The sequence below is a fragment of the Trichosurus vulpecula genome, chromosome 1, assembly GCF_011100635.1.
Source record: "Trichosurus vulpecula isolate mTriVul1 chromosome 1, mTriVul1.pri, whole genome shotgun sequence".
NCBI lineage: Eukaryota > Metazoa > Chordata > Mammalia > Diprotodontia > Phalangeridae > Trichosurus > Trichosurus vulpecula.
This window is the reverse complement of record NC_050573.1, coordinates 69831307-69951628: the sequence shown is the minus strand read 5'-3', so window position 1 is coordinate 69951628 and position 120322 is coordinate 69831307. Positions and strand designations below refer to the sequence as shown.

The window sequence follows — 120322 nt, the reverse complement described above, 5'->3', positions numbered from 1 at the left end:
ACTAAGTGCTTACTGTGTGAAAAGTACTGTGCTAAGTAAGCACCCAAGAATGTTGGCACATAGTATTGATTTCATCTGATGTTCATTTGTTTCTTTTTTATACCACTGCCATTTCTGAATACCACACCTGTCTTACAAAGTTAATCCAAACCAAGTGACACACTGACTAGTCTGACCTCACATGGGTCTACTGAGTAGTATATTTCATCATCAGTCCTAGGAATTAAGATTGGTCAATGCATGGATCTGAGTTCTGATGTCTTTTAACATTGTTTTCCTTCGAATTATTGTGGCCATTTCGTATGTCCTCTTAATTCTGCTTTGCTGCCTTTTCCCTTATCCCTAGAGAAGAATTAATTGCAAAGGAGAGGGACTAGGGGTAAGAAATGTTGCATATACTGTCAAAAATGGTTAAAGCATTGTTTGGTTTTGTTGAACTGCTTTTTTCTCTCTCTCTTTTTTAGTCTTTGTTACAAAGTGGGAGTTCTGTTTTGAAATGAAGATGATATAAAAACAAGATATTAATAAAAATAAGATTAAAAAAGAAAAAATCATTTTTACTCCCACACTTATTACCACTGATTTCTTTATCCTACTCACTTTAAAAAAATGTATTTATTGGTATTTTTGGAAGGGGTATCATAATCCTTCCCAATGACCCCCCCAATCTTCCTTTTTAATAAATACAGTCAAGCAAAAGTATTCATAACATTGGCAATATTTGAAAATGTATGCATCACTCTGCACCTACAGTCTACCAGCTCTGCTGAGAGGTAAGACACTCCATGAAGTCACAGTGGGTCATTGCATTGATCAGAGTTCAGAAGGATTTCAATGTCACTTTTTTTTTATGCTATTATGGTCATCATGTGAACTATTGGGCTGGTTCTCCTTTCTTGGTTTTGCATCTATACATCTAAGACTGCCCACCTTGCTCCAAATTTTTCATCTTCATCACTTCTTATGGCACCATAATATTCCATTGCATTTGGTACAAAAAAGGGGACCCTGGTGGAACAATATGGAGATGATCTTGGCCCTCACCCTGGCTTCTTTCAGTGGGTCGTATATGTTCCAGTCCCTTGCTGAAGGGTCTTTGTTTTGGAATGCTGTAGCAATGTTAGAGAAGATAAGTCACTGAGCCAGAAAGAGTCCAGGATTTAAGGGGAGAGGTCAAAATCTCTACCTTTTCTGTCTTTTGAGCATATCCTTTGGGACTCTCCTATGTTTCCCTTGGAAAGCAGCCATGTGCACATAGCAAGAGGTGTACCTGCTTCCCTAGGTGAACCTCTGATTGTATCACTAGCCCCTGACTGCCTCTTCTGCTTTGGGTTTTTCTTTCCTTGAACACTGGTCACTGGGCATGGATCCTGAGAGTTGGATGTTTTAAGATGTGGTGACTGCCTCATGAGTTCAAGAAGTCTGGAGTCCTTGGCTGCTCAGCAGGAGGTGCCCTCTGCAAGTACATCCTTTTCTGATAACCACCAATAAGTGGCTGAGTCAAGTATGATTTTGTGGACCCTGAGTGAGTTGCTCAGATAGTGCAAATCCCAAGGTGAATGTGAAATGCCTGTTTAGTGGTCTCATAAAATGCTTAATTATCAGCCTCCCAGGAGAGTACAATAAAAATTTATGGGTTCAAATTTTAAGTATTTGTCAAGGAGTACTTATGAGTCTTGCGTGTTTTAAGCATTTCTTTTATGGTGCAGGAAATATATAGCTGTCCTTACCTGTATCTACTTAGCACCTTGAGTACCTTTCTAGAGGAACTCCCCTTCTAGGTAAGACCTAAGACTGAGTCATTCCTAAGCTTTATTTAAGAGATTATTGCCTGGTGGGGGCATAATGAGCCAAGAGAGCATAAGAGAAATCTGAATTTCCCTCCCCACTTTTTGTGTCAGGTTCTCCTAGGAAGTATCCAAATCCTATTTGAGTCCAAAGTCAGGGTCCCTTTGTGGGGGGAAAATAAAAGGCTCCTCCCTCCCACCCCAGATCATGGATCACACTACAAGTTGTTCAACCATTTTCTAGTTCAGGGCTGTCCAAAATGCAGCGGCTGGCAGCAGTGTGATTTATGTGGCCCGCCTACAAGCATAGACATTTACATAAATGCTTTAGTAAAGGAGGCTGAGCTACCACAGAGCTCTCACTAAAATGGCAAATCAAAATACATTGTCTCTTGTTTCAATGAAAACTTAAGGTTGGACAACCCTGTTCTAGTTGAATGAGTGTATACTTTTCTTCCAGTTCTCTGCTATAACAAAAAAGTGCTACTATAAATATCTTTGTATATTCAGGCCATTTCCCTTTGTCTTTGGCCTCTTTGAAGATATGTGTCTAGGACCAATATCACTGGATTAAAAGGTATACGAAGTTTTGTCACTTTGCAGGGGTATAATTCCAAATTGTTTTCCAGAATTATGGGGACCAATTCACAGCTCTACCAATAGTATATTAATATACCACTCACTTCACAACCTCTTGCAATCTAGCTTATGATCCCAACACATGCCTGAAATTGTTCTCAAAGGTTACCAATGATTTTTGTTATAGTTCAATCCAATTGCCTGTTCTAAGTCTCTTCCTATTTGATTTTTGTAACATGAAAAAAATATAAATTTTAATTTTATTTCCATTAACAAGTTTGTTGCTGAGTCATTCTAGTCCTGTCTGACTCTTTTCATGTCCCCATTTGGGGACTGAAGTAGATTGCTATTTCCTTCTCCCATTCATTTTATAGATGAAGAAACTGAGGCAAAAAGGGTTAGGTGACTTGCCCAGGGTCACCCAGCTAGTAAGTGTCTGAGGCCAGAAACCTGAGGCAAACAGGGTTAAGCGATTTGCCTGGGGTCACACAGCTAGGAAGAGTCTGAGTCCAGATTTGAACTCACAGTGCTCCAGCCCAAGCACTCTATCCATGCGCCACCTACCTGCCCGCCATTATCAAATACAGGCATTTAAATATAGAAGTTTGCATTGTCCCATATTTTTGACTGCTAATAGGACTCCTATAACACCTGGGAACACACACACACACACACACACACACACACACACACATATACATCCACTACTCAAATAAATGAACAAGAGCATAAGGAAATAAAATAAATTTAATCATGTAAGCTCAAACTCATGTTGCATTTGATTTCTGTGTTCCTCATTGAAGAGTGTCAACCACTCTCTCCTTCTGGATTCTCTTTTTCTTGCTTTAGTCTAAGTGACACTGCCCTCACTGCTCCTCTTCCTGCTACTCTGATCTTTGTCTCCTTTGTTGGATCTTCATCCATCTCCTACCCCCTTGACCTACCTCAAGACCCCTTTCTCTCTCTTTCCCCTCTCCTTTGGTGAGCCTGTTAACTCCTATGGATTCCAGATTTCCCTCCAGGACTCCAGTCTGGAATCATTGGCTGGATGTCTCTATTTAAATAATTTGTTAGCATCTCATATTTGGCATGTCCAAAACATAATTCTCATCTTTTCCCTTCAACCTGTGACTCCTCCAAACTTCCCTATTCTGTTGAGGGTGCCACATCTTTCGAGTCACATGAGAATTTGTTTTGGTGGAGTCATTCATGACTGCTCCCCCTTCACAAACCCTAGACCACATTGTCTTCCCACTATCACCTTACTAACAATCTTCCTTTCTCCAATTCAGCCACAGCCGACAAAGTAGTTCACCTAAGGCACAGATCTAACCATGTCACTCTCTAGCTCAGAAATCTAGGATGAAGGTATAAACTCATCAGCCTGGCACATAAAACTTTCCAGAATCTGCCTCCAACCTATTTGCCTAGACTTATTTCATATTATTTCTCTTCATGTGTCTACATTCTAGCCAGAGTGGATAACTAGCTCTTCCTTGAACTGGATCTGCCATCTCCTACCTCTAGGCTTCTGTATAGACTATCCCACATGTTTGGAACACCTTCCCTCCTAACATCTGCCTCTTAGAATCCTTCCTATCCTTCAAGGCTCGACTCTGATACGATCTTCTACTTGAATTCCTTCTTTATCCTGCTTCCCCTCTACCACCACCGCCCCTTTTATATGGCCTCATCTTCCTACTTGTTGTATGCCCCAAGTAGAAAATTAGCTCCTCGAGGTCAGGGCCCAATTGATTTTTGTGTTGCCTTTCCCTCACCTAGTGTCTTGCACAGAGTGGGTGCGGAATAAATGTTAACTGAGTTGAGTTCCTTCTTTATCATAAAGGCCATAACCACTAATGACATCTTATCAGTGAAAAGGTTAGTGGTATGTACCACAAACACCAGACCGTACTATCTTCCCAATAGCAGGACATTCAGAAAATGCAGTGTAGTGGAAAGAGCTGTACTAGGACAAAGTTCCACTAACCTTCGGTGTGACCTTAGGCAAATCTCTTCCTCTGTCTTAGGTTCCTTGCCTATAAAATGTAAACGGAACGGCGCTTGGCTGATGGGGCTCCATCCTCAGAACATCTTTGGCATTCTTTGCCTGTGCTGCCAGCACAGATGAAGTGACTGAGAAGTCTGTTTCCACAAAGGCACGATGACATGTAAAGAAAAGGGGCACCGTTTCCCAAACTGGAGCACATACAAACATTCTGTAACTGTTTTTGGTCTGCTCAGCTAGACACTTGGTGAAGAACTACATGACTGATAGCTACCAAGCTAAAATGGGAGGATGTGCAAAATTCAATAACAGACCAAAGGGAGTCTTGTTCTCCTCCACTTCCCTGCCTAGCTTGTATTCCAGGGAAGAGGCCAGGACTGGTGTAAGCCCTTGGTGACCTCACTGGAACCATTACCATGTGGCACATGACCTGGTTGTTCCTCTCTCTCTTGTGTCTATTCTTCCTTTTTCTATGTGAAGGAATACTGGAGATGGTTACAACCTTGTGAGCTTCTAAAGGTCAGAATAGTGAGTGCCATAACTCCAGGAGCTGGATTCTGGTCAGAGACTTCCAGGAGGCTGAGCACAGGTGAGGTGGAAGCCAAGCACCTGAAGAATGATCTACTTGATGCAGCCCAACAGTAGCAGAGATGCAGACCTATCCATCCCTTGGATATGCTACATTTGGAAGTTAATTTAACTGCTTTAAGCTTAAGTCCACTCTCCCCAGGGAACAAGGGCAGAATATGTCTCTAGGTGTTGAGGAAAATGTTTGTACTTCTGTTTTTGCTCTATCTTCTCTGTAAATATCCCTTTATAAAATCTAACTGAAGTTAATTGGTTAAATAAATGTGGGGTAATTTGGAGTGGAAAGGCGTCTAGTAGATAAGTGGCATCAGAAAAGCCTTCATGTAGTAGATGACACCTGAAATGAGCTTTGAAGGAAATGAAAGATCCAAAGATGAATGTGAAGAGGGAGTACGTCTCAGGTATGGAACACATAGCCTATGCAAAGGCTTAGTGATAGGAGCTAAATTGTTGTATGGAGGGAACAGCAAGAGAGCTAGATTCTCTGGACCACGGGTGGGAACCTGTGGCCTCCAGGCCACATGTGGCCCTCTAGGTCCTCAAGTACAGCCCTTTGACTGAATCCAAACTTCACAGAACAAATCCCCTTAATAAAAGGATTTGTTCTGTAAAACTTGGACTCCATCAGAAGACCTCACCCAAGGACCTAGAAGACCATGTGGGGCTTTGGGGCTGCAGGTTCCCCAACCCTGCAAAATTTGGGGAAACAACATACTGGAATGGAGTTCAAGCCAATAGCATTTGAGATGGACATCCCCAGCACCTCTGATATATTCTAGAATCCTCAGGGGGAGTAGTAACCTTCATACTCTGGGGACATGAGTCATCAGTGTGAGGGTGAGTTGGGATGAGAATTCTGAGTTTATAAAGGCTACATGGGGTTTGGAATATAGATGACCATTAAGGTCCCTCCCAGCTCTAAATCTGTGACATAATAAGGGTTCGGCTCTTTGATCTAACATATTCTAGTTGGAGGAACCTTATTAAATGATTCTTCCTGTGATTCTCAGTTTCCTTCTATATTAAATGAAAGGGTTTGGTTGGATGAACCCTAAGATCTCTTCTAGCTTTATGATCCTACAGACAGCCCAGTAATAAGTCAAGATTAGTGTCTTCGTACCTTTCTAGAAGAACTCCTCTCCATATTAGCTATACTTAAGCTTTATTAAAGAGATTTTCCCTGAGACTCTGGGGTGGGGACATAATGAACCAGTAAGGTGAATCTACCAGTTGTACTATTGTCATTCAGAGAATGAGCTCTTCTACATTCATAAGCAATCCCATTCCTTCTTATCTGTCCCAGGGGGTTGTCCCTCATTCATCCCTATTCTCTCTCTAACCTTCAATCTGTTCCTGTCTACTGGCTGCTTCCTTGCTGCTTATAAACATGCCCATATCTCCTCCATCCTCAAAAAGCCCTCATTTCATCCGTCCATCCTAGCCAGCTATCATTCTATATCTCTTCTCACTCTTGTGGCTAAATTGTGTGAGAAAGCTGCCTACAGTGGGTACTTCTACTTTCTTTTCTCTTCTTAACTGTCTGGCTTCTGACCTCCTCATTCAACTGAAACTGCTCTCTCCAAATTTACCAGAGGTCTAATTACCAAATTCAATGGCCTTTTCGCAATCCTCATCCTTCTTTACCTCTCTGAAGCCTTTGATGTTGTCAATCACTCCTCTGGACACTCCCTTCTCTCTAGGTTTTCATGACCCTGCCCTCTCCTGGTTTTCCTCCTACCCATCCCATCATTCCTTCCCAGTCTCTTTTTGCTGGATCTTCATCCAAGTCAAGCCTATTAAGCACAGGTTTTCCCCCCAAGTTTTGTCCTTCTTCTCTCTCAATACTATTTCACTTGATCATCTCATCAACTTCCACAGATTCAACTATTGTCTCTATGCAAATTATCTCAAATCTGCTACAGTTGGGGAACCTGTAGCCTTTTATTAAGGGGATTTGTTCTGTGAAGTTCAGATTCAGTAAAAGGGTTGCACTTGAGGACCTACAGGGCCACATGTGGCCTTGAGACCACCGGTTCCTCACCCCTGGAGCCCTAACCTCTCTCCTGATCTCTAGCTTCATGCCTCCAAATGCATATTGGACATCTTGAATGGGATATCTAATAGACATCTCACAGTCAACATGTACGAAACTGAACTCATTATCTTTCCCCCAAAAAACCCTTTTCCTAATTTCCTTTATGAGTGTCTAGGATGCCCCATCCTTCCAATCAGGCAGGTTTATGACCTAGGTGTCAACTCCTCACTTTCTCTCACTGGCTTTTATCCCATTAGTTGCAAAGTCCTGTCATTTCCAACTTCGTAACATCTCTTGTATACTCTGCCCCCTTCTCTCCTCCGACACCGCCACCGTGTTGGTGCAGGGCCTCAATCACTTCATTGCCTGGGCTATTACAAGAACCTGCTTATTTGGTCTCCTTGATTTAAATCTCCCCCTACTCCTGTCCATCTTTGGCTCACTTGATCTTCCCACAGCATAAAAATGACCATGTCACCCTTGATCCAATCAGTGGTTCCAAATGACCTCCAAGATCAAATATAAAATCCCCTGTTGGGCTTTTAGGGTACTTTATAACCTCTTTCCAACCTTTCCAGTTTTATATCTTACTCTCTTCCATGTACTATGTGACCTAGTGACACTGGTCTCCTTGCTGCTCCTTGCACAAAATACTTTATTTCCCAACTCTGGACACTTTCACCGGCTGTCTTCCGTGCCTGGAGTTTGCTTTCTCCTCATCCACAACACCTGGCTTCCCTATGTTATGGTCAAAATAAGGTAAGCTAAGGTAAGGTGAGGTAAGATAAGGTAAAGTTCTAAGAATGGTCAATTTATTAGTAAAGTGTGAATTTCAGATCTCAGCTTCCATGCAAAGCTAAGATCCTGAATGAGGCGACAGTTCTCCCCTATAGTTTTGGGGGAATGCAGAACAAAGAACAGAACTTCATAGATGGGGAACAAGTGACTGTTGGTTAAAAGAGCTTGATGTCATGAATGGTGAAAACCCTATGACTGGTTACAGAGCTGAGTCATAGGAGACAATACAATTGGTTGGAAAATGGGAATGAGGAGCTAGCAACAACCCCCTCGTTCCCTCCTGTGACTAAAAAATGTTCATTGTTTGAGTCCACCTATGAAGGTTAGAGATAGTGGACCAGACTTCTTTGGATACCAAACCAGACATCTTTGAAGGATAGCTTAGTGGTGTAAAAACACTAGGCCAGATACTACACCCTGTTGTCCATCTGCATCCCTCAAGGATGGCAGATTTCCTTGAGGCAAGAATAGAACAGTGATTAGCAGAACTGAATTTCGAAACTTAACTCATCACAGGCCAGCTGAACTTCTGAACTAAGTCCATAGACTTAGGCAGTTACAGGACAAGTTAAAAGACCAGTTAAAAGATGATACAGAATCAATCTGATTATTTCACTTGGCTTCCTTCAAGTCTCAGCTAAAAACTTACTTTCTACAAGACGCCTTTCCCAGTCCTCCATAATCTTAGTGCCTTCCCTCGGAGGTTAATCACATCATAGTCTTAACTAGAATTTATATAGCACCTACTATATGTCAGACACTATGCTAAGTACTTTACAAAGATTACCTCGTTTAATCCTCATAACAACCTTGGGAGGTTTATACTATCGTTATCCCCATTTTAAAATGGAGGAAATTGAGGCAGTTAAGAGTTTAAGTGACTTGCCGAAGGCTACGAGGCTAGTGTCTGACACCATATTTGGACTCAGTGCTCTATCCACTTTGCCAAAATGCTGCCTCAACTTATCTCCAACTTACTATATGTGTGTGTGTGTGAGCGTATGTATGTGTGTATGTGTGTGTATGTGTATGTATAGGTATACATATATACACACATATACTCACGCATGCATATGTGTATGTATATGTATATATACATGCACATATGTGTATATATGGAGTGGGCATATAATATGTGTGTATATGTGCATATGGACACATATGTACGTATAACAAATTATATTATAGTAATAGTGATTATATATATATATGTACTGGGACAGCTAGGTGGCCCATTGGATAGTGTGCCAGGCCTGAAGTCAGGAAGAGCCATCTTCCTGAGTTCAAATCCAGCCTCAGACACTTACTAGCTAGGTGACCCTGGCCAAGTCACTTAACCTGTTTGCCTCAGCTTCCTCATCTGCAAAACAAGTTGGAGAAGGAAATGGCAAACCACTCCAGTATCTTTGCTGGGAAAACCCCAAATGGGGTCATGAAGAGTCATCGGACATGAGTGAAACAACTCAACAACAGCACACATATACTATGCACGTGTTATACATGCACACATGTATGTAGACATATGTCTATATGTAGATGTGTATGTATGTGTATATATGCACATTTATATCTTTGTCTATACATCATACCTCGAGGTAACCTCCATGGATGCCTAAGCAGGAGAGTACAATAACTGATATAAAGGGTATTTTAGGAAGATTCGTGTAGTTCAGAATGGAGGGGAGAGAGACTGGAGACAGACCAGCTAGGAGGTCATTTTGCAGTTTTGGTGTTTTGCGGTGAGAAGAAAATGGAATTTGAAGTCAGAAGACCTGGGTTGGAATCCTACATCTGCTCCTGACATGGATGACGAGGTGAAGTCACGCCTCTGGGCTTTTGGGTCCTCATCCCAAAAAGAATTAGGAGAGAATCTCCAAGGCCCTTCCTTCTCTCCTTTCTGTTCCCACACAATTTCGTGTAGCTGCATCGCCTATAGTCCATGGTATTCATTGGTGTGAGATGATGGGGGCCTGGACTTGGGTTTTAAAGGAAGAGGAGGGGTGCAAATCTGACAGATGATGACAAATTAGCTATAGTGGGGTAAGCAAGAGGGCAGGAACAAAGATGATGACAAGATTTTAAGTCTGGGAAACAGAAAGAGAAGCCAATTTGGAGAAGAGAGAGAATACAATAACCTTGACTTGGAAGTGGATACCAGAACGGAGATGGTATGGAGTTTAATCAAGTCTTTAAAATGGAGGGCAAGTGTCAGTATTCGGCCCTAGTTATCGACATCGCTGAGGCTCTGAGTGGCCTTACACATAGAAATGGAGTTTTGTCTGTTGCACTGATGCTCAGCAGTCACTGCAGAAAAGGTTGGACGAGGAGCCCTAGTTCACCCCCCTCCCTTGGGGAGAATTGACCACATCTGTCCCCATTCACTAGGTCAAGCTCTGGGTGTGAATTCCTCCAGAAGACCCTCTCCCTCGCAATTCACCATTCACCAATTCTTTCCTCTCTCCCTCCCCTTTCCCTCCTTCTCCTCCTTCTCCTCCTTTGCCTCCCCATCCTCCTCCCTCTCCTTCTCCCTCAGAAGTGAAGAAAAACCCAAGGAACCCTGGAGTAAAACTAGTTCTATACTTGGAGATAATGAGGTCAATTCTATGGACTCCTCAGATTAATATTTTTAAATGTGTAAAATACAAAAGATCGTAAAGGAAACCAAACAGACTGAAAAAAAAAAGATGCCATTTATTTTTCCCATCCAAGTTCACGGACCTCCTGAAACATATCCAAGATTAAGAACCTTTGGTATAGGGCAAAGATCCCAGTTCCATGAATTTTCCTTTCTCTGAAAAGCTAAAGAGCTAAAAATACTGACTGTTAGTAAAATTCACAAAATGCTTCAAGGCCCAGCCACCACCTCCTCCCCCACGCCCCCCCCCCCATCTTTTGATTTCCAAGCCAGGAGGGTGGTCCTCAGCCAGTTGAATTTGGCATAATCAATTATCCACAGGTCATTTCCATCACTCTATAGCAGAATGAAAACTCTGGGTACATTTAAAATTATCTTTATCTAATAAACCATTTATTATTTTTAAAATGCAAATAACCAATAAGCAAAACTTAAACTAGCAATGAAACAATAATAAACCATGCTGCTCATTGGGAGAATCAGAGTGTTCACCATTGTTCCAGGAGTTTCTGTGAATAGCCATAATTCAATCACCCCTACCACCCCCCCCACGCCCTTGCAGGATTCTCTTAAGCCAAGCAGTGAACCAGGGAAAGGGAAAGGCTTTAGAATCAGTCTACTGGAAAGCATCCTCCATCTGCTGCTGCTGACTGTGGTGGTCCTGATTTTGCTCTCTCCAGCTCTCTTCCTTTATGTCCCTCTCCAGAGTTTCAAAAATGACCACTCTAGAGGAAAAACTCCACCCTCTAGTTCTGGTCCCATGATAGCTTCCTTTCTTTTCCAGCCTGGAGGGAAAAAAATACAATTCTCAAAATCTTTACAACGTGGGCCCCTTCACAAGGCAGCTGGTCCAAACCTTGCCAGAAGAACCATATTTCCTCTTCCAAATTGAAAAAGAAACCTTAGATTCTGACTAACTGAAAAAACTAATAATTCATGCATGATCCTGGAAAGCAGATAATGAAACACACTTGTCTTGTCCCATTGGAGAGGCCAGGGGTAGAATGCTGTATACATTATCATATCGGTCACTGTATTTTTTTGTTTTTATTTAATGGAGTGTCTTTGTTACAAAGGAGGATTCAGTCTGGACATGCATGGAAGGGTGGGCATTTCCAGAAATGACCATAATATAAAAATGAGAGGCATCAATAATACTTTTTAAAAATTTTTAAAAGAAGTCTTACTTGGGAACTGAGGAGGGACAGCAGCATGAAATCATGTCAGAATGCTAGGGAGAGGTAAAGCTCCAGCTTTTTGGTCTGCTGAGATAAATACCGAGCAACTGGACAAGTAGAATCGGAGAGGAGTAGAAGACAAGGAGACCTTGGAGAAAGTAATCAATAGCTAACTAAAGAAGTCATAGAATATTTGATCTAGAAGGGCCCTCGGAGGTCATGTTGCCCTGAACTACTTCACAGATGAGGCAGCTTTCAGATCTTAAAAAATAATTATGATTCTCCTATTTCTATTATAGTTTTTAGGATGGAAATGGGGAGATAGGTTGAAAGACTTTCATCTGGAGGCTGTTTTGATTTGATAAATTCAACAAGTCAGTCAATAAATAATTAAGAAGTTCCCACTTTTTGCCAGGCACGGTGCTAAGCACTGGGGATATGAAGAAAAGCAAAAGACAATCCCTTCTCTCCAGGATTTCACAGTCTAATGGAGGAGAAGATAAGCAAACAAGTATGTACAAACAAAATATATACAGGAGAACCTGGAATTATCAACAGAGGGATAGCGCTATAATTCAGTGGGACTAGGAAAGGCTTTCTGAAGAAGGTGGGATTTTAGTTGGGACTCCAAGGAAGCCAGGTAAGTCAGGTGACAGAACAGGAGGAAGAACATGGGGGAAAGCCAGAGAAAAGGCCCAGAGTTGGGAGATGGAGTGGCCAGTGTCACTGGATCACAAACTACTGGGGTGGGGTAAGGCAGTAAGGAGGGGTGATTTATAAGATGTAAGAAGACTAGAAAAGAGGGGGTTAGGCAGCTTACGAAGAGCTAAATATCCAGTGTTCACTTCCTCTTGTCAACAGGGCCCTCACAGGGAGCAAAGCAAAGGAGGGAGACACAAAGATAAAACATACATTGTTCTTGTTTGTGTTTCCAGTGTTCCATTAAGGTCCCAAGCAGAGAGAAGCTTGGAGTCAAGAGACTGACATGACATGTGAATTGTCCCTCCGTACTTATATATCCCTACATGTGAGCCCTTTATGTATAGTTTCTATCCATTCTCACTGTCTCCACTAGGGGTGTGTATATTTGTGGGAGGGTCTGTCCTACATTTAGGCGGGGTGGGGAGGATGCTCTATTGCGAATCTTCTTTACTGTTTTTGCTTTGAAATGAATAAACGATCATTTATTAGGTGCTTATTATGAGCCAAGTACCATGTTGAGTTCTGGCCTCCAGAAACTTGAACTTGGTGACCAAGGTAGATGACATATCAGAAACTATCTTTCATAGATGATCAGTCTCTTAAAAACAGAGATCTCAAAGCACCCTGCAGAACTTAAACAACAAACTGTAATACAACTGGACCATTATCACAGAGTAAACTATTGTCCACCATAACCCAGACATGGCACTGATCTATAAAATTTAAGAACAATTTTTAAATAGATGTTACCACACCAAATACTTATAATCTCCAAGCTATGTGGAACAAAAAGCTTTTAAAAATATAGATACCTAACAGGATGAAGTATATATTATTCCTATTGTCCTGTTTACTCCTGCAGTTGTACTGAGGCTGCTTTCAAAGAGCCTGCAGAGGATAATTTTATTCAGCTGAAAAAAACAAATTATTTTAGCAACTTGTTCAATAATCCATAAAACATTAAATATTAAAATGGCAGAATAGCAATTTATCCCAAGACTGTTTCTGTCTCAACCCCATAAAAAAGATGAAATTGAGATAACAGTAATAACCCCCTCGAAGCCCAACCCATTATCTATACCATACTAGGAGGGAGATTGGTGAAGAATGCAAAGTAAAGGGATGTGATTTGTACAGCCAGGACTTCATTTGCCCTGAAATTACCACAGTAGCTGAGAAGGATGGGTAGGAATCCTAAAACACCGGCTACCTAGGCTCTGGCAATATCATTTGAATGAGTTTACACCCCAGTTGGTGTGTTGCCTCTGCTCCTAAGAGTCAAAGAAATAGATGAAGTAGCACAGGCTAGTTGTTGTTCAGTTGTGTCTGACTCTTCGTGACCCCATGGACTGTTTAATATTACCCACGGGGTTCTCTTGGCAAAGATACCGGGGTGCTTTTCCATTTCCTTCTCCACTGGATCACCTTTTGTTCAGAACTCTCCCCTATGATCTGTCCATCTTGGGTAGTTTCAATGAGATAGTCAAGCCCCTCTGCTATGAAAAGGCAGGGATCCAGGAGGCTAGCACAGGCTAGCCCCACTCAGAACAATTATGATCATCAACTTGGCATGGAGGATAGCAGAGGGGGTTGAGTGCTTTCATATATTGGTTCCTCAAGAAAGCAAGCTATGTCTAAACAAATGAGAACTACTAATTCCCCTACCTACCAGAAATGCTTCCACTCAGATTGAACTAACCCTTAATGAAGGTAAACTATGAATATACATGAAATGGACTGAAGGTATGAATACTTTCAGTATGTGTACTGCATAACAAAATTAGAAATAGATTTTAATTCTTTTTTTTTCTTTGTCAATGATGTGCTTAGCTCCAAAGACAAACAACAACATTGTAAACCAAGGCAGGGCAATCATCATATAATGGGGGTCTGGCACATGCCCAAGCCACCTAAGACCGTGCCTCTCCACATGGAAATGTGCAAAGGGACTGAAGCATATATGGACATTCTGTAACTGGTTCTAGGCCATTCACCCACCCACGTGGTGCAGAAGAGGCTCTCTGATTGACCTTGGGGTCATTCAAAAAGGCCCCTTCAGCTTCAGCAACTCCCTTTTGGCCATTGTTTGCTTCATTTGTCTTTAGTAGCGTTTTAGTGATATGATGGACTCTGATAAGAGATGATACTTTAAAGGAAAGGGCCTTGAGGACTGTATGGCCTCTGAAACAAGGAATCTTTGTCCTTTTTCTTCATTCTTTTGCCTTCTCAATGTAGGGAGTGGAGTCTCTGACCTTGGGAGTTTCAAGGGGCAGTAGCACTCACCAGTTTTGCAGTCAGCACATTGACACCCCAAGGTGCAAGACCATTGCTTTGACCCTGAAGATTGATGTTAGGGGCCCCAGCCTAGTGGAAGGAGTCTTTAAGCATCTAACACTGATTGGTTTTGTTTTTTTTTTTTTTTGCAACGGGAGAGTTACTTCAAAGATTTAGCAAGTACAAGCATATAAACATTCCCCCTCAACAGGAGGATGGAAGGGATAATCCTTCCTTTCACTACCACCGAGTTCTTCTGGGATTGGGGAGATTAGGTGAAAAATTTATTTCAGTTTCTATATGATACTGATCCCAGAAAGTTCATGTTCAAAGACACCACCCATTTCTGCTTTACTGGAGGCCTAAAAGTCACTCCTGACTAGTAGAAATTAGTGTGCGGTCTGGGGACTCCTGAGAAACCTTGAGACTCAGGGTGTTTGTGAGGGTCAAAACTATTTTCATAATATATTATTTTAATTTCTAATATGATAAATAGTGCTAGATATGACCCACATAAACAAAAGATCTTTGGGAGGGTGATCAATTATTTTTAAGACTGTTAAGGGTCCTCAGACCAAAAAGTTTGAGAATTATTGCTTGACTGCAAACTTGGCCTGAATTCCTGGAATCCAAGATTCCTAGGGTTTGAGATCATGGCCCAGAGTCTCTCTCCAGGTCAGAGACTACTCTCTGTGCATAGGACAAGAAAAAAAGGAAAGGCCAAGGAAGTCTCATTTCTCCAGGGCTATCTGGCCATAGGGAGAGAATCAGTCATTCCATAACTAGCATTTATAAAATGCCTATTATGTGACCGGCACTGTGCTAACAGAGATTCAAAGAAAGGCGAAAAACAGCTCTAGTTCTCAAGCCCACAAATTAACAACTGTTATAAACAACTGCATATAAACAAGATATAAACAAGATAAATTGGAAGTAGTCTCAAGGGGAAGACAGTAAGGTTTAGGACTGCTGAAAAAGGCTTCTTGTAGAAGGTGAGACTTTAGCTGAGGACATTTTTCCAGGCATGGAGGAAAGATAGTAAAAACTCTTGGCACGGGGAGATGGAGTGTTGTATGCAAGGAACAGTCCTATAGACTTTCCCTTTAAAGTATTGATTCTTAACAGAAGCTGTGAGTAAAGGAGTCACTTCACTTGCCCAAATTTAAGGGCCACAGATGGCTAGAGCTGACTCAGACCTTTTTGAAGATGTGAACAGTTCTAATTATGCAGCCAATGGAAAAAGTTTCCTCCCAACCATGTGTTAGGTTAGTCAGAACCAGTTACAAAATTGTCAACACTGGTACTTCCCTCACATAATCATGATTCTCTCAGAAGCAGCTTTTTAGTGTCCCTCATGCTAGCAGATGGGGTCTGTATGTGGAACAGACTCTGATCGCACTCTATTAGATTGTTTTGCATTGTAACCAGTTAGGTTGGAGAGGGTTAAGCTAGCTGAGGGTAAGCTGACTCTCATCCTCTTCCTGGGAGCGACTATTAAAAGTGGCTTTTTTCCAAACCCCCCTAAAATAGCATATCCTTACTCTATGACTGGATAGCTAGGTGGCTAAAGTCCTGGGCCTACAGTCAGGAAGACTTATCTTACTGAGTTCAAATCTGGCCTCAGATACTTATGAGCCGTGTGACCCTGGGCAAGTCACTTAACCCTGTTTGCTACAGTTTTCTCATCTGTAAATTGAGCTGGAGAAGGAAACTGCAAACCAGTCTAAGAAAACTCTAAATGGAGTCAGGAAGAGTCAGACATGACTGACTGAACATCATCACTCTACAACTATTTGAATTGTATCAGATAGATATAATTCTGGCCTCTTAAAGATAGGAGAGTAAAGGAGTGATCACTCATCCATTTCCCTGCTAGGCTGCTGTGGGTACTGCTCAAGTCCTCCTCCTTCTCTCCACAGTGGTAACAATTACAGTTTCCCTAGGAGACTGGGTGGGCCAGAACCCAGATCATATATAAAAAAAAATCCATGCCAAACGTGGGCCAGCTTTATTTATATTAGACAGTCCATCCAGCTGTTTTACAGAACCAATAGATGGACGCAATGCATAGAAATATCCTAGTCTCTTCCAGGTGAGATACATCAAACATAAAACTATCAAAGAGAAAATTGTGGCTACGGATGTGTTGAACAAGAGACTTACTAGAATTCTGAAATCAATACTTGATAAGAGAAACACATAGAAGGCAATCCACACCTATACAATACTATTTTTGTTTAACACTTTGGGACCTACGACATGGATAAAAACAGATTTGGAAAATATTTTTAAAAGAATATATACAATATTAAGGAAACATGAGACCCATCACCCTAAGGCAGTTATGAAAAGATGAATACTTCATCAAAAAGAAGGAAGATGATTGGTATATGTTTGTAGACTATGATAAAACAGTCCAAAAACTTAGAGAAATATTTTTGGAATACACAAACATCTCTTCACTGAGCAATAACAAAGGCTAACAATAGGTAAAGATCACTGGATTTGTTAAATGTAACCAAAATTGGTTTTCCTCCAGATGGACCCTGTGAAATGGCCAAGACCCAAGAGTGGAATCAGTAGGCCCTCGGTGGGTGACTTACATATAAACTCGGCCAACAATATGTGGACAAAGACTCACTGAACAACTGATAGAGTGATATGAATTTGTTTATGGAAATAGAGTAGTTTTATGACAGCAATTCAGGACCAAGTCATTGCCAACAGAAATTACAGAAAGGTTTTCCTTAAGGGGAGCCTGGACATGTTAATCAATGCAGATTATGCTAAAAAAAAAAAGTTAGAAACTGTGCAACTTACTACAAGTTGAACAAACACCTAGCAAGACACAACTTAGTGTCTAGAATCATACATCATAAGCTTGCTATCTTTCAAAAACCAATAGATAGTAATAAGTTAACATTTGTGTAGTGCTTTTAGCAGAGGTGAGCTGGAACCAGTTTGCTCAGGAGAGTCAATTGTTAAATTTTTGATGAGTATTTATACCTTGGAAACCTGCAAACGCTACAAATCGGGGCTTGATTTATTGTTTTGTTGTTTGTCTATATTTAATAAAGTGATGCAGGAAATGTTAATAATACTAGAAATCGAACTTAAAAAATTATGTTATGAAGGTTATTTTTCCTTTCAGAAGGTTGGCTGTTAAACATTTACCAACACATCACTGGCTTTAAAATTTGCAAGCTACTTTATTATATTACCTAATGTGATATTCACAACAACACTCTAAGGCAGGTGCTATTTTTTTTTACTTATTTTACTGATGTGGAAACTGAGACACTCAGAGAAATTGATTGATTTGTCCAGTGTCACTCACCCTGGATACTAGCATCTGAGATGGTACTCAAAGCCAGATTTTTCTGACTCCAAGCTCAGTGCTTTATCCATTGCACCCACCATATTGCCTCAAAGTATATTTTATAATTCGAGGATAAGCTGTACTGGAACCACAGCATCACTCCTGACAAAACTGTTGCTCACAAATGCCTGGACAAAACATTGATCCATGAAAAGTTAAGAATATTATTAATATATTTACCAAAAAATACTCATAATGTTCAAACTACACGAAATGAGAAGCTTTCAGAATAGATGTAGTTGAAATTAAAACCATGTGGGAACAGAATGAGATATGTATAATCCTCCTTGTCCAGTATACTACTAGAGGCAGAAAGACCTGAGTTCAAATCTGTCCTCAGACACTTACTAACCATGTAATTCTGAGCCGTTTCCTCAACTATAACATGGAAGTAAGAATAGTACCTACCTTCCAGGGTTGTTGTGAGGATCATATAAGATAATATTTGTAAAATGCTTAGCAAAGTACCTGGTATATAGTAGGAACTTAATAAAATACTTATTCCTTTCCCTGTTTTTTTTTTTTAAGAAGCCAACATATTCTCCATGTTTTCAATTAGCCAACCGAAGATGAGCTTATATTCCTATAATGCTGGAAGAATAATGTTCCTGTAATTAGAAAAATGTATTTACCCATCTATGTAATAATCTGCACAACATTAAATGTAAAAGAATAATAGGATGGTAATTTGTTCTAGGGCTGTTTTGATTTGAACTCTACAAAAAATACAAGAATGAGGTGAATAATAATATAATAATGCCAGTCAGTCAACAAGCATTTATTAAGCATATACTGTGTGCAATGTAGCGTGATAAGTGCTAGACATACAGGCAAAAAAAGAAAAAGAAAGAAAAGAAACAGGTTTGGTATGACCTCACATGTAGACTTGATGGGTTGGGTGGGCTGTATACTAAGCTAGTTGACAACCACAACAACCCTTATTCTTCTCTGATTACTATTATCTTATTTCCTTATTAAGTTTCTACCAAGGTTCTAAGTCGATCAAGGCATATATTCTAATATTTCTTCATAAATTAATAGAATTGCATAGTCTCATCAATTAATTGATTAGCTCTGAGCTCCCACACCCAGTTTACAAATAAACCAGAAAAACCATTTTTTTCCCCATAAACTTTCACTCATTTCTTTCTCTTAATAGCAAATCTAGGTTTCACAGGCTTGGACAAACATCGGTGTTACTGACTGTACAGTTTATTAACATTGTAACATCCAATTTGAACAACATATCAACCATGAGGAAGATCACATTCCTAGTCACTTTTAACCATTGATTTGCGACTGCTGATTTCTCAGCGGACACTGGAACTATCATTCCACAGTTCCATTTTCTCAGCATGGCAGATGAAATCTCTTCTCAGATTGTTTCCTCCGTAGAACAAAAGTTAAACTCAGTTCTCTATGATGGCTAATCCACTGAGTCTCAGAAAGATGTTTTCATATTTCTTTTGCTCTTTGCCTTACATAGTACCTCTCTAAGTCATGTCAGTTAATTCATTCCAGATGACAGTTATATCATTTCCCCCTACTAAGATTCTAGTTCCTCTTAAAGACACAGGAAAAGTATTCAGTCTCTGTGGGATGGCTATTGTAGCTGCTGTTGCAACAATAACAATTTATTTTTTCCCTCATTTTCTTATTTTAATAATATTTATATTTTCCCCAATTATACATAAAGACAATTTTTAACATTCATTTTTAAAAATTTTGAGTTCCAAATTCTCTCCCTCTTTCCCGTCCCTTTCCTGAGACAGTAAGCAATTTTGTATAGGTTATACATGCACAATCATGCAAATAATATTTTTTTACAAGATGAGAACAAATAATAATTCTTTTTGATTGGGCCCTGTGTTTTCATTGGCGTGGGGAACTCCCAGAGAGGAAACTCCCTCCAATATAGATCAGAAACTGTTGCTCTCTATCAGTAACTACAGCTTATAGTCTCAGAGAATCGGCTGGGGCACTGAGAGAATAAACTATTTGTCCAGGGTAACAGCCAGCTAGTATGTGACAGAACCAGTGCTTGAATTCAGGTCTTCCTGACTAGGAGGCCATACTGCTTCTCCAGGAATAATGAGCTGCTATTTACATAGTGCAATAGGGTTTGCAAAATCTACAAATTCAGTACAACGTGAGTATGACATGGCACCCACAAAAGTTTATGTGATCATGGGAAGCATGGTGCCCAGAACAAGAACAGTGAAGGTTTCACTGCACCTTGTCTTGATCAGACTATGGTATTTGTGCTATCCAGTTCAGCTTGGAATTCTACCTTTTAAGAGTGACATTAACAAATTGAAAACATTTCGGAGGAGGATGCCTGGATAGTAAAGGGACCTGGGGACCGTAACATTCAAGGACGGGTTTAAAGAAGTGGGGATGTTAAATCTGGAAAGAATTTTTGAGGGCAGCATGATAACTGAAGGGTTATCAGAGGAGGAGGGGGGGAGGTGTCAGACTTATTCTGTTTGACCCTAGAGGGTAGAACTGGAAGCAAAGCTAGAAGCGATGTATGGAAGATACAGAGGCAAGACAGCCCCCCCCATGAGGGGTGAAATCCTAACATTGAAAGGTAAAAGTGCAATCAAATGCCTCCTTATTTGGTACATTCACCTTTATTGGAGGTCTTCAAGCAGTGGATGCATGACCATTTCTCAGGGGGTATTGTAGAGGGGTCTCTTGCTCAGGTAGATAAAGTGCTAGACAGGGACTTTGGAAGACCTGAGTTCAAATCTTGTCTGTGACATTTACCAGCTGCGTGACTATGGGTGAGTTGTTTAACCTCTCTGGGCCTCAGTGCTTTGGCCTGTAAAAAATGGGGCTAATCTACTTCCCAGGGTCGCAGTGAGGTTCAAAGGAGATAAGGTCTGTCAAGCACTTTGAAAACTTTAGGGTGCTACGGTGTTGTTAGATGTCAGTTATTGGATGGTTTCTTAAGTCCCTGGCAACCCTGAAATCTCGTGATGCTGTGATGATACCTGACCCCATTCCAGCTCCCCACAAAAGTTAACTCTTTTGGTTTATAAACTGCAATTACTTAATGGATTTGGGGATGTGTTGGGGGGGCGGGGGAGAAGGGAGAAGGGGGGGTGGGGGTGGTCTTGTGACGCTTCACCTGCAGGGGGCACTGTCAGATTAAGGCGCCTCTCTAGGCCTCCTTCGCCATTTTCTATGGTGGTCCGGTGTCTTGTCGGACTCGCCCTCCCCCCCGGCCTCGGTGCTGCCTACTCCCACCCCCGCCGGCAGGGGGAGCGCGAGGGCTTCAAGGGTCCGGCCCACTTTTGCTCTCGGGAGTTGAAAATTCCACCTCCCCCTCCTCCCCCGCCCCCCGTTCCCCCTTCGCGAGACGTGGGGAGAGCTCAGGAGAGGGAAGAGGAAGAGGAAGAAGGAAGGGGGAGGGGAGGAGGAGTCTGGGGCGCGAGCAGGGGCCGGGACCGGAAGTGTGCGGTTGCCATGTAATATCCTGAGAGCAAGCGCGAGCCAGCGGGAGAGCAAGCGAGCGAGCAGGCGGGCGGGCGCTGAGGCGGTGCCGAGGACGGGCAGAGGCGGTTGAGGCGGGGGCAGCGGCGGGCGGGCCCGGCCGGTGTCAGCGTCAGGAGCTGTCTGGCTGCCGCTCTGTTTGTCCGTCTCTAGCTGGGTCGGGGCCGGCCGGGAGGTCTGGCTGCTGGAGGCAGCATGTCGGTGGCCGGGCTCAAGAAGCAGTTCTACAAGGCTAGCCAGGTGAGCGGCGCGGGGGGCGGAGGGAGCACCGGCCGACCGAGCGGACCCACGGACCGGCTGACGCTCGCACGCTCCAGGGGGGGCCGCCGTCCCGGGAGCTGGGAGCCGGCCCGCAGAGGTGGGGAGGGGGGGCCGGAGCCCTTGGTCCGGAAGGACCCCAGCCCCCCCCTGGATGGAGGGAGTCCCCCCGGGGGTGGGAGTGACGTCCGAGGTTGTGCGGAGAGGCCAGTCCAGGCCCCCACCCCAGGATAATGGATGGAGCTTCCAGGGGGAGAGAGGGGGAAGGGGAGAGTGACATCACTCCAGATGTTGTGGGGGAGGCCACCTCTGTTCCCTGCCTTAGGAAGATGGGAAGTGACACTGGCACAGAGACTGCCCAGAAAGGCCAGTCCTGTCCTGGGATCACAGGATCAGATGCGTAGAGCCTGTGGTGAGAGGTGACTTTGGTCTAGAGGTTGCTCGGGAAGGCCAGCACTGGCTTATGCCCTTAGACGATGGATGGAGCTCCTGGGGGGAAGTGACATTAGTCCAGAAGTTGTCTCTGGAGGCCAGCACTGCTGGGAACACGGGTAGAACCTCTGGAATAAAATGAAATTGGGTCATAGATTGTTCAGGGAGGCTCTTGGGAGACGGATAGAACACACAAGGAGAAGTGACATTGGTCTAGAGATTGTCCGGAGAGAGGCTGGCACTATTCTTTTCCCTTGGGAAGATGGATAAAATCTGTGCAGTGGAGAAAAATGGGCCAGTGACTGCTCATTGGCACATAGATGTTGCCCATTGCCCCAGAAGGATTAGTAAGGCCTATTGAAGAAAAGAGAAATGAGGTCTAAAGGTTATTCAGATGTATCGGCACATGGCATGTTCCTTGGAAGGTTTGATAGAATTTGTGGGGGAAAGAGAAATCAGTTCAGAGGTTTTTCTGGGTTGTTGACTCATAGACACCGCCTCTTGCTTTGGGAGGACGGAGGGGATCTGTGGGGGCACCGTGGCCAAGAGGCATCTGTTCAAGAAGGGATAGGTGGACTTATGCTTATTCCTTACGTGGCCAGGAGTATCCTGGAATGCCAACATATAGGGATATTCTGTTCTTTTGCAGAAGGAATAGCCAACATAGGTTTTTGGGAGAAGGGACATGATAGCTCTCAGAGTTAAGGTTTCAGCACAAGGTGCCTCTTCCAAGAATACCCTTTGGGTCTCTCAGGTTAGCAGACAGGACATTTTATTTTAAAGAAGGAATTTACATTCACAGCTCCAGCCTTGAGAGAATTATGAAGTCCAACTGGATTGTTTAGAATCCAGTATCCATAGACTTTGTATCATGTACTTTCAAACCTTGCCCTAAGAATTTACTTATGTTTATGCATAAACTTGTCACTTCTATTATTTTTGGAGTCTACTACTATATTTCCTTGATAACTTGTTTGTGTTATTTGTGTGTTTGTCTCCTAACCGTTAACGCCTTTCTTATCCCCCTTCACCCTCCTAGAGGAGATGAACTATTTCCAAGGAGAGACTTCTTCCTGTGTACTTTTGAAGCAGAATTTTGAACTTGGAGACTTATTTCAGTATTTCTAAATTAGAAAAAGAGATGCTGGGTGAATTTGGAAGAGTTTAAAATTGCATATTAAAAAAAAAGCCACCAAAAACTTCGTTGGAGAGCTAAGGCTTTGATTTTTAGTTAAAAGCTTTCGTTGGTTATGCTGCTAACCAACTCAAGCAAATTCCACCTCTGTTTATCTATTCAAACCTTTCAGGTTATGTTAAAAATGAACTTACGCTTTGGTATGTTTGCTCCTACTGGAGAGTTTATAAGGAGTATTCGCTTTCTATAATGTAAACTGTCTTTCTCCTGGAATGCCATTACAGGCTAAAGGAATGAAACTTCTTTAGAGCCACTCTGAGATGAAAAAGAGTATGGAGAGGAAAAGCAGTAAAATAACTAGCCATCTGTCTGATCACCATCCATTTTGCTCCCCTCTGTTCTGCCTAACACCTACCCACCCTTTTTGCTCCCCTTACCATCTGTCTGACCTCTTGTATTTGTAGCACCTCTAGAATTGAAGGGAGGTCTTTATTTGTGCATTTTGAGGGCAAGGGGCAACAGAGAGCCCTCCACTGGTTAGATACAGAAATGTAATTTTGATACCTAATATAGGCGTGCGTTTTTATGAAGTTACTCCCAAGCTTAAATAGCAAGTCTGAGTGGCTTACTGATAATTTTTGTGGTTTTTACCATGACAGAGATTTGAGTTACTACCTAAGGCTCCAGCTGGCCATCAATTGGAATGCAGTGCCAACCTTTATTGCTTGAAAGGAGGGAGAGAATGTTCAAAGTGGAAGATCTGCTCAGTCTGAAAAAGGAGAAGTCACTCTTGCCATGATCTTTGGCTTTGAAACTTCTTGGATGTTCTTTAGGCTCTGTTTTGGGCCATAGGCAGTCAGGAAGGAATCCTTAAGGCAGGGCTGAGGAGAAAGGAAGGAGGTACTACAAGGTACTGGGGGATATTTTATACCTAACCTATTAGATGTCAGAAATGGTATGGGATAGGTCTTCTAAAATACCACCAGTCTTGTTGCAAGAGTGCTGCACTATGTGTTAATGCTCATTACTGTGGCCTTACTCAAGTTTGTTTGTTTTTTTAAACCCAGTTTTGTGGAGAACGTTTTGATATCCTATTAAAATATTAGGCTTTATAAGTGAGAAACCATCTGACCATCAAAACATTTGTCCCCTTTGATCTAGCACCAGTGGAATTTTAGGGCCAATGCTTTAGAAATAGGAAATGATACAAAAGACCAGGAGGAGCATGGCCTAAAGCAGGGGTTCTTAACTTTTTGTGTGTCACAGACTTATTCGGCTGTCTGGTAAACTTTTCTCAGAATAACGTTTTTAAATCCATAAAATAACATATGTAGAATTACAAAGGAAACCAATTCTGTTGAAATAGTTAGCAATATATTTTAAAACAAGGTAACGGACCCCAGGTTAAGAAAGACTCCCAGGCCTATAGAGTGAGTCTGCTTGTAGGGATTTAAGGGCGTGGGATCAGAGGGGTGTCTTGTCTTTTCGTGTGGACCCATAGCTGCAGTATAACCACAGGAGATTCCTTCTTCCTTTAAAGTAGGTGGCCTTGGAAGTTGGGAAGGATTTTGCAACTGAGATATTTAAGTGGGATGGGATTAATTCAGGGTTAATGCGGTGTGTTTGTGCCATACAGGAAACTATGATGCCTGGATTCTGATACACTAGCAAGTTTACTGACAGTTGTACTGTACTTGTCCTAGCTAACTTTAGGTTCAGATGTTCATGTTGGGAACTGAGCAACTACTGAATGATCAGGAACTAATAGTTCCAATAAATATTTTGTCATTAATTGCAATATGCCTTACTTAGCCAATAGGTTTATATTTTAGGCACCTACCATAGTCTTACCATTGCATAGTTCCCAAAGGAGTGCAAAAGCAAGGTTAAGACAGTCCCTGCACTCAAGAAGCTTAGAGGGTCTAATTGAATCACTCAGCCACTCTGCCTCTTTGACCTATTGGTAAAATGAGGTTAACTTAACTTCTTTCACAAGACTGTTAATAGTGACAGATATAAATGGATATGACACTTTGTTAATATAAAGTGCTTTGCAATTTATTGTTCTAATTAAGGATTTTTGTGTCATGATCTGAGATCCCAAATGACATTGACTTTAAATGTTGCTGTTTAAGTACGGTAAAAGTTGAAAGTTCATTTCTGACTCAGAACCTATGTGTTTAATAAAGACTTTAGGTTTCACTGTCTTATCTAATCACTGTTCTTAGCTCTGGTTATTTTTTTAACCTTAAAGATACCAAAGCACTTTTATTATAAAGACTCAAAGCTTCCATTAAGTTGAGTCACTGTTCCATGGCAGCCCTTTTTTTTCAATTTGAGAAATTGTTACAAAATGTTTTTGGGGGACCTGAATTACCCACTTTGTCTTCCTAACAGTAGTTCTGCCTCTTCTTTGTATTTTAATATTAATCCAAACTGCAATTTATGTTTTCTTCTCCCAACAGCAAAACTTCATAAATTCAACCTTAAATTTGCTTCTTTTCAATTTGACTGTTTAGGATTTGTATGGTTTATAATAGAGACATAAGGATACAATGTGCCCTAAGTCTCATCTTGGCCCTTCTCTTACTCTGGCTCCTGCCAACATTTTGAAACTGATCTAATCTGGAGAAACTTCATTTTAATTCAAGGCATGTGGCCAATTTGCACGATATGATTTCAGAAACGAACTGCACATTGTAGCATTACAGGATAGTTGGGGGAGTGGGGAGGTGGTAGTAAAGTTGTCTCCTGTATTTCTTATTTTCAAGATGAGTGTAATTGTTGCTTTGTTTCAATGGTGTTTTATTGTTAATAATTAAGGGTTTCCAAGGGGAAATTATCAAAAACAATCTGGTACTGGTTAAGAAACTGAGTGATGGATCAGTGGAATAGATTAGGTTCAAATTACATTATAGTAAATGACCATAGTAGTCTAGCATGTGATAAACTCAAAGATCCAAGCTTTTGGAACAAAAATTCATTATTTGACAAAAACTGCTGGGAAAACTAGAAAACAGTATGGCAGAAACTAGGCATCAATATCTCACACCATATACCAAGATAAGACCAAAGTGGGTACATGATTTACACATAAAGGGTTAATACCATAAGCAAATTAAGAGAGCATGGAATAGTTTATCTCTCAGATTTATGAATAAGGGAAGAATTTAGGACCAAAGAAGATACAGAGAACATTATAAAATGTAAAATAGATAATTTTGATTATTTTACAAAATATAAAATAGATAATTTTGATTATTTAAAATTAGAAAGTTTTTATACAAACAAAACTATTGCAACCAAAATTATAAGGAAAGCAGAAAACTGGGGAAAATTTTTTGCCACAAATATCTCTGATAAGGGCCTCATTTCTCAGATAAATATAGAACAGGGTCAAATTTATAAAAATACAAGTCATTCCCGAATTGATAAATGATCAAAGCATGTGAGCAGGCAGTTTTCAGACAAATCAAAGCTATCTATGCTCATATGAAAAAATTCTCTAAATCGCTATTGATCAAAGAAATGCAAATTAAAACAACTCTGAGGTACCACCTCATACCTATCAGAGTGGCTAATGCGACAAAAAGAGAAAATGTTGGATGTTGGAGGGGATGTGGAAAAACTGGGATGCTAATACATTGTTGGAGTTACGAACTGATCCAACCATTCTGGGAAGAGCAATTTGGAACTATGCCCAAAGGGCTATAAACTGTATACCCTTTGATCCAGCAATACCACTGCTAAGTCTGTATACCAAAGACATCCAAAAAAGGGGAAAAGGACCTATTTGTACAAAAATATTTATAGCAGCTCTTTTTGAGATGGCTAAGAATTGGAACTCAGAGGGACGCCCATCAATTGGGGAAAGGCTAAACAAGCTGTGGTTTATGATTGTAATGGAATATTATTGTGCTGTAAGAAATGACAAGCAGGATGATTTCAGAAAAACCTGGAAAGACTTACATGAACTGATGCATTGTGAAGTGAACAGAACTAGGAGAACATTATATAATGTAACAGCAATACTGTTTGATGAAGAACTGTGTGACTTCGCTATTCTCAGCAATACATTGCTCCAGGACAATCCCAAAGGACTAACAATGAAACATACTATCCACCTCCAGGGAAAGAACTGACAGATATTGATTGAATACATACCAAAGCATGCTATTTTTCACCTTCTTTCATTTTTTTCCCTTTTATTCAAGTCTTGTATACAATGACTAATATGGAAATGTTTTACCTAGTTGTTCGTGTATAACCTCTAGTGTATAACCTCTATCTGATTGCTTACCCTCGGGGGTGGGGGGGGAGAAGAGAAGGAGGGATAGAATTTGGAATTCAAAACTTTAAATAAAATTGCAAAAAAAAAATAGTAAAGCCTGAAAAAAAAAAAAACCAACCCAAGGGCTTCAGGCCTTTCTGTTTAAGGTCTGGAGTCCTGCAGGCCCGTTGAGACTGTCTCCCACCCTTCTCCACCCCAAACATCCACATACTCTAAAGATTATTTAATGTTCACTAGTAAAATATTTGGGCCTGTACTTTTCATTATTTTGCAAAGCTATCCCTGAAATTGGGTGGGGAAATGTGTCAAATTCTGTCTGCAGCTGGTTCCTTTCTATCTCCAGGGCCTTACATATTCATGAATTTGGCAAACACTTTTCCTGAGCTTTGCAATTTGGTTACATTTTTGCTCATTTCCTGTTGAGCTGGGAATCAGTGTTTGAAGAACTTTGGCTTCCAGGGGGATTTCTTGATCTTCCTTTTCTGTTCTTCTCCAAGGAGGGCTAGCCTGATGCCTGGACCTTAAGAGTGGGTCTATGACCAAGCTTCTCCTATTCCAGCAGAAAAATATGGGTAAAACTTCCTGGAAATAATCTTATTCAACATGATCCCATTTCAAGCTTTAGAGGAAGCACCTTCAAATATTTCACATTTACAATTTGCATTACACTGTAATAAGTATTTGGATTGATACAAAAGAAATGTTATACGCAATTTCTGCTCTCAAGGAACTCACGATTTTAGGGAGACAAATTCACGCATGAAATAGTACAAGATGATAAGTGCCAAATAAGAGGTACAGAATATTAATATTGTGGGAGTTTTACAGAGGAAAGAGTACTTTGGGCTATAGTTAGAATCTCTCATTGGAGAGGGAACCTAATATGTATCTACCTAATAGGTAAATAGAGACCTGGTCTCAAAATTAGGAAGATCTGGGTTCAAGATCTGGTTAGCCTGTCTAGCGTTGTCTGTATCTTCTCTCACATACCCTGCAATCAGCCCTCCCCTGCCAAGAAATTGGAATACCCCTTCCTCCTCACTGTCATTTCCAGATTGTCTCTTTACCACCTCCCCTTTTTTTCTTTTTTTTTTAGGCATTTTTTCTCTTTTGGAATCCACTTAATCAAAATTTTCTACCAAGTTATGGTGGCTGTCGTATTCAGACCCCTCCCCCCCAGGTCTTCTCTCTTCTTTTTCAAGGAATACCTGCTTACTATCTCTTCCCCAAATCCTGCTCTTACACTAGGAAACTTTAATATGCATATATATGCTCCCTCAAGTCTCATAATCTCCCAATTCTATAGCCTTCTTAAATATTAATACCTACTCCTTCATTCCCTCTTAGCCAACGTAGGGATGGTCACACACGCTGTTACCTACAGTTGTCCAGTCTACCTAATTTTAAACTTTGGCACTACCCTATCTGATACTAATCTCCTATCATTCCTCCTTCCCTTAAGCTTTTACCCTTCCTAAACCTATTCTTTGCCCTCATCAAGACCTCTAATTCCTCTGTTCCACCATCTCTCAGGCTGTCACTCTGCTCTGACTTTATTTTCATCTATCTCCAATCTCAACTCAGAAATAGGCCATTTTCAACTTTATACTTGAGCCCTTTGCCCCCTTGTCCTTTTGCCACTCATCTCTTGACAAAGCTCATCTCCTAATTACTACCTACTCTCTACCTCCTCCAATCCTAGTCACTGGCCATTGAACACATCTTGCTGTCTGAGTTCCTTACAAATTCATGTTATCTAACCTCAACTGAGCACTCCCTGCAGCAATCTTTCCCTCTTTTTTTTTTTTAGTCTTTACTTGTCCCACTTCCTACAGAAACTGTGTTCCAGTCCTTTCTTCTTAAGCCTTCCACACCTCCCTTTCCCTTCACCGAGGACTTTGATCATTACTTTACTGAGAAAACTGAGATTTTTTGACATGAGCCCCTTCTCCCATGCTCTCCATCTCAAAACTCCTTGACATCATTTCCTACTTTCTCTTTCTTCAGTTTCTTACTGAAGAAGTTCCTTCCTGCCAAGGCCAACCGTCTCCTCATGTACCTTTGATATGTCTTCTTCTTGTCTTCTTCGGTAGATTTTCTCAACAATGCCAACCAACTCATCTTCTTTTGGTTGCTTTCCTGCTACCTGCAAATATACCCAAATCTCCCCCATCCTTAAAATACTTTTGCTAGACCCCATCCTCCTCTTAAACTATCCTTCTGTCTTTTCTCCCTTCTTAACCAAACTCCTTTATAAAGCTGTCTACACTTGTTGCTTCCACTTTCTTTGCACTCACTCCTTAACCCTTTACTATTCGGCTTCCAACCTCATTAACTGAAACTCTTTAGAATTAACAACGATCTGTTTTTCTTAATCTTCATCCCTTTTGACTTCTCTGTAACATTTAACGTTGTTGATTTCCTGCTCCTTCTGGATTCTCTATGGGTTTTCATGACATTTCTTTCATGGTTCACCTCCTATTAGTCTGACTATTCCTTATTCTCCTTTGCTGGCTTGTCATCCATTCTACTTCTCCTTACTGTGGGTGTTTTCTAAGGTCTTTTCCGAGAGCTGCAGTCTCATATCACTAGTTGCCTACTGGACATTTTAAATTGGATATCCAAGACCATGTTGAAAGCTTAATCCATTATCTTTTCCCCTAATCTTCCATTCCTCCAAACTTCCCTATTTTTGTTGAAGGTACCACCATCCTTCCAGTCTCCCAAAGCTTAAAGTCTCAGTATTATCCTAGATTTCTGACTAACCCTCACTTGTACTTATCCAACCCACTTGCCAAATCTTCATAACATTTCTTGCATCTCTTCAGTCATACAGCTGCCACCTTTGTTCAGGCCTTTATCACCTCTCCCCTAGATTATTACAATGATTCCAAAATTGGTTTCCTTGTCTCACATCTCCTTACTGCTAATGTCTATCCTCCACACTGCTGCCAGTAATTTTTTTTTAATTGCATCTCTAGCCATGTGACTCCCCTGTGCAACCATCTTGAGTGGTTTCTTATTGTGTCTAGGTTCAAATATGATCAGTCAGTCAATAAACATTTATTAAGCATGTACTCTGCCAGTGCTCTAAACAACCTAGCCCCAACCTCTTTCCTGCCTCATTGGACATTAGTTCCTCACCCACAATCTGGTGAACCAATCAAACAGACCTTCCATCTGTTTTTCATACAGGATACTCCATCTCCCATCTCATTTTCTTTGCATTGACTGTCCCCCAAGCTTGGAATTCACTTCTTCCTTACCCAGTGCCTCTCTCCCTTTAAGATAGGGCTTAAGCACCATCTTCTGCAGGAAGTCTTTCTGACAATGCTAGTGCCCTTATTCCTAAACTAGCTAGTATTTAACTACTTTGGATATGTTTGTATTTATTCCCTTTATATTTATGCTGAATATACTTGTCTTCCCCATTAAAATATAAACTTTCTGAATAAGGATTGTTTTATGCTTTGAATTTATACCAACCCAGTGTTTGGCACAATGCCTAGGATTCAGAGGGGGATTAATAATATTGTGCCTCCAACACATACTTGGCTTTGTGACCCTGGACAAATCACTTAACCCTTTGGTGCTCAGGGCAATGTTGTAGGTATCAACCTGCCTCGGCAGAAGAAGTCTCCTCTCCCTGAATTCCGTATGCCAATGAAACTACAGGCCCATTCTCTAACCCTGTACCATTAGAGATCTTTAAGCAAAGGCTATCTCCTTGGCAAGTGTATTATACTAGGGATTCTCTTTGGGGGCCTGGGTTGGATTGAATGCTGCTGAGGACCTCTCCTATTCTGCAGTGCTTCATAGAGGATGTGGGATTTGACTGATATTTAATGATCTAGAAGAGGCAAGTTTGTTGAAATTTGGAGGGAGTACCATATCCATAACATAGATATAGGGGAGGCAGCTGTGCTCCAGGGGAAAAAAGTGTTTGACTTGGAATCAAAAGGTCTGGATTCAGGTTTTTGCTCTGCCACTTAAGTGTCTGATTTTTGGAAAGTCACTTAACCCCGCTTAGCCTTAATTTCTCTATCTTTACATCTCTATAAACCTCAGCGTTGTTGTGTAGAAAAATTTATTTTAGAATTAATATAGAATACTTTGTAAACATTGAAGCAATTCAGTTTTGATGTTGAAAAAGTTAGACTTAATTTCTGGGTAATTAGTCATTTTATCAATAATGCTAGCATTTTAATAAAAGAGGTTAGTGACACTCTTCCTATGCCAAAGACCTGTCATGATGGTAGGTTCACAGTTTATATGCCCTGGGTGTTCCTGAAGGTAGCAACCAACTCTGATTAATTAACAAGAATGAGAGAGTGAATATTACAATGAGAGGTAGACCCAGTCCAATAAGGGGCTGAGAGAGTGACATCATGTCACTCATCTTGGAAAAAAAAAGACTATCTGTACATTTATCTAAGCAAATAATTTATCCCCACCCAACCTAAATAGAACACCATGGGATTTCCCACCTTAGATTAAATTCCTTGCAAAGTTGGGTGGGGTCTGACCAAGCTTTCTGAGAGTTAATTCAATCTTCTTATCAGTAATGTCCTTCAAGAGACTGAACTTTGAAATGAAGACTTTAGAAAAAGGGGGAAACTCTGGGTCTCCCCAATCATTGGTTATTAATAATTATTCTCTCATAATTAAACATTTATTAAGTGCATACTATATGCATAACACTTGACTAAGTGCAGGGAATATAATGACAAAAAAAGAAACCTCTGGCCTCTAGGAGTTTCCATTCTACTTTGAGGAAAGGGATACAACATATATACAGATAAGGAAATACAAAGTATACATAAAGGAACACCAAGTTCTTTCAAGAGGGGGTCAGTAGCACCAACAGTTAATGGAAGAGCTTCATGGAGCAGATAGCTCTTGGCCTGTTCTTTGAAGGAAACCAGGATTCTAAGAGGCAGAGGTGAGGAGGACATGCATCCAGACATGGGGGAGAGCCTGTGCAAAGGCAAGGCCTTCATCTACAGGAAACAGCTGACCACTCAGTTTGACCAAAATGCAGAGTACGTGAAAGGGAATGGCATGTAATAGAGCTGCAAGGGCAGGTGGGGAAGCGGATTGTCAAGTACCAGGCTGAGAATTTTCTGTTTCATCTTGAAAGAAATAGGGCTGCCTATTGCCTCTAGGATCAAATATAAACTCCTCTGCTTGACTTTCAAAGGCTTTTAAAACCTGACCCCAACTTCTAGTTTTGTTGTTTGTTATTCCCCTTTCTGCACTCTATAGTCCAGCCAGACTAGCCGCCTTTCTATTCCTCATATGACTGCCCCCAGTTCTTGGAATGTTCTTTCTTGTTACCTATACATACTGGAATTCTTTGTTTCCATCCAAACTCAGCTCAAGTGCTGCCTTCTACATTAAGCTTTACCTGATCTCCCAGCCACTAATACCTTCTCCTTCCTACCCCCATTACCTAGTATTTATTTTGTAGCTGTGCATATATGAAAATATCATTTCCCTCCCTATAGAATGTAAGTTCCTCGAGGGCAGGGACTGTTTCAGTTCTGTCTTTGTATCACTAGTGCTTTGCACAGTTCCTGTGGGAACTTAATGTTTAAAAAAATGCTAGTTGAGTGAGAGGCTATGCCCTGGAGGCTCTATGTCTCTCTGTTACTATGAAGGTCAAACTTCTTGATCTCAGGACCACTTTACACTTAAAAATTATTGTAGACCCCTCAAAAGAACTTTCATTTATATGGGTTATGTCAATATTTGCCATATTAGAAATTAAAATCTATTAGTCTTATTAAAAATACAGTTTTGAGCTTGTGGATTCTCTGAAAGCTTCTCCGGGTCTCCCAGGAATCACTGGACCACACTTTGAGAATTGCTGCTGTAGGAGAACCCAAGGAAAAGGACACTATCCATTTGCATAGGATAATTGAGACTGTTTGGCACTTTCCCTATGTAGGGCGATTCATTGATATGTAGATACCTAGGTGTAGGTGCCACCCACTGTAATGCTGCATTTGTACCTAATTATGCTCCAGTGTACTCATTAAAAATGGCCTGTGTAAAATATCATGTAAGCTAGCCCTGTCACTGATCTACTTAGTTCTGTAATAGCCACTGACTGGGCCATCGTAGTTGATTGGGACGTTGATTCTTGGTACAGGGTCATGGATCTAGGGAATTTTGTGTATTGCCAGTGGTCTTGGGGATTTATTTTCCTCTTTTCTTGTGTGGGAGTGATTATAACTCCCTGAGATTTCTTTCTGTAGGTTTCAGAACTCAAGGAATCTGTCCTGAATATTTGCCTTAGGAAGGTCAGAGATGGGGGAATAGAGATACCAGCGGCAGGGACTTGTTTTGTTTCATCAGTCTGTGGATTGTTGTCTTTAGAGGTTATGGAGAAAACAGCTTGTGATGTGAAATCACATCAGGCTTTGCTAATAAGGACATATTTAAGTGTCTGGTTGAAAGTTTCTGTTTCCAGGGGTATGCAAACTTTTTTTGCTGATGGAACAATATTTTTTAAGGCCTTGAGTATATGGAACATGTAAATTGGCAGCACTATAGGAGAGGTAGGGGACCTGTGTATAGATCTACTTTTCCTTCAATTAAAAGCAACCATTTTTGGTGGAGTTTTTTGTTTTTTTTTTCAGTTCAAGATCAGTTGTGTTTTAAGGTTAATATATATATGAGGTGAGTTTTATTTGTGAATATGTACTGCACCATCCTATGTATTCTGGGGATGTAAAATTCATATTATACAAAATTATGTTTCCTTTTATCTATAACATTACATCCAAAATTTCACAGCATACCTAGAGAAACTATGCTTTTGGTACTCCTTTGAGAACTGCTGCTGTTACTATAAGAGGCAATATTAATCTGAGAAGATGGGGATTGCCTTAAAGAATGGAGATTCATTGAATAGAAAGGAGAGTGAAGAAGATATAGGATAAACTCAACACTGCTCATCTTGGCATTCAAGGCTCCATACACTTTGGTATCAACACACTTTTTTCATTCTTTTCTTATTGCTCACCACCTTGGCCACCAGCTTGATCTCTACACTATCTCCCAAACAGACCAGTATATTCCTGCCTTCATACTCTTCTTCCCTTCATAAAATTTAAGTTCCTGGAGGACAGAGATTATGTTGGTCTTGTCTTTATGTATTTTGTGCCTTGCACAATACTTGGCAGGCAGTAGGAACTTAATAAAAATATTGGTTGAATTGAAATGCTTGGACCACTTTCCCTGAACTCCACCTCTACCTGCCTTTTCTTCAAGGCCCTGCATAAACCCTTGCCTCTTCCCTAGGGAATCCATCCCTAGATGCTTTGGCCAAAAACAATTTTCTCCTCCTGGAGACTTCTCTAGCCCAGTGATACCAACTCAAAATAGAAATGTGGGCCTTTACACCATAAAGGAACCCTGTGGGCCACATGTTGAAATAGTTTTTAAAACATAATGTTATTTATTTTTTATTTATTTTGATAAACATTTCTAGTTGCATTTTAATCTGGTTCTAGCAGTAATCAGGAGTATTGGCCAGTGGGATCACCTGTTTGACGCCTCTGCTCTAGCTGATAACACTCACTGTTTGTACATTTCTGTAACATTTATTTTCTGCAGCGTTATTTGTGTATGCCTTCTTTCTCCATCTAGATTTTAAGTTTTTGGAAGGCTGGCACTGTATTTTGTATGTGCCTAAAACCAAATAGGCACTCAGCTCTTTGTCTGAATAATAAAAATGAATGAGTAATGCATCTTTCTATTTAGTATTTTAAGACAGAAGTGACCTCATTTGACTGCATATGGGGCAATGTTGTTGGCGTTCCAAAGGGAATATAGCCAGAGGCCTAAGCAACTTTGAGAAGGGGAGCTTGTATCAAAATATTCTTAAGGTAATACAGTTCACAAGATCTTTTGAGATCTATGTCTGTAATAGGTCCTACTGGTTTAAAAGTTAATTTTTTTGTATAAGCATAAAAATGTTTTCTTTTGGCTTGTAATGTTTCTTTTACAATATTAGGAGCTGCCCTTAGTCGTTACTTTGCTTGAAACCTTAAAGAGATGATTCTTGATTTAGGACACAGACTTTAACTGAAACAAACAGTGGAGTAGTCAGTGCCAGCCAGGCCCTGGTGGTACAGAGACACAAAACAGTTCCTGCTCTAAAGGAGTTTACATTCTTTTTCTTTCATGGAGTTCTTTTGTTTCTTTTTTCCTCTTTTCTTCCTAGAAAATCATTGCAGTCTCAGTACCTTATTTTCTGTCATATAAACCCACTGAGGAAAGAGTCCTTTGGATAAAGGTAGATTCAGTAACAGATGTGACTGTGATTCTTCTGGGATTATTTTGTTACATCTGTATAAGCCTCATTTGGACCAGTAATTTCCATTTATTCTGCCAGCAGACATTACTTATCTTTTGAAATGTGGTAGATTTGACAAGTGTGTTTCTTCATCTTTATTCTCCCTTTGAGCCTCAAGAGGAAGTAGTATAAGCATTAACAGTACCTGCCTCCCAAGGTTGTTGTGAGGACAAAATTAGATAATATTTGTAAAAGTGCTTTGCAAGCCTTCAAGCACTATGGAAATGCTAGCTAGTAATAAGACAGTAAGAGACTAAGGCCTTGGATAATCATAGTATCATAGTTAAAAATGAGATGCGACCAGAGAGGTTATTTATCTGTAAGGCCTCATTTTAAAGATTTGGGAAACTGACTCTTAAAGAGAGGTTAAGTGACTTGCCCCATGGTCATTCACCCAGTAAGCAAATAGCAGACCTGGTATTTGAACCCAGGGCCTCTGGCTTCAAATCCAGCTTTTTTTTTTCTTCTACACCATAACTACTGCTGGATTTATGCTTCACCCTTTCCCCTGCAGCAGAACACAGGAGCAGACTCCAGGCTTGGGCTGGCTCTGCCTTACACATAGTTGTGAATGCTCTCCATCACAGGGCTGAGTGAATACAATGTTTTTACCTTGTTAGTCCACAAACTGTTTAATAGAGAACTACTTTTTAATGACTAGCTGTGTAATATTTGGGTTCCTTGAGAGCCAGAGGAGTCCTGCATCTTCTATTCCCTAACACTCCTCCTCCCCCAAGGGTTCAGTCTCACACCAGTGACCAAGTGTGTGCATCTATTAACTTGACAGCAGCAGCTCATCAAAGTGCTGATTGTTTGAGAGACAGATGAGCCCTGGTCCTTCCAGGCCAGCCATTGTGGCTCAGAGAAGATAGAATTTCTCCCCCTCCCTGATTCTAACCTGACCTTCTTACTGCAACCTTTCCTCCTTAGTTCTGGCCTGAGCTTTTTGTCCATGGCCTCTCCTTTCAGCCTTAGATTTTTTTTTAGCTTGCATCTCCCTTGACGTTCAAATGTCATTTTCCTTCACTTTGGTAAATATAGTATGAGTTAGTGCCTTGCCTTTCTCTGGTAATTTTTAGTCTTTAAGTCAGTGCATTGTCAGGGTGCATCATTTGATTTGCTGAAGGAAACCAAGTGAGGATGTTTATGGCATAAAGCTTGATGGCCTAGTACCTGGACCTCATGAAAATAGCTGAAGAAAAGGCAGGTGTAGCTTGTGGCAGTGTTGGTGATGGTGATGGTGATGAAGATGATGATGATGATGATTGAAGATAATGATAATAATAATAGTGATAGCTTCTCTTTCTGTAGTGCATAGAGAGCTGCCCTTGAAGTCAGAAAGACTTGGGTTCAAGACCTATCTCTGTTACTTAATGACCGAGTGATCATCCTCAAGACATGGGATCTTTCTGGGCCCTAGGCAACATACCTGCAGTGATAGAGGAAATTTCCTCACCTGAGACCTAACCAATGAAATCACAGGTACCATCACCATCCTTAACCCTTTAAAATTTACAGTGTCTCCATGGTAACTCTTCACAATAGTATGAATATTAACCCTATTTTACAAATGAAGAAACTGAGGCTCAGTTGAAATGGTCAGCCCAGAGTCAAACAGCTACTACTTGTCAGAACTAGAACTTGAATTCTCAGGTCTTCTGACTTCAAAGGTGGTTTATATCTTTAGTTAAGCAGTAGGTGTTTGCTGGAAAAGTGGACCTGGAGATTTAAAGGAATACCATTTGTAAGTTGTTTTGGATGATGAAGGACCATTTTCTAATTTATCTGTCTTGCAAATTCATATTCTCAATTATGCAATAAATATTTGTTGGTTGATTGTCTTATAAAGAGTTTGCATAAAGCAAGGAGTACCCATATGTGATAAAACTTAAAGACCAGTTGGATATTTTCTTTAAATTGTATATTTCTCTCTCATTTTTATTTTACCCTTCAAAAGAGTTAAGCATGTTTTTCCAGAATCTTTAGGAAATTTCTGAACATTATTCCCATTTTCCCAAGCAAGATTCATTACTAGTCAAGTATTCTCTCTATCAATCAGATCAAATTTCTTTTGATGAGAAGTAATACTTAGCTCTGAAAAAAAGCCTTTAACATAAATAGGCATTAGCAAGCTCCTTTTTGTATACATAACTCCTTCTAATATAGGAAAACCTTAAAAGTAGTTAATCTAGGATTTCTGGTCTTCACTGTTAGTTGTGTAGCTTTCCAACCCAGACTTCTGCTGCCCCTAGTTCTCCGGTGTCGCCATCTTCCTTCTCCCCAGTACCATTTCTAACTCTTATCCCACCTCTGGCCATTTATTTGCTCATGGAATTTCTAGAGATAGAAGGAAATTTGTAAATCATCTTGTTTAATTCCGCTCCCTCATTTGACAGAGAAACGGAGAGCCTGCTCTTTCCTGAAGAAGCTATGACTTTCTCTCCTCCCTTTTACAGTGGAGATAACAGCTTTAGTTGGAGACAGAAACTACAAGGTGTTGGAGAAAGATTAGCTCTTACACTAGGGAAAAGTCCTAAATTAATAAAAAGAAAATAGAGCATTAAAAAGTAAGAGGCTTTGGGCAGCTGTCTTACGAGAAAATCAGAATCTTTACTGGAAGGGATCTCAGCTCATCTACCCAACTAGCAGTTTTTTCTAAAGGAAAATATCCTTGTTTGCTTTTTGTTTTCATAAATGGAGAAGATCCCCTTCCTATAGGGTCACTGGGATCACTGATTTAAAGTTAGAAGAAACCTTAGAGGCCATCTAGTCCAATCCCTTCATTTTACAAATGAAGAGACTGAGGCCCAGAGAGTCAGTCACCTAGCATTTATTAAGCACCTGTGCTAAACAGCTGAGAGGAAATTGGCCCAAGGACATCGATAGCAATCCAGAACTGGGATTTGAATCTGACCCATAGGCCCTCCTTCCACAGCTCCATGATACTCTCTGTAGTAACATTAAAAATTATTTCATTACCTTTTCTTTCAAAAGTTTAAACCATTTTTTATATATTGTCTTATTTCTGAAAATGCCTGTTAGAAAAGGAGGGAAACAGTGTCATCAGCCCTTTTACTGGTAAGGAAATATAAACTGATAGCCAAGTTTAATGACTCCTCAGAGGTCACAGAGCAATTCATTAGCTGACCCAAAAGCTAGAATCTCATTTTCAATATAGTGAGTGGTTCAGAATTCAGTAAAAATGTATTGAATACCTACTATGTGGAAAATAGAATTTTTTTTTTAAGTAAAAGGTGAATTCTATCATTATGTTGGAGAATGGTGGTTGAATAAGTGCTGGTGATTGACCTCAGATCAGCTAGCCTTGTGCCTAATGGAAATCTCATTTGCTCCTAGCCTTGTTTATTTGAAACTGTTCCTGAAAGATTCCTACTTTTGTTCTGTTAAGACTGTTGATCAGAGATTATTTTTTAGCATTTGATGGTATGTTGAACTGCAACCCTTTGCTTATTTTAGTCTCACACAAGGAAAATGGTCTATTAACTCTTCAAAGAGAGACCAGATTTAATGACAAGTAGACATTTCTAAGGGTATTAATTCATTCATTCCACCAATATTCACTGAGCACCTACTGTGAGCACAGCAGTGTGCTTGATACTGTGGGGATTACAGTCTAACTTGTCTTAGAGCTCTTGTGGTCATAAGTAAGGGCTTCATATTAACTTGTGGGAATATCTTATGGTTCCTTTGGCCCAAATCTCCACTTTAGAAATCTATACAGATACTTTTCTACTGGTCGGCACAGTACTTCCTCACTTGTGAGTAAAAGTAGAATCTCCAATCAGGCTGCAGCTACTTTTTCCATGTGGCTTAGTCTTGCTCTTAACAGCTGTGTGCTACCCTCACATGGTCAGTTTACCAGTCCAGCTTTATAGGCTCAAGGACTTGAGCCTTATCACACTCAGTGCAGAGGCCCATTGGGAGCTGGCTTCTGCTATCTCTTCCCGGAGTGACACACCCCTCTGCTCTAGATCTCCCTTGGGTGTTTCTTATTTTCTCTGACCTATCTAGGGTAACTTGAGGAGTGCCTACTGTGTGCTAGGCTTTGTGTGACAGGGTAGTAGATAGAGCCCTGGACTTGGAATCAGCAAAGACTCGGGTTTGAATCCAACCTCTGCTCCTTCCTGGCTCTGTGGCTCTGAACTTGTCATTCGATTGCTCTCAGCTTCTGTTTTCTCATCTGTAAAGTGGGAATAATAAGTGTACCTCCTCAGTGTTGTCGGGAGGTTCAGATGAGGTAGTGTGTGTACAGTATTTGTCACTGTGTAAATGTTATCGTGAAGGAAGGAAGAATGTTGTAACGGAGGGTGGGAGGTTGTGCTAAATGTGTGCTTGATGCAGAGTAAACTCACACAAGGAGACAAAGATCTTCCAACAGCCACAACAGGATGTGTGGAAAAGTATGATATCTGACAGGTACTTATGGAAAGATAACTAATAATATGAGATGAAAAACTCCAATTTATACTTAAAACTCGATATAAGTATCAGAGCCTACTACAGTGTTATTATTCTAGAGGCAGTGTGGTATAATGGACAGAGAATGACACTGTAGTAGGGAAGAGCTGGGTTCAAGTTTCCCCGCAGATACCTACTGACTGTGTGATCCTGGGTAAGTCATTTAACCTAGGGCATCAGGTAACTTTCAGAGACTGAGTTGCAGAGAAGGTGCTAGTCTACACTCATAAAAAAATTGCTCACTAGAAGCTCTCTACACAGGTCAGGGGAAAACCCAAACTAATGATGATATCCTGTAGCTGTTGTGATTAATTGCCAGCAGTGATGCAGATTCTAGTCTGTTGAGTTCCTAGGAAGGAGAAATTCACTGTAGTTGTGAGTGATCAAGAAAGCACCTTTGTAGGAAATGGGATTTGAGAGGTGAGGGGTAGGTAGGACTTGGAGAAGAGATTATAAATCACCATAGTGGACAGAGTTTCTTGGACTTGGAGGCAGGAAGAATTGGGTTCAAATCCTTCTTCTGACAGTAGCTTTGTAATCATAGGCAATTTCCCTTAACCTCTCTGAGCCTTATTTTCTTATCTGTAAAATGGGTTTAGTAATATTTGTGATGTCCACTTTACAGAGTTGTCATGCAGCTCAGATGAAATAACATAGATAAGGTGCTTTGTAAATTACAAAGCACTGTATAAATACTTGTTATCAAGGACTAGAATTGTGTGTTATTGGATCCCTTAAGGAAGGCTCATAGGATCATTTGAATCCAGGGCCCAAAATTCAAAGATGAGGAAGCAGAAGCCCAAGGCAATAGGATCGCTGTGCCACAAAGTCACAGAGCAAATGAGTAGTAGAACTAAGACTTGAAGCATTTCTCCTGAGCCCCTCCCCCTAATGCTTCTCCCCTATAACACAGTGCCTCACCAGGTCAACTAGGGAGTATTTGTTGAATGACAGCGTGAGCAAAGGTGTAGAAAGAAGCAGGTGTGAGTGTGGTATGTTGGGTTTTATTAAAAAGATGGCTGGCCGGAGTGAAGAGCATTGATGGTAGTTTACAAAAGTAGAGGCCTCTGTTTAGCAAGCGTAGATATCTTCCAGAATCTTCTCCTACAGAAACACATTTTCATGGCCATCTTGGTTGCCTTTTGCATTGCAGACCTCCTAAACATGGTCATATTCATGTCAAAATATATGTTTGACGGCATGTTAATATACGTGATATACCTGGCAAAGCTGGAAAGCCACACTTGACATCAATAAGGAATTGAAGATTAAAAATGGCTTCTGCCTAGAGAAGAGGAAGGTTCTTTTTCTTCCAGTTTTTGGCTGTCATTTTGGAGTCATGAGAGTGCCAGAGAAGCCTAGAGGAAAGTTGACATTCTTCCCAGAATGAATCCCTACTAAACTAGGTTAGAATATGTTTCCTAGATGTACAAGCTGTTTAATGACAGTTGTAGGTATGCAGTGTTTATATCTTTATTTTTTTTTCTTTAAACACACATGATGAAACAAAGATCTTCCAACAGCCACAATAGGATATGTTATTTCTTTGTAGGAATACCTCATTTTAAGTAAATATACAGATGCAAAATTACGAGTTTGGAAAAAAAGGATTTAATACATTTCAATTCAGTAAACATTAAGAACCTTCTACATGACACTGCTAGACTCTGAAGATTATAAAGAATACAAACTTCTGTCCCCAAGGAGTTTCTGATCTGGCAGGACACTCATTATTAAATGCCTACTGTGTGCTAAGTACTGTTGTTACAAAATAGCTGTGGCAACAGGTCATGCTGTCAAGGAGATTAAAATCTCATGGAGAGAAAGACAAGGACAGAAGTAGCTTTGGTACAAGGGAGAGTGGGGACCAAAGATCGGTTCAGGCAAAGGTCTGTGAGAAATTGGACAAGAGAGACCACTTTGTAGTAATAAGATGTAACTGCAAAATGTTAAAAAAGTAATTAAATGTATAGGAAAGATTAAACAGTATCTGGAGAATTGTAAGGAAGGAGGAGTCTCTCAGGTGTCATGGAATGTGCTGTACTGGTGCTGAGCCTTGCAGGAAGGAATAGGTGGCGCAGTGCAGAGAGCTTTAGGCCTGGAGTCAGGAAGACCTGAGTTCAAAGTGTCCTCAGACACTTAATACCTGTGTGACCCTGAGCAAGTCACATAACTGCCTCAGTTTCCTCAGCTAGAAAATAGGGATAATAATAGCACCTACTTTCCAGGGTTGTGAGGGCTAAATGAAATAATATTTATAAAATTGCTAAGCTCAGTGCCTGGCACATCATAGGTGCTATCTAAGTGCTTATTCTCTACCATACTTAATAGGTGGAAGTAGTTGAGAAGGGAGGTGTTGGGGACAATGGGCAGAAAGGGAGGATAAAGTCAGGAAATCAGTGAGTTATCTAGTTTGGCTAGAATATTTGTAGGGAAATGCCATTGAATAGTTTGGAATCAATCAACGAGCATTTATTAAGCATCTATTAAATGCTAAGCATTGTGCTACTAGGCATTGGGGATACAAAGATAAATCAAATAGTTTCTGCCCTGAAGGAGCTTACATTTTTCTGTGATAAACTTATAGATGTATATAAATGTAAATATAAGCTATTTTCTGGGTGGGTGGCAAGCACTGACACCTGAGAGGGAGCAGGAAATGCCTCTTATAGGAGGTAGTTCTTTGGTGAGCTTTGAAGAAATTTAGGAATTCTGAGAAGTAGAGGTGAGGAGGAAGTGCATTCTGGTGATCCAAAGGCTTGGAGATGGGAGGTGGAATGTTGTGTGTGAAGATGCCTAATACAGTACCTGGCACAGGGTTGCTTAACAGATATTTGTTGATTGATTGAGGAACTGCAAGAGGGCCAGTTTGACTAGACTGAAGAGTTCGTGAAGGGATGTGTCATATAATAAGGCTAGAGAATGGTAAGTTAGAGCCAGGTTATGAAGGACTTTAAATGCTAAAAGGAGTGGTTAGATTTATGCTTCCAGAATATTACTTTGGCAGGTGTGGAGGATGGATTGGAAAGGTGAAAGACTTGATAGGGAAGACTAATTAAGGTTATTGAAATAATCTAGGCAAGAGTTAATGAGGGCTTGAGCTAGGGTGGTATCTGTGTGATTTCAGAGATGGGGGTGAATGCAATAGATGTGGATGTAGAATTAAGAAGACTTGACAACTTGTTGGATATATGGGGTGAGAGAGGGTAAGGAATTGAAGATGACCCCAAGATTGCAAACGTGAGTGGTTGGAAGGATTGTGGTACCCTTTATAGAAATAGGGAAGTCTAGAAAAAGGATGGTTTTGGAGGAAAAGATACTGAGTTTTGTTTTGACCATGTTGAGTTCGAAAAGCCTATAGGGTATCCAGTTGGAAGTGTCTAGTAGGCAGTTAGTTGGTGATGCCAGAGAGAGAATGGGATATATGGATGGATCTGGGAAGTATCTGCTTGGAAACGTCATTTGATTTGAGCCTCACAACAACCCTATAGGGTAGATACTGTATAGGTCTTGTTATCCTCATTTTCCAGATTAGGAAACTGAAACTCAGAGAGGTAGGGCACATCTAGTCAGATTGTTGAGGGTCTTGACTGACAAGAGTCAGGTGTTTGTATTTTATTTAATGATGGATAACCATTGAATGATTTAGGGCAAGGGAATGACCCAGTCAGATCTGTGCACTGAGAAGATTGTTTTGGCAGAGTTGGAAAGGAGAGATTGGAGAAGGGGGGAAATGTAGACAGGGAGATCAATTAGGAATTTGTTCAGATAGACCATTCTGGAAGGGATAGTGATTTTTAACTGCAGTAGCATAAGTGGAAATGAAGGATAATATTTGTGGAGGCTTAATTGATAGGGCCTAGAAATTAATTGGACATGGAGAGGCAGCTTGGCATAGTGGATAAAGACCCACCTAGGAAGCCAGGAAGACTTAGGTTCTCACCTGACCACATGTAATGACCGTGTGACCCTGGACATGTGACCTAATCTCCCAGACTCTCTAAAATATAATCTGTAGGAAAAGTTCTGCTTTGCATTAACTTCAGAGTTCTCTGTAGCTATGAAATTACAGATACCTGAGTCCCTATTCCTATTCTATAGAGAATGATGGATGAAATTTTAAACAGGTGCTGTGGAGAATGTGAAAGGCAGTAGGATCATAGATTGAGAGCTAGAATGGATTTTAGAGGTCATCTGGTCTAGTCCCCTGATTTTACAGATGAAGAAACTGAGGAAGTGGGAGCTACTTGAAAAGTATGTATGACAGCACAGTTCCATTAGACACTGTAAATATCTAGATGAATTGAGCAAAGTTTGAGGAAGATGAGTATAGAATCAGATCTCCAGCCGTGGGCAAAATCCTTTTTGGCTAACTAGACAGAGGTGCTCCACAGAGTACTATCCATTACTGCTGTAAATAATAATAGCTAACATTGATGTAGTATTTTATAAATTAGTAAGCCTTTTCTTTTTTCTCCTTTAAAACTTTATTTAAAAATTGAATTGAACAAACAACAAAAAAGAGCACTTCCATATGCAAAGTAGAACAGAAAATGAATCTGTTACATTCAACCTGAATTTTTTAAAAGCATGTAAAGAACCCTTTTAGGCAAATAAGCTTAGTCAAAGAAATGGCCATGTCCACGAAAAGTCTACTTTTTTCTGCACTGAGTCCATCAGCTTTTTGTTAGGAGATGTGGTTGGCCATTGTTTTGGTCAGTGTTCAGAGTTGTTTTTCTTTACAGTGTTCTTATTATAGAAATTGTGGTATTCTTTTACTTCCACAGTTATCATCCCTCATTTTCACTTAGGCTACTGCAATTAAAAATCACTGTCCCTTCCAGAATGGCCTATTTCAACAAATTCCTAATTGACTTCCCTGTCTGCATTTTCCCCCTTCTCCAATCTCTCCTTTCCAACTCTGCCAAAACAATCTTCTTAGTGCACAGATCTGACTGGGTTGTTCTCCTGCCCTAAACCATTCAATATTTTTGTCATTTTTTTACAGCATGATGATTGATTAATTCATATTCCATAGTTTATTCAATCATTCCCCACTTGACAAGCAGCTCCTTATTATCCTATCTTTTATTTTTTCTTTTTATTCCCTCTCTTGAGGATGAGGAAGATTGTTTTGCTTGTGACTATTCCCTCTTTGGTATTTGATACCTGTTCCCTATGCCTCTTTTTTCATGTTTGTGTACTTTTATTCTCATGCAGCCCAATTATGAGAAATACTAAATTCCACACTCTTCTTCCTTTTTTCTATGCTAGTATATTCCTTTTCCACTTGCTCTTAGACTCCTCAGAAGAGACTCAATCTACCCGCAAGAGTTCTACTTTACTTATTTATCTTCCTCAACACCCTTTGAAAACATTAAGGTTCTGAAGGGAGACTTGTTTTTTCTCCCAAGATTAGAGTTAGCGCTTAGTCATCTTACTACTGCCTTCCAATTTTTCAAATAATGCTGTCTCCTTTTAGGTTTCTCTAGACCTTTAGGTTTGTATTTCAGGACCGGTCTCTGGTCTTTTTGTCAGGAATGCTTGAAAGTCCATTGTTTTCTTAAAGGTTCATTTTTTTTTCCTGTAGAATTATACTGAGCTTTGCAGGGTAAGTTATTGGTTTTAAGACTATAGCTTTTGGAATGTCGTATTCCAAGATCTTCTCCCTTTTGAGTCTTATATGATGATGACTGTGGACCCTCAGTACTTGTGTACTTTGTTTCTGGTGGCTTGAAGTGTTTCTCTTTGTTGAGGACATTCTGAATTTTTACTATGATAATTCTAAGACTTTTATAGTTTCTTTTCAGGAGGTCATCAGTGGATTTTTTCTGGTTTTACATTGTCGACTGGTTCTAATGGCTCTAGTAAGTTTTCATTTATGTTTCTTGAAATATAGGGTCCACACTTTTATTAAAATCATGGTTTACAGAGAAGCCAGTGATTCCTAAATTATTTCTTATTGACCTGTTTTCCAGGTCAGTTGTTTCTGATAATCAGCTCTCTTATGTTTTCTTTTATTTTTTCAGTCTTTTGATTTTATTTTAATATTTCTTGCTATCTCATGGTGTTACTGATTTTTGTTCGGCCTATTCCTGTTTTCAGGGACTCTGTTACTATTTTAAACTATTTATTTTCTTTCCATTTCTTTTCTCAAGATCGTGTATTTAATTTTTTATCTCTTGCTTCAGTGATAGAACACTGGATTTAGAGTCAGGAAGTCTGGGTTCAAATCCTGCCTCCCTGTCTTTCTGACCCTGGGCAAGTCACTCCACCTCTCTCAGCCTCAATTTCCTTATTTAAAAAATGGGAATAATAATAGTACCTAAATTACAGGGTTGTCATGAGAACCAAATAAGATTATACATTATATGCCACTTACTTAACAATCTTTAATGTGCCATAGCACTTATCATTATTTCTAGGTAGTATTCATGTCCCTGTGGAAAATCCATTTTTTTGCCCTTTGAGCCTTTGTAGTTGTTAGGGAGTTACTCTCCCTTTCCAGGTTAGATATGGAGGTATCTTTGCATCTGTCTGTGTCATCCTGTGTTTACTCATCTCCCTACCCTTACTTGGTTCCTGAATTGTGGCTTTGTGCCTGGACCAAGCCCTGCCTCCTGCTGCACTTTTGGGTCAGGTGGTTGGTCCTACTTGATCTTGACCAGGGTTCCTGTGCCTTCCCCCATCCTTCCAAGTTAGTTGCCTCTAGATCTTTGAGGTTCAGAGCACTACTGATTCTTCAGGGCCCTCTGTTGTCTCAGGGCAGGGTACTAGCAACTGAGCTGTGGGCCTGGGCTGTTGTTTGCCCACTCCTGTGAGTTCAGGCATACCTCACTGAAGCCACTCCTAGTAGATTCCAAGGTCCCTGATTGGGTTTTTGACCACCCTAGGGCTTTCTCAAGAGAGCCTTTTATTCTTGCTGCCCTGGGATACCTAACCTCACACTGGCCACTCTGTTTTGGTCAGATTGGAAGGCTTCTGGCTTCTTTGCCTACTCTGATGCCAGCTTTGCTGGCATGGACCCTTTTCCTATACCAATGGGCTTTTGACTGACTTTATGCAGTTCTGAAGTAGAGGAAGTCACTTGGATTTTTTAATCAGTATTCCATCTAGTGCTAGTTTTTTTTTTGGCTGGTGGAGGGGTGTGGGAGCTGGGTTGCCTCTTTTCGGGCAGCCATCTTGGCCAGAAGTCCATTTTATAGTGAGCCTTTTCACATACACTGTTTCAGTGAAGTCTTACAAATCACTATGCAGCAGAAATAACCAGAATATTATTGTACACCTTTTATAGTTGAAGAGACTGAGGCTCATAGAGGTGAAGTAACTTGGCCATGGCCAGCCCTGCTGACAATTGTAGTAGTTCTTTACTGAAAATAAAAGGCCTTTGCAAAATAATTAACAGGATAGTCAATGCTACAAGCAATAGGCCCTTTTATTTGGTGTGTTAACGGGAAGGGCATGTATCATATGTAATTGGAGACACTCAAAGGAGTGGGCAGCAGGAACAACAAAGGCAGCCCAACGAACCTCTTATTGCTGTGGCCAGAATTGACTTCAAAACTAGGGTAGCCCATCATCTTTCTTACTCTGGAACTAAATTGATGCCTTCGAACTAGAATAGCCCACTGACTATCTTTCCAGTCTCTCTCATCTCCCCCCGCCCACCCTCTCTCACACACACACACACACACACACACACACACACACACACACACACACGAAGGCTAATGGCTGAGAAGGGAGAGGAAAGGGATGCAACCAGAGATGTTAGGCATGGTGAACACAGATGTTTTCAGGCCATCCTACAAAGTAGGAGTCCATAGTGGTCTAGGATTCCAAGGCAGATGAGGCAGTTCCAGGATCAGAGCAGCTAGCCCTGGGATCATGACTGCTTTTAGATTGGAGCTGTTCAGATTGCTTTTAAGAAGGGGGAAGGGATCCATTCACTCAGGTCCAAACCCTGAGGTAACAAACAGAGAGACATCAATCAGCTAGGAAATTAGAAGTTTCTAGCCTGTAAATTTCCAGCCCTAGAAGTTCCAGATATGGGGGCGGGGGTGGGGGGTGGGTGCTGTTCTAGAAAGAGGGTAGGGCAGGAGTGAGGGAGTGCCAGGAAGGAGGGAGGAGGGGACATGCTGAGGGAGTAGATAGTTTGTTGGACAGAGAGAGACTAGGCTAGGAAAAAAAACAGGTTTTTCCAGACTCCAACAGGGACAGCCAGGACTTGAAGCCATGGCTTTCAGCTCCATGCCCAGTGCTTTTTCTGTTACATATACAACATATCCCTTCAGAAGCATAGGCAGTATTTGCTTATAAATCAGTTCTAGAAAGGGAAATAGGTTCATCTGTTGTTGATGCCCTGAGAAACCTTGGACTGGTTCCAGCAAATGCAAAATAGGCAGAAGTGAACTGTGGTTAAGTGATAGAAATAGGAAAGCAGGAGAGGAAATGAAGAGTTCTTCATTGTAACAAGAGGATATCCTGTCCCCATGGCCTTCCTCTATTCAGACTCCCAGCCAGACAGGTGCCAATAGATTCACAAGTTGGCAAAGTGGTCGTTGGATCCTTGCCAGCCCCCTATCATTTCCTTATCTAAAGCACAAGAGCCAAGATGCTTTCTTGCAATGTGGTTAGTGCCAGCATATTTTGAGAAGTGCCCATATGTGATGCCAAGGGGCAGAGTGTAGAGCAAGAAGACCTTGGAGATCTCCTTATAATGGTCAACTAGGTATAGAGATTTAAATATCCCAACAATTTTTATTCTGGGAAGTGGCAATACCGGATCATTGAGTGCAAAATGACCCCCTCTTCCCAGGGGATGGAAAAAAGGAAGAAGAAGAAAAGGCCAAGAACAAGACACAGTGGATGGGGAAGGCTCGTTTTCTGCCCCCAAAAGAGGTAGCATGATTAAGGTATTGGGATTTAACACTCGGAAGTAATTTTAAGGAAGAGCAAAGTTTTCTACCTTGTATGTTCTATTGTATCCTGTTAGTCATCCTGTCTTTTCCACTCTTAGTCTGAATTGCTTCACTTGATACACTCTTTGGTTTATTCACATGGCTTTCTTACTATTCCTATACATGACACTCCATTTTCCATTTTTGTGTCTTTGCATTGGTGTTTGCCACACCTGGAATGCACCCCCTCTTTACCTCCACCTAGTTTCCTTCAAGGTTCAGCTCAATTCCAAATTTACATAAGGGCTTTTCTCATCTCCTTCCCCCTACCAGCTCAGTTACTGTAACAGCGTTGTGTATACCTCTGCAATCTAGTGACATTGGCTTCCTTGCTGTTCCCTCACAAGACTCTATCAGCCAACTGTCCAGAGCTGTCTCTCAGGCGTAGAATTCTTTCTCTCCTTATTTCCACTACCTTAAAGTCTCAGCTAAAGTTCTACCATCTACAAGAAACCTTCTCCTCCTTTACCTTAGGGCCTTCCCCCTGAGATTCTCTCCATTTAACCTCTAGATATCTTGTTTGTACAGAATTGTTTGCATATTGTCTCCCCATTAGGCTGAACTTCTTGAGAGCAGGGACAGGTTTTTGTGGTTGTTTTGGGCTGTCTTTGTAGCCTCAGTGCTTAGCACAGCACCTGGCACAAAGTAGGTGCTTAATAAATACTTATTGATTTGATGCCTATGTTGTTTCTGCCATCGAAGATAAGCGCCTAGAAAGCCCAGACTGTATCATGTCCCCAAAATAATGAAGTACAATCACATTACTCTCATTTTAAAAAGTCTTACAACATTTTTAGTGCAAACTAAATATTTAATATTTATCTCATGACTTAATTTCTACCTTTGTGTTACATGATCATAAGATAAATTAGTACAGTTGTATATGTATGTAATTCATAAACATATATTAGGGGGTACTAAAAGCTTGTTATTGATAAGGGTGTGCAATAAAAAAATTTAGAGACCACTATCTTGTATAGTAACAATTATACCATAATCTTCCTTATGGAAAGAACTGGTCAAGACAGTACTATGCCTTGCCAGGTTTGTCTCATATTACTCCTCTCCTTGTAGGTGGCACAGTGGATAGAGCACTGGGCCAGGAGTCAGGAAGACTCATCTTCCTGAGTTCAAATCCAGCCTCAGACGACTTTGCTTATGACCCTGGACAAGTCACTTAACCTTGCCTTAGTTCTTTCATTTGTGAAATGAGCAGGAGAAGGAGATGGCAAACCTCTCTAGGATCTTTGCCACGAAAGTCCCAAATGGGGTCACAAAGACTTGGACACAACTGAAATGACTGAACAACCACAAAATAAATACTGCTACTACTACTAATGATAATGTACTAGAACTAAACAATTTTCAAAATGCTTTTGCATAAATTATCTCATTGGCTACTTGTAACAATCCTGCAAGGTCAGCTAGGTGGGTATATCCATTTTATAGGTAGGAAAGTGACTTGCCCCAAATCATATAACTCTTAAGTGGCAAAACTAGAACTAAAAACTGCATCTTTCTGATTACTTTCCCAGTGTTCTTTCAAATATAGCATTTTAAATATCTACTTTGTAACATTTCTTATTGTTAGTAATTTTCAATTTTTATGTCTCTTTTCTACTAACCTATAAACTCCTGGAGGGCAAGGAATTTGTAGTATGATTCTTCGTAGCTCTCCTGTACCTAGTACACCTTGTCCCTGATAAATAATGAATGAATGTGATTATCTGCATCTTCTTAAATGATGAGCAGAAATAGCTTGTCTAGAGTCTGAAGGCAGCTGAAATTAAAGCTCAATACTAGAACCACCTGATGGAAGGCTTAGAATTAGCATTGCTTCTGAAATCTGTGGTTTTATTATCTTAGATAAGTATTCTAGAACATTTAGTAAAATGAGAAAGATCAACCATTTGGAAAGTTTAGAAGACTGGACCATGTGTTAACACTACTGTGTAGTAGGAGTCACTAATATCCTGCATGTGTGACGAGGAGTTCCAAGCCCATGTGGTGGTATTCCCCAGCAATGATTAATACCACCACTTAGGGTAGAGTTGTCAGAAGCATAGAAGCTAATGACACATGTTACCTTTGTTCCCATTCCAATCTGTGCCTCCTCCCCAGTTATTACCTGCCCAGTTGCATTTTTATTAACCACATCAGAGGAATCTGGTCCTGATTACCATGTACCATGTTTTTCAGCTGTTGGTGAGTCAGCCTAACAAAATATATTTTCATAGGCCTCACGTGATAGATAAAGGATAGTAAGATTTGGGGGAAAAGGCACCTTTCTAAGCTAGTGTTGCCTGTTTCCTCCCTTGAAGTTGTTTCATAGAAATAGCTCTTCTGCCCCAACCTCTCTGCTGACTTCTAGCTTCTCATCTCCAGCTCTCTATTACACATCTCAAACTGGATGTTGGATGTGAGTAGACATTTTAAACTTACTATGTCCAAAACAGAAGTCATTACCTTTCTCCCTAAACCCTTCCCCCACCTCCCCTATTACTGTTGAGGGCAAAACCATCTTCCTAGTCCCCCAGGCTCACAACTTAGGTGTCATCTTCAACTCCTCATTATCTGTCACCCTCCATATCCAATCTTTTGCCAAGACCCACTGATTTCACCTTTGCAACATCTCTTGAATATGCCTCCTTCTCTCATGTGGTACTGCTGCCACTCTGCTGTAGATCCTCTTTATCTCACACTTCAGCTACCACTGGTGGGTCTGCCTCCTCAAGTCTCAACCCACTCCAATCTATTCTCGATTCAGCCACCAAAGTGATTTTCCTAAAGTGCAAATCTGACCATGTCATTCCCCTACTCGATAAACTCCAGTGGTTCCCTGTTACCTTCAGGAGCAAATACAAAATGCTTTGTTTGGCATTCATATCTAGCCCCCTCCTACCTTTCTAGTGTTCTTTCATCTTATTTCTCTACTGTGTACTCTTAATTTTTGGTGCCTTCCCTATCTTAAATATTTCCTACTTATCCCTTATATAGCTCGTTTGTATATATTTGTTTGTTTGTTATCTCCCCAGTTAGGTTGTGAGCACCTTGAAGGCAGGGACTGTCTTTTGCCTCTTTATATCCCCTGTGCTGTATCAACAGTGTTACTTCTAGCTACTGTGGTTGTTTAAGGCCAATAACACCAGCACACAGGAGCGCTGCTAGTACAAGTTCTTTGATCTGCTTTTCTAAGGAAAGCAACTTTAAGGGCTTAACAGGCTTATCTTAATTAAATATGCATCTACCATTCACTTAGTTCAGGGGAAAAAGTCAGCATCCTGAACTTCAGAGCAAATGCAGACAGAAGTTACAAATAGAAATTATATAAATAGAGCAAATAAACACAAATCAACAGACAGGCCTTCTAGCTGTCTGACCAAGACATTACATACATAGTTATTAGAGAGAGAAGCACCAACATCTGGGTTTTCAAAGCTGGGGGCCTTCTTAACGGCTACCCAGAGTCTCCACACCAGCACTCTTCCAATGAGTGAGCCCTCAAAGGCAAAACACTAACCTCTGAGTTTATATACATTTCTTCAGGGTCAAAGGTTGTCACAACTATGCCACTCAAACCCATGTGAACTAGGTTTTCCCTTGATGTAAGCAGGTCATCAAAGACTCCAAAGATTCATTAGTGCTGAGGAGCACTCCAAAACAAAGAAAACAAAAGGATCCCACTTTTCCTGCCCCTTTCAAACAAAGGCAAGGCTCATTAAAGGCATTTCATGGCCTTAGCATTCCAAAAGAGAAGAACAGCAAAAAAGTCCCACCCTAATTACCATAATGCTTAGCACAGTGCCTGGCATATAGGAACTTAATAAATGTTTATTGACTGATTGACTCTTCTTCCCATTCCAGAGCATTCCCAAGACATTCAAATCCTATTTGCTTTTCACATTTGCTTTCCTATGTTCTACTAAACTGTAGAACCATTGCTTTCATAGGGAATTCTTATTGACCACAAACCATCAAACCGAAGAAACAGAGAAGAAACAGCTTCCCTTAAATTGATTTTCATTTAATAATTTTGTTTTGGTTGAGTTTCCAGGGATCCACATTTCTTTGTTAGAGAAATTAACAATACTAATACTTGCTGACATTTATATAACTCATTGCCCAGAATTTCACATGGGTTTTACATGCTTGGCCCAGGAACTCCTTGTCTTTGGGTCTTTAGAACCATGTGTTTTCTTCTTCTCCTGGTGCCTTGTGGATCTTTGGAATGAACATAAAAATTTCTCTCCAGGAAACTAGAGTCTGCATGTGCGCTGCTAATTTTTCTCTGCCTGTTTCAGCTCTGCTCTTCTAATTGCTCCTTTTAAAAGTATAGTCCAAAGACTTAGCTCAGGTTCTCTGAAACTGAATCAGTCATCCTTAATGTGGTGTCCTTGAACAAAGGGAGTTCAGAACCTATTTGGGGATACCATCAGTGCCAGAACAAATTTTCAAATGAGGTGTGGATGGAGATGTTTACACCTTTGATTGGGAGACAGCTTCCTCCCCACTACAACAACACTCAACACTTAAGTTCCTACTATATTCAAGGTGCTATGGGGTCTTACCATCAAAAATCTTGCTATCTATTGAAGGAGATGACACATACGATAGATCAAATAGATGGTGTCGAAGGCAATAAATGTCCGAAGAGAGGGACAGAGTACGATAGAGATTCAGAGTAAGGAAAAGTCTCTTGTTGCTGAAGGGAATTAGGAAAGGGAAAAGACTATGTAAGAAGTAGAATTTGAGCTGAGTCAGTAACTTAGTCAATAAGTATTTAAATGCCTACTATGCTAAGCCCTGAACTAAGCTCTGGGGATTCAGAAAACAAAAACAAAACCAGTCTCTGCTCTCAAGGAACTCACAGTCTAATGGGGGAGATAAGATGCAAACAACTATGTATAAACAAAAATGTATACAGGATTAATTGGAGCAAATCTTAGAAGGAAAACATTAGCATTCACCAGGATTTGTGAAAGGTTTTTTTGCAGAAGATAGAATTTTAGCTGAGACCCGAATGAAGCCAGGGAAATCAAGAGGCAGAAGTAAGCAGAGAGAAGATTCCGGGTATGGGGGATAGCTAGTGAAAATGCCCAGAGTTGGGGAGGAGTGCTGTATGAGGAGAACAGCAGAGAGAGGCCAGTGTTACTGGATCTCTGAGTACATAGAAGGGAGTAAGGTATAAGATTAGAAAGATGGGGAAAAGCCAGGTTATAAGGGATTCTATAAGTTAAACAGGAGGTTTTATATTGATCCTAGATGTAATAGGGTGTCAATGTAGTTGATTGTATAACTTAGACTTGTGTTTTAGGAAAATCACTTTGACAGCTAATTGGAGGTTGGACTGGAGTGAGGAGACACTTGAGGCAGGGAGACCAGCCAGCAGACTGTTGGAATAGTCCCGAGATGAAGTAATGAGAACTTGCGCCAGAGTGGTGGCAGTGTCAGAGGAGAGAAGGGGCTGGGGTATACAAGAGATGATAGGAAGGTAGATAGGACTTGACAACGGATTGGTATGGTGAGTGAGAAAGAAGTAAAGAGTCAAGGACTCTTGCAATCTAGGTTGTAAAATTAGAAGGATGGGTAGGATTTTAAAGTGCTTTACATATATTACTTCATTTGATTCTCACAACTTCCTCTAAGTTGAGTATTGCAGATATTATCTCCAGTCTACAGATGAAGAAGAGGTTAAGTGATTTGTTGAGGGTCACAAAGTTAGTGTCAAAGATGGGATTCAGACCTAGCTTTTTCTTGACTCAAGTCTAGTGCTCTTCCTATATGAGGTAAAGGAATGTAGATTGCAAAGTATGCTCAGTGTGTTCAAAGAACAGGGAGTATCAGGGGAGAGGGACTGCTGGTGCTGTGACCATGTGAAGAACTTGACAAAATCTTCCAAACTAAGTCAACCCATACGTTGATATTTTCTGATTTAATTATGAAAGAGAGCACAGAGAAAATGATGAAAATTATATTAGAAAATATAGTTTGAGATCAAGAAATGAGAGACCAAAGCCTTATAAACTGCTCAGAACCCTTTACACCCATATACTATGCATACTTTTTTCAAGAAGAGAATTAGGTCAAAGGATATGAACAGGAAGTTTTCAGAGGAAGAAATTAAAGATGTCTATAGTCATATGAAAAAATGCTCTAAATCACCATTGATTAGAGAAATGCAAATCAAAACAACTCTTAGGTACCACATCTCTCCTGTCAGATCGGCCAACATGACAAAACAGGAAATCACAAATGCTGGAGAGGACATGGGAAAATTGGAACACTGTTACATTGTTGGTGGAGTTATGAACTGATTCAGCCATTCTGGAGAGCAACTTGGAACTGTGCCCAAAGGGCACAATACCATTGCTAGGGCTGTATCCTAAAGAGATCACACAAATGGGAAAGGGACCCGTATGTACAAAAATATTTATAGCAGCCCTTTTTTGTGGTGACAAAGAATTGGAAATCAAGGGGATGTCCATCAATTGGGGAATGGCTAAACAAATTGTGGTATATGAATGTAATGGAATATTATTGTGCTGTAAGAAGTGGGGAACATATGGACTTCATAATAATCTGGAAAGACTTATGTGATCTGATGCTGAGTGAGGTGAGCAGAACCAGGAGAACATTATATACGATTACAGACACATGGTATCCGTGGTGACTAATTTTGATAGACTTGGCTCTTCTCAGCAATACAAGGTTCAAAGACGCTCCAAAAGACTCATGATGGAAAAAGCTGTGCACATCCAGAGAAAGAATTATGGAATCTGAATGAAGGTTGAGGCAAATGATTTGTTCTCTTTTTTTTTTTTTTCCTTCTTTTTCAATTTTGTTTCTTCTCATGATTCATTCCATTGGTTATAATTCTTCTTTACAATTTGACTATTGGGTAAATAAGTTTAATGTGAAGGTATATCTACAACCCATATTGGATTGTATGCCTTTTGGGGGGAGGTGGGGAGGAGGGGGAGGGGGAGAAAATTTGGAACTCAAAAACTTGTGGAACTGAGTGTTGTAAACTAAAAATAAAAAAAAATTAAAAAGAGAAAAGAATCAGAAGGCACTAATCGGCAGTGAGGAAATATTTGCCCTCAGATATTGCCATTTCAGAATCAGATATCTGTGTGCAGTCAGATCGTTGTCTGGAGCAAAGGGTTAAATAGGAAAAAAAAAAGTACAAAAATGAGAATACACTACATGCAATTATTACATTTCTATTCAGATTTGTTCAAATATGCTGCTGACGTTCTAGAAAAGGGGAAATGAACCATAAGACATCTATGATATTACCATTTGCTAGAAAAGTTTAAACTATACAAAATAGCTGTTATAGTGAGATGGCCCAAAGCCTAGAAACCATGTCCAAAGTAGCCATCAAATAGTTAATTTCTTCCCTGTTATGCAGAGAGGCATAGGAGTCAAAGAAAAGTTCTATTTAGATTACAAACTCCAGTACAAGTGTTTATAAGCCAGTCCAGAAGAGGCTGAGGAAAGCTCCAGGCAGAATCATCTCATAAGACAGCAAAAGGCAGCTGATAGAATGGGCTTGTAGAGTTGGTGTAAGAGCCAGTAGTGCCATGTCATGGCAAGATTAAACCAAAAGGAGGACAGCAAACAAATATGAAAGGGAATGGATCTCTTAGCATTCTTTTGGTGATTTTTTTTCTCATCAGTAATAGTGGAACCACCACTTTGTACTCTACCACCACTGTACCTTATCCCCACCACAAGAAGAAATGGTGTTGGCACTTAGGATGAAATCAGGAAGAGTGGCTGAACTCAACCAAATAGAAATCGAGGAAGTCTGTGCTGTAGGTGGCACAGTTTCGAAAGCACTTAGGGATCAGTTTTCCAACTATTTCAAAGAGGAAATCCAAAAGAATATAAAAAATAGAAGGTAGTGTTTTCACTAAAGTAAGGCAACCAAAAATACATTAGAAACTACTGACCTATGTTTGTTTTCTTTGGGTGATTGCAATGATGGTGGTTGTCCTTAATAGGAAAGTTAGGAAAACGGGTGGGTTCAGGGGGGAAAGATATATTGAGTTTGATATACTGTGGGACGTTTAGGTAGGGATGACCTGCGGGGCATTGGTAATACAGGACTGGTGCTCAGGAACAAGAAAGAAGGCTGGATATGTAGATTTGGAAATCATCTACATAGAAATAATAAAATCCATGGGAGATGATGAGAATGTAGAGAGAAAGTATAGAGAAAGCAGACATAAGACATGGGAGAGAATATAGATGATAGCCCAGCAGAGCAGGCTGCAGCAGTCAGGAAGCGAATAGAAAGGTATTGTCATGGAGGAGAGGGTATCCAGGAGTCAGGGAAGGTAGTCAATAATATCAAATATTGCAGAGAACTGGGAAGGAGTGAGGACTAAGAGAGTGTTGGAGGAAGGAGGGGTTAAGTAATAGTCAATAGTGCAGAAAAAGTCAGCAATGGTTAAGACTTAGAAAAGACCGTTGGATTTAGTGAGATCACTGATAACTGATTGAAGAGACCCAATTCAGTCTAGTGGTAGTGTTAGAAGTGGATTTCAAGGGGTTAAGGAATGAGGTTAAGAAGTGAGTGGGAGGTAGGGAAGTAGATACAGCTACTGTTGGCTTTTTCTAGGAGTTTGGCTGTGAAAAGCAAAGAGAGAGGAAGATAGATTGAGAGAATGGAAGGTCAAATGAAGGTTTTCTTAAGGATGGGGTAGATTTAGGCATGTTTTGATAGTGTTTACAGAGGGATCAGAAATTAGAGAGAGGTGGTAATTGAAAAAGCAAACTCTCAGACAAGATGGCATAGAATGAAGGGCACAAATAGAGGTCTTGGCCATGCCAAGATAGAAGGACCACCTCTTTCTTGGAGATTTGAGCAAACCTGGTAGAGATGGAAGATGATGTTGAGGCATTTTGGGAGGCATAACTGGGGGGAAGAGGGTGTTTATAATGGGTGGCCTTTATTGCAGCGAATTTCATATATATATATAGCAAGGCCTTTTGTTTAGAGAGAGAAGTGGGGAATATGAGACTTGAAAGGGGGCTCAGAACAGACATTGATTTTGGATAGCATTGGAGGATCAGGCAAGGAGGGCGGTTGTAAGGGTCTTGTTAAGATTAGATAATGTAGATTTTTAGTGGATTTTTTCCACAGGTATTTAGCAGCATGTGAGTGGAGGTAGAACACTTGTGGGTCATGCTGAAATCAAGAGTATTATAATCCCTGTGTGAAAATCATCTTTGATTCTTCTTCCATCATTTACTGCATCCAGTCATTTGGCAAGTCTTAGTGATTCTGCTTTTACAACAGTTCTTGTAACTTTCCTCATCTCTACTCACATGGCCACCACCCTAGTTCATCAACCCTCGTTAGCTTCTTACCTGGACTATTATAATGACCTCCTATTGGCCGTCCTGCTTTAAGTCTTTCTTCATTCTAATCCATCACAGCTGCCAAATTGGTAGTCCTAAAACACAGATCTGAACATGACTGTGTTGTCATAGTATAGTGGAGTAATGGGACTAGTGCTGGGAGTCAGAGGATCTGGGTTAAGAACCTACTTTTGATATGGAAGGTATGACCTTGGACAAGTCACTTAACTTCCCTGGGCCTTAGTTTCTTCAAGTTTAAAATGAGTGGGTTGGTTTTGATGGCCTCTGAAGTCCCTACTAGTTCAAAGCCTATGATCCTATTATCACTATCCTGCTTAAAAGTTTTAGTGCTTTTCTATTGCCTCTAGGATAAAATATAACAGGCATTTAAAGCACTTTGTTGTTTGGTCCTATTCTATCCCGATTGGTTTCTTCTCACTCTGCCTCATGTGCTCTTCAGTTCAACAAAACAGGCTGTCCTCCAGCCCTAAGATGCCCCTCTTCTCACTGTCACCAACTCCTAGGTTTAGCTCCAGTGCCACTTTCTATCTGAGGCTTTTCTTGTTTTTCACTCCTGTCTCCCAGCCAAAACTGATTTAGAATTCTTATCTCTGTAACTTATCTGCATACATGTTTACATCTTCTCATCACACCACTGAATGGAAAGTATGTAAAATAAAATTTTCTGTTTTGTTTATTGATTTTGAAAAAACATTTGATGATATAAATCAAAATATAGCCTTAACTAAGTCAACAGTCTTCCCAGAATATATCAGTCATAAAAAAGAATAGATGCAAATAGATACAGATAAAACATTTATTAAGCATTTTCTGTGTGTCAGGCATAATGCTTAACTGTGAGTTAATTTTGTCCACTGATCTGTTTAGTATTAATATGAAGTGAGTTATTAAATTGGGAAATAATATGTTCATCAGAGGTGTTTGCTAGGGTCACAGAAGATGGCCTTCTGTGATCTCTGTGAAGGAAGCGTTGTTGTCGGTGATGTTTGATGATGTTATGTAATTGCATCCAGTCCTAGATTCACTACAAAGCCCCCTTGGTGAAATCTACAGCAGTGTAGAAAAAAAAATTACAACTATCCACATTGGGAAAACAGAGAGGATGAAAATGAGTGTTTATGACATGTGGCTAAAAGAATGCATTCTGTGTATCTTGGATAAACAATACAGATGTGTGGTGAGCCAGGACCAGAACTGAGTAGACAGGGGAGATTGGGCTGATTTGAATTGGGGGAATTGTGCAATGCAGTGATTCCAAAATGTTCATTGCTTTGTATTTCTTGGTGATCCTATATGGTTGCAAATCATGAACTACCATGGTCTTCAAAGAATTAAGAATACAAATAATCAACCCCAAAGGAAATGAAAGGATATATGGTGAACATAAACAGCATGTAACCAGTGATGACTTGTGTCAAAAATAGGTATTAAACACATTATTGAAGACACATGACTGGAAAAGAAAAGTAGGCCACTGATGTACCAAGAAAGACAACAAAAGGATGGCCTGGGTAGTACATCCACTCCTTTAAGATACTGAAAGAACCAGCAGAAGGCTGCCAGTGTCTTGATTTAATTTTTTGTGGGGGAAATCTTTACAGAAGATGAGATGGGCCCAGAGGGGTTCCAGTCATCATCAGTGGAGCAAGTAACTTGCTAAGGAAATCACAATTCTACCAAATACCGAAGCAATTGCAGCTTACCCTGAAATTGTTGTACCTGTGGTTAGTTATGCTAAGCTGAGATGGTATTTCCCTTTTGATCAGACTCTGGGGATTTATTAACTCATTTGTTTGTGGGTTGGGATTTTTCTTCTGAAATTCATCTTACCAGTTGTCAGCTGACATAGACTACCTCCTCTCCCCTGCAAAGAAAACAGATTTAAAATCTTATATGATTTATGATTTGTAGCTTTAGCCATCACTGGCATGTTCATTTTTTAAAAAATAGAATTTTGTTTTTTCCAATTATGTAGAAAGACAATTTTTAACATTCATTTTTTAATAAGATTTTGAGTTCTAAATTTTTCTTTCTCCCTCTTTCCTAAGAGGGTAAGCAATTTGATATAGGTTATATGTGTGCAATCATGTAAAACATATATTCACATTAGTCATGTTGTGAAAGAAGAAACAGAACATAAGGAAAAACCTACAAAAAAATAAGGTGAAAACAGTATGCTTCAATGTGCAGTCGCACTCTGTCAGTTCCTTCTTTGGATGTGGAGAGCATTTTCCATCACTAGTCTTTTGGGATTGTCTTAGATCATTATATTGCTGAAAAGAGCTAAGTCAACCATAGTTGATCCTCACACACTGTGGCTGTTACTGTGTCATGTTAGTTTTTAATAAAACTTTTCTGTCCTGCTTTTCCAGGCCATTGAGAAGGAACTTGTCATGCTTTTTTCAGATCTTTGTGTCATTGCTCCTGTGGGAGAGCAGGAAAATTTCTTATAACTGTTCTCCTCTTCCAAGTGGAAAAACAGTAGACTCTCTTCCATTGGTGGAATGTAGTGTTTGTTTCCATTCCAAATGTCCAGACTTCTTCAATCTCTGGCTGGTTTCTTGCAGTTCCTCTGACTGAGGCAATGCAGTCTACATTACTCTTTATCAGTCTGAACTCCCAATAGGGAGCCCTAACCGCTTGGGTTGCCTAAAAAGTGGTGTGAATTTTTTCCGTTTCTTACAGGTCTGGATCATGTCATGAATCATGGAATCATGCAGCAGAAAGGGATCTTAGAAATGGAATCTAACATCCTCATCTTAAAGAAAAGGAAATAGGCCTGGAGATATGAACTGACTTGCCTAAGGTCACACAGTAGTAGTTGTAATAGTGGCAGCAGCAGTAATAATAACAACAACAAAAGCAGCAAACTTTTTGTGTTACTTTAAGTTCTTTATATATATATATATATATATATTACATATGTATGATATATAATATATTACATATCACATATAAGATGAGTCATATCATCTTTCTCTGTGTCATCTCCCCTTATTGGAATGTAAGGTCCTTGAGGACAAGGACTGCCTCATTTTTGTATTTGTATCTCCAGCACCTACAGTGTTTGGCATATAGCAGAAACTTAATAAATGCTTTTTCATTCATTTAATCATTCATGACCCAATTGAGCATTGGTCTTAGAACCTGGAACCAGGTTGGACTGCATTAAGTCATGCGCTGACACTTAATGCATCAACTTTGGCAAGTGTCTTTGAGCTTCAGTTGTTTTATCTATAAAATGAAGGTGATATTTGTACCACCTTCCTCACAGAGCTGTTTGAGAAAAACATTTTGTAAACCCTAACATGCTACAGAGACTTATTAATTAACAGTAATAGTAGTATGCTGGCATGTGACCCCTCAGTTTGCAAATGAAGAGACAGACTTAGTGAAACAGAGCCTACACAAGGCTGAGTGGGGCTGTGTTTATAAATAGAAGTAATTTGAGGGGCTCTGAGAAGCGCCTTCCTGCTAACAGGTAACCTCTTCAACTGTATATCAAAGTTCCTAAAATTCCATTAGACAGGTTAGCGGTGTATGGTGGAAAGACTGTTACACTAGGAAACAGGAGGCCTGAGTATTCGTCTCCCTTCCATAACTCACTGTTTTTGTCGACTTTCAAGTGCCATGGAAATGTCAGCTTGTTAATAATACGGACGTCGTTGTTATTATTGTTGGTATCTGTTCTCATTTTATATGTGATAGACTTCAAATAGATAAGTACTGAGAAAAGTCATAATCTTGGGGTTTTTTATGTTTAATACGTGGCAGACTACTGCACATGTGGATGAAATCATTGCTTTTTGTTTAGACTAAGCCATGAGTGTGGAACTATGTCAAAAGCTTTGCAGTGATAATGAATAAAGTTGGTGTAAACTTTAAAGCACATTCACATGGCTTGTTCAGTAATCACCATTTCAATAATGAATTGCTCTTTATACCTCTGGGATTTTATGATACACCCTTTTTGGTCCTTAGCCAGTACATATTTTTTTGGTATTCTTTTGTTTCTCAGCTGTAAATCATATTATTAAAGCTGTAAGCACTTTGTCTAAAGCGTATCAACAAGTCTGCATACGTGGTCTGCAATTGAGGAGGTCATAAGTATTCTTATCTTTTGATAGACAAGTCAACAATCACGTATTAAGTGCTTACTATGTGCCAGACTGCAGTGCTAAGCATAGGAGATACAAAAAAAAAAAGGCCCAAAATAGCCCTTGCCCTCAAGGAGTCTTCATTCTAATGGGGGAGACATGTATAAATAGCTAGGTAATTAGAAGGTATATAAAGAGTAGATGGGGAAAAGCATTAACACCTGAGGGAACTGGAAAAGGCCTCCTACAGAAGTAGAATTTAAGCTGAGTCAGTCCTGAAAGAAGCCAGGGAAGCTAAGAGATAGTATTCAGGAGGCAGAGTTTTCTGGGGCAGTGGGCAGCCAGAGCAAACTTGTTTGTCCACCATGGAAACAGGAAGTGGATACCATGATTGAAGAACTTCAAGCTGGCCAGTGTAACTAGGTTGATAGAGAGGAATAAGGTATAAGAAGGCTGGAAAGGTAGGAGATGCCAAGGTTATGAAGAACTTTAAATGCCAAACAGAGGGAGGGAGGGAGAGAGAGAAAGAAAAAGAGAGAATATGTAACATGATCAAATTTCTACTTTAGAAAAAAATCTTAGAAATTGAGTGGAGACTAGATTGGAGCAGGGAGGGACTTGAGGCACAGAGACCAGTTAAAAGGCTATTTCAGTACTTGGGGCAAGAGATGATGAGGGCCTGAACTAGAGTGGTGGATCTGTGAATGAAGAAATGAAGAGGGGAGATATATATATATATGAATGATGTTGTAAAGGAAAAACAACAAGATTTGGCAATGGATTAGATGTGTGGGCTAAGTGAGAGTGAAGAGTTAAGGATGACAGCAAGGTTGTAGGCCTCCATTGAAAGGATGGTGGTCCATAGTGGTAGGGATCTTTGGAAGGTGTACAGTTTTAGGGGATAAGACAATGAGTTCTCTTCTGGACATGTTACGTTTGAGATATCTATGGAACATCCCAAGAGGAGATGTATGAATGTAGTTCAGCTGAGACACTAGGGTTGGTCATATAGATCTGGCAGTCATCTGCGTGGAAATAATAATTGAACCCATGGCAACTGATGGGATTGCCACATGGTATATAGTATAGAGCAAAAAGAGAAGGGGACCCAGGATAGAGCCTTAGGGAATACTCGTGATTAGTGGCCATGTCATGGATGAAGATCCAACGAAGGAAATGGAAGAATGAAGGAAAACTAAGAGATGGCAATGTCATGAAAACCTTGAGAGAAGAAAGTATGCAGAGGGAGGTGATAGTTTCAGATGTAGCAGAGAAGTCAAAGAGAATCAGAATTAATAACAGGACATTAAGTTTATCACTTAAGAAATCATTGCTAACTTTGGAGAGGGCTGTTTTAGGTGAATGATGAAGCTGGAAGCAGAGTTTTGCATTATGCTCAAATTGTTCTCTAATATAGCAGTTGTTTCCAAAACAAGCATTATTTCAGAACTGATTGCATTATTTATCTCTCTGTCTCTCCTGTGGTCCTTACATGGCAAAGATTTAGTATGCAAGTTCTGAAATGTTTTACACTCTGCCAGATATTGTGAGAAGATGCACACGCACAAGGTACTCCTCTTAGCTCCAGGCATTTTCTCTGGCTGCCCCCCATGCCTAAAATGTTGTCCCTCTTCTACTCTGACTACTGACCTCTCTGGCCTCCTTTAAATTCCAACTACAGGAAGTCTTACCCAACCCCTCTTAATCCCAATACTTATCCTCTTTTAATTATTTCCTATTTATCCTGTATGTAACTCGCTTTGTATGTATTTGTTTGCATGTTGTCTTCCTTATTAGATTGCAAGCTTCTTGAGGGTTGTATCCTCAGTGCTAAGCACAATGGCTGGCACATAGTAAGTGCTTAATAAATGTTTATTGATTGATACACTATCTTTTTTGAATTACTATTTGTCTTTCAGGTGGGTTGATGTACCACCAAAATTTAAAAAAAAAAGATTTTTCAAAATTCCATTCTAATGTATCTGTCTGTTGTGCAAAATCATTTGAGACTTTGGCATTATTTTTGCCATTAATTTCATTCTCAGGTACTACTTCTGGAGTTTTAAATGTAGTTTTTCAATGCCTTTGGGTTTAGCTTTCCCTCTTCAGATTTGAATAACTCTTTAATTTCTGCTCTTATTTAATATAATCTAGGATTTAGGAATGAAGTTATTTCTTACATTTGTCCTGCATTTATCTGCAGTATGTTGCTGTGTAACTTGGAGTTAAATCTATTATTAACAAAAACCATCTTGAAGCCCTGGCCTGTGCCTGGTAAGATTGGCTTCCAATTTAGTTATGATGTAGTGCTGGCAGATAATAAAAGTATTCCCACCTCCAGTCCTTTCCATGTGTACTCTTGGTTTGCTCACTTTCAGAGGGCAGCAATATTTTCAAAGAGCATGGTTAGCTAAGTGTGGTATTTCTGATTGTTTCCAGTGTGTCTTGCCTTCTTGTGGTACTGAAGCACAAAGGAATGCCACTTGCTTCACTGTCCTCCATGTTAAGCTAATTATAAAAATAATTCCAAGTAAAGCCATTGTATAACCCTAGTCTTTCCTGGCTCTTTCTTAAGTTTGTTAGAGCAGTTACATCACACTGGCCGGGGTGTTAATCCAATCAGTGATATCACGAGAACCCAAATGGCCTCCATAGCTACTGCAGCAGTTTCAAGGCAAATGAAATCTTTGTATCTCATCCTGGCTGCCATTTCCTTCTTTGTCATTCTAGCCCCGTTCTCACCCCTTCATCACCTGGGCAGTAGTTTGGGCTTTGAGGAAGTTGTTGGTTTTTGTTATTATTATCTTCATCAATAAATAAGTATTTATTAAGCTCCTACTATGTGTCAGGAATTGTGCTAGGCTCTGGTGATACAAAGACAAAAATGAAGCAGTTGTTGCTCTCAAGGCAATTGTATTTTATTGGGAAGGACAGCATGTACGTATATAACTATATACAGAAGAAATAGAAGGTATCTCAAGTTGGGGCTAGCATTAGCTCTTGGGAAGATCAGGAAAGGCTTCATTAGGTAGTGCTTGGGTTGAGTCTTGAAGGAAGTAAGGGATTATGGTAGGTGGAGGTGAGGAGAGAGTTAAGTCACAGGGATGGGGCCTGGTCAGCACAAAGGTATGGAAACCGGAAATGGAGTGTGGTGTGTGAGGAGTAGCCATTCCATAATACTGTAAATATTAGTCATCATTATAATTGTTATTATTAGTTACCTTGGTAAGTCAATAGTTGTAAATAATTAGTAGTAGTAAAATTAAATAATAGTAGTAAAGTCCAAAATCATTTACACAGTTCTCCATGATTTGACCTAATCTATCCAGCCAAGTTAGCCAAACTGAACTTTTCTAAATGTGTCTTGGGTTTTCCAGCTTCTTTGCCTTGTTACACTCTCTTCAGTCTATCCAGAATGGGCGTTATTAACCTTTATTGTGTCTTAGACTTGTTTGGTAGTCTGATGAAGCCAGTGGACCCCTTTTTAAAAGAATGTTTTAAAATGTATAAAATGCAGAGGATTATAAGGGAAACCAATTATGTTGAAATATAATTATCAAAATATTTTTTAAAAACAAGTTCACAGACCTCACTTTTAAGAATCAATGGTCTAGAGTAATCTTCTTTTGCCATATTCCCATCCAAGTTCTACCTACCCACCTCCACTTCCTTAAAGATCAGGGTGAAATGCCACTTCTTGCATGAAGCATTTCCTTTTCCTCTCAGCCAGAAATATCTCTCAAGCACTTTTCTTGTATCTATCTTCATACATTTTCACTTCTACTTTGTGTTATTTGTGTGCATATATTATCTTTCCTGCTCAGCTATAACCCTGTAAAGACAGGGACCTTAAATATTTGTTGAATAAACGAATGGACAAGTGGATCTCATAGGTTAAGAACTGATTCCTGCTGTCAGCTTGCATAGCTATAGCACACATTAAAAATAGAATTGTCAGGCTACACACCAGGGAAACTTCAACATTTGACCTGCACTCTCCCCTTCCACTGCCATCACAGAAGCTATGTGTATTACATGAGTTACTTGTCATCACTTTCCTTGAACAATGCTGACCGAGGAGCTGAGAAAAGCACTTCCTCTTCCACAGAAGTGATTCAGGCAATGCCCCTCCCATTCCTGCCCCAAGTCAGGTTCATGGTTGGTGACAAAAAGGAAAAGATAGGAGTCACCCATAACCTTCAGGAATTGACCTTTTCTGGTTTATCCAGGCCGTACTCATTCCTTTTCCCTAGGAGTTTTTTTTTTTCCCCTTCCTCTTTAGCTGAAGAGTTTCCTTTTTTTCCCCCTCCCACATATGGTATCCTTCTCCCATCCTTGCTGAATCACAGGCGCCAGTGTTTTGGTTCATCTCTGCTCTGTGTGGAGCTCTGTTTGTTATACAGTTTCAAAACTTGAAAGGTAATAAGTGGTTGTAGAGGATCCATCAGGGTTTAAGAGCAAGAGAATCATAGAGAATTAAAGTTTTATTTAACAGATGAGGAAACTGAAGCACCCAAAGAAGAAATCAGTTACCCATGGTTACACATAGAGCAAGCAAGTGGAAAAACTGGGACTTGAACCAGCTTAGATATAGCCAATGGGTGATTTTTTTGATTTCAACTCCATTGCACTCTCTGCTTCGCTATTATGTTTCTTCTTTCAGACAAGCACAATAGATGATAGGTGTCTGTAGAAAGGAGGCTGGAGGGAGGTATACACAGCCTCTTTACAGTGTTAGATGATGAGATGGTAAAAAGAAACAGATCTATCTGATTTTAACATTCTCTTTTTAGCAAACTGGCTAAAGTGCATATTGAAGTACTTTTTTAAATTATCCATAATTATGGGATTTCTGGGCCCCCCGAGTTAATACTCTACGAATTGTGTATTCACAGGAAGTTGTATTCATGTCTTAAAGACAAAGCCTGTGCTTTCCTTTTTTTAATTTGAGTGCCGCAAATCTTCCAGTTCTTCAATCAGCTTACTAAGCAATCTTTTCAATTTATCATCTCTGTTTTTTCTCTAAAGTAATTTCTTTCTGATGGTTCATTTCCACCTTGATTCCATTTCTCCTGCTGTGTCAATCTGGAAGCATTTGGATTCATCTGGACAAGTGATTATTTGGAAGGGATAAGATGGGGAGTTTTTTGTTGCACATTTGAAGAGTAGCCAAGGTAGAGGAGCGACAACTGTGATTTCAAATGACATTTATTCAGCTCAGCGCCTTCCAGACACCAAATGACATCTTCTTATGCCAACCCAGGAATTCTCTCTTCAGGCTAAAAGTGCTAGGAGCCCAGAAGTCCTGAAATGCATTTGTGTGTAGAGCCAGAAATCTCACAGTAGCCTGAGAAGTAACACAAATGGTTGGCTGTGCAGGTGCTCAAAGATTTTTGTGTAATCACACTTTGGGTTTCTCCCCAGTTGGAATTGTAGATCAGAGTTGTTTCAGGTCACCACAGTCTAGCTCTACTCTGTTGGTCCCCTGATTCATCTTTCATAAATGTCCTCTCAACATATTTCGGGTTTAAAGATTTTCTTTGGTCCCTGCAATCCCTATACTTTGATGGAGCTGTAACATTCTAAAAGGCCAACATGACCTGATTGGTATCAAAACCAGTAATTCTACTGGTCACTTCTCTGTTTAAAACATAATATTTCTCTCTCACTGAATCTTTCCCCATGGCACTGAAAATGAGGGTCTCCTTCTGATGAGAACCATTTCAGCATTCTTAATCCAGTTATTCTTCCAGTAACTGAATCAGATTTCTGAACAAGGAATATTTCTACCCTCAAATTTCTCTTAGAAATGATCTAAAGTTTCATGTTTTTGCTTTAAGATTTGTGAAAGCTTTTCCTGATTATTTTCTTTGCATTAAGTATTTCTGATAAAAATCTGAGAATCAAAACTTATTGGTACATTTATAAAATTAGGATCCAGTCCTAACAAGTGAGCAAATTATATGAGTAATTCAGAAGAAAAAACAGATTTTTAATAACATCAGGAATTGTTAAAAATTGGTGATTCTCATTCCACAAGTATATTAAGTGCTTACTCTGAGCACTTATTCTGTGAGGAACAGAAGATTCAAAGACAGAAGTGGAATAATCCCCACCCTGAAGGAGACGTAGAGTGCTGGACTTGGAGTCAGCAGGACCTGACTTCAAATCCTACTTTAGATGCTTATTAGCTGTGTCAGCTTGGCCAAGTCACTTAATCTGGCCCAGCCTCAGTTTCCACATCTGTAAAATCTGACGATAACAGTACCTACCTCACAAGGTTGTTATGAGGATCAAACGAGTTAACATATGTAAAGTACTTTGCAAACCCTACAATCCTATTAAATGCTGGCTATTATTATTTTCATTATTATTGTTGTTGGGGGAAATAGCACATATATATTCACAGAAAGCTAGCTATGAATGTGTACAAAGTGACCCAAGAGAGGGCAACTGGAGGAGTCAGGATAGACTTCCTGTAAGAACTGGCTGATCTTTGAGGGAAATTAAAGGAAAATCAAATGAATGATTCCCACATTTCTAGATTCATAGGACTTTTAAAAGGGGGATAAGGGTAGCTTTGATTAATAAGAGAAGGGAAGGGAGTATGTCCTTGTTTATTATCTCAGATAGTAAGAATACTTGCAGGGAAAAGATCCAGCTTTTCCCAGAATTACGGAGGATATGCACAAAATTTGCTTCACTGTGATTCACAGTCAAAAGAGCACTTGCTCTGGTGTTAGAGAACCTGGCTTTAGATCTTGCCTGTTAGGCTTACTACCTGTGTGACCTCAGGTAGGTCACTTAATCTTCCTATGCCTCAGTTTTCTCATCTGTAAAATTAGAGCTGGACTATATGGTATCAAAGATCCTGTTTAGCTCTAAATCTGTGATCTATGATGTTGAAATGTGTGATGACATTTCATTCAGCCAGCACTGCTAATATCTGTTGAAGCATACTGTAATGAAAAGTCTCTGCCCTATTGATTGACATTGCCTTTAGTCAGCAGGTTAAGCTAGTCTTCCAAGATTAAGGAAGTTAATTTCATTTTTTCTGATTCATCAGGGTTTGAAAGTTCAACAGTCCTTTGATTTACAGGTCTTTTTTGTAGAAATATACTTCCAATACTGGTGTTGTTGGTGACTATGGAGTAAACAATAGAAGCTGTCTCCTCATCTTAATTCCCTACCAGGCCTCATTTTTCCTTTCTTTAAAAATCTCTTAATCCATCAAAGCAAATTGTCAACTCAGGTCATTTAGCCTGCAGATTGGCCTGTCTGTTTTCTGTGTAGTATTGATTAGGTTTCTTGTTGAGATGATTAAATTACATGCTGTTTTGTTGAAGGCATATCGTTCTGTAGGTTAAGGGATTGTTTTGTTTCACCTTTGTAAAATGGCTCACATTAACAGCTGTGCTCCAAGGTGCTATCTCTGGTCACTCTTATCCTATCAATCCAAACACTGTGTGAGAAAATATTTTGCCTCTTTTTTTTCGTCCTTTTTTTTCTCTAAAGAATGTGGGGAATGAGATGGATAGGAGTACACAAAATGAGAAGGCATAGATGAATTGTGATCTGTTGATGAGATCATAAACCCACTGAAGTATTTCAGTATGATGGAGTCCTGAGAGCTTTGGCCACATAACGTGAAAATGGTCTAAGAACCAATGAATGAATGAGTGGAGTGAAAGATCATTAGGGCAGACTCTGTGTCAAGTACTATTCTGGGTGCTTGAGGTATAACTACCACTCCTTCGGATGAGAGGGCTCCTCCCAGAACCTCCAGTTAAGGAGAGTGCCCAGGCCAGCCATCACTTCTTATCTAACCAGGCTGCAATCCTGAACTTCTCCATCATGTTCCCCCTCCCTTGCCCCCCATCTCCCAGTTTCTTTTTATATGTTGTCTTCCTCACTAGAATGTAAGCTTTTTGAGGGCAGACACTGTGTTTTTTTTTGTTTGTATTTGTATTCCCAAAGTTTAACACGATGACTGGCACATAGTAAGCATTAATAAATGATTGTTGACTGACTACAAAAGCAAGACAAGCCCTGATCAGTGTCATGACCAGTCATGACTGTGGAAGATTAATGATGAAGCATTCTTACTATCCTCTTGGGAGAGAGGTGATGGACTTGAGGTAGAGAAGAAACTAATTTTTAGATATGGCCAAAGAGTGAATTTCTTTGTTTGACTCTCCCTATTCGTTACTAAGAAAAGCTTTTGGGGAGGAGGAGTAGGGGGAGGGAGGAGACAGATAAAATTGTGGAAAGGTGAAGTGATACAAAAAAAATAGCCTTTCAATGAAAAATTAAAATTGCACACAAAAGAATGAAAGAAGTTTAGAAGGTGACAAACAGCAAGCAGGGCAGTATAGGAATATGTATTGTTAAAGCAGTGTGGCCTACTGGAGAGAGAACTAGTCTGAAAGCCAAGAAGATCTGGTCAAGTCCTAACTTCAGCCACACACTGTGTGATCCTGGGTGTCAAACTCAAATAGAAACACAAATTAACATTATCTATGTTGTATTGTATTTTTATTTATCTAATGCCCCATTACATTTTAATGTACTTCCTCATCACTTCTCCAAGAGTTTTACAGACCTTTGTGAGTTTGACACTTCTGCTCAAGGCAACTCTCTGAGACTCTTAAGTTTCAAAAGGTGCCAATTTGCACTGGTAAAAGGGATTTTCTCACCTGAGAGTTCCCTACACCAGTAATTGCAAGTCCGATCACCATCCTTTAAAAAAAAAATCCAAGTTGTAGCAAATAGAAAATTACAGTTTCATATACAACTTCTTTTTCTTTTCTTTCTATATGGAAATGTTCGTGATCGTTAATTTCATGATAGGGAAAAAGATTAAGTTCATAATTTGATTTTTTTTTTTAAAGAGAGAATGGCAAGGATGCCCTGGAATTGTGAGGGTTTTTTAAGAGTCCTATGCTAGAAGTCAGGTTCTATTATGAGCTATCTGGGTGATCTCAGAGAGTGCTGAGTTTAGGGATAGAGTTCCACTAATGGTACTGATGTTCATTAGCTGAGTGACCTCTTGGGAAGCACTTCACTTCTCTGGACCGCAAATTTCCTCATCTATAAAGTGGGGGGCTTAACTTAGATAACTATGGTCCTTTCCCCCTTCAAGTCTATGATGCTGTGATCATTCCAAGGGTCTTCACAAGTCTTTGAAATTTTACATTTGGAAAAAGTAATTCCTTTTTCTGTTGCATGCAGAATGGGAGTGTAACTCTTACCTTATCATGTAGTCGTAAGGAAAGCCCTTTGCAAACCTTAAAATACTATATAAATGTAAGTTATCATTTTAAAAAGTGATGCCATATAGATGTAATGGCCAAATATAGAATGATAGGGAAACCTAAAATAACTGTTAACTGATAGCAAGGATTTATGGCTAGATAATTGTTAATTGGACCTTGGTCAGGTGGTGTTAAATGAAAACTAGCCCCTCCGCCCAAGTGTAAATCAAGGTCAGTAGGTTCTTAGATCACAAGATCATAGAATCACTGTTTAAACATTAATAAAAGCTGCCTACTGGAAGAAAAGTTTGCATGCCTTCTTTTATTAAAACTTTTAATATAATTAATTAATTTTTAGCTTTCAACATTCACTTCCGTAAGTTTTAAATTTTCTCCCCTTCCCTCTCTTCCCCCCTCCCCAAGACGTAGTACAATCTGATATAGGCTCTACTTAAACATTCATATTAAACATTTTCACATTAGTCATGATATAAAGAAGAATTAGAACTAATGGGAAGAACCACAAGAAAGAAAAAACAAAACAACAGAAGAAAAGGAGAGCAAATAGTATACTTCCATCTGCATTCAGACTCCATAGTTCTTTCTGTAGATGTGGATAGCATTTTCCATCAAGAGCGTTTTGGAGTTGTCTTAGATCTTTGCATTACTGAGAAGAGATAAGTCTATCAAGGTTAGTCATTGAACAATGTGGCTGTAACTGTGTACAATGTTCGCCTGGTTCTGCTCACTTCACTCAGCATTAGTTCATATAAGTCTTTCCGGGTTTTTCTGAAGTTTGCCTGATCATCATTTCTTATAGCACAAAAGTATTCCATTACATTCATACACCACAACTTGTTCAGCCATTCCCCAATTGGTGGATATCCCCTCAATTTCTATTTCTTTACTACTACAAAAAGAGCTGCTCTAAATATTTTTGTACATATGAGTCCTTTTCTTGTTTTTATGATCTCTTTGGGATACAGATGTAGAAGTGGTATTGCTGGGTCAAAGGGTATGCGTAATTTTATAGCCCTTTGGGCATAGTTCCAAATTGCCCTCCAGAATGGTTGGATCAGTTCACGACTCCACCAATAATGCATTAGTGTTCCAATTAAATTTAATTTTTTATTTTATTTTCCTGAAAATATGCTTTCATTCCCTCCCATCTTCCATTCCCATTCCCTCCCTTCTCCCCCTCTACAATCACCCCATTGAGAAAGTATGCAAATTCCCTCACTGGCCATGTCCAGAAATATATATCTTGATGTGCACTCTGAATCCACTGCTTCTCTGTCAGGATTTGGGTAGCATATTTCATCATGAGTCCTTTGGAATTGTGGTTGCTTATTGTGTTGATCAGAGTTCTAAGTTTATCAAAGTTATTTGTCTTTACAATATTGTCATTATTGTATAAATTGTCTCAGGTGCTTCTTACTTCACTCTTCATCATTCATTCAGATCTTCCCAAGTTTCTCTGAAACTATCCCTTTCATCATTTCTTACAGCATAATAGTATTCCATGACACTCAGTACTATAACTTATTCAGCCATTCCCTAGTTGATGGAATTCTCTCAGTTTCCATTTCTCCAGCATACTTTTTAAAGAGACAGGACATTGGCTTCTGACAAATTCATACCATGACTTCACTGAATTCTGAGTGTTTCCTATCAGTTCTTTCCTCTAAAATGATTCTTGCATCCCCTCCTTATATATTACTAACCTAGTTCAGGCTCATCAAGATATGATGAAGATCTGGATTAATGTGGTGGCCATGGAAATGTGAAAAGATGGGAGATGGATGTATGTGGTACTATAAAGTAAAAGTCAATGACATTTGGCGCCTGGTCCATTAAAAATAGAAATTCAGCCAAAGAAGCAATGATCAGTCTAAGGTGAGGAGTCCAGAGGTCCCCGTTCTGTGGCAGACATGTTTTGCCATCTTTGTGTTTTGTTTGTTGGAAAATGACAAGGAGCCTGCCTAGTCTAAGCATCATAATCATCTTTTTCATCTTCATAATCAGCAAATATGTATTGGGCAGCAAGGCAGAGTTGAAGACACTAGACTTTCCAGCCCTAACATTCTGAGTTGTATTTTAAGTTCATGGATTCGGAGCTAAAAGAGACCCTAAATATTGTCTAATCTAGTCCTCTCATTTTATAGAGGGGGGAAATTGGTGTTGAATGAGGTTGAGTGGCTTGTCCAAGGTCACTTGGGCAGAGCCCTAATTTGAACACAGGTGTTCTGCCTCCAGTCCATTATCAGGTCCCTTCTAGCTCTGGTATTCCATGTACAACACTGTAAAGGTCCCTCCAGCCCTAACATTCTAGGATTTTAAGTCCAGAGCATTGGCTGACAAGCACAACTTCTTCCTAAATCCTCCCTACCTCCTTCCTTCCCTGTAAAAGGCAAAACTATCATCCCAGTTTTTCAGAGCTCCCAGTCTGTTACCCTTATAATCTCTCTCCCCCTGTTGATTGCACCTTTGCAACATCTCTTGAATAGCCTCCTTCTCTCCTCTGACACTGCTGCCACTCTGGTCCAGGATCTCACCATCTCATGCCTAGATCACTGCAGTAACCAGCTTCAAGCAATTCTGCCCACTTCAATTCAGCCACCAAAGTAATTTTCTTAGAGCACAGGTCCAACCATGTCACTCTCCTACTCAGCAAATTCCATTAGTTCCCTAATGCCTCTAGGATCAAATATAAAATCCTCTGCTTGACATTCAGAGTTCTTTGTAAGCTAGCACCCCACCCTTCATCCCTGCTTCAATCTTCTTATACCTTACTCTCTGCCACATACTCTTTGATCCAGTGATGTTGGCCTCCTTGCTTTACACTCCATCTCTTGGCTCTGCCCATTTTCTCTGGTTGTACCCCATGCCAGGAATGCTTTCCCTCTGCCTCTCTACCTCCTGGATTCCCTGGCTTCCTCCAAGTCCCAACTAAAATACTGTTCTCTATAGGAAACTTTTTCCAACCCCTCTTAATTCTAGTGCCTTCCCTTTCTTATTTCCTATTTATCCTGTATATAGCTTGTTCGTAGCTATTTTCCTTGTCATCTCCTTTATTAGATTATGAGCTCCTTGAGGGTAGAGACTGTCTTTTACCTCTTTTTGTATCCCTGGCACTTAGTACAGTGCCACATAGTGGATGCTAAATAAATGTTTATTGGTTGATTGATAGTTAACTGGCATTCCATTTTGGCTTCCCAGCCTCACATGTAGTTCTTTTCCAGGAGTGTGTCAAAATTTGCCTGAAGTATCTGGGATATGAAAAGCATTTGCTTTTACCCACCTACCCTGCATAATTGCCTCCTTGGCACAATTGGAAAGCCCCAGTAAGCTGTCAGTGCCACCACCTAGAGCTCCTTCTTTTTCTTGACAAGCTTCTGAGTCACTTTAGTATCTGCTCATTTACTTTCCCTGCCTTCATGCATCCAAGGGGGAAGGTGAGGTGGGGGTCCCATCCACCTCATGCCTTCTAGCCTCTCCTAAGAAGAAATGAAATGAAAACCTGTTTGAGCCAGGAGAGGGAAGTCTTTGATCTCGTTTGCATTCCGAGTTCTATTAACCAACAAATATTTACTGAGCAGCAACATGGTAGGCAAAGTTTTGGGTTATATCTCTTACAGAAGGTTATTATATAAATATGTAAATAATGAATAAATATATTATATAAATTACTTAGCATCTGGTAGAGGAGATAGGCCATATGTATGAAAAATTAATAATACAAAGGAATGTAGATTAGTTTCTAATTCTGCAGAGGGCATGTGTTATGGAATTTAATTCAATATTTATTAAGCATCTACTATTTACAATGGGACATTGGCAGAAACAAAGTTTGAAATATCATCCTTACTCATGAAGCTCACAGTCTGGTTGGGTGATACAGTGTGTGTACACACCTTACTATAATTACTGACATTTTTAGAGTGCATTAAAATTTGCAAAGGGCTTTACTTATACCTTGTCTCATTTGAACATTAAGCCAGCCCTGTGTGGCAGGTGCTGTAAGGATTGTTATCCCAAGTCTTCCTGACTCTGAGGCCAGTCATCTCTCCACCACTATGTATAATGTATAATGTATAAATAATGTATGCAGTACATTAGTGCAATGGATTAAATTTAATAAAACTTACAAAGCACTTATGTTTCCTCAATTTGTCTTACTTTCCTCAACTATGAAATGAGGATCATAACAGCACCCACCTCAAGGATTGTTGTATGGAGGCAGTGAGAAAACATATGTCAAGTGCCTAGCACAGTGCCTGACACAGAACATGCACTTAATAAATTGCTTGTTTGCTTGACTTAGAGTTCATGAGTAAGGAAGTGACATGGCCAGACCTGCATTTGGGAGTATAACTTTGACAGCTGTGTGAAGGATGGATTGGTATGGTGAAAGACTCTTGAAGCAGGGTGACAAATTAGAAGGTTTTTTCAATAGTCTGGTCAAGAGGTGATAAGATCCTCAACTAGGGTGGTGGTGGTTGTGTGATTAGAGAGAAGGGGATGGATGAGAGAGATGTTATAGATGAAGAGATGACAAGATTTGGCAACTGATTAGATGTATCAAGTGAGGGAGAGTGAGGGGTCAGGGGTAACAGTGTGTTCGTGAACCTGGGTGACTGGAAGGGTAGCTGTGCCCTTGACAGAGGAAGAAAAGTTCAGACGAGGAATGGATTTTTGAAGGAAAAAATTTGTTCTTTCCTCATCCAATCAGTTACTGACCCCTGTCAATTATGGTTCTGCAATACTTCGTACATCTCTCTTCATCTGTATTCTCACTGATAAGGATGCTTCATTTATTTTCCTTTAAGTAAACTCTCATCTACCTTGTCTTTTTGGTCGGCTTCTTGTTATGGTAGTATTGATATAGGGAACTGTCAGACTGAAATTCTATCTTCCACCAATCTTCTGATTTGCTCTATCCTCCCCCATCTCCTGGCAGAACAGGGATTGTTGCTTCTCCTGGCAGAAGTTAGGCTGTTGGCCTGAAGTCAACTCATAAACATCATACACGGGTTAAGCTACCATTTCTGCCTTGGTGTCTTACCTCAACTACATTCTCCTACTTCATCTAGAGTAGCTTGTAGCTTCATAAGGGGTGGAATTAGCATTTCTCTAAGAACAAAGTTGTTTCTCATTGTATTTGCTTTTCTTCTTCCCCCATTCCTTTCTCTTACATCATCCCATGCCTACAGCAAGAGTTCTTCTTTATTTTGAACCCCCTCTTAAGGTAAAGGAATGACGTTTTGGAAGATCCAGACATCTTCTTTTCTCTCTCCCTCTTTCTTTCCCTCTCTCTCTCTCTCTCTCGCTCGACAATCTGAGTAGCACTTAAAACTATACATCTGTTATATGAGGTTTAGTAATTAAGGAAGATAATTTTTCTGTGGTCCAGGAACCCTTTTAGGATTCCTTAATAGCATTCTGGGATAATAAATTCTATTTAAACCTTTCTATTCAAACGTTATTCACATCCTTGCCTGACATGTCAGATCTAGGCCAGTGGTTTATTGGCTGACAGGAAATATGAGAGGGGGATTCCTGTTCCTTACTCAATTATGGGTCCTATCGTACTGCTGCTTGAGGTCCCTCCCAGATGTGATATTCTATGCTTTGAATTTTATGGTTCTCTATTAGAGAATATCTAGCTCAGTGCCTTGCACATAGATGTTTAATACATTGTTTAGTTCAGGTGTTTATTGAATTAGATTAGAGAAGATGTTATATTCTATCCTTTGGCAATTAGTAGGATGTTACGGGCGAGTTAGAGCCGACCCCTGCCCTCCTCGGACCTCTACACCCAGAGCCTGCTGAGGTAAACTCAGGGCTCTGAGATATGGGTGGAGCCAGGAGGAGGGGTCTCGCCTTTGTTGCCTCCGTAGCAATTCCAGGTCTTTGCCCGGACCTGCTTGACCACATGGCACTTCCGGCTCTTTGTCTGGGCTTGCTAAGAACATATGGAGCTTCCGGTTCTTTATCTGGACTGCCTGACCGCAGGGAGCTTTGGGTTAGCGCGGGAAGACAAGGGGGGGAGAGTAGGCGGAACCAGGGCAGCCCTCATGCCTACATAACCAAAGATATAAAAGTTTGCTTTTAACCTGAATAAAACGGAGTTACTGTCCACCTTGGCTCCCGCCCCATTCATTGTCCGCGAGATCAGGTCCTTTGCTGGACAAAGGCCTGGGTGTTGGGGGATAACAGACCCCAACAAGTTGGGTGTTGGGGCAGAGGACCCCAACAGTAGGATCTTTCATCTAGGGTCATAATGATCAAAATCCAGTTCAGCAAACATTCAAGCACTTACTCTGTGCAGGTTGTTGTTCCATCATCTTTAGTCATGTTTGACTCTTCATGACCCTCCTTGGTGTTTTCTTGGCAGAGATACTGGAGTGGTTTGCCATTTCCTTCTCCAGTGAGTTCCCATTTCACAGATGAGGAAACTGAGGTAAACAGGGTTAAACGAGTTGCCCACGGCTAGTCACACAGCTTGTAAGTATCTGAGACCAGATTTGAACTCTGGTCTTCCTGAATCCAGACACTAGTGGGCACTGGGGAATAAAAGGATGAAAAATAGCAATCCCTGCAGTCAAGGGGCATATATTCTTTTAGGGAGAATATGACATGTACACAGACAAGTAGAACATAAAATTGTATCTGGAAGGGTAAATGGGAGAGTTCAACAGGCATTTATCCAATTAATGAGTTGCTGTTAAGAGCCTACTCTGTGATAGGCACTGAACTAGGCACTGGGGATACAAATATAAAGAATGAATCAATCTCTACTCTCAGGAGGCTTATGTTAAAATGGAGAGAGCAAGTACATACATGAGAATATGTAGAATAAATATTTAATACAAGGTTGTTAGGGAGTGAGGGTACAGGCAGTTGGGAAGATCAGGAAAGGCTTCATGTAGAAGGTGGAGCTTGAGTTGTTTCTTGAAGGAAAGGAAGGGTTCTATGAGGTTCGAGTGAGGAAGGAGTATATTCTAAGCATGAGAGACAGCCCAGATGGAGATGAGAGGTGGAGTACGCGTGCGTGCACGCACACGCGCACACACACACACACACAATAACTCATTCTCAAATGCAGAGCACTCACAAGGTAACTTTATAGGGGTGGAGGTAGAGGGAAGTAGTTTGAAATGTCCAATAAGCAATTAGTGGTGTGGAACTAGAACTTAGGTGAAATAATAGGGCTGGATTTATAAATCTGGAAGTCATATGGATAGAGATAATTATTGAGTACATGGGAGTTGATGATGTTACAGGTGAAAAGGGAGAGAGAGACAGAGATAGAAGGAGGGAAAGAGAGAGACAGAGGGAGGGAGGGAGAAACAGAGACAGAGACGGGGAGGGAGGGAGGGAGGGGGAGAGAGAGAGAGAGAGAGAGAGAGAGAGAGAGAGAGAGAGAGAGAGAGAGAGAGAGAGAGAGAGAGGAGGGCAATATGATGAAAACTCAGGATCTAGGAGAGGGTAGTCAACAGCATCATATTGTCAGATGCTTTGGAGAGATCAAGAAGGATGAAGATTGAGAAAGGTCCATCAGATTTGACAATTTAAAGATCATAGATAATTTTGAAGAGAGTAGTTTCAGTTAATGATGAAGTCAGAAGCCAGATTGCAGAGGTTTTAGAAGTTAGTGGGAAGAAAAAATAGAGGTGACAAGCATAGACAGCTTTTTCAAGGACTTTGTGAAAATGAAGAATAACATGATATAATACTTCTAGGGGCTAGAATTTTTTTCTTTTTTTTAATAATATTTTTATTTTTTCCAGTTACACATAAAGACAGATTTTAACATTCATCTAAAAATTTTTTGATTTCCAAATTTTCTCCCTCTCTCCTCTCCCCCCCCATACAGTAAGCAATTTGATATAGATTATATATGTGCAATCATATAAAACGTGTTTCCGTATTAGTCATGTTGTGAAAGAAGAATCAGAACAAAAGGAAAAAAATACAAAAAAATAAAGTGAAAATAGTATACTTTGATTTGTATTCAGACTCCACAGTTCTTTCTCTGGATGTGGATAGCATTTTCCATCAAGAGTCTTTTGGAATTGTCTTGGATCATTGTATTGCTGAGAAGAGCTAAGTCAGCTATAGTTGAGAATCATGCAGTGCTGCTGTTACTGTATGTAATGTTCTCCTGGTTCTGCTCACTTCACTCAACATCAGGTCATGTAAGTGTTTCCAGGTTTTCCTGAAATCTGCCTGCTCATCATTTCTTATTGCACAGTAGTATTTCATTACATTCATGTACCGCAACTTGTTCAGCTATTCCCCAGTTGATGGGCATCCTTTCAATTTCCAGTTCTTTGCCACCACAAAAAGAGCTGCTATAAATATTTTTGTGCATGTAGGTCCTTTTCCCTTTTTTGTGATCTATCTGGATACAGATCTAGTAGTGGTATTACTGGATCAAAGGTTATGCACAGTTTGATTGCCCTTCAGGCATAGTTCCAAATTGCTCTTCAGAATTATTGGACCAGTTCACAATTCCACAATTCCACAGTGCATTAGTGTCCCAGTTTTCCCACATTCTCTCCAACATTTATCATTTTCCTTTTCTGTCTTATTAGCCAGTTAGATAGGTATGAGGTGGTACTTCAGAGTTGTTAGGGTGAGGATTTTTTTTAATGACGGAGACTTTGGATGTGTTTGGAGGCAACCAAGAAGTAGAAAAGGACTTTGAAAATTAGGAAATTCAGATAATGATAGGTACAATTTGCTGGAGAAAGCCAGAAGGTGTGGGATCAAAGGCACATGTAGAGAATTTGACCTTCGAGAGAGGTGGTACCATGAGAAACTGGAATAAAGGAAGAGTTGGTGAGAAGTGATAGGTTTTAAGATGAGAAAAAAGGAAGACCTCAATTTTCTTGGTAAAGAATGAGCCAAGGTCCCCAGCTAAGAAGGGTAGGCATTGTGGGAGATTTGAGAAAAGAAGAGAATGTTTAGAACAGCTTCTAGTGAAGTGGATGGATCATTTAGGAAGTAACTTTGTTGAGATAACTCAGTAGAGATTAGATAATATAAATTTGTAGTGGACCCATTACTGGTTATAGGGGATGAGGAAAAGTAAGGAGTGCAAGGCTATTATAGCTTTGAGGTTGCAAAGTGGGATGATTTGGAAGAATGATAGTGTCCTTAGGAGAAATAGTGAAGCTGTGATGAGTAGTTTTGGAAAGAAAGATAATGAGTTCTTTTTCAGATATATTGAGATTAAGATGCCTATGGAACATCCATTTTGAAATGACCAATAGGCAACTAGAGATGCTTGACTATAGTTAAATAAAGAGACTAGGGTTAGAGTTCAGATGCAGATAAAAGTGCTTTAGGAAAATTTGAGAATAATTTCTAGAAGGAAATAGAAACTTTCTGCAGTAGCATTTCAATGTCCTCAGATATTGTCCCCCGACTTAGATCCAGGATCAAGGAAGGAAACACATTTGCACTGGCATCTGAACTGAGCCTTGAAGAAAAAAGAAGTCTGTTTAAGGTATGGAGGAAGATGTCTTTCAAGAATCAATGGAGGCAAGAGATTGCATATTATATTTGGGCAATAGCAAATAGTCCCATTTGACAATAATTGAGAAGGTAGGAAGAAAAGTATTATGAAATAATACTGAAGTCAGATTGTGGCAGGCCTCCAGTGCTAAGCTAAAAACTTGTATCTTATAGGCAACATGGTACCACAAAGTGGCTCTTACGAAAAAATTACGTTATAAGGGCAGTTTGGGGATCCTGGGCCTCATTTCCCTCACCTGTAAGATTAAATTATCAAATAAGGTGATTTCTAGGAACTTTTCAATAGGTCTGCATATTTTAGCACTCTTAAATAGATGACTGTATCCTTCAAAGATTTACCACTTAAGAATCTTGCTTCAGTGTTTATTCCTGGGGTGGGGAGAGGTGGGTGGCTGACGCTTTTTCAGATGTATTTACATTTCAGTTCATTTCACAATGGCTGCCATTATTCTGCCTACTGATGACTCACGTGGAGCTGGGCTCCACACAAGGCCTACAGCTGTGTTCCTCTGCCTTAGTTAGATTTGTGGGCATGAGAGAGTGTTTTCTAGTGTGGTACTTGTCACGGGTCTGCAGGATAATAGGTTTGTAGTTACTCATCTGATTTTACCTTTATTCAGGATGAATCTTGACTGAAATTATGATTACTTCCTCATGTGATTTGATGTATGGGTCGAATTAGGTGGTGATGAGAGTTGTATAAGATTCATTCAGCAAAGAAAAAGTCATCTTACTCTGTTAATAATGAGAGCCCTTGTCTGGGTCTATGGTTTGGATAAGTCTTGGTGACCCTTAGGAAATGTGTTAACAGAGGTTCAGACTACACTTCATAAGATTCTGGAGTTTAGAGCTAGAGGGGCTGTTGATGTTATTTAGGGAAACCCCCATTTTCTGGAGGAGAAATGTGAAGCCCAGAGCTAGTAAGTGATTTGCCTAAGCCCAACATGGCTAGTGAAAGGCAGAGCTGGCATCCAGATGTTGAACTTCAGACTCCAACTTCAGTGCTTTTCAAATTTAGCCGATGGAGCAGAAAAAATACAAAGGAGTGGCTCTTTAACAGCATACCTACCACTCGGGTGAAGCCTGCAGAAAGGGAGGTGACCCCTTCCTCTCTGTCAGCCCTTTTTTCATCTACTGCCACTTAGACAGGGGTTGGGAAGACAGGACTTTTGAGCACTGTCCATTTCACTCTCTCCCAGAGTGTCAAAAGATTGCTACTACTGCCTTTCAGGTGCTTAAATGACTCTCAACTAGTCCACATGGGAATTCCTGTTTCACCATAGCCAAAAGAAGTGAAACTACAGAATTAAATCAAAGGGTAATTCCAGTCTGCCTAGGTTCTCTACAAAGAGAATCCTCCTCATAAGTTCATTTTTGACAGAAATATTTGACAGAAAGTTAGCAGTAATTTTTAAAAGGATCACTTCCCTATTCTCTCTGCCTCTTGGCCCTGTTTCATTGAGGTTTGTATGAACCTGGGGAGACTATCAAGCTAGTGTAACTTCATTTCCTCACTGGGACTGATGTTTTTGCTGGGAGGGTACTTAGGGTCTGACAGCTAGTAGACATTCATTAAGGAGCATTCTCAGTGGAGAAAGCATCTTGGAGTCCATTAGCTTTGTTATCTCTGGGTAGATCACTTCACCTCTGAGCTTTGGTATTACCCTCTGTAAAGTGAAGATGATAATTCATGCAACTCACTTCAAGGGCCTACCGTGGATCTGGCAAAATTGTTGCTACTATCGAGGCATAATCTCTTGATTCACCGGGGCCTGATATGAAATTCAGGATAACTGGGTAGCCCTAACTAAGGTTTCTCTTAGTCATTCCTGCTTCTCTGTTTCTCGTTTGTTTTTGCTCACAATCTCCCCTCCTTTCTGCGTAATTGTTTCCCATCCTTTAAAAGACAATTCATCCGACCTTCTGGGAAGCATCCTCTGACCACCTTAATACAGTGTAATTTCATTGTCCTTCAAATTCCTGCAGCGTTTGTCAGGTTTCTTTCATTGGAAGATACATTTGCCTTTTATTGAGTCGGGAAAACCTTAGTTCAGAAAAGCCTTCTTCAGATGCTCATTAGCCATGTGAGCCTAAACAAGTCACTATCTTCTTTCAGCCTCTATTACCTTATCTGTAAAATGAAGATAATAATAGCACCTACCTCAGAGAGTTATTAGGATCAAATGAGAGAATGTACATAAAGTTTGCAAAAAACATTATTTAAATGTTAGCTGTTAAACACTATTTAAATGTTCAATTAAATCTTTAAAACATTATTCAGATGTAAGCTATTATTATACTATGCTGCATCTTTAGCTAGTGGGAGACAGGACTGTCTCTTTTTTATCTCTGACCTTGTATGTTTCCTAGCACAGAACCAGAATAAATAGTAGCTCGTGTTTCTGTAGGGCAGGGAGGTGTATATGTTTCCTCACAACTGTGGCAAGAGCTGACTAGGTATAACATAGGCAGAAGGTATATTGATGCCACTGTTAGCCCATCCAGGGACACAGTTAATTGGTAGGTAAAGAGGGACACCTCTTTATCCTTTATTCTAGGACATCTTCACCCTAACACCCAGAATTAAACCGTCTGCAAATGATCCCTTCACACTTTCCAAGCAGTTGTTCCCAAATGTCACTCTATCTACATGCCCCAGACTTGGGATCATCTGTTCTTACAGAAGCCCCCTCCTTATATCACAAAGAGTAGATAATGATATTTTTGCTTAAAACATAAATCTACTCCTTCCCTGACTTTCTACTCAGAATTGGAAGGTGTTTTGTTGGTTTTTTTTTTAATACTTCCTCACACATTTGTATTTAAGAGGAAATTAAGTGGTTGATTTTGAATAGGGCACAGCGTAGGTAGGTTAGGAGCGTAGGTTAGGAGCGGCAGTGGAGCTGTTGTTTTTCACTAGTTAGCCACCCTGTTGTAATTCAATCAAAGCCTAGTACTCCTTAAAATGACAAGTAGTATCTATCTAAAACCATCAGCAAGCAGTATCTGTAATGGGGCAAGCTAGAAGCCTTCTGAATACAATCGGGGTGAAGCATGGATGCCCATTATCACCACTATTACTCGATATTGCACTAGAAATGTTAGCTATGGCAATAAGAGAAGAAAAAGAAATTGAAGGAAGTAGAATAGGCAATGAGGAAACAAAACCATCATCCTGCAGATAATATGATGGTATAATTGGAGACTCCTAGAAAATCAACTAAACTACTTGAAATAATTAACAACTTTAGCAAAGTTTCAGGACAGAAAATAAACCCACATAAATCACCAGCATTTCTATTATATTACCAGCAAAGCCCAGGAGCAAGACATAGAAAGAGAAATTCCATTTAAAATAACTATAAACAATATAAAATGCTTGGGAGTATGCCTGCCAAGGCAAACCCAAGGACTATATGAACACGATTACAAAACACTTTTCACACAGATGACGTTAGTTCAATATCAGTTGCTTAAATCTAAACAATATCAGGAAAAATATGCATTGCTCATGGGTACACTAAGCCAATATAGTGTGGGGAGCAGTGACCTGGGAGGGTGTTTTGATTATAAGGATACTGAGTGGTGTCTGTCATCGGCACACCCTGAACAGTAGTGGTGGAAATATTGATTTGATTATAGTTACAAAATAGAAAGTGGGGGCGTTGGGAGGAATATTTGTCATCTTGCTATCAAAGTTGCTGCAAAATAAAATGAAGCTTGCCTGGAGCTCTTCTAAATATAGTAGGCTATGTGAGACACTTACCTTTGGGGGAAAGAGGGGACTTCAAAGGCATGAGTTCCAGGGTTGAAAAGGTTTAGAACAGGCAGAAAAGTTGTTATAAAGGGTGGGGGGGTAGTCTTAGGTTGGAACTAGATGTCTTTAAAGGTCCTTTCCTTTCTTAAATGCTTTGATAATTTTTTAAAAAATGACAATTGCATCTAAAACCTAACTTATTCCTCTTAAAAATACCTGCAGAGCACAGTTTACAGAACTGTGTAACTACAGGAACTACATATGTAGAGTCACATGGTTTTTGTAGCTAAAGTGCTCTTAAAAATCATCTCATTCAAATCCCTCCTTGTCAGGTGGGAAACCTGGGGTCAGGGTTGTAGCGCTGCCCAGTATAGGGCTGTGTTGGAGCTGGACCTAGAGCTAAGGTTTCCTGTTTTCCCTTTAAGGATAGAAATGATCGTGACCTTTTCAGTTATTTTAAGTTTTTTTTGTGACAAGTTATTTTTCCTGAATTCTTTTCTCTTTGGTCTCCAAATTATATCTATACCCACTCCCTTCCCCCAATAGTTTTTATTAAGTATATGTGAGTGCAGACATACCCAGACATGGCTATAGATGTTTTGAGAAGGATTCAAAAAATGTTGAAAACTTCTAGGATTCTTACTGGCTAGAAATGTTCTTTAGTCCAGTACTATTTAACCCGGCTCCTGTCTCATCAGCTTTTTAATGTTGTCCCCAGTGGAGTTAAGACCCGTACCAGAAGCCTGACCTTGCAGGCCACTATTGGTTTCACCTTTGCTTTGAGTGATGTTTTATTCTTTCCTTGATTTGTGTGGCAATGCCCTACTTTAACAGGTGGAACAGGATCCCATTGTCCTTGATCTCCTTCACATGGTCAACCACACAAAACCAAACTGCATTATGTGTGGTTTCAGTGTCAGGAAAAAGTAGTCACCCTCCAAGACCTCATTGCCTTTGGCTTTACCTTACCATCTCTCATCTGTTCTGTCTCTACAAGGTACCGTTGGATTCGCTTCATATATCTTATCCAAAGTCACCCTTTTCTTTCATTTAAAATTGAGCTGCCTTTAAGGTCATAGCAGAGAATATAAGAGGCTGCACCACTTTCTACATCTGATTTTTTCCTTGCATTTTCTTCAAGCTATTCCTGGTTCTGATTGCTAACTCCATTCTTTTTCATTCCCTCTCTCCAGCTGGTCAGTGAAAAGGTTGGAGGAGCTGAAGGGACCAAGCTTGATGATGACTTCAAAGAAATGGAGAAGGTAAAGGAAGCAGTGGGAAGAACTTTAGCTGGGAGATGGCTGGGAGATGATTTGTGATGGAGGCAGATTTTAAGCATTCGTGTATTTATTCTCTATAGAAAGTGGATGTTACCAGCAAGGCTGTGGCAGAGGTGTTGACCAGAACCATTGAGTACCTTCAGCCCAACCCAGGTATAAGACCCTAATTATTCACGAAAGACTCTGCCATATATTTCTTTAGCTCCCAGATCCAATATTTGTTTTATGGTGCTAAGATATAGGCTTTTCCAGCTTCTACTAGAAACAGATGAAAGTTTGTAAGTGGGAAGTTGTTTAAAACCTTCATTTTAAATTCTAAGATCATACTTTGGCCTGTTCCCCAGTAAAGTTTACCCCAATCTGATGGTTGTTCCCAAATACTCTCTTACTATGACTGCCTTTCTGTTGAATTCTCATTCTGAGAATTCCTAGGAGGCACTGGGATATTCTGAGAAGTTGTGCAACATGGCTGCCAGAATAGATTGATAACTCATTCTTAGAGCCCAAATACTTTTCCTGCCTGCCACTAGTTCTCCATATTGAGTTGCTTGCTTTATGGGCAGTAGAAACACTGTCTGGAATAGGGCAAGAAAACATCCTGTTTGGGCCTTGCTATCCAGGTCAGATTGAGTGCCATTGAGATCTTTTTATAGCCAGTGCAATTTGCAAACAAACCAGATGATAGATTTCCTTGACTGTGAGAGACTGTTAAAATAAATGGCAGGTAAGGACACAAGGACAGCTAGGTGGCATGGTGGATAGAGTGCTAGTCCTAGAGTCAGGAAGACTCATCTTCCTGAGTTAAAATCTTGCCTCAGACACTTCTAGCTGTGTGACCCTGAGCAAGTCATTTAACCCTGTTTGCCTCAGTTTCCTCATTTGTAAAATGAGTCAGAGAAGGAAATGGCAAACAATTCCAGTATCTTTGCCAAGAAAACCCCAAAGGGGGTCACAAAGAATTGAATGTGACTGAAAAAGAGGTAGGGAAGTAGGGGAGATGCTGGCAGCTCCCTGCCAAAGAGGCCAACTCAAGTGTCCATGTGACTGGACTTTCTCTTTGCAGCCTCTCGAGCCAAGCTGACAATGCTCAACACTGTGTCGAAAATCAGAGGGCAGGTGAAGAATCCTGGTTATCCACAGTCAGAAGGGCTCTTAGGCGAGTGCATGATTCGCTATGGAAAGGAGCTGGGAGATGAGTCCAACTTTGGTAAGTAGAGCACCTATGGGTGCCAGCCACTGTCTTTAAAGGTTAGCATGACGTTCCTCTCTTCATTGCAGAATTGGGGAACTGTGGATGTGAAATATTGCAAATATGGTCAGGCAGGGTTGATGTATTGGTTAGTTTTATTAAATTGCTTTTTCCTGTCTTTGTTTTTTAATCTTTTTTACAAGGAGTGGTTTCACTGAATAGGGAATGGGAGAGAGTTATATTCAGAAACTGTAATGTAAAAACAAATTACACAAGATAAAATTTTCCGAAAGGAGATTTAGGGGTTTCAATCAGTCAAGTATTTGTTGAGTTCTACTAGAATTTTAGAATCCTAGAACATTAGAGCTTAAAGGTTAGGCAAAACACTTTTTTTTTTTGCAGATAAGGGAATTGAGGCCTAGAGAAGGGAAATAACTTCGACAAAGTCACATCAAGTTAATAGCAGAGCCAGAGAGAGAAACCTAGGTCCCCTGACTCCTATACCTGACCTGTGTGTGTGCTCCAAATTGTGATGGATATTAAGAGGGCTTCCAGGTGATAGAAGAGAAACTTCCTGCCCTCAAGGTTGCAGTCTAGTTAGGAAAGTGAGACCAACATAGATGGAGTAACTGCGGGACAGTTGTGTATTACATTGGTTAGTACTGCTGGCAGACGTTACTGGAGATCAGAAAAGGGAAAAATGAGTGGTCAAAATGCTTCATAGAAGATGGTAGGACTTGATTGGGTCTTGAAGGGTAGACAGGCTTTAAATAGGTGGAGTTGGAGAAGGAGAGTAACCTGGACTCTGGAAACATGAACATGGGGCACTGAGGTGAGAATGAGCTGGTAAGTGCAGAAGACAAAGAAGAGATGAGTCTTCCTGCAGGAAAGGTTGGGGAGCAATGAGGAGGGGAGGGTCAGGGATCCCAGAAAGCTGGACAGCTGTGTTAACACTGCTACCTAAATCAAGAACAATGGGGATTAACCATTGCCCAGGGAAGAATCTTCCTCAAAGTGCTCTAACTTGTACTCTCTTGCTAGGAAATTGTTATCCATTAAAATAATTATATAATTCACAAGAATATTGTGTATTCTAACAGTTCAAATGTCATCTCAAAGAATTGTAGACTTTTAGACTTGCAAAGGATGTTAGAAATTGCCTAGTTTTAGGATCATTGTATTATAAAATGAGATGGAAACTTAAGAGTTCATCTCATCCAACCCTGTCATTTATCAGACAAGAAGATTGAGGCCTGGAAAGACCTCAGTAACTCAGTATCAAGGTCACTCAGGTAGTTGATGGCACAGCTAGCACTTGAACCCTCTTTTTCTGATTCTCGTGTACCACAAAACCCATCAACCCCCACATTTTACAGATTAGGAAACAGAAATCTAGAAAAGGAAAGTGCCTTGCGCAAGGTGACACAGTAAGTAGCGGAGTTCTGTGTTCAGACAACAAATCCATGTTCTTTTACTGCCTTAGGACCACATTGTTCATTTTTGGAAGAAGCCCAAGCACTTGCCTGGCTAAGTAGGCCCAGAGCTCCTAGACCCTTAGGCTACCATTCTTTCTGTTACTCAATGCTATAGGCTTCTCTTCTCATATAACGTTACTCCTCTCTCTGCTGATTTTGGACCCTGAAAAGACATCCAGCAGGGGCCGCAGACAGAAGTACTTCCTTTAGTCTGAGAGGACAGCCAATTTGCAATTTGTGGAGGTGGAGATGGAGGAAGTAGAGAGAGTTCACAAGGCTTCCTTCTACACCCAGCACCATCTGCATTGTGAGCTGACTGCACACTGTCCAGAGAGGAGTGTGGAGTGTGATGGTTTTTCTTTCCCAAGAATAATTTCGAACGGGTTGGAGCTAAATATAGTTAAGAGATATCTTCTGCCCAGTAATTTCCAAGAAAGATCTATCCTTGGTTTTGGAAGAAAATCTCTGCCTAGGACCCAAGGGCGCAGGAGTTGAGGGCATAAGGAGTCTTTGTGATGACAGAAATATTAGGGCAGTTAGGTGGCACAGTGAGTAGAGCACTGGCCCTGGAGTCAGGAGGGCTTGAGTTCAAATCCGGCCTCAGACACTTGACATTTACTAGCTGTATGACTGTTCGGTTAAGCTAAATTAGGTTCGGATTTGGATTCACACTGGCAATAAAGCACACTCCTGAGAGAACATGGTTTTTATTGAAAGACAGGAGAGATACTCTAACAAACACAGTTAACACAACAAAGACAAGGACACAACCAACATAGATTCATCACCTCTCGGGGGAACTCCAGCACTTGATGCTCTCAAAGCTGAGGGGGGGTCCCGGTTTACACAGCCCAGCTCAATCAAGGCCGGAAAGGGAAACTGATCCCAGGAAGCTTCCTCTCCATAAGTGAGATCCCCACTAGCTTGTTCCACGTGGGGACTTTTATAGCTTCCTCAACAAGGAGGGCTAACTGTCCCGGATGTTTCCATCCAGAAGGGGCAGCCACTCCCCTCAGGAGGGAAGATCTTGTCAATCATTTTGTTTTTGAGAGTTGGCTAGGTCCTCAAGAAGCAGTTTCGGAATTTCCTGTCCTTTATCTTAAGAGTTACCTGCTCCTAATGTATTCCGTTCTTTGGGCCCATTAACGAGAGAGGAGTGTCTGAGAGGTCCATTCTTAAGGTTTATCAGTTGGAGAGGTATGTCTGATTCTTTATTCCAAGCTGGAAAGTCTAAAGGTCTTTGCAAGAAAGAAAGGGGGAAAGGAATGTCTGATATTCCAAACCAGAGAGTCTTGCAGGGAGGGGGGATGAAGGAAGAAAAGCTGGGCTTACACCATAATATGGAAGATCTTCTATAATGATTTATCATTCAGTGACCCTGGGCAAGTCACTGAACCCCAGTTGCCTTGCCAAAAAAGAAAGAAAAAGAAAAATTTAATTTCCTTAAATAGTGTCTTTCTGTAGCTTGAACTGCGCCTATTTTAGCTGCTAAATCATTTCACAGGGTTGGTCAGAGGAGCCTGCAGTGGCTTTTCCACATTAACTTCCTTCAGCTAGCAAATCAAGCTTTCTTGAACCCATCTCCATTCCCACTCCCCATACAGTCCACCATAAGGGAGATCTTGTCTATCCTGGTGATCTTCCCATTCAGAGGTACTAAATTATGAAGCTAGCTTACTTTCTAGAAAACTTAAACTCATTTACGACTTGCCTCTAGAAAACCCATTGTTTATTTAGAGTCTATCTACTAAGGTAAAATTCTACGATACAGAACACTACCTTGTTTGCTGTGAATATAATGTAGCCACTGGCAGCACAAAGTCACCCTCTCACTGCAGGCCTACAAATCCTTTGACAGATACCGACATATGTCAGAGAGTGGGGATGAGGCCAACATCACCTTCCAGGCTTCCTTGTTCTCAGCTAGAAGGCTTTAAGATTCTAATCCAATTCAAAAGCATTTTCTAAAGTACTTACTCTGTACTGAAGTCAGTGTATTAGGCACCAGGCATGCAAAGGCAAAACAAAACAGTAAGTGCTCATATTCTACTGGGCGGAGATACATAAACTGGTAAGAATATGTGTGATCATTTGAGGAGAGAGTGAGCACTATTATCTAGGGGGATCCACAGAAGCTTTCCATAGAGGGGTACTGATGAATGAAGGAAGACAGAGACAAGTATAACTTGGTGCTGTGAGAAGAGCACTGGATTTGGAGTCAGAGAATGTGGGTTTGAAGCACAGTGTTGTCACAGACTACCCAATGTGTGTGTGACATCAGAAATGAGGAAATTTGACCTTGATGGTCTCTGAGGTCCTGTTCAGCTCTAAATCAGTAATCGTATGTTCCCTGAAGTTTGAAGTGAGGAAGGGTCATCACTTACTGAAGATGTTGGGGAAGACTGAAATATAGAGTGCATGAAGGGGAACTGTTTGAAACAAGCTTGGAAAAGTGTATGGAATCCCGGTGTCAATTGGCTTTAGATGCTGAGCTGAGGAAGCTGTAGTTTATTCTACATACAGTTGGAGCTCCCTGGGTTCTTGAGCAGGGGATTGGTGTGGCCAGGCATGAACTTTAAGAAGGTGATTTTGGCAGCTGCCTCTGGCAAAGGCCCTGAAAAAGACTTTTGCCACTCCAGCCCTCCTAACACCCCTTCTTCTTTGAAGGTGATGCCCTTTTGGATGCTGGTGAATCAATGAAGCGATTAGCAGAAGTGAAAGATTCTCTGGACATAGAAGTCAAACAGAATTTTGTTGACCCCCTCCAGAACTTGTGTGATAAAGACCTAAAGGAGATCCAGGTACCTGCCTTAATTAATATTCCTCTGACCCAGCATTCCAGGCTACAAGAATCAGGCCATTTGTTGGGTATGGTATGGTTCAGAGAGGCATGTACAGCCCTCAAGGTGGGGTGTGTGTGGGGTGGGAAGGAGGAGCAAATGCAGACCCAACTAGTGACCATTTATAGGGATACATAATAGAACTTAGTATTTACCTTAAAATTTCACAACCCAGCATTATGCTTTTTCTTTGTTCTCATTGGCCATCAGAGAATACCTCTTATACCTTTGGCAGGGGATGGATAATAACATAAGTCCCCCTTCCCCTCCACTGAATCAGTTGAAACAGTAAAATAATAATAATTCACCCTGTTATAGCACTTTAAGGTTTACAAAAGGATTTAATACATTGGGTACCTAGCACCCTGCAGCATTTTTTTCCTCCATATAAAACTACTGGAGTCATTGTTTAAAGGAACTCCCAAAGTGTCCCAGTGATGTGTTGTCACAGAGTCTTCATTGTTCAGAGAGCCTTTTTCTCTCTCCACCCGCCCCACCTCCCCAAAGCATCATCTGAAAAAGCTTGAGGGCAGACGTCTAGATTTCGACTACAAGAAGAAGCGTCAGGGAAAGATACCAGATGAGGAGCTTCGTCAAGCGATGGAGAAATTTGAAGAGTCCAAGGAAGTGGCAGAGACCAGCATGCACAACCTCCTGGAGACTGATGTAAGCACTTCCTCCTTAGGGGCTTGTTCAGCTGCTTCGGTATTATGAGAATCAGTGGGTGAATAGTGTAGCCGTTTGTCTGCTCTATTCCATATTAAAAAATGAAGAAGTGTCCTGGTGTTGTAGAAAAAGTACTAGATTTGAAATCTGAGGCCTGACTCCGTACCATACCTTTGTGACCTTGGTCATATCACTGAACTTTTCTTAGCCTCAATTTCACCTTCTACAACGTTAGGGAGTTGAACTAGATGATCTCTAAGATCCCTAAGGTCTCTAAACTGTTAATCCTATAAAACCTAAGTCCTGTTCGGCTCCTTCCCCCACTTGGACTTATGTGGCAAATGTTCTTCAGGAGTCTCGGCCCTAATATGTTTCCTTTGGTTTCACCTAGAATGCTGCTGTTTTACTTACTCAGTCCTGTGCTAGAATTCCACTGTATTTTCTCATAAATCTGAGTTTCAGTTCAGTGTGGGCTAAAGTAGTGAGGAAGTGGAAGCATAATAGTAGTGATCTCACATTTCTGTAGGGTTTTATGCCCAGCCACTTTGTGAAGTAATACAGGAATCTCTGTCCCCATTTTACAGGTCAGGAGACTCAAGGTCAGAAAGTGATTTTTGGCCAGGGTTACACAGCTGAATGGGCAGCTGGGTGGCTCAGTGGGTAAATTGCCAAACCTGGAGTCAGAAAGACCCATCTTTATGGGTTCAAATCTGACCTGAGATACTTAATAGTTCGGTGACTCTGGGCATGTCACTTAACCCTGTTTGCCTCAGTTTCCTCATCTGTAAAGTGAGCTGGTGAAGGAAATGGCAAACCACTCCAGTATCTCTGCCAAGAAAACCCCAAACGGAATCACGAAGTCAGACGCTGCTGAAAATGATGGAACAGCAACACAGCTTAGTAAGTGTTGGAGCTAGAGTTCAGACCTAGGTCCTCTAACTGAGCCAGTTCTTTCTATTCCATCAGACTGCCTAAATAAGATTTGGCTAGGTGGAGAGGTGGGAGGACATTTCAGTATATGACAACAGAATTTCATGAGAGGGGGTGCTTGGTCGTTGAGGGAAAAGTTGAGCAGTCAGTTCTGTGGCTCCTGGCCATTGGCTCCACTCGAGCAGTCTCTATAGGAGAGATGCCAGCCTGAAGCTACTGCGTTTCTTGCAGATTGAGCAGGTGAGCCAGCTCTCAGCCCTGGTGGACGCCCAGCTAGATTACCACAGGCAAGCAGTACAGATCCTGGATGAACTGGCAGACAAGCTGAAGCGCAGGTAAGCTTTCCCAGGAGGCAGGCAGAGAAAGAGAGAATATCGGCCTCTTGCCCCTTCTTCCTCTGCCTCGACTTTCTCTGTACTGTTCCCAAGCAGGAGACAGGCTGCCAGGGAGCTCATTCTGAATGGGCCTGCCCCTGCCTTGGTACGTGTCCTGGATTGGGTTTGGCTCTCTAGATCTTCTCAGGGAAATTAATTTTTTTCTCCTAGAACACAGCCCTGTTCTTTTCCTCAGTCTTGGAAGAGCCTGGTTTTCACAATTGCTTAGGAAGCCTAGAGCCTACACCAAAAGAACATTCTTCACGGACTAATTTAAGAGGCTCTGTTTTTTCCATATGATCAGCCTAGCACTGAAGGGAGATGGGAAAAGGCATTTATCGTTGCAGTCTGAGCCACAGCAGTAGTGACCTCTGCTGCTATGAAAATAAAAGTGCACTTTATTTCATCAGCTCCAGAGGCCTGGCCAGGAATTATCTTTTAACTATAAAAAGAGCAGCACATCTAGTTTTTTAGAATCATTTTGCCACAGTTAGTTCAATTCAACAAATTAGGAGGATTAGGAAAGGCTGAGTTGTGGTGAAGGAAGCGAAAGATTCTAATAATCCTAAATCTAAACCTAGAATCCCAGATTTAGAGCTGGAAGGGGCCTGAGTGGCCTCCGGGTCCCACCCCTTCATGTACAGGAAAGGGGGCTGAAGCTTATTGATCAAGATGAAGTCACTTGCCCACAGTCATACAGGCTGTACGTGGCAGAAGCAGGCTTTGACTCTAGAGCCAGAGTGTACTTTTTTCTGCTGTACCACAAAATAAATTAGAACATGGTTAAGGACCTAGTAAAGGTGGAAGAGAAAGACATGAATCCTGTTTTATAGAATGGCAGTGGCATGTAGGATTCTGTAAAATATCAGGTCTGAGGGACCTTAGAGATGATCTCCAGTTCTCTCATTTTACAGATGGAGAAACTGAGATCAAGAAAGTGCAAGTGACTTATCTGAGGTCTTACACCTTAGTAAGGGTCAGTCAGAAGCCAGAAGTCAGTCAGAAGCTCAGGTCTCCTGCCTCAGGTCCAGTGACCCTTCTGTAATACTGGGCTGTTCCTCAAGAAATTAATTGCTTCAACATCACTAACATCTGTGGCACCTACTTTGTGTTGAGGACTGTGCTTAACTCTGGGTGATCAATACAAGGCTGAACTACAACATGGTCCCCACTCTCCTTTCGGAGGGGCTCCCAAGTCTAGTAGGGATATAAGACACATACACAGATGACTAGAATGTAAATCCACGGTAATGTGTGAGAAGTAGGAGAGAAGGCATATGGCATGGTAGAGGCAGAGGCAGAGGCGCAGAGCTGCCAGAGCTTGGCCTGCACGTGGGAGGCATAGCAAAGAGCTGAATTTAGAGGGGGCAGAGTGGATAGAGAAGGGAGTCATGGAAGATGCACCTAGGGAAAGGAGAGCAGAGCCTTCTTTACATTTTTACTTTGCATTCGACTGGTTGTTGTTGAAAGGTGACTTAATCAGATCTGTGTCTGAGTTATCCTTGGTTGTGTGAAGGATGGATTGCCAGGAACAGAGAGGTAGAAGGTGGCTCTTAGAATAGTGCAGACAGGTGAGGCCTGTTCCTGTATTGGGAGCAATAGAAATAGAGACAAGGGGATGGATGTGAGGAATGTCACGGAGCTAGAATTCACAGGGCGTGGTCACTGACTCGATCTAGCCGAAATGGACAGGATAATGAAGCGGCTGTTGGCACAGTGGTTAGTGAGGAAGACTTGAGTTCAAATTTAGCCTCAGGCACTTAGTAGCTCTGTGACCCTGGGCAAGTCACTTCACATGTTTGCTTGTTTCCTGAGCTGTAAAATGAGGATAATAATATCATTTACCTTAGAGGCTTGTTGTGAGGATAAAAAAGGAGTCACTTTGCAAAACTTACAGCACTGTGTAAATGCTTACTGCAGGTCAGAGTATACTAAGGTTACTAACAGCACGTGGACAGTAAGTACCATTGGCAGAAATGGTGAGGTCAGAAAAAAGAAGCAAACACAGAGGAAGAGGTGAGGTTTGTCTGTGAGTTTGGGGGACCTGATAGGATATTCAGATAGAGATGTCCTGTAGCCCTGGGAGATACAGTTCTGGAACTGGAGACAGAGGTCAGGGCTGGAATAAAGCTTTGGAAGGCATTTTTGAGATAGATGACTTAACTTTCCTGCGAGCCTCAGTTTCTTTATCTGAAAAATGAGATGGCTGGATCAGATGGCCTCTGAGATCTCTTCCAGGCTAAGCTTTAGAATCTACAGAAGTTCTTGAGACTTTTCAAGGAAAAGAATATAAAAATAAGAGGAGAGGCCCAAGGACTTTGGGGAACATCTTGCTGAGAGATGCATGATGCGGGCAAGCAGCTAGCAAGGGAAATAAAAGACTGATTTCCCAAACTCAGCATGCCTCTTTTTTTTTTTTTTTTTTTGCCTTCAGGCCTTTATGCAGACTATCCACACCTCCCTGGACCCCTCCTAGAACACAGTCCCTCCTTACCTTTGCCCCTTAGAATCCTTAATTTCCTTCAAAGTTCAACTCAAACACAGCTCCTACAGGAAGACGTTCCTTGTCCCACTGGTTGTTAAGTACTCCTCAAATCATAGTGTATTAGTTTATCTATTTAAATATTTTATCTTCTTAGTAGAATGTAAACTTTGAGTTAGTCTCTGTTACCTTGAGTTATCCAAATTCTTTTTTTATGTGTAGCGGGCCTTTCTTATGGCTTCTACAGTAGGAAGTAAGCAAGACACCAGCCAGGGCTTGTGAATCTTTCAGATCATGTAGCCCAGCCCTTTAATAAGATTGGATCTGAAAAACTTTTCCTGGCTGTGTTCAGTATACTCAACAGGAAGGAGCTCTTCTCCAGTGCTGACTCTGAGCCAGTCCTTTTCTTCTTAATCCCAGATAGAACTATCTAAATGTCCTAGATAGGGACTTCTCCAAAATGCTGGCCCCACAGAGGCATAGCCAGTAAGGAAGCTCTTGGTCAGGAAGTGCTGAAAGGATGAGGGTTTCTGCCAGGTCCCCAGGGTGGGGTAGTTCCTGCTAGGAAAGGACACCAGGAGCAGGTAAGCAAGTCTCTGAGCTGGACCTGTTATCCTGTTCACAGGATTGAGAGCTGGAGGGGCCTTAGAGAACTCGTGCAGAACCCTCACTTTACACTCAAGGAAACCAAGGTGCAGAGAGGGCAAGGACTTTCCCCAGGGTCATATAGCAAGTTACTGGCAAAGCCAGAATTCAAAACAAAGTCCTGTGACTCCAAGTATAGTGGACCTCACTTCTTGAGGATGGGAGGCAGATGGTATGTAGAAAAGAATATTGGATTCAGAGTCCCAAGATGCCTGGGTTCAATTCCTGCCTCTGAAACTTAACTTGATATAGTACTGTAGGCAAATTCCTTCTTCTCGGTGAGCCACGGGTCCCTCCTCTATAAATTGAGGGTGAAACTTCAAGTGCTTACTTCACAGGGTTGTTGTGAGGGTCAGATGAGGTACAGATATAAAGTGATTTGTGAACTTTGAAGCCACATGGATATGTCAGTTATTCTCCACTCGTGTCTCTTCTCTTCATCCTTTTGAGGACCTGCTGAGAGGAAATCGGTTCATCAAAGAACACTTAAGACAGCTTTGCTCTGGGGTTATCACTTAGGATAGGATTAAACAGAAGAAGCCAGGGACTTTAAATAGGGAGACGTGTTTTCCTTTTCTAAAGGTCAAGGTTTTACTTTACCAAAGACCCTTCTTCTTTTGACTTACCATGGTATAAAGTGACCCTATGCTTTTAAATTTATCAAAGTGCAAGCTGAAAAGTCTTTGAATACAGAACTGGCAACATATATTGGGCTAGACTGGTAATTGGGTAATGGAGACACATCACCAAATTGATTAACACACGGCAATTTTCTTTTTATAAAAACCACAGAAACCATGAAATTTAAATCTACTAAAGTGTTGAACTGAGTCAGAAATGTACACGGTAACCTAGGAAGTACAGAGGTATACAGGGATATTCAGGATAACCTAGGAAGAGGCACTCACTTTGTGAATTTCAGCTTCCCTGGTTTCAAAGGTTAAATGTTTTGTGTAGTATTGAAATAGTCATATAAGGAATTTCTGATTTGGAAAGACTAGGAATCCCGAAGTCATCATGTCCCAGGGGTTACCAGTCTTTGGAAAAACAATATGGAATAGTCATAACAATTTGGAGGGAGAAGGGGGCAGAGAAGAAAGAGAGAGGAGGAGGTTGTGCTGACTTTACGTGTTAGACATCTGTGCTTGAGTTACTAGCCCATATAATTCTTGGCACACTAAGTGCGCTACCTAGACTAGTACTCACAGATTATTTTTCATGTACATAGGATGCGGGAAGCCTCTTCCCGTCCGAAGCGGGAATACAAGCCAAAGCCTAGAGATTCCTATGACTTTGGAGAGCCTGACCAGTCCAATGGAGGCTTCCCTTGTGCCCCAGCCCCCAAGATCACAGGTAATTATGAACCCAGGCAACAGAGAAGGTAGGGGAGGTTTCAAGATGGGGCAGCTTGGGGCAAGGAGGAGAATCACGGGCCTGTGTTCTGCAAGTGTGCTCCCCTGAACGTGGCATTATCTTAAGAGTCATCCTTCTCCCAGAGGTCATTGGATGCCACCTCAAATCCCTACCACTATCCCTCTTCTTGCCTTCCCTAACCTACCTCCTGCTCTGTGGGAAGAAAACATGTCTGTCTCCCAAAAGCCTCTGATCACAAGAGGCAAGGTACCTTTGGGGATCTGGCATTATGGTCACAAGCAGCCTGGTTGTAAGCTTATCTTTTTGTTTGATTTGGAAGCAGCTTCTTCCTCTTTCCGATCCTCCGACAAGCCCATCCGGACCCCCATCAGGAGTATGCGTGAGTGTGCCCTCAGCTGCATGCATCCCGTCACTTCTGGCTAATGGATTATTTCTTTTCCATCTTCCTCTCTTCTTCCTGTTCTCCTCCTGCTTGTGCTTGCTTTCTGTTTACTAATGTCCTTGCTTTTCTTCCTTTTCTGGGTGGAACACTAACACATTGTCGCTAAGAGGACTCTTTTTCCATAGCAGTTAATGATTTGGGGGTTCTTTAGTCTCGTGATTTAGATGCATGTGAGCTCCAGTTGACCTAAAAACATGATGTTTTTTCTTCAGCAGTGTTAGGATCAGGCTGCAAATGGAAATGGAGGAGGGAAGATAAGCCTTAAAAAATTATAAACCATAAAGAACCATTCATTCACTCACCCACCAGACATTGTGTTTAATGTGTATAGTGTACTGTGCGAGCCTCCGGGGACAATGTAGGGTGCAGTTAAAACTTAACTCCTGCCCTCATGGAGCTCACAGTCCAGTTGGGGAATAAGCTACAAACCAGAGACTTAATACTATATGATCTTGTATGTGACATATGTATGACCAAGCCACAGAACAGTGTGCTGCTACCTCAGGGGTGGGGCAACACTTAAATAGGATTTTAGGAAATAGAGTGAGAATACATTTTAGGCATCAGGAAAAATGTAAGCAAAGACACAGAGGTGAGAGATTCAATGTCATTCATTTATTAAATGCCCCCTGTATTCTAGTTCTGTGCCAGGAAAGTACAGTATAAGCTCTGGGGTCAGAGTTGCCCATTTTGGATAGATGTGCAAGGGGTGTGTATGACGTAAAGCTGCCAAGGGTCCTGGCTCTTCAGAGTCAGGAGTCTTCAGGGCCTCTGTAACTGAGAGCACCAGGAGTAACCATGGAAAATTCTAGAGTTGCTTAATCAGATCTCTTAATGGGGGAACAAATCATTCCCACTTGTATAGAGAGAATTTTTTAAACCCCAGCCACAACCAGTCTGGGAAGGCTACATCATTTCCTGGGGCACTTATGGAAGGCTTTGAGATCTAGCATATGGAGTACATGCCTATCACCACCATCTTGGGGTGACTTAGAGAGGAACGAAGGTGCTATTGGGTGGTCTGATGTCTGAGGCTGGCTCCCATAACACCGCTAGTAATACCTCATGGTGTCTCCTTTAATGTGCAGGACTGAAAATGGACAATAAGATGTTTCAAGAATCACTTTATCCCATATAACTGAAGGCAGGCAACGGGGTATATAGTGTAGACATGGAGCTGGGAGGGATGAAGGGTGAAACCCCTCACCACTAACTTCGTGACCTTTACCTGCTCTGAGTCTGTTTCTTTCTTCATCTCTCAACCAGCATTAATCATTAATGATACCTGTAGTACCCACCTTCTAGGACTGTGGCGAGTCAAATGAGATAAAAGTGTGGGCAAAGCACTTTGTAAACTTTGAAATACCATAGAAATGTTTGTCGTTGTTATCATCATTGTAAATGAGCTGTTAGCTGAATGATGTTACAGTAGGGCTTTGTGACTTTACGGTGGGATTTAGTTCAATTCAGCAAGCCTTGATTAAGCATGCCTGGGCTGATACTTGGTACTTGGGACACAGACAAAAAAATTGTCCCTGCCCTCAAGGTTCTTATACTCTCTGGGGAAAAGTGACATGTACATATGAGTAAATATAAAATATGGACAAATGTGAAGTCACTGATTGGGATGGGTCATGCCACTTCCCTAAACATGACTGGGATGTTGATACCATAAACTAAGGGCCAGAATGGTTAAGGACTAGACTGAACCCAGCTAAATAACACAGCTAATAATTAGATCAAACCAGTCTTCTGACTCCATCTAGTGTGCTTTCTACTATAGCACGGTGCCTCTCTTGTTCTCAGGGACATTGCAGCTAGCCATTGTGTCCAATTAGTATCCTCTTGGTGGCTTTTGCCTCCTCCAAGTAAGGAAGTAAACATCACTCTCCAAAATGAGAGCACCGGCCCTAGGCCTAATTAGGCTGGCATATGAGAGACTTTTTTAAAGGAATTGGGAATTGACTGACTGGTGCCCCAAGGCTTGGAAGGGTAAGAGAACAAGATGACTGCCTATAAACTGTATCAAAATGGATTGTGCTCTGTTCGCTGTCTTCCTGCCTCTGTCTTCTGCAGACCTGTAGCAAAGGAAAAAACCACAGGGGCCTCTTAATATCCTCCCCAAGGCTTGCTGCAACTGTCCCCAAAGAGCAGGCTTTTCCTGGCCCTGTTGCCATAGAAAAGGAAAGTCCAGTAGCCTGGACCTTCCCTGGAGGAAGGACCTGGAGTAAACTTGGTGTTGTCATACAGTATAGCCATGGAAGCCCTGCTGTGGGAATGAGAGATGAATCATGGGGGGCTGTGAATCTCTTATAGGAAGGAATCAAACGGGGCAAGATGAGAATCGGGTGGTGAGGATGCTCTGTTGCCCAAGGTAGCAGCCATTTCAACACTTGTTTTTCTGGGTCCTGTAACAAACGTGTGCTGAAATCACTCAGGCAGTATTATTTAAGAGCCTACTTTATGTTCACAGTACCGGAGGAGAATAAGAAATGGTCTCTATTACCAGTTAGCATAAGCAATTAGAGAACGGTTAAATGCCAAGAGGTATGATACTGATTCCTTGAGTTTAGAACAGATTGGTATGGACCGGGATGATGAGGAAAGGGTTCTTAGAGAGTTGGAACTTGACTTGGTCTTTTAAGGTTGAACAGGATTTAGTTATGCAGACAGAATAGGGTGGGAAGTGAAAGAGAAGACATTCCAGGCCAGAGGGACAGCACAAGCAAATACTTACTTAAGGAGTAGAATGTGGTGAAGACAGACTGCCTGCCTGGACAAGTGTGTGTTTTGGGGAGTGGTGAGAAATAGTTCAGGGTAAATGGATGTTAAAGGGCAGCTAAAGATGAATAAGAGGTGGCACAGCGGATAGAGTGCCAGCCCTGTAATCAGGAGACTCATGTTCCTGAGTTCAAATCCAGCCTCAGACACTTACTAGCTGTGTGACCCTGGGTAAAGTCACTTAATCCTGTTTGCGTCAGTTTCCTCATCTATAAAATGAACTGGAGAAGGAAATAGTAAACCACTCCAGTATCTTTGTCATGAAAACCCCAAATGGGGTCACAGAGTCAGACACAACCGAACAGGAAAAAGTAGATTTTAATGGATTTGCGCTGGATTCTTCCTCCAATGCTTCATTGTGGTATGGGGGGTATTCAAAAGTAGGAACTACCAAGCTGGGAGGATTTAAGTCAAAAAGGTCTAGTGATTTTGTATGCTTTGTGAAGACACGCCTGCCCAAGGGGAGAGGGACTCATTGCCAGAAAATACATCCTTGTCAGTAAAGGGAGCATTCCCACAGAAGAAATCATGTGTGAACTCGGGGAGTGGGGAAGGAGTGGGTAGTGAAAGACGACAGACTGGGGGATCTTGAAAGCCAGAGAAGTTTCATAGGGTAGGAGGATTATAGGTTCTCAGGCAAAGACAGTGACAGAATCATAGGGTCTTTATGGACTTGGAAGGAATCTCCAGGCTCGTATAGTAACGAATGATACATTCACTAGGAAATAAGGCAATAACCCAGCTGAATCAGGGACTGGCAGTCATCATCTATGCTGATCCATACCCTAGGGAGGCCCTAGTCACTCACCTCTGCTCTGTCTCTCTTCCTTAGCGCCTCTGGACCAGCCCAGCTGCAAGGCCCTATATGACTTTGAGCCTGAGAACGATGGGGAACTGGGCTTCCGGGAGGGTGACATCATCACGCTGACCAACCAGATTGATGAGAACTGGTACGAAGGCATGATCAACGGCCAGTCAGGCTTCTTCCCCCTCAACTATGTGGAGGTGCTGGTCCCACTACCTCAGTGAAACGGCTGCTCTCCACACCTCCCTCCCTGTCCTCCCTTCCTCCTCCTTTCTCCTGTTCCTCCCCATGATGAGGAAGGCCAGGCCTGATCTCCTGCATTCCATTTTGTTCCTGGTGACACCAGTCTCTCACTGGAAGACAAATGGGATAGTATTAACCCTGCCCATGCCAGAAAGGTGTCAGATTATCTGGACTGGGTGTCCCCTCAACTCCATCCTTCCCAAGGATTTGGTACTTCCTGAGAGACCTCAAGGAGCTTGCTGCCTCCTCTCCCTGCCCCCCACCCCCCCCCCACCCCCCCAGTCCTTTGGCAAAGGTTCAGGCAGCAAAGCCCCTAAGTCCTGACACCTGTGATCAGGCTTAGCCTGCCCTGGGAAGACTAAGCAGTGGATGCTACCTAGTTGAGTTACATGTTGAGTATAGGCAAAGAAGGATGAACCAGTAAGTTTTAATCAGTGTAGGGGGGGCGGGTCTTGTGGTGTTTATGGTGATGGAAGTGGAGAAACACAGTTTGTTTAAATCACCTAGGTTTACATAAGACACTAGTGACCACCCAAGCTTTTTTTGGTGGGGAGGGGAGCATCCTCCCTCCTTTCACCTTGTACTCCCAACTTCCATCTCCAGACTTTGTCCCTTCTTCATTCCCCCTCCATTTGCTGCTTCTGAGGGGCCTGGGTGGACAGGACTCATTTACTCAACTGACTCCACTAGCCACGCTCCCCCTCTCAGCCAGTCCCTCGACTCTCAGTTGGGACTGGACTTGGCTGTGAGGCTCCCATACAAAGGGGTAACACTAAGGTGCTCTTTGAAACACTAAGCTTCCTCTCTAAATGCTTCCATGCCTGAGCAGCCATTGCTACCCTGCTCTGGCTCCCTACCGAGGAACTTTCAGAGGCTGTCCCTCTGTCTTTTGAGGGTTGCCTGGTTCCCCAGTCCACAGCCATAGAAATTCTCAACCTCTCACCCCTACCCCAGGCCCTAGCTATCACTTGTTCCCACTCGTTGAGATCCCCAAGTTGACTTGGAAGATTCTGCCCCCTTCTCTGAACCAGACTGGGAAAAGACCTGCACTGCTGATAAAGCAGTACCAAGTGTATGCCCTGGGGCCACAACCAAGAATCTCCTAAGAAATGGTCTGTGTGGTCTTTAGGGAATGGAGGAATACTGTGGAAACAGCTTCATCTGCTCTGTTCTTCCCCTGCTGGTCTGATTGCTCTCTTTGCTGGCTGTGGCCAAAGGTTGGCAGCTGAGTCATTGGGCCACGGGACCAAAGCACAGGAAAGCCAACCCCTTTCCCCTGTGGGGCTGGCCCTAGCGTGCCTTGCTTGCTTGCAGCCTTCTTCTTGGAGGTTGGAGGTTAGGACTTGAGCTGGGATTGGGGACTATTCCTGCAGGTGCCAGCCAGGTCCCTATGGAGGTCATGGCCCTCTTGCCTCAGGCTCTGCTGCCTTAACTGGCTGAAATAAGAAATTTGGTATTCTCTCTGTCTCTCTCTCTCTCTCTCTCTCCCTCTCTCTCTCTCTCCCTCTCTCTTCTCCTCTCCCCCCCTTTCCCTCCTCCTTGGCAGGAGCTAATGTTAGTTGTGGCAATGTAGGCCAGGCTTTGGAGACTTACCTATACTATGGTGATTTTGAGGTAGAAGTAAGAGGCAGTTTGTTCCATGGTCTGGCTTTTAAATTCTCCTCAGATTTGCGTCCTTCTGATTCCAGGAGCCCCTGGCTCAGCCACAGCCCATTGCAGGCAATGGGTCCCAGATCCCTTTAGCGATGTCCCCTTGTGGCTTCTCTGACCAGAAAGCTAAAGTTTTGTGTAGACACCACCTCCTTGACAGCCTGAAGATCACCCAGGGCACAATAGACTCCCCTGACACCCCCGGGCCAGCTGGGAGAGGGGGAAGAGCATGACAGTTGGGGGCCAAGCCCTAAGAAACAGGCACAGCTATGTACAACCCCCACCCAGAGAAGAGCATTGCCCTGTGCAGCCCAGCCCCACTACCCTCCTCCAGCAGCACTTCTGCCCCGTGTCATCTCCTCAGCTTCACTCTTCTAAACACAAGAGTTATTGCCTCGTTTGCAGACACTGCCTCCCTCTCTTTGCTCCTCTTACCTGGCAGTGTGACAGATACAGAAAGCAATGTATCCTTTTAACTTTTCTTTTAACTGAGCATGTTGATGTATGTTTGTTACTCATGTGGCAGCTGCTATTACATTGGCACTGCCAGGGTCCTCCTTCCCCACAAAACAAAACATGGGACCACAGGGGCCAGCAGAGGCTCCCGCCTCTCTGGGTTGCCAAGCCCCCAACAAGCCAACCTCCTCCTTTGAACGGTTAAGCACAAAGAGTTTGATGAACTGAACCCTCTCTGAGAAACCTACCAGACTTCACTGTGGCACCCCTTCCCTGTCCTGGACTCTCCTTTACGATTTCTCTCTCATCACCTGTTCCTTGCTGCACCTCCCTCTTCCCCTGTGTCAGTGTCTCCTGCCCCCACCCCATCACCTGGTGCTGAGCTATGTCAGAGTTGGGACCCAGCTTCCTGCCCATCAGGTATTTTCCCTCCTCCACTCATCCCAGTGGTCCTGTACCAATTGGGGGCAGGTCCCTAGGGTCCCGAAGACTCTTGGGCCAGCCCCAGGAGCAGCAATATGAAATAGCTTCACAGGACCCAGTAATGGTAGAATTCCTATAGTCCCAGCCTGGAGTCCAGTGGTGCCACTTAGGTCTTCACAAGCCTTTTGGCTTCTATTCACTCAGTTCTAGACTTGAGTATGAAAAGGAGAGGATGGAGGTGTAGATTAGCCATATCATCATCATTCCCATAGGCCACCAGGAGCCACCATTGCATTCAGTTGGGGGGAGGTAGGGGAGCAGAGTGTCTTCAGATGATCAATATAACTTTTGTTACAGTTTCTCCTTTGTCTAGGGCAAATCGAATTGTAATCTTGATTTAAAAAAAGTATTAAATGTTTTCTCTTTCTAAGACCCTCTCCTTTACCTTTCATTGTCTCTGGTAGGAAATATTTCAGAATTTTTTCACTAAGCAAGCCATTCTGGGAATTCTTTGCCAGAGAAGGCGCAAAAGGAGAGTTAGCTGGCAGCTTGTGAAGTTGTCATAGGATTTAGAAGTAGCACAACTTCATTCTGCAGGTGCCTGAGGTCCAGAAAGATTAAATGCCTGCCCAAGGTCATGCAGTTGGGATTTGGAGCCAGTGCTCTTGCTACGTCACACTGTTAAACACCAATGGTCAGTCAATAAGTGTTACGTGCCTACTATGTGCTAGGCATAAGCTGGGGATATAAAGAAGTGCAAAAGACAGTCCCTGCTCTCAAGGAGTTCAGTCTAACGGGGGAGTCAGCATGCAAACAACTCTACACAAAAAACTATAAACAGGAAATAAGCAACAGAAGAAAGGCCCTAGAATTAAGAAGGGTTGGGAAAGACTTCTTGGAGCAGGTGGGATTTTAGCTGAAATTTAAGGGAAGCCAGCAGATGAAAGAGCATTCTAGGCGTGGGAAAGTCACTAAAAATGCTTGGAGCAAAGAGCTAAAATAGCTTGTTCACAGAAGAGCCAGGAGGCAGCATCGCTGGACTGAAGAGGCTATGGTGAGCTGAGGTAGAACACTGGAAGGGAGAGGGGGAGTTTATGAAGGCCTTTGAATGGCAGGGTATTTTATATTTGATCTTGGAGGTGATAAGGAGCCAGTGGAGCTTATTGTAGCGAGGTGACAAGGTCAGACCTCCTTTGGAAGATCATTTTGACAGCTAAATGAGGAAGGACTTAAGGTTGGCAGGCTATTGGAATAATCCTGGCACGGGATGAACATCTAATACTAGGGTGACAGCAGAGCCAGAGGAGACAACGGGGCATACGTGAGATGGTGTGAAGGTAAAATCGAAAGGTCCAAGCAATAAATTGGATGCGGGGGGTGAGAGGTATCGAGGAGTCGAGGGACCATGCCTAGCTTTTGAGTCTGGGAAGATGTGGTGGTACCCTCAGCAGCAAATAGGGAAGTTTGGAAGTAAGGAGGGCTTGATGGGACTTAATGAGTTAAGTTTTGGACGTACTGAGCTTAAAATGTCCACAGGACATCCATCTAGTTTGAGATTGGCATAGAGATGATAATTTAATCTGTAGGAGCTGATGAGATCAAATGAAGGGGGGAGAAGAAAAGGAAGCCCAGGACACCCTTGCTTATTGGGCATGACCTGGATGAAGCTACAACAAAGGAGCAGTCAGGAGGACCAAAAACCTAGAAAGAGTATCGAGGAGGAGAGGGTGATCAACCGTGTTAGACTGCAGAGAGGTAAAGGAGGGTGATGGAAAGGCCATCAGACTTGTCAATTAAAGACATAATTGGTGACTTTGGAGAGAGCTGCTTTGATTGATGTCCGAAGCCAGATTGTTGGGAGTTGAGAGTGGGAGGAGGAAGCACCTGCTGTGGATATCCTTCTCCAGCAAAGAAGGGACAGTAGTTAGTGGAGTTGGATGGAGACATAGGAGAATCTGTAGGCAGTAGAGGAGCAGCCAGATGGGGAGATGTTGAAGGGAGAGTGGGGATGATAGAGGGGGCAAACTCCTGGATGGATGAAGTGTGATGGGATTGTTTGTGCACGGATGGGCTGGCCTTGGCAAGAAGGGCTACATTGTTATGTAAGATGGGGGTGGAGGAGCAGCCAGTGGCAGGAGTCATTTGGGCAAGTCAGTGGACAGCCTCCATTTTTAACGGCCAGCACTACTCTGCCCACTTTATAATGTTGCCTTGATTTGTGGTACTGTGCTGTCCAGAGGCCTTGACTCATGAGCTCCTTTATTTGATTTTAGCCTCACACCATCACTGCCTGTGAAGCAGACACGTAGGCCCATTTTAGAGTCACAGACACTGAGGCTCAGAAGTGAGAAAGCAATACTAATAATTCTCATTTTTATGGCAATTTCAAGTTCACAAAGCACTCTTCTGATGACAGGCTTGTTTTATAAATGGGGAAACAGGCCTCGTCCTGGATCACCCCCAGCTGGTAAACATGAGGCAGCATGATGTAGTGGCCAGAGCAGCGGGATTGGAGCCAGGACAAGCAGTCTCAGGCAGTTGCTAGCTGTGGAACCCTCAGCAAGTCAACCTCTCAGCTTCAGTTTCCTCACGTGTAAAATAGCAGGAAGAGCACCTATTTCTCAAGAGTTGTGGGGGATAAAATGAACTAATGCATGTAAAGCATCTGTAGACCTTAAAGGAGTATACGGAGGGGCCAGCAGGATTCGAACCCACATCTTCTGACTTTCCACTGTGCTGTGGCCATCAGGGGCTAACTGGTTCTGCAGCTGCCTTGCTTGGCATACCTGTTACACCCGCACTGCTGTGTGTCCAGCCGGCAGCTCTGCTGAAGTTTGCCCACTGAAATGGCTTGAGTCCCTCGAAACACTACTTTCTAGGTTCCAGGGAGGCCCCTAAGCCCTGGGCCTGGCTTCCCTCTGACAGTCAGAAATACTGGCCGAGAACGTGACGCGGTTATTTCTCTTTTTTCCACTTTACTGTCTGAACACTACCATTGCACAAATAAGTTACACCTGAATGAACTGGCACAGCAACAACTGTGCCCCCCCACCCCCAACCACTTACATCCTACAGCCCAGGGCCCACAGGGCAGGGGGAACAGAGACACTTGACATGCAACACAGCAAAGAACTGGAGAAACACAGACAAGCCTGGTCTGGCTCCTCTAGATGTGGCATCTCCCCAACCCCCCATCCTTAGGGCCAGACACCTTCCCACCTTGAGGGCAATGGTCAGTAGTACAAAGTAACTGGTCACCCCCATTAACAACCAGCTCCTGCCTCAGAAGTTTACATGGTTCACAAGTTCACAGAGGCTGGCTGCCTTTGGGCTGTGGGGCATCAGTTCTCCCCGCCTCCCTTTAGCACATCAGAATCCAGAAGCTGTCTGGCCTCAACTGCTGTTCTTAAGGAGACAGTAGACCTGTTCCAAGACATGGCATAGACCTTGGTCCTTCGGTGTCCTGCTGGCCAAGGAGACCTGAAATGAAAACCCAGCAGTTAGGGGATCAGGCCCCCCAAAATTCCTGAGAACACTTTCTGGCCCATTCCCACCTCAAACTTTGTATAGAAATATCCCCAAGCCTGAGTGACAAGTGAGGGATAAATCTCTAACTCTTTAAGCTCAGAAAATAGACTCAAGAACGTTGTGGCTTGCCTATGGTCACACAGAGCTACCACCCCTCTCAGCAAAATCATGAGACTGGCCTAACAACACAGGAGCTGATCATCTCATTCCTACTAAGGTATAAGCAAGAACTTGGAGCACTGCCCACCAGCGGTGCTTCCTAGTTTAGGAGACTGCAGGAAAAGCACAATCTCAGGAGTCAAGAAGGGATCTACCAGGGGAGGGGAAGGCAGCACTCAACATCCTCCCTGGTAATAACAGTGTTGATACGGCACCTGAAATTTTACAAAGTGCATGTAAGGTAGGTGCTGGCATTGTCCCAGTTTTATGGAGGTTGAAGGAGGTTAAGGGGCTTGGCCAGGTTCATGCAGCTAGTAAGTATCTGAGGCTGGATTCAGACTTGGATTTTCCTGACTCCAGGTCCGGCACCAGCTGGCTGTCCCAGTTTTCAGAGTAATGGAACAACAACTCTCAAATGCATGCCACTGGTTTTGGTATAAACTACAAGTTACATGTGTCTTAGGAGTTTAGCTCTCCAGTGTGAAAGAAATCCTTACATAATTCAAACATACCTAGGTCACAATCAAGTCCACAAACATGCAGTTACACTTGGGAAGAGGCTAGAGAGAACCATTAATTCGTTAATTCATGAATTAATTTGTGAATCTGCCAACTGCTTGCTTGCCACTGGAACTCTGGCCTCCAAATCAAGTCAGCAAATACTGTGTGCAAGACACCATCCTAGAGGCTGAGAGCGCGCCATAAAAGTAGAGGTGCATGCTGGACTGGGGATGATTCCTTCTCACCTTCAGCTTGTCTAGATAGGTCTGCTCTTGGTTCCACAGGTCTTGAAACTTGACCACATCTGGGGCTCCTTTGTAAAAGTCCACCAGCAACATCTACATCAGGCGGTGGGGATGGTAGGGCCAGAGTGAGGCAGGAAAAAGTGTCAGTACCAGTCAGCTCCAGGCCTGGGAAGGGCCCAACCTTTCTGGAACTGTGAGCTCCAGGGCTAGCCTGGGATTCTGGGACCTAGTGAACTCTTTCCATTCACAACCTCCTCCCCTCTCCCCCCATACATCAGACCCCAGGTTTCCAGGCTCTGCCTTTCACCTGATCTCCCCAGATCCTACGGTCTCACCATTTCATGGAGGATGTCATTGGTCAGGAACCCATCCTGGATGTATGTCATCTCTACCTCCATGGGGATCCCATAGTCATTGGGCCTTTGCTGTAGAAAAGGGTAGGCTTGGATCATCCCCCCATCCTCCTCCACCCACACCTCTTTCTGAAGAAGCCCAGTAGAAGGCTGGATAGTAAAGTAGAAAGAACGGGAGTTAGTGGATGTGGGTTTGAATCTCAGCCCTACTACCTATTTATACATACATATTGTATGTCCCATTAGACTGTAAGCTCCTTGAGGGCAGAAGCAAACCATTTCTGCTTTTTCTTTGTATTCCCAGTGCTTGGCACATAGTAGGCTCCCAATAAACACTGATTAGATTAACTGAATTGCAGGATTGTAGCCTTTTAAGATGGTCTCTTAAATCATCAAGTCCAACACATTTTCCAACACAAGCTTGTTTTCTAAATGAGCAAACTGAAGTCTGTAGATGGAAAATTACTTGCCTGAAGTTCTACAGCTAGGAAGGGGCAGGGCCAGAATTCAAATGCAAGTCTGCTGTGAACTCAGTGCCTTCACTGGCTACGTGACCTTGGACAAGTCACCTGTTTTTCTGCCTTGTTTCCTGGTGATCTCTCCAGCCCCTCTCAGTTCTAACATTCTGTGAGTGTGGAGGCTGTGGCTGTTGTCCCTACCATTCCAACTCAGGGCAGTGACCCTGAGGGATCAGTCAAGCAAGGGCCATCCACTGAAAGATGTGTCTGTCCCCTTCTGGAGTCAAATTTCCATTCCAAACCCCGCCTCCACGCCCCCCCTCCCCAGCATTCTCAAGGTGTTACAAGGTGACTCCTTATTGGGGAGAGTTCTGCACTACACTCATCCATTCTAGTTATAATTACAGTGTTCTGTGTAATTCAGAAGGATGAGCTATAGCAGATTGCATGCCACCTTGGGAGGGATGGGGAGAAAATTTAGAGCTCAAAATCTTATGGAAGTGAATGCTGAAAACTAAAATAAATTTTTTAAACAATTTCAGATGGATGAGGTCACCAGTGTCGGTAGATGCTACAGGCCCAGGAGGGAGGTGGCACCACCAGCACAGTGAGGAAAGTACTGGTTCTAGGATCAGAGGATGTGGGTTTGAATCCTGGCCCTCCTTAGGACCTGTGTGGCTTCAGAGAGAGGTTAAACCTCTCTCCAAGTGTCAGGTTTCAACTCTGTAAAATGAGGGCACTGGACCAGCTGGGCTCTGAGGCCCTTTCAGCTTGAGCACTGTATGATCTCATAAATATGCCCATTCCTCTAGTGATGCGCCTCTGCACGACAACCCTACTCAAGCCATGCCAGCAGTGTTTACTGTCCCCATGAGACAGGTAAAGGGAAGGGTCAAAGGAGGTGGATGACTTGCCCATGGTCAGAGCTGAGGGTCAAGCCCAGCTCTCCTGACTCCCACGTCCAGTGATCCTGGGGTCAAGTATGTCCTGAAGCCAAGAGAACTAGGTTCAAATCCTTGTTCCAACACCTGTGTCTCTGAGCACATCATCTGACCTGTCTGAGCCTCCATGTCCTTATCTGTAAAGTGGAGGTAAAAATACTTATCCATCCCCCTTCACTGATGGGAGACTGAAGACAGCATTTTGGGGGCCTTTGGGTGCACTGCAGAATTGCAAGGAGTTGGAATGCCAGTATTCTGGTCAACTGAGGCACACCACACACAGTGTAGAGAGGGGTCACCAATTTTCAAAGTATTTCTACTTAACAGAATAATGTGCTTTGGAGAATTCAGAAGGCCCTTGATTCTTCTTTTGCCCACTGTTCCCCCCCCCCAGTCCCTCCCCTAACATAAGATCCCCATGTTCTGCTCTGGATTGGCAACCATTACCTACCTCTGGTGGTGGCATCACCCAAAATGGAGAAATCTTGGACTCAGGCCCCTGGTTTCCAGAGTAATAAGGGGCTGGGAAAAGAAAAGAAAGTGCTAAAGTCAGGAAGAAATTGGGAAGGAGATGGGCTTGGCAATCACTCCCTTCTCTGCTACCTGGGTTGCTTATTTCTCATGCCAAGTTCAATTATTAAACCAGGCCTGGTGGCATCCTGGTCTGCATTAGTCTTCCTAGAAGCTATATAACCCCTCTCTTTCCTTCCCCCCCAGCCTGGGCCTCCTGGGTACAAGCCTCAAGCTGAGCTCACCGCAAACCAGGGCAAGGCAGGGCTGGAAGCTGTTGCTGCTGCCCTGCAGCTTGAGCTGATAGTCCATCTGGGCATCGATGTCCTGCAGGGAGGGCAGGGCTGGGCTGTAGGGGTGACTGTGGTACCAGCCCACCAGGGACAGGCCACGAAGGAACAGGCTCTGGCAGATCTGGGGAGGGTAAGGGGATGAAGGAGACAGAGATAAGACACACAGGTTCACCCTACCCACAAGGTACACACCCCCTACCCAAGAGGTACGCATGGATACACATATATGCAGGGCATAATGAAAAGGGCTGCACTTAAGAGTCAAGAGACCTGGGTTTGAATCCCACGAGGTGTGGGGCCATGGGTCAGTCACTTAACCTCTGCCAGCCTCTGTATATCCACATCTAAAATAGAAATAATGATCCTGGGACTATCTATCTCACAGAGGGAATGTAAGAACATGCATTAGGAAAAAGTCGAATGGAAGTGTTGGAGTCAGGAGAGACCCGGGTTTGAATTCAGGATCTGCCACTTTCTATGTGTCTTGGGGCAAGTCACTTTTCTTGAGTCTTGGTTTGCTGATGTCTCTGACAAAAATAACACTTGTAATGCCTTCCTCACGGGACTATTTGATGAAAAATGCTTTGTAAGCCTTAAAATTCTATATGAGTTGTTATTGTCATCAACACACAAGCAAACACACACAAACTACACACATGCCCCCTCATCCCCTCTTCTACCCATCGCCAAATGCCACCAATAGATGTTAAAGGAGTTGAAGACAAACTAGTCCCATTCCCCTGCCCCCAGTCCTACATTAGGCCCACCTCCTCCTCAATGGCAGCTGCTGTGTCAGCATCGCCCAGACGGCTCCTGCAGGGGAAGGCTCTCAGCACCGTTAGCACTGCCCAAGGTGGGACAAGAAGGGGTATCAGAGTGGGTGCCAAGAGCTGCTGGGCTTTTCCAAGCCTTCCTGCCCTCCCCAACCTTTCCCCTGGCTTAACAGGTACCCACACTGGCTGTTGGTGTCCCAGCGACCTCCAAGGTAGCCCACGACCTCACTCCTCGTCAGGTGGCTGTGGAAGTCCTGGGACCAGAGGATGGGGACAGGGAGGATCAGAGGAGTAGCCAAGACTTGCACTACTGCCACCAAAACCAGTTCATCAGAGATGCCCAATAGTCAAGTCATCATGCCCCCAATTCTTCCTCCCCTCCCCCTCTGCAGACCTTGGGCTCTGGCAAATCCCTGGGCAAAATTTAAGGAAGCCCTGGTCACTATCTTTAATTTGTGTCCCAGGGCAGGGCCAGGCCCCACCTCCCCTGGATGAGTCTGTCTTTGGGGATTTCTCTGATCCTCTAGGGCTTTACCAGAAGCCATAACTGCACTGGGGAGAGGGGCAGAATAACACTCATCACAACTGTCCCCTTATATAGGTCATGGAATTTCAAAAAACCTGATCTAGCTAAAATATGCCCAAGCTCCAGCTTCCGGAGTCTGTGGGACACATCCTGGCTACTCACGCCCTCCCCTTCTGGACTTTGCACCCATGTCAGCTTCCACATGTCTATCCACTGGGAACGTAGGAAGGAAGGAGGAGGGTCCAGAGAGATAGAAGAAGGAGGGGAGGAAGTCTGAGGGAACAGGGGAAATCAGAAGGCTACAGGGCTAAGAAAAAAGACAAGGCAACTCCAAAGGGACAGAGGAAGAGACCCAGGGGGACAGAAAAGAAAGGGAGGAGAGGCTCAGGAATACCCAGGAAGGACAGAAGCAGGGAGGCTCAAGAGTACAGAGGCCAGACTGCGGGGGCCACACACCAGTAAAAGCAGCACGTTGCTAGACACGGACACGTTGAAAGGCTGGAACTTGTTGATGGCTGTGAAGGATGTCACCTCGACGAGGGTATGCGGATTCCTGCAGGCCCAGGAGCCCCCACAACCTCAGGCACAGGTTCTTCCCTCCCATGGGGTACAGCCCCCAGGGAAAAAAAGCCCCCACCCCATCCCCAGCTCAAAGCCCTTCAGCCTCTGCCCGGGAGCTATAGGGGGTGCCTGTGCTGAGAGCTTTAGGCCAATGGTTTCCTTGCCAGGACTAGAGCAGGATAGCAGGGCTAACCTGGCCAAATCCCGGCTGCCCAGGGTGCAGTATCGGACTGGCACCCGGCCCTTGTTCTCCGGCCGCTTCCCAGGGGGTCCAGCCTCTGTGAAGGAAAATGTGGGGGTGGGGAGAGGAGAGAAGAATCAACCCTTGCCGTACCCCTATACATAAACCCAGCTCTCTGGGAAAAGGACTGGGTCAAGGCTGGAGAACAAGACTAAGAAAAATCAGGCAGAGGGCTGGGGAGAAAAAGAAATCAGATCATGAGGTGTGGGGAAAATCGATGCAAATTTTACACACCACATAAAGACAATTTATAAAAATTCTTTTACTGGGTAAGTGGGGATGAATGCCTCATTTCTACCCGAGAACACTGTGTAGATCCCACCCAAAGGTTTTTCCAGTCAGTCTTTTCTTTGGCCCTTACGATCCCACTCTAGAAGGTCGAGAGGATGGGCATGTTATATACGAGGAGACTAAGGCTGAGGGATGATGAGATTTGCCTAAGGTGACAGTGCATCAGGAACAGAGCCAAGCCTCCCATCCCAGACTTCCCGATTCCCAGCTCCAGGATCTTGCTACTCTCAGAGGGGCCCATACATACCTGGGTTGGGAGACTCTGTCAGGACTTTTCCCAGCTGCTTCCTGCCCTTTTCTTCCAAGAAAACCGGGGTTGAGGTTGAGGCTGGGGTCAGCATCTTCCCTTCCCGTGCCACTGCTGCTTCCTCCTCTTCTTCCTCTAACAGTTCTTCCTCCTCACCCTCGCTGACCAGGCTCTATGTACATAGAAACAAACAGAGCCTGGTCATTTAGGCAGTCCAGAGTCAGGCCTGGAGGCCTAGTGGAAAGGACAATGGACCGGTAGTCAGCAAACGGGAGTCTGAATCCCAGCTCTGCTGTTTACTACCTATGTGGCCTTGGGAAAGGTCCTCGGACTTTCTGGGTCTCAGTTTCCCCATCTGCAAAATGAGACAGCTGGCCTAGATCAGGGGCTCTTAGGGGTCTATGAACTTATTTTTAAAAAATATTTTGGAAATGTTTTTATTTTTCTTAAGTTATTTATTTATTTTTAGTTTTCAACATTCACTTTTATAAGACTTTGAGTTCTAAATTTTTCCTCCTCCTCCCTCTCCTCCCCAAGGTGGTGTGCAATCTGATGTAATTTGTTTCCTTTCTAATCTCGTGCATTTTATTTTATGTACTTTAATTATTCTGAGATGAGGTCCGTCCGTAGGTTACATCAGACTGCAAAAGGGGTCCAAGACACAAAAAATGTTCAGAACCTTTTCCTGGGACTCAGATTTCTAAGGTCCCTTCCAACCTGAAATTCTCTTAGCCTAGTGCCCCCTACTGGCTACAATAAGCAATGATGCCAAGAGGGCTAAACCAATGATCTTTGAACCAGTGCCATTTCTCCCACTTCAGTGTTCAGTCCCTATCCCTGGGGCCCTGGCTCTAGCCTGGGCTTCTGTGGCCCGCCCCCCGCCAGGCGCTGCTCTTCTGGTCCTTTCTGCTGAGGTCTTCAGAATGATATTCCCTAAGAATCCTAACCCATCCTGTTTCTATGGCCCTCCAAGGTTTCCATAGCACCTTCCTCATAACAACCCTGAGGTCAGTAGTTCAAGAATTATTTTATAGCTAAGAATGTCTATCATCTTCTAGATGAGGAAACCAAAGTTCATAAAAGTTAAGTGTCTTGCCCATTAAGCGTCCCAGCTGAGATCCGAACCCAGTTCCAGTGTGGACTTCCTCCTCTCAAGCCCAATTCTGGTCACATTTCTCACCCATCTATGGCTTCCACTGCCCCCAAAGTCTCCATTTTTCAAAGGGTGTTTGAAGGCTTTGATTAGCTGGCCCCAGCCTCCCTCTGCAACCTCTTCTCCCTCCCTTATCCTGTAGTTCCCTGAGTCTTTGCTGGCCTGGACTTTGCCTAACCCCTTCAAAATATTAAATTCATTTGCATCTCTATGGGTTTAACCAAGCCATTCTCTCACATCCTATTTCTATCCTTCAGGCCCACCTTTAAGAGGTCTGACTTGACCACCCCCCAGACCCCAGGGATCTCTCCTACTTCTGACATAGTCAACACTTACTATTTTAGATCTTTGTTCACAAAGGCTGAACCATACCAGGGGGATTAGGGGAATGGTTTGGAGAAAGTCCAGCAAAGTCTTGAGTGATTGGAATGGATGTGTTAATGTGGCAATTAAATGGTAAGAGTACCCATGTTCAAATCCCAACTTCTTCTTTTACTATATTCTCTAAGCCTGTTTACAACTGGGGGTAATAATCCTTGCACTCTGACCTCCGACAGTTGTGGTAATCTGTGAAACTGCTATAGAAATGTGAGATATTATTGACGGAGAAAGAAAGGACCAGTTTCACCCAGCCCCCTCAGCCCACCTCCAGTTCAACCTCACCTCCTCTGCAGCAGAGGGAGCATTGGGCTGGTGCCGTTTCAGCCAAGTGGCCTTGTACTGGTCCAACTTCTGCCCCTTGTACTTGACCGAGGCCCACCCACAGCCTGACTTCTTGGCTGGGTTCACCAGCTTCTTGCAATAGGTGGCCCAAGCACTGGGTGAGTTGAAGACCTGGCCAGTCTCTTGCCAGGTGATCTTCCCATCTGGCAGGAGATCCCCAATGAATTTCTTCCCCTGGCATGGGAAAGGAAGGGAAGAAGAGGGGCAGAAGGAAGGGACAAGCCCGGAGTAAGAGCAGTGCTTTCCTGTAGTAAATACGGGACTAGCCCCCAAACTCAACTCCAGAATTGCTCCACAGACAGGAAAACTGGGGCTCAGGTTGAAGAAGACACTCGCCCAGAGTCCTATTTCTAAGCAGTGGCCGGGGGTGGTGGTGGTGGTAGAGGTGCTTAGAACCCAGAGGATGGACGGGTCGGAGGTGGGAGGGCTGTAGAACCAGAACATCCAACCGCCCTGCCCTGCCCACCCCACCCAGCCTCATTTTATGGACCAGGGAACTGCAGCCCAGGGAAGGGCGGTGGGGTCGGAACGGTGCTGGGTGCCCGGGCTCTCACCAGGTAGTAGATGGAGAGGACCCCGGAGCCGGGCTCGATGAGGGCATCTTTGAGCAGCACCCGCAGCGTGATTCCTCGCCGGGTCAGCACGCAGCCGCGCCCGCCCCCTCCCGGCCCACCGGCCCCACCGCCCGGGCCGCAGCCCGGGGCTGCCTTCTCAGATTCCTCGGGGTTCTCGGGGCCTGGCTCCGGCTCCTCCTCTTCCTCCTCCAGCGCCTCCTCTCCGGCGAGGCCGGCCCCAGCGGGGGACTGGGGATCTAGGGCTGAGCACACGGAAAGGCAGGAGGGAGCAAAGTGGGCATGGGCGGAGGCCCAGGCTGGGCATGGGGCACACTGGCGAGGGGCCGAGGCATTGGGGAAGCTGCCAAGGGGGTGGGGAGGCAGCAGTGGGCGTGGGGATGGGGGGGCCGGGAATGCTGGGGTGGGGGTCGTCAAGAGCCAGGCCAGGTCTGTGGGGAAGGGCTCAGGATCCCGGGAGAGGTTGGACCAGGGCTAGAGGGGATCCAGGCGAGGCCCGGGCGAGCAGGCGGGGATGGGGAAGAGGAGGCCCGGCCAGGACCCTCGGGGGCCGGCCTTGGGCTGGGGGGGCGCGTCCGTGGGTCCCGCCCCCGGGTCCGCACGCTCCTCTCTGGACCGGGGCTCCCACCCCCGGCCTGGGTACCTGCCATGGCTCGGCCCGGCCCTGCCCGGCCCCTCCGCTCCGCCTCTGCTCGCCCGGCTCCGCGCCGGCTCCGGCTGCTTCCTTCCCGGCACGTGACGCTGTTCCGTGTGTCCCCGCCCCGGACCCCGCGCCCGGCCGGAGCGAGGAGGTGGGGTGGAGGGCTCAGGGTGACGGGCTCCCGCCGCCCCCCTCCCTCCACCACCCCCGCTCCTGGGCGAGTGGATCCCGCCGGGAAAATGGGTAAACTGAGGTACAGCCCAAGCCCAGCGAGGGTAGGGACGGGAGAGAGAAGAGGGAGCTTGGAGCCAGACCCCTCCCCCACCCCACTCCCTCCACCCACACGCTGTCCCCACGCCTTTAACTGAGCACGACCTCAAAGCCTGCGTTAGGGGCCGGGCGGGTGAGAGCTGCTAAGGGGTCCTCCCAGTCTCCAGGCGCCAGAGCCCATCTTCCCGGAGCCCCGAAATTCCCCGGCTCTGATTGGTTCCGAAACCGCGGCCACCTGCCAATCGTGGCAGAAAGCCCTCAGGTACGGCCCGATCGCTCATTAGGAAGCGTCTCCCTTTTCGACCAATCAGTAGCATCCATAGACCTCGAGTAGCCAAACAATCACAGCTTCTGGAACGGCTTAGCCAATCAGCGACCACGCCACCTACTGACCCCGCCAATCCAGGCGCTAGGCAGGACCCATTGCTGAGGGTTTGACACCTTCCCGGCTCACGTGGCACGCTCCGCTTGCTCAGCGGGGGAAGGAGGAGGGGTGGTGGTCGTGTGCTTGGGCACACCCAGGTCCGTCGATGGCCTGGACTTTTATCTCTTGCGCAGCTCAGGTCTCCAGCCAAGTTCAAGTTCCTCATTTCCCACACTTCTACTCCCTGAACAATCCAAGCCAGGGTGCTTCTGCTTCTTTCTTGTCGTGGTGTAAGGGCAGAGAGCGATCCATCCCTGGCCAGGGCTGCTAAAGTCCATTGCTACTCCCCGATCTCCTGGCCAGACCCCTCCCGCCCAAGCGACCCCCGTGAGAGGCCCATGAGACGCTTCCTATTATGGAGTCAGAAGGCACGCCTTGTTAAAAGTGAGCCTGAAGCAATATATACATTATAATCCTGACCGGAATGCCCAGGGACTGTAACACCCATGCTCTGTTCCCGGGGAGCTGGTTCTGCGTCTCGTTCTAGCTCTTTGCGTGACCTTTAAAGAGGTCATTTCCCCCTCTCTCAGTCGCAGTTTCCCCCCTGTCAAATGGGAAGGTTTTCTAAGGAAGTACCTTCCAACTCTGACAGGCCCCTGCCCCAGGGTCTGTCGAAGTTAGCCTCTCAGCCCCAGTAAAATGAGGGGTCGGACTGGATGGTCCCTAAATCCTACAAAACGGTGCTGAAAGATTCTGCATCAAGGTTCTCCCTGCTCTGTCACTGCCCCCCGGAAGTGTGGAAACAGGGATTGGGATTTTTTTCCCATCCCTACCGTCTCACGTTGGAACTTTTCAAGGAATCGTTTTGTCTTTTTTCAAACAGGTTTCATTCTGGGTAGCAGAAAGAGCCTTGAAATGGGCGACCTGTTACTACGGGAGTTAGCCTCTGTGGACCTTAGTTTCCTCTTTTGTTCAGATGGGGAATATGATCCCTGACCAGCTGACAGTAATCTGTTCCTCTTCTGACTTCTCATAATATTTTCCTTGGACTTATTTATAAGTTCTTTTGAGTCTGGGTTGCTATCAGAGCTTTTTAAAATGAAGTTAACATCCTGGTCAAAGACCCATAGTTTCCAAAGGGAAGTGATGCAGGAGATTTCTGCAGAAGGATCAGAGCTCCTTTGCTCTAGATTTTGAGAGCATGTCTTCTCATTCCCCCTTGTATCATAGTTACTTTCATACATATCTTGATTCCCCTTAGATTGTAAACTCCTTGAGAACAGCCCCTATGTCATTATCATCGTTGTAACCACAGGGCTGAGCTTAGGACCTTCCAAACATAGATAGGTAGATAGATAGAGTATTTACTCTGTACCAGGCACTGTGCTGAGCACTGGGGTACACGTACAAGCAAACAAGATGGTCCCTGCCCTCAAGGACTTCACACAAAGGGGTGCTAGAATGGAGAGGATTCCTAGCAGCACTGTGAA

The 120322-nt window shown here is 42.3% G+C and overlaps 2 protein-coding genes across 4 annotated transcripts; one reads left to right on the top strand and one right to left on the bottom strand.

Annotated features, from left to right (window-relative positions):
* Positions 1 to 21438: 21438 nt before the first annotated feature.
* On the top strand, positions 21439 to 105913 carry SH3GL1 (SH3 domain containing GRB2 like 1, endophilin A2). Of its 2 annotated transcripts, none has more exons than XM_036735538.1 (10): positions 21439 to 21701; positions 86622 to 86690; positions 86789 to 86861; positions 87772 to 87915; positions 92040 to 92173; positions 92720 to 92878; positions 94040 to 94143; positions 98538 to 98662; positions 99006 to 99062; positions 102739 to 105913. In XM_036735538.1, exons 1-10 carry the CDS (start codon positions 21657 to 21659, stop codon positions 102933 to 102935), a joined length of 1107 nt encoding a protein of 368 aa, XP_036591433.1. In that variant the 5' UTR covers positions 21439 to 21656; the 3' UTR covers positions 102936 to 105913. The 2 variants fall into 2 exon arrangements, with proteins under 2 accessions (XP_036591433.1, XP_036591424.1); XM_036735529.1 differs by having other exon boundaries at positions 21442 to 21701; positions 99003 to 99062.
* A 2528-nt stretch (positions 105914 to 108441) lies between these two features.
* On the bottom strand, positions 108442 to 118467 carry MPND (MPN domain containing). Of its 2 annotated transcripts, XM_036735482.1 has the most exons (13): positions 118202 to 118467; positions 117541 to 117803; positions 116927 to 117160; positions 115111 to 115282; positions 114525 to 114609; positions 114227 to 114323; positions 113426 to 113498; positions 113239 to 113315; positions 112424 to 112592; positions 112120 to 112190; positions 110252 to 110341; positions 109917 to 110009; positions 108442 to 108963 (listed from the first exon to the last, which is right to left on the bottom strand). In XM_036735482.1, the coding sequence occupies exons 1-13, from the start codon at positions 118206 to 118208 to the stop codon at positions 108877 to 108879; spliced, it is 1518 nt and encodes a 505-aa protein (XP_036591377.1). In that variant the 5' UTR covers positions 118209 to 118467; the 3' UTR covers positions 108442 to 108876. The 2 variants fall into 2 exon arrangements, with proteins under 2 accessions (XP_036591377.1, XP_036591384.1); XM_036735489.1 differs by lacking the exons at positions 108442 to 108963; positions 109917 to 110009; positions 110252 to 110341 and adding an exon at positions 111541 to 111805.
* Positions 118468 to 120322: the final 1855 nt, after the last annotated feature.

Excerpts from the sequence above, each read along its gene's own strand:
- SH3GL1 (XM_036735529.1), top strand. The coding sequence starts at position 21,657 with ATGTCGGTGGCCGGGCTCAAGAAGCAGTTCTACAAGGCTAGCCAG. Across the intron at positions 86,862-87,771 it reads GTACCTTCAGCCCAACCCAG|CCTCTCGAGCCAAGCTGACA; the intron begins GTATAAGACCCT and ends TTCTCTTTGCAG. Across the intron at positions 92,879-94,039 it reads ACAACCTCCTGGAGACTGAT|ATTGAGCAGGTGAGCCAGCT; the intron begins GTAAGCACTTCC and ends CGTTTCTTGCAG.
- MPND (XM_036735482.1), bottom strand. Across the intron at positions 114,324-114,524 it reads GGCAGCCGGGATTTGGCCAG|GAATCCGCATACCCTCGTCG; the intron begins GTTAGCCCTGCT and ends CTGGGCCTGCAG. Across the intron at positions 112,191-112,423 it reads CTGCCTTGCCCTGGTTTGCG|CCCCTTATTACTCTGGAAAC; the intron begins GTGAGCTCAGCT and ends TTCTTTTCCCAG.